The sequence below is a fragment of the Peromyscus leucopus genome, chromosome 3 (genome assembly GCF_004664715.2).
Source record: "Peromyscus leucopus breed LL Stock chromosome 3, UCI_PerLeu_2.1, whole genome shotgun sequence".
NCBI lineage: Eukaryota > Metazoa > Chordata > Mammalia > Rodentia > Cricetidae > Peromyscus > Peromyscus leucopus.
This window is the reverse complement of record NC_051065.1, coordinates 157,511,691-157,650,824: the sequence shown is the minus strand read 5'-3', so window position 1 is coordinate 157,650,824 and position 139,134 is coordinate 157,511,691. Positions and strand designations below refer to the sequence as shown.

Here is a 139,134-nt window from a genome sequence, read left to right as displayed (position 1 = left end):
GAAGATGTAACTCAGTCAATAGAGAGCTTGCCTGGCATATACAAAGCCATGGATTTGATCCCTGGTATCACATCGAGCTAGGTGTGCTGGGGTAAGCCCATAACAGCACCTGGGACGTAGTGGAAGGGAGATCAGAAACTCAAAGTCATCTTTGGCTTTGTGAGACACTGTCTCAAAAAAAGAAAAGAAAATGTTTAACAGCTCATCAGGTAAAGGTGCTTGACACCAAGGTTGATGACATGAGTTCCATCCCTGGGACCCGTATGTGGAAAGACAGATCTCTTCTTACTATGGCAATATACCCGTGTGTGTGTGTGTGTGTGTGTGTGTGTGTGTGTGTGTGTGTGTGTGTGTGTACATACACAATACATACACAAAGTAAATGAATAAAAATGTAAGAAAGAGGGGCTGGAGAGATGGCTCAGCAATTAAGAGCACTGGCTGCTCTTCCAGAGAACCTAGGTTCAATCCCCAGCACCCACATGGCAGCTCATAACTCTCTGTAACCCCAGGGGATCAGACATATTTATACAGGTGTAGCTGAAGTTTTCCTGGTCCTACCTGGCCCACGGTTAGGACAAATCTCTCTCACCCACCAGTCCTGCAGCTGCTCAGACCCAACCAAGTAAACACACAGAGACTTATATTACTTATAAACTGTATGGCCAGGGCAGGCTTCTTGCTAACAGTTCTTATATCTTAAATCAACCCATTTCTATTAATCTATACCTTGCCATGTGGCTCGTGGCTTACCCGTTATCTTAACATCTTCTCATGGTGGTGGCTGGCAGCATCTCTCAGCCTCAGCCTTCCACTTTCCAGAATTCTCTTCTCTGCTTGTCCCGCCTATACTTCCTGCCTGGCTACTGGCCAATCAGCATTTTATTTATACAGAGCGATGTCCACAGCATACAGGCACACATTCAGTCAAACACCAACGTACATAAAATAAAAACTTTTTAATGTAATAAATATTTAAATAATAAGGGCAGCCACAGTTTTTAAAATTTTTTATGTGTATGAGTATTTACCTACATGTATATATGTGCACTATGTGCATGCCCGGGGCCAGGGGAGATCAGGAGAGTGTTGGATTCCCTGGCACTGGAGTTATAGGTGTTTGTGAGCTACCAGGTGGTGCTGGGAACCAAACCTGAATCTCTGTAAGAGAAGCCTGTGATCTTCATTCACTACTGGGCCATCTCTCCTGCCCAACAAGCACATTTAAGTGGTTTTCCGTGGGTGGTGTCTCTGTTGACATCCAAGATCTGCATTTCTAACATCAGTTTGTCAAATCCTTCCCCTAGGATAGCAGGGATGTGATGGGTCCTTGCACAATGAGACCTTTTCCCCAGCTGTGCCAAGTGTGAGGCCCTGGTGGCTTTGGGCAGGCTCACATTTTCAGTTTGTACTCATAAGGGCTGTACAAGTTGCAGAGTGGTGGTGGTGCATACTTTTGAATCCCAGTACTCAGGAGACAGAGGCAGGCAGAGCTCTGAGTTTGAGGCCAGCTTGATCTACAGAGTGAGTTCCAGGACAGCCAGGGCTACACAGAGAAACCATGTCTCAAAAAAAAAAAAAAAAAAAAAAAAAATAGAGCTGTACATGTAACTCTCTGCAGGAACATTTTGCAATTGTAACAGCTTTCCTGGGGGGGAAAAGCATTACATTTATTTATTTATATTTGAGGTCATGATTATGTGTATAACAGCATGTGTGGAGGCCAGAGGGCAATTTAGAGGGATCAGATCTTTCCTTCCACCATGTGGGTCCCTGGAGTCAAATTCAAATCATCAGGCTTGGTGGCAAGCACCTTTATCTGTCAAGCCATCTCGGCCCTCTTGTGACATCTGTATTTCTCTTAGCTTTGCATTATGTTTGTCTAGGAGTGGGCTACGTTCTTTATGCTGGCAGCCAGGGCTCTGGCCTTGCTACTGAAGTTGCAAAGGTCTTAACTTTAGTGACTGTCAGACTTCTGTCTCTGGGACAAAACACCCAAGGAAACAAAGTGGAAGATTTATTTTGACTGTTTGAGAGGTTTCAGTCCATGGCCTTGTTTCAGCCTTGTCTCCTGGAGTTGGTGTTTCACAGTGGACAGGTTCCTGAATGTCCACCGTCCTGTGCTTCCTCATCCTGTTACCATTTTGGTCCATCTGGATTCCCGAGGAGTCCGCAGAGCAGCCCTGCATTCAGGGCAGTCTTCCTCTCGAAGAGACACACCCGGAGATGTGCTTCACTGGTCTCCTGGGAGCCTCTCAGCCGGAGCAAGTTGAGAGAGAGATTAACCAGAACAGTGGAAGGATGGCATGCCAGCCATTCCTGCTGTCAGGAGGCTGTGGCAGGAAGATCACAGGTTCCAGGCTGTATAGCAAGAACCTGTCAAACAACAAGAAACAGTTGGAAAACCCAGCCTAGTGGCACACTTCTGTAACCAATCACTTCGAAGGCAGAGACAGGAGGATAACAAGTTCAAGGCCATTCTCGGCTATATAGTGTGTTGGAGTCCACTGGGATGCTTGAGACACTATCTATAAATAAACTTATTTATTTATATAAAAAATATAAACCTTTTTTTTTTAAATGCCAGATGTGGTGGTATGTGCCTATGTGCTTCACACGGGTGACTGAGGCAGGAAGATTGTGTCAAGTTAAAGGCCAGCCTGGGCTACAGTATGAGGCCTTATCTCAAAAAAAAAAAAAAAAAAAAAAAAAACAAAAAACGAAAGAGACTAAGCATGGTGCCACAGGCCATTAAATACTAGCACTTCAGAGGCAGAGGCAAGTGGATCTCTGTGAATTCAAGCCTGGTCTACATGGCAAGTTCCAGGCCAGACAGGGCTACCCAGTGACACCCTGTCAAGATAAAAAAAAAAAAAAAAAAAAAAACACGAATGTAAAAAAACCCTAAAGAGCTTGGGAAACAAGACAGGAACATGAAGGAGAGCGGCATTGGATTGAGTGGGGAGGAGGGAAGTTGAGAAGACAGTCAGACTCTGAGCCTGCTCCTTGGGGAGCCGAATGTCCGCATTTGCTGTGGTTTGGATACATTTCTCCTAAGGGCTTACCCCAAGCTTGGTCTTCAGCTTGCACAAATAGAAGCAATGGAGGTTTAGGGAGGTGGGGCTGGCTCCAGGTCTTACACCATTGAGGATGGGTGTAGTCAAATGTTGCCCTGGTCCTGCTGGATCCCACCCAGCCCCGCAGCCCCGCAGCCCCCCGCCCCGCAGCCCGCAGCCCCCCCCGCAGCCCCCCGCAGCCCCGCAGCCCCGCAGCCACTCATAAAATGATCACTCAGAGGCTTAATATTATTTATAAACTGTATGGCCTATGGCAGACCTCTTGCTAGCTAGCGCTTATATCTTAAATTAACTCATTTCTATTAATCTATGTTTTGCCATGTGTTCTGTGGCTTACTGGTCTGCTGGCATGTTGTTCCTGGGGTGGCAGGCTACTGTCTCCCTAGACTCCGCCTTTCTCCTTGGATTTCCTGCCTATCTCTAAGCTACCTTGCCATAGGCCAAAACAGCTTATGTATTAACCAATGGGAACAATATATTCACAGCGTACAGAAAGACATCCCCCAGTGGGTAGGTCCTAAAAGGGGCCCATGGACAACCAGTCTCCTTCTTCTCTGTGTCTGCCAGGAGGTGAGGGCTCCTACCATGTGTTCTCACCATGACATATTGCCTTACCACGGGACCAGACGCAATGGGCCAATCAACCAAGGATGAGAGCTCTGCACTTGTGAACCCAACAAACCTTTGCTGCTTGTTTTGGTTTCTTTTATAAAGAACTATTTTATTTAATGTTCACATGTGCGCATAACATCATATGAAATCTGTCCCCGTTCCCGCCCATCCAGTTTCTCCCCTATCCCACACTCTTCCCTCCAAGCCTCATGTGCTCCCTCCTTTCTTTAATAGCCATTGAGTTATTTAGGGGACCAGTATGTGCATGGATATGGAACCATCTACTGGATCACGGATGGCCTCTCAGGCCCACCTCCCTGAAAAGAAATGACTGTCCCTTTCCCGGTATCTATCAGATAGGGATAGGACTTCATGATCCCTTCCCCCACCTGTGCTGGGATTTTGGCTAGCTTGACCTTGTACAAGTCTTGTGTATGGAGTACCAGATCTTGGGAGTTCACGTGTAGAACTGCACTGTCATCTCCAGCAAATACTGTTTTGCTACAGACATCCATTTACTCTGGCTCTTACAGTCTTTCCACTCCTATGTGATCCTTGAGCCTTGGTGACAGGTGTCCCATCTATATCTGAGTGCTCCATACTCTTTTATTCTCTGAATGTTGACTGGTATCAATGTGTATCTGTTAAAAAGGTTTCTATGAGGGTTGGGGATTTAGCTCAGTGGGAGAGTGCTTGCCTAGCAAGTGCAAGGCCCTGGGTTCGATCCTCAGCTCAAAAAAAAAAAAAAAAAAATAAGGCTTCTATGAATGGTGAGAGATACAATAATCTGTGGGTATAAAGATAAGAAATAGGGGAAGTTTATTACTATGTCTATTTATCAAAATAATAATGCTAGGTTCTCCCCTAGGGCCTACGACCTAGTCAGCCATGAGGTTTTAGTCCAGTTAACAGTACCATGCATGAGGCCCATCTTATAGAGTGAGCGTTAAAACCAATTAGAATGTGGTTGGTTACTCCCATAACATTCCTGCCACTATTGTACCAGTGGGTGTATCTTGCCAGGCCAGGCGTTATAGCTTGCAGGAATCACAGCTGGTAGGACTGATGATGGCTTTTCTCTCTCTGTAGCATACATAGAACTTTCCAGCACTATTGTCTTAGTTAGGGTTTCTGTTGCTGTGAAGAGACACTATAACCACGGCAACTCTTGTAAGGGAAAACATTTAATTGTGGCTGACTTACAGGTTCAGAGGTTTAGTCCATTATCATTATGGCAAAATGCATGGCAGTGTGCAGGCAGGCATGGTGCTGGAGAAGGAGCTGAGAGTTCTACGTCTGGATTGACAGGTAGCAGAGAGTGTGACACTGGGCCTGGCTTGAGCAAAAGCCCACCCCCAGTGACAACTTCCTCCACCAAGGCCACACCTCCTACCATGCCAATCCCTATCATTCAAGCCACCACAACTATGGAAAGCTAATTAGTAGAAATGAAGCTTCCAGGTGAGTACTAGACTTATTTCTCCAAGTCCTATGACTCAGATGTGTGGTGTCTTCAACAGTAGGGTCTTACCATCAGATTCTGGAGAGCAACCAAGAGCCATGGCAGTAGCCTATGATGTCTGGAGGAGGATCAGTGAGATCCCATTGACCAAGAACTCAAAACCCATACTTGGCACTGGGCATTTTATCTGATAGCCAATGGTGTCTGAGGAAGGCATTATTCCCCCATTATAGGGCAACTCCATTTAAACTATATTTTTTTCCTATAGTAGTAGGTTTCCATACAGCATTTTCAAAGGGCTGCCCAAAGTGGGCCAGGCCATCCCACATCAATCATCAAGTCCTTCTTCCACCAGACACAGCCACAAGCCAATCTGATCTGGGAATCTGCTCAGTTGAGACATCCTCAGGTGACCCCAGGCCATGTCAAGTTTACAACTGGAACTAACTAGGACATGACTCAAACACATATCACCCATTTGAAATCTGTCCATTTATAATCATGCTAAAAAAAATAAAGTCTTAACCAGATGTGGGGGCTAATGGCTGCAATCCCAGTACTCAGAAAACTGAATCAGGAGGATCACTGTCGGTGTAAGGCCAGTAAAGGTTACATGATGAGTTTCAGGGCAGCCTGGGATACAGAGTGAGACCCTTTCTCAACAAAACAAATCGTCCTTTGTAGCTAGAGTTTTCCTGCCTTGCCTAGAGTCAGGACAAATCTTTGTCACCCGCCAGTCCCACAGCCGCTCAGATCCAACCAAGTAAACACAGAGACTTATATTGCTTACAAACTGTATGGCCATGTCAGGCTTCTTGCTAACTGTTCTTATAGCTTAAATTAATCCATTTCCATAAATATATACCTTGCCACATGGCTTGTGGCTTACCGGCATCTTCACATGTTTCTTGTCCTGGCAGCGGCTGGCTGTGACTCCTTCTGCCTTCCTGTTCTTTCTTTTCTCCTCTGTTAGTTCCGCCTATACTTCCTGCCTAGCCATGGGCCAATCAGTGTTTTATTTATTGACCAATCAGAGAAACACATTTGCCATACAGAACATCCCACAGCAGTCCTTGGTTATTGTGGTGGATTGAATGAGAATGGCCCTCAAGAGCTCATCTTTTTTATGCTTGGTTCTCAGTAGGTGGACAGTTGGGAAGAATTAGGAGGTGTGATCTTGTTGGAGAAGGTCTGTCATTGGAGGTGGGCTTTGAGGTTTCAAAAGCCTGGAACCATCTCTCCCTCCCTCCCCCACTCCCTCTCTGCTTGCTGCCTGTGTGTGAGGATGAAAACTCTCAGCCACTGCTCCAGTGCCAGGCCTATCTGCTTCCTGCCATGGTGATTATGGACTAACCTTCTGAAATTGTAAGCATGCTCCCAATTAAATGCTTTCTTTTGTAAGAGTTGCATTGATCATGGTGTCTCTTCACAGCAAAAGAACAATAACTAAGACAGTTGCACTGCAAAAATGAGTAAATACAGGGGGAGAAGCCAAGTTTTTAATCCTGTCTTAATGATCCTAATATTTCAGAGTGGTCAAATAGTTGATAAAAAGTTGGGTTTTTAATTTTGTGTGTATGTGTGTGTGTGTGTGTGTGTGTGTGCGCGTGTGTGTGTGTGCGTGTGTGTGTGTGTGTGTGTGTGTGTGTGTGTGCTCGTGCGCGCGCATGCATACCCTAATTCGATTCATGTGTGGAGGTAAGAGTACAATTTTGTGGAGATGGTTCTTGCCTCTCTGTCCATCTTTGCGTGGGTTCCAGGGATTAAATGCAGGAAGCCAGGCTTTTCCAGCCACCATTTTTACCACTGACCCATCTCATTGCCTCTTCCCACCCCTGCCCCAGAGCTGTTCTTTAAAGTTGAATCCTGTTAGTAAATATACAAACATGATATAATTAGACTATCACAATTTTGTGACCTCTCAAGAAGTCATCAATACAGAGGTAGGCTGTATTAATGACAGTTATCGGGCTGGAGAGATGGCTCAGCAGTTAAGAGCACTTTCTGCTCTTGCAGAGGACCTGAGTTTTGTTCCTAGCACCCATGACAGGGCCTCACAACCACCTGTAACTCAGCTCCAGGGGATCCAGTCCCCTCTTCAGCCTTGAAGTGCACTGCACTCGTGTGCATGTAGACACACAGAGACATACATAGACACATAATTAAAAATGAAGTAACACTTGGGGAAAAAGCTGGTAGACACGTGAGACAACAGGGGTCAGATAAAAGCAAAGACAGTTTTATGCAGATGCAGAATAGACTGGCATCTTGGAAAATGCAGGCTTAGTCACACAGAACCAGCAATCCCATCAAGGGAAGGTGATCTTGGAGTTTTATAACAGTTGCTTTACCTTGTATTTTGGAGGCAGTTGGGTAAGACTGAGGCAAATCCAGTATTCTGCACCTGACCCACATCAGGTGTAGAGGGTTCTAGATCCTGTGCTTACAGATAAGCATGCACAGTTGTCTCTTCAAGAGATAACCTGTTTTCTGTCCAGAAGGCTAGAAATGGATGTGGCAAATAGCCTGGTGACCTCTGGGCTATCTGTCTGGCCAGGCCACTCCTGACTCCCACAGACTCTTACATTTATCTCAGCCATTCTCCCTGGACCCTCATCTTGAGTGTTGTTTCTCAGTCAATAGAACCATCTTTATGGAAGAGGTCACATGTATCTTACAAGGAATTTCTATGTAGCCATGCCTTAAGCTTCATTGTACACACATGGGATTGAGTTATCACCAGGAAACTTTTTTCAAAATTGTGCTGTGCTTTAATGTGCCGAAAAGAAACTGCCCAGTGTCAGGCTCTAGAAAGTTGAACCAACACCAGTTACGAGTCATGTTAACTGGACTTCCTTTTTGCCTCGTGTGGATCAATACTCTGCTGGCTGTGGTGTTTGCAGAGACCCAGATTCCCCCCCAACACACACACACACACACACACACACACACACAACCAAGGTAGCTGTAAATTTTATAAATCTATTGGAATGATCGAGTCAAGAGGCAAACTGGGAAATCTAGTTCTTCTCAACCCTTGCAAGATAGTTTAAGATTCCAGAAAATTGTTCCCTCTGGTGAGTTCATTTCCCCAGATGATGTCTGTGGGGCAGGTTACTCCTTCCAGGAAAAGTTCTAAGACTATGTTGACCAGTCTGCAACCATTTTGACTTAAAAAGAACAACAACAATTTTTTTCTTCACCCATAATAGTGCATGCCTTTAATATCAGCACTGGGAAGGCAAAGGTAAGCAGATCTCTGTAGCAGATATTCGAGGCCAGCCTGGTCTACATAGCAAGTTCAAGGACAGCCAGAGCTACACCGTGAGACCCTGTCTCAAAAACAAACCAACCAACAATACATTTTTCCATTAATTTAGTTGTGTGTGCGCCCTGGTGCATGTGGAGGTCAGAGGGCAACTTGTTGAAATTTGTTCCTGGGGATCAAACTCAGGTCAACAGGCTTTGGTGCCAAGCAACTTTACACGCTGAGCCATCTTGTCAGCCCCATTTTGATTTCATATTATTAGTAGTGAGCTAATAATGGAGAACTTTGAATGGGCTGAATCAAACTAAGAACACATGAGTCTTGTGATCAGCATCAGAAATAGGGAGTGAGACAGTGGGCAGATGGGAAATCCTGGCCCAGGTCACCCTCCCATGTGTTGCCTCTCTAGGGAAAACATTTGCTTTATGGACTCTGCAAAGGCTAGAGAAAGACACAAAAGACATCACAGAATGGAAAGGTCACATACACACCGAAGTAAAGAAGGGAAGGAGGGAGAGGGTGGGAGACAAGGAAGAAAGGAGGGAAGGAGTGAAAGAAGGAAGGAAGAGGGAAGGAGGGAAGGAAGGAAAGAAAAAGAGGTTGCGGATGCAGGTCATTTAGGAAGTGATTGCCTACCATGCACAGACTCCTGGGCCTGATCCCCAGAAGCACATAGAGACATGATGGTGCATGTCTATAATTCCAGCACTCAGGAGGCAGAAGCAGACAGGTTGGAAGTTCAAGGTCATTGTTGGCTACTTTGGGAGTTGAGTCTAACCTGGGGAACATGAGACTCTGTCTCAAAACAATGAAGCAAAACAAACAAAAACCCCTCAAACTGAAAGAGGAGAATGTTTGGAAATAGGGTTAGAAATTTGGAAGATGCATCAAATGCATGGTTGAGCCTTGTTTGTATTTTTTCCCCCAGATAGTAGCTTGCTATGTAGCCAAGGCTGGCGGGAAACTCTCAACCTTTCTGCCTCAGCCTCTTAGAAGCTGGGATTAGAGGAGCACATCATCCCACTCACCTGTGGGTTTTTTTTTTTTTTTTTTTTTTTTTTTTTTCGAGACAGGGTTTCTCTGTGTAGCTTTGCGCCTTTCCTGGGACTCACTTGGTAGCCCAGGCTGGCCTCGAACTCACAGAGATCCGCCTGGCTCTGCCTCCCGAGTGCTGGGATTAAAGGCGTGCGCCACCACTGCCCGGCTCACCTGTGGGTTTTTATTGTTGCATTTTGTTTATTTAAGCTTTGTGCTGAAAGAGAGAAAAAACATTGGTGACACACACCTGTAATCCCAGCTCTTGGGAGCCTAAGGCAGTAGAATCAGCTCAAGGCTGAGGCCAACTGAGCTACACAGTAAGACCATGCCTCTAAATCAATAACAGAAAACAAGGTTTTTCTGGATACAGGTTTATTAAGCACAAAATAATCCTAACTCTATTGTCCACTCATGTCCATGCCTGATGTACCTCTAAATGGCCTAGGCTTTCTTGTCAGCCCTAGGGACACAGCACCCCCTCAATAGATGTCTGGAGTTTGCTCTCTTGTGATTCTCCAAGGTCACTGGTTCTCCAAGCCTTTGGGCCAGGCCTGACAATCTTAGAATGGCTTCAGTACAGGGTAGCAGTGTTGGACCCCAAAGTTTAGGGTCTCAAGTGGGCACCCCAAGAACCCAGACTCCAGTCCAGTTGATGCAACAGCACAGGATTTATTAAGCTTTTATATAGAAGGGTTCCTCTGCTCCCAAGAGCAAGAGTCGCATCTTACTGCAGCCCCATAAGGGCTTATAATGGAAAAACCCACAAACCCCACAAGATTACAATTCCCATACAATTTCATGGCCTGATCACAGAGGGGGTACAGTTGCATCAACAGGTACATTCTTCCTGAAACCTCAAGGGGGGGGGGTATCAGGGCAGGAGTGGAGTTTACACAAAGGCCACAGTGGTCCTTCCTGGAACACCTGCAACTATCCCAGTCACAGCTGAGCACATCTCTTAACAGAAATCTCTTTACATTGTTACATTGTGGCAGGGGTGATTGAGTAGTGGCTGAGTCAGGTGGCCCTTGGAACTAGATTTTTAGTTTCTCATTTCCTGGGGCTTGGGGCGGGGGTGTAAGTCTGAAGGGTTGGGGTCTTTCAGCAGAAGCAGTATGGAGGCAGGTGGAGGTAGGCTCAAAGATGCTGGCCGTTCATTCCCATTGGGAAGGTACCAGTGGACATACCTGCAGATGAACCATTCATTCATAAAACCTGGAGCCTTGAGAGACTACAAGGTGCTCAAGGCATGAAGGCCACAGTATCCTTGTCTGCGCCCCAGGTACAGCGTCTTTCTCAGCTTTCACTTCCCCCTTAAAAGGAAGCCGTGGATGTCAATGTAGCTCTTGCTGGGCATCACTACAGTGCTGATGCAAAGGGCCAGGCTGAAAAGGAGAGGCTTGTTTAAGACAGTCTCATTCTGTAGCCCAGGTTGTTCTGAAACTCATTTGTAGCCCAGGCTGGAGTCAAACCCAGAGCAATCCTCCTGCCTTAGTCTCTCAAGGGTTGGAACTATAAGTAAGAGACCATGCACCATTCCTTGTTTGAATCTTAATGAGAAGAAAGGGCCTATGCAAAGACATTTACTTCCACATGTGATCATTTTAAAAACGGGTCACCCCTGACTTACAACAAAGGGGATACTCTTTCAATAAGTTTCTTTGAATTGATTAGGTGTAGGGGACCAGACCCCACACTTATTTACCCCAGGAACTCTTGAGGAATGAGGGATAAGAGACTTAGTTGAAAATAAGGAGGGGAGAGAAACAGAGAGAAAACACAAAATAGACTTGGGTGGGCCTGGATCCTAATCCAAACGGGCCCAGAACTTTATTCTAAAGGTCTATATAGAACAATGCCAAAGGGTGGCAAAAAGACCTCCCCCTTGCTAATTACAGTCAAGTGTAGACCCTTCCAAACACCTGGCATTCAGACCCGTGGTCCAGTCAACCTCTCCATGCAGACCTGCTGGGTACAGCCACTAGGAAACCTAGTGGGCTCCAACAATTAGGTGTTCTTGTAAAAAAAATGTTAAAATAAAACTTCTGATATTGAAGCACCTCTAAAATAAAAGGGCTTATTGAGCTGCTTGATACTAGCTACAAAAAGAACCAGCTCCTGGGACAAATGTTTACAAGTCACTGTAGTCAGAATAGATAGATATTGGGAAAGGTCCATGGGGATAGATAGGAATGGTGGAGCAACTTGTCCAAAAAAAAAGGTGTGTGTGTGGGGGAGAAGTTTCCTTTCCTTCTACTTTACACTAAGTACAAAACGTCAGGAGCTGTGTGTAGCTGCATTGGCAGAGTGCTTGCCCAGCCTGCAGAAAGCCCTGGGTTCCATGCGCAGTATTGCAGAACAGGTATTGTGGTGGAGGCCAGGCCTTCTGTAACTGCATCCTCAGTTACACAGTGAGTTTGATGCCAGCCTGATATACATGAGATCCCCATTTCAAAAATATTTTGTTTATTTATTTATTTAGTTAGTTAGTTAGTTAGTTAGTTTTTCGAGACAGGGTTTCTCTGTGTAGTTTTGGTGCCTGTCCTAGATCTCACTCTGTAGCCCAGGCTAGCCTTGAACTCACAGAGATCCGCCTGGCTATGCTTCCTGAGTACTGGGATTAAAGGCATGCACCATCACTGGCCAGCTTTATTTTTTTTTTAAAGATTTATTTATGTATATGTGAGCACTCTACATGCATGTACATTTCTACACCAGAAAAGGGCATCAGATCCCATTACAGATGGTTGTGAGCCACCATGTGGTTGCTGGGAATTGAACTCAGGACCTTTGGAAGAGCAGCCAGTGCTCTTAACCTCTGAGCCATCTCTCTAACCCCCTCAAAAATACTTTTAAGTCAATTTTAGAAATCAGTGGCAAACTAGACACAAAGGCACCTGAACGTTAGCCTGGAACTCACTGAATATTCCCGGCAGGCCTTATGTAACTCTCTCATCCTCTTGTCTCTGCCTCCCGAATGCTGGAGTGCTAGGCATAGGCTAGCCTGGACTACAGAGTGAATTCCAGGTCAATCTGGGATACCTAGTGAGTCTATGCCCATGATCCCCAAAGAAACAAAAGAAAATATGAAGGGGATTGGGGAGGAGGAAGAAAGTAAAATGGGCAAAGGGTGTTTACAAGCACCCAAGAGAGAATATTCAAATCAGCAATAAATATGGAAAAGGTGATCAGCTTCATTAATCAGGGATATGCAAATTAAAACCAAAATTAACTCTGCCCAAGAAGCCAGATGCAGGAGAGGACACGTTGTCTGATTCCATTTATAGAAACTTCTAGTGACAGAAAGCAAATCAGTGGCCGTCTGGGGGTGGAGATGAGTAAGACTGGCAGAGGATTGGGAGCATCTTCTGGGGTGATACAAATGCTCAATATCTTAGGGTAAGGATTTTATAATTTGTCAACAGTCCTTACCAGGTACAATAAAAGTGGGTGTCTTCATGGGTATGTATTCTATATTTTAATAAATAAACTTAATTTGGGAACAGATTCAGTCTTTATCTAGGGACGGAGGCAGGGAGATTCCTAGAGCCCCAGAGTCTATGGCAGTCTGGGTGATATAGTGAGATTCTGTCACCAAAATTAGAAGAAAAGAGGAGTTGGGGTGGAACTCAGGTGGTCGAGTGTTTGCTCATCATGCTCAAGCCTGAGGTTTGATCCACAAAGGTCTCCAGACCTGCAGAGTACATGCTTGTGTCTACTCAAGAGATAGGTAGAGGCAGAGAAGTTTAAGGTAATCCTTGGCTAATAAGGAGCTTGAGGCCATCCTGGGCTACATGAGATTCTGTGGAATGGAAGAAGGGAGGGAAGGGGAAAAGTTTTTTAAATTCCAATAAGATATCACTACATTTTCATCAGAATTGCTAAAAGTAGGGCTGGTGAGATGGAATATATATATTTATATATATACCAAAAATATACCTAACATATGTATGTTTTTACCAAAAATATCTACAAAATAACTCATAGCAACATATTTTTTTTTGAGACAGAGTCTTACACTGTAGCTCAGCTGGCCTTGAACTTCCACTGTCTTTTTGCCTCAGCTTTCTGAAGGCTGCAATCACAGATGTGTGCCATTGTGATCAGCAAGACGAATCTTAAAGACATTGTTCTAATTAGTTTTTCTGTTGCTACGATAAAAACATTCTGATCAAAAGCAACTTGAGAAGGATTTTATTAGGCTTACACTTCCATGTCACAGTTCATCACTGAGGGATATTAGGTCAGGAACTCAAGCAAGAACCTGGAGGTAGGAACTGAAGCAGAGGCCATGGAGAAACACCGCTTACCAGCTTGCTCCCCATGGCTTGCTCAGTCTGCTTTCTTACACAACTCAGCACTACCTGCCCAAGGTTGCCACCTCCCACAGGCCTTCTCCATCAATCAGCAATCAATAAAATGCCCCACAGACATGCCCATAGGCCAATTTGGTGGAGGCAATTAACCAATTGAGGGTCCCTTTCCCAAACTGGTAACCAAGAATAACCATCACAATGTAGAAGATGAGTGACTAAAAACTATACATATTTTGACTCTATTTGACTAAGGTGCCAAAAAGTCAAAACTAATTACAGTATTAGAAGTCAGGATAGAGATTACCTAGTTGGGGGTGAGAGAGACTGACAATTAGCAGGACTTGTGATTTGTATTTCTCTTAGATTTCTTACAAATCTAAGAAAATGAGAATTTTAATTAAGATACCATGTTAACTAAGTTACTATGTTTTGATAGCATTTCATTTTGAGCTTTTTTTTTTTTTTTTACAGCATAAGCTATATCTTTTTTTTGAGGGGGGGGGTCAATGCTGGTAGATCAGAGAGACAGAACAAGCCATAGCTAACCTCACCTGGCCAACTTCTCAGCTGGTCCTGTTTCCTCAGACTGGAAGCTTCTGTGTCCTCATCCAGAATGAATCTCAGCTGAATTGCTGCTCGAAAGCCTGAAGCTTAACCAGCCACATGCTTAACCAGCCAAATGCTGCTAGTTTCTGGTCCTCACGCCTTATATATCTTTCTGCTTTCTACCACCACTCTCTGGGATTAAAGGCTGGCTTTCTGGGATTAAAGGCATGTGTCACCAAGCTTGGCTGTTTCCAATGTGGCCTTGAACTCACAGAGATCCAGAGGGATTTCTGTCTCTGGAATGCTAGGATTAAAGCATGTGCTATCACTGCCTAACTAGTGGCTTTTCTGTTCTCTGACCCCAGATAAGTTTATTAAGGTACACGATATTTTGGGGAACACAATACCACCACATTTCCTCTCTTTTTGTCTAAAATTAAAGAAAGCTTGTAACTAATACAAGAAAAACTATCCAATAAGTATATACAATATATACAGCCAAAACTTACATTAATGATGTCTAGTCCATTAACATTTGACAGATTCAGATGAAAACTCCATTATATATATTAACAATGTCCAGTCCAGTAACATCTGATAAACTCAGACCAAAAAATTTTCATTACTTATCTTATTTAAAACAAGTAGTTCCTTTTTAAAAGTAATTTCCATAATCTCCCTTTTTCTTATCATATCCATATTCTCTTTTTTCTTTTCATAATAGATTCAGTAGTCTACCTTTTGTCATTTTTATATCTTCCCCTTTTTCTTCAGTGTAGATTCAATGATCCACCTATTTATCCTATTATTTCTTTATCTTTTTTCTCAGAGTAGATTCCATGATCTATCTCATATCTATTTTCTCTTTTTCTTTTTGTTTCTAGGGGTGAAGATATCTTTAGGGAATCTTGAAAAGAAAATTTTTGGGTTAATTGTCAAGTCCTGTATCATTTGTCCAGTCTCTGCATAAAAGGAAAGTTCAGGGCTTGTTTCAAGTCTTTGTTCAAGTAGTCTGTCAGGCTGGATCATCTCAGCTAGCCATCTCAAAATTGTCCTAAGCAGTTTGTAGTCCAAAGCAGATCTTTCCGTGGTGTTAATCAGCTTAATGGCTTTACCATAGTCCTTTTGAAGATTTCAAAGTTGCTGTTAGGTGTGGTCATGGTTCCTGCAGACTTTTTTTTTTTTTTTGTGCCTCCTCTGTGGTTTGGAGCAATCACAGTCTGATATATGTCTGTCTCTCGGAACCATGAACATTCTTCCCTAGAACAGAAAATCTTCACAGCAATTTTTCCCCACCATTTGTCTTGCCAAACTTTTCCAAACTGACCTTTGCCAATGCTTTCTTGTAACACGATGGTCCTGGCAATTCTTCTCTGAACCAGCAGCAGTAAACGCTTTGTTCCAGGTAGCAGCATCACCGCAGTCACCAACATGATGAGAAGGAACTGGCAATGTGGAGCAGTAGCCACTGCTTCCATGGTCCCACCACTGTTTGTGGTTCAGTCCAGGCGAAAGCTTCTCCCAAGCCTCCTAGGCTGGCCTCAAACTCGGGATCCTACTGCCTCTGTCTCCTTCAGCAAATCCTACCGGCGTGTGCCACCACAACCGGCTGAGTGTAGCTTGGGCCTGAGCTGGGGCTCACAAGGCCACAGGCAAACAGCTTTTTCATGAATTCGTAACACGAACGTTGGGCGCCAGATGTAGCAGGAATCTTAAAAGTTCTTATTAATAAAATCAAACCTGAGGCCAGTTATTGGGGTCAATGCTGGTAGATTAGAGAGACAGAACAAGCCACAGCTAACCTCACCTGGCCAACTTCTCAGCTGGTCCTGTTTCCTCAGACTGGAAGCTTCTGTGTCCTCATCCAGAATGAATCTCAGCTGAACTGCTGCTCGAAAGCCTGAAGCTTAACCAGCCACATGCTTAACCAGCCAAATGCCCATAAGCTATATCTTAACCAAATGCCTAGCTGACAGTTACCTTTGACAACTCTGTAACTGATGGCCGAATGGGCAGTTCTAACTCAGACATATAATACTTGATGAGGTCTTAACCCTCTCTCTCCAAAAATTGATACCTGGAGATAGACAGTGCACACATCTCCTGAGACTAACAATTACAAAGATGTTTGGACTGACATTTGAGATACTCAGCACTGGGAAAGTGGAGGCAGGTGAGTGAGGAGTTCAAGGCCAACCTTGGCTACACCACACTTTTTAAAGATTTATTTTATTTTTAATTATATGTATATGTGTCTTCTGCAAATGAGTATTACGTGGGCGAATGCAGGTATCATTGGAGTCCAGAAAAGTGCATTGAATCTCTTTGGAGCTAGAGTTACAGGGATGTTATAAACCAAGCTACATGGGTGCTGGGAACTGAACTCAGGTTCTTTATAAGAACAGTATGTCCTCTTAACTGCTGAGCCATGACTCCAGCCTGGATACAAGCTTGAAGCCAGTCTGGGATACACAAGACCATGTCTCAAAAAACAAACAAACAAAAAACGTTTGTTTTACACAAGAATTACAACTGTGAGACCAAGAAAGTGATATGCAGGCTGAGCATTAGGACCATGTTTAGGTGTTAGCTGAGTGATGGTGCATGCCTGTAAACCTTGCATTCAGGAGGCTGAAGCAGGAAGACCAAAAATTGAAGGCTACCATCTGGGCCATATAGTGGGTTTCAAGCTAACCTAGACTATAGAGTGAGAATAGAGAGAAAGAAACATACACACAGAGAGAGATTGTTAGTGATATAAATAGCCTTTGGTTATTTTCCTTAAAGAAAAAGAAAAACACTGATCTGTTAGAAACAAATAATTATGTATTCACAAATGAAATAATAGCTGATATTTGCTTTAAAATAATTCCCTAGAACAAACAAAATGAACAATAGCAACAAAACATAAGTAAAATAATTCCCCGGACAGGGGAGAATTGAGCAGAGATTGGCGTATGTTGATTAATGATGGAAGCAGGCAATAGAAAATTGAAGGAAGATTATTCTAATTATCTACATTTCTGCAAACATTTGAAATATATATATTTAAGAGTGTAGTCCAGGTTGCTCTCAAACTCGTGATCCTCCTGCCTTATCCTCTGTCGTTTGCCAACTGGCAAGAGCTGGAAAATCCTTTTAAAGAAAAAAAGAATAAGGTAGTTTTCAAACACCTTCCTCAATAAAATAGGATGATGATCAACCGCGCTATATTCGCCGGGCCGTCTAGAGGAGCAGAGGAAGACAAGTGCCCTGGAAACGCTGTTTGAATACTTGCAGCTTTTGCCATTCAGGCAGCCAGCACTAAGTCGGGCCGCTGTTGGTTCTTTTCTCTCTCCCCTGCTTCTTTTCAGAGTGGTTCCCGCCGTCCCCCCTCTGGTAGCCGCAATGGTTTAGCCCGGCTTCCCCCGGGGAAACCCCTTGGGCGGAGCGCGGCCCCCGCCATGAGACCACTTGGATCCCTCCGCGTCAGGGGTGGGCCGGGGAACCTGTGGGCCGGGCACAAACCTGGGCTCTGATTGGCCGTGGCGGGAGTAAACATCCGGAGAGGTGGGGCGGGGCCGGAAGTGGAAGAAGAAGGCGGCGGCTGAGGCGGTTCAGGAGGTTTTTAGAGCCGGAGTCCGATCCTCAGGTGCCATGGGCTCGGTGAAGGAGCCCTGAGGGGACGCGAGGTTGGGCATGGCGGGCGCTCGGGCCGCCGCCGCCGCTTCGGCGGGGTCCACCTCCTCTTCGGGCAACCCGCCGCCTCAGGAGCCGGGGCTTGGGGAGCTGCTGGAGGAATTCTCCCGGACTCAGTACCGGGCCAAGGACGGCGGCGGGACGGGCGGCTCTAAGGTGAGCCCCAGAGGTGCAGCGACCTGGAACTGGTCCCGGGCCTGAGTTACTGAGGGAAGACTGCGGTCAGGGATGGGAGGAGAGCGGGAAGGGGTCCTCCCTGGGGAGGTACAGGGGAGAAACTCATCCAGAATGTGGACTCGGAGAGTAGGGTCCGGCTTAACACCAAAGAGGAGGACCAGGGCTCTTTTGGGTTTTTTTGGGGGGGTTGCTTTAGACAGGGGGTTTGGAGGTCAAGGGTCGGACCTGCGGGCCAGGTGCAAAGGTTAGACCGTAGGAAATAAAGACTGCTACCCTTCATGAGCCTAGGAGGGGTTGCCAACAGTTAAAAAAAAAAAAAAAACAAAACAAAACAAAAAAAAAACTCTAAAATCAAAGGGAAAATGGGGAAGAGATTCCTCTAGACCAGAGATCAGAGTAAGACCTGGAGTAGTGGGGCATTATGGAGCCCGGAGAGCAGCTGAGTGTGTCGCCTCCTTATAAGGTGCCAGCATGACTTCGGCCCTTCCCTTTCCTTTCCTGTAGAGCAAGAAAACAACCCACACTCCCTTTCTGTTCCTTTTATCAGAAAGAAGTCTCTGTCGTCCCCCCATCCCCGGAGTTCCCCTTTGTTCTAATTACCAGGCGTTGAAAGCTTCTGGTCTGACTGAGGCATACTCACCTCAGCACACTGGTAGACCCTACCCTCCCATTCCAGCAGTGTGCCAGCTTTAGCATTTCCTTTACTCATTGGGGTTTGTCTATCCTGGACCGTAAACTGGTCTGGCTCCAGAGGTTCCTTAGGGGCTGGGACATGCTGTAGGTGGCATCTTCTATTAGTCTCGGAGGTAACCTAGGAAAGGCCAGTAATGATGGGGTATTGTCACTCCAGATAACCAAGTACCTTTCAGATTATAATTGGCATCATTTGGTGTACGACTTAAACACAAAGATTTCTTGGTCCTAGATTCTCTTAAATCACCACTTCTGGGGGTTAGATACTAGAATTTGTAATGTGTGTTTGTTCAGATAGGTCTTAAGTTTGTTATGTATCCAAAACCAAGTTGTGCGCTCCTGATCCTCCTGTCTCCACTTCCAGAGTTGTTGGGTTTACAGGTGTGCACCTTTTTGCTTGGTTTATGTGATACTGGAGATTGAACACAGGTTTTTATGCATGGCAGACAAGCACTCTACTAGCTGAGATACATCACTAATCTTGTCTGCTTTGAGACATGGTTTTTCTCTGTGGCCCTGGCTTGGCCTCACACTATTATGTATCCCAGGATGGCTTGTAACTAATGATCTTCCTGCCTTGGCCTCCCAAGTACTGCTTACAGGTGTGAGCCATCACACCTGACTTCAAGGAGACGCTTTTGAGTGGTTACAGGAGGTACATAATTTTGACGGATCCCACCTCCCTCTTAACGTCTCTAAAGATTAGAGTTTTACAAGTTAAACCTTAAGTTTCACACAGCTGGTCCTAATACTGCTTCAGGCCTCATGATGTCTTGCAAACTTGTTGGTGTGTTACAGTTTGTAAGCTTTTCTTCCAATGGGCTTTTCTCTGAACTGTGAACAAAAGGAGTAATTTTAGAGGGAGCCTTGCCTTCAGTTTTATAAGCAGATGGTATGGAAGGAGGCAGCTGTCTGCAGCTTTTATTTTGCTGACTAGAGCTGCTTTATTTTTGTAGGAGCTGTTGAGACATGGTCTTGAGATATAGATAGATAGATAGATAGATATCTAGATATATATCATAGACTGGCTTTGAATTCAGCATCCTCCTGCCTCAGCATCCCATGTACTAGGATTACAAGTGTGCCCCACCATGCCTGGCTGACAAGAGCTTGCAATATTAGCTTGGGGCTGTAGAACAGGAAAGAGAAAGCATCTAGTGTCAAACAGAATCTTACTGTTATTATAGTAACCTAAAGCAAGAGTTATTGTTGCTTTGTTTTTTGAGATAAAGTCTCACTATGTAGCCCAGCTTGGCCTTGAATTCTTAACCCTCCTGCTTCAGCCTTCCAAGTGCTGGGATAACAGGCATGTGCCACTACATCTAAAAAGAATTCTTATATCTTATGAATGGTAGACTCTCTCCAGTGTTGACTACACACTCTGTGTGTGTGTGTGTGTGTGTGTGTGTGTGTGTGTGTGTGTGTGTGTTTGATATTTAAGACAGGGTTTCTTTGTTTAGCTTTGGCTGTCTTGGAACTCACTGTGTAGACCAGGCTGGCCTTGAACTCACAGAGGTCTGCCTGCCTCTACCTCCCAAGTGCTGGGGTTAAAGGCATGTGCCACCACCGCCCGGCTGACTACACACAGTCTTACATGCTCTGTGGATTAATGTGGATGATGGGTTTAGGTACCTTTCTGAAGCATACAACGTGAGTTAATATAGAAGGGCCTATGGCCCGGCATCATGTTCTTCCCAACTTGTCACTTCCAGTGGCCTCTTTGTATCATGGGCCATTTAATTCTCATGACCTCAGAACCCAAGAATCTTCTTTATGCTCAAGTCTCCTTCTCTGTGCAGGTTGAACGCATTGAGAAGAGATGTCTGGAGCTATTTGGCCGAGACTACTGTTTCAGCGTGATTCCAAATGTGAATGGTGATATCTGCGGTCACTACCCCCGCCACATCGTTTTCCTGGAGTATGAGAGTTCTGAGAAAGAGAAAGACACGTGAGCATCCTGTGACCATAGTGTGCATGTCTGTTAGACCTTAGCTCATCTCCAGGGTCAGGAAACTGGGCCGGGCTTGCTCGCTTTCCCAGGTGGTGTTGAGTTACTGGCATCTTTATTTACTTACGAGTTTGAGTTTTATTGGCAGGGTAGTGCAGCATAGCATGAGAAGCGAAGAGTCGAAGCCCTGGATTTCTTTCACTCCTGTTTGACTTTATTGACCTGAGACAACCGACATAATACTTCACTTCTCTGAAACAACCTCAGTGCCATCTTTGCCTTTAGTAGGTATAGTTAGAAGGAATGATGACATGTCACGGTAGACTGTATTTTATTGATGTAGGGTGTCACGTAGCCTGAATTGGCCATGAGCTTGTTGTGTAGCCAAAGGAATGATCTTTAACTTCTGATCCTCCACCACCTAACTGCTGGCATTATAAGCTTATGCCGCCATGCCCAGCTTTCAAAACAGCTTAAGAGTGTTTGCAATGTGTCTCTCTTAACAACCTAAGGTCTAAAGTCACACTGCTTGAGTTAACATCCTGACTGTCCATTTTCTGACTGTGTAACTAACCCTAGGCAAGTTATTCATCCTCTTTGTCCTTAGTTTTTCATTGGTAATTCCCAGCTTCATCATAATTAAGGCTTGCAAGGACTAATTAAAATCCTAGAAAAATGGCTAGTACAGTCCCTGGTGATAATTGGTGCTAATACAAGCCTGATGTGTTTGTTGTAAGAATTAAAAAGGTCTTACACAGACTTGAGTGCTTTACGTAGAGTAACAGTTCACAGCAGAGGAGACTTGAAGCACCTGATACAGGAGTCTCTCATTAGGTAATCAATAAAGGGTAGTGGTTCTTTGGCACAGTAGTGAGACTCCATGCTTGATTCTAGTTTTCCACCTCAGTTTCCTGCTTGCTGTTTATCTTAAGGAAGTTCCAAGAGCTGCTATGTAATCTTGGCCCTTTGATGTGTAGGCTCCTGTTGCTCAAAGCAAAGCCATTTGTCTAAGACCTTGGGAGAAGCATGGACTGTAGGGCTCCAGAGCCAGTGGGTCAAAAAATCACAACATACCAAGATGCCTAAGTAATTTGTATGTGTGGTAAGTGTTCAGAAGTGCTACTGTAGGCAAGCTGGAGGGTGGTTAATCCTCCCTGGGGTGTGTTTGAGAGGACTTCATGATGGAGAGCCTGTGCAGCAGGGCTTGGGAGGATGAGTTGTTTCCCCAAAGTTAAGGACAACATCTGAGTAGGCCTTTCCTTTCTTTCCCTGCCTTTTCCTTCCTCTTTCCTTGCCCTTCCTTCCCTTCACCCCTTTCTCCCTTCCTTTTCTCGCCTTTCCTGTCCGCCGCCTCCTGTTTTGTTTGCTTTGAGACCGGTTTCACGTTGTAGTCCTAGCTGCTCTTTATCTCAGCCCTCTGCCTCAGCCTCCCAAGTGTTGAGATTACAGGTGTGAGCCTTCATGCTTCACTTGTTGTAGCATCTTGATCATCACCAAGGAGAGGGGACTTTGGGGACATGTGAGGATGTTTGTGCTTTTCATCAATAACACCTGCACACAAATGAAGAGTACAGATTCTAGGATCCCCTCTTGGGCCTTCTAGATCAGTTTCCACATTCTGCATTCTCAGAGCTCCCTAGGTGCCTTTTATTCTGTAGCCAGGATGTGGGGAGAGATGGTTTACAAGCAGAGGAGTTTTAGAATGAAGCCTTTGGTTGGGCGGTGGTGGCGCACACCTTTAATCCCAGCAGAGGCAGGCGAATCTCTGAGTTCGAGGCCAGCCTGGTCTACAGAGTGAGTTCCAGGACAGGCTCCAAAGCTACACAGAGAAACCCAGTCTCGGGGGAAGGAAGGAAAAACAAAACGAAGCCTTTGTTTTCCTCCTGTGGGAAGAGGTGTCTAGAAGAGTTCCCATCTCTTGATGCCCTTGAAAAATTACTCTCATGAAGCCCCCAGAACTGGTATCTCATTCTCCCTGGGCATCTCTAGGTCTGAAGAGCTGTGCTTCGTTATAGTGCCTTTCCTAGTTCTTCCCTTCCTAGCTTCTCTTCTAAGAGTCGGGAAACTTAGCCTCTTAGAGTCTTTTAAGCTGGTCAGTAAGTCTGCATCTGTCTCTCACATGCCCTCTGTCTCTTTACTATCAACATTGTCATCTATATAACCAAGACTGGCTTTGAACTCACAAACCTTACATCACCCTAGTAGTAGAGTAGAAGTGCCCACCACCATGCCTTGCCCAAATTTCTGTTTCTAAACAGCTCTTTTCTTTCTTTCTTTTTCTTCTGCCCTTTCCTACTCCTGTCAGTGCTGTCTGGCACGTCACCTCTGTCCTCTGATAGCATTCAGATGTTAAGCTTAGCTCACCACTTCAACTTTGTGAGTGAACGAACCACCAAGGGATCTTTTTACTGCAGGACCTGATTCACTATCTCAGGTGGGACAAGATTCAGCATTCTCTATTAAGCTCTCAGGTATGGTTGGTTGGTTGTTCTGAAAGAGACATGTTCAGTGCTTATTTGTTCTAGCATTAAAGAGAAGAATCTCCAGGGGCTGATAGAGCTGAATTGTTAGAGTACTTGTTTTTAGCATAGATGAAGCCCCATGAGTTCAATCCCTAGCACTATATAAACTGGCCATTGTGGTGCATGCTTGTAATCCCAGGGCTTTGGAGGTGGAGACAAGGGTATCAGAAGTTCAAGGTCAAGGGTCAGGACTGGTGAGATGGTTCACTGGGTAAAGGGTCTTGCTGCTAAGTCTGAGGACCTGAGTCTTATTCCCTGAACCTACATGGTAGCGGGAGAGAACTGACTCCATCATTCTTGGCTACAAGGTAAGTCTGAAAGAAGCCTTAACTATATGAGATCCTGTCTTGAGGGGGTAAGAGGAATATTTCTTGATTGCCTACTGATTGTAATGTGTTAAGATTTCACACACTGGCTTATTTAAGTCCTGGATACATCTATGAGAAATAGAGTATCCCATTCTACAGAGGAAAAAGTTGAGGCACAGAGAGGTGATTTCCCTTTACCCAAGAGCCACTCAGTAAGCAGAATGATTCCCCTCTGTCCACCTATCTGCCTTTTCTTTACTGCTACCTTGTCAATCAGGTCTCACTTTCCAGGAAAAGGACACTTAGAAGTGTTATTGGAATTTGGTTTTGGTATCGTGCGTGTGCGTTTTTTTGTGGTAAGATCAAACCCAGGGCTTTGAACATTTTTTTAAATTGTGTCTGTGGGAATATGCACTGACGTGCAGGTGCCAGTGAAGGCCAGAGACATTCAGGCCCTGCCAGAGCTGGAGTTTCCATGTCGTTGGGAACTGAACCTAGGTCCTCTGGAAGGGGGGCAGTACATGCTTAGTCATGGATCCATCTTTGCAGCCCCCTTTTTCTTTTGGAGATGGGATCTTGGCTAAGCTGTTCAGGCTGATCTTGACCTCTGAATCCTGTTCATAGCTGGGATTACAAGCATATGTCCAAGTGCCTGTTGTAGAGTTGTTTGTTATTTTTCACTTCTTGCATTGTCAGTACATTATGTTGAAGTGACTTTCAGTTGACAGTGACTATTTCTATTTGTTGAAGGGAAGAGTTTGAATATAATTAGATAGCAAGAAATATGAGTGTATGCTTCTTTTGGTGTTTTTTTTTTTTTTTTTTTTTTTGGTTTTTCGAGACAGGGTTTCTCTGTGTAGCTTTGCGCCTTTCCTGGAACTCACTTGGTAGCCCAGGCTGGCCTCGAACTCACAAAGATCCGCCTGCCTCTGCCTCCCGAGTGCTGGGATTAAAGGCGTGCGCCACCACTGCCCGGCTTGACTATATGCTTCTTAAGTACTAATGTGACACTAAAGAGACTGAGGTAAGCATGGTATAACTAGATTCAGGAAGTGGCTTGGTCTAGTTAATGAACCTCCCCAATTTACTCATCCTTTGTCCAGAAAGGCCAGAGGGTTTTCTCTGAATGTTTGCTGAGCTGCCTCTGTGTGGTGGGCCCCAAGAATCCAATAGGTGAAGTCCCATTTGTGAAATCCTCATCCTCAAGCTTGGTGGGTGTTACTAAGCAATGGCAGTCTACAAAGAGCCTGAGCTCTTTGGGGAAAGTATAGCTGAGGTAGAATGGAATGGTGGGTAAAACTGGGCTCTAGCTGGGGTTACTGGTTCACTGTGGGGCCTGAGATAGGACTACTTTGAGTCCAGACCAGCTTGGGGCAAAGTGTGAGACGCTGAGCAGATAAAAAAGCACTTCTCGTACAGTCCTGACAACCTGAATTCAATCCTTTGAACCCAGGTCCAAAAGCCAGATGTGGGGACTTAATGTCTGTAATCCTAGAGCTCCTACAGCAAGATAGATAGGAAGTGAAGACAGGATTGACCAAAACTCAGTTCTGTAGCATAGCAGCAGAACTAACAAGACCCTCCCTTAAGAACAAGGGATTAGGAGAGAACTACCTCCTCAGATTATCCTCTGACCTCCACGCACCATGTGTGCCTGCATGTTCATACTCCCTCCACTCCAGCCCCACAAATAAACAGTCCTTTACAAGGATTAAACACACACACACACACACAACACACACATACAACAACAATTTAAAAAAAAAACAGAAAATACTGTTGCCACATCAGTTCTGATGAGAAGTGTTCCTAACCCTGTACAACATTCCTAAACTAGGTTGGTGTTCCCCCATAAACCCAGTCTTCCTGCCTCAGCCTCGAGTAATAACGATTGTGGTCATGTATTACCACATCATGCTTTGAAAATAGTTTTGTGAACAAATGATATTCATGAAGACTAAAAACCAGTTAAACACCAATTAAATAATACCAAAGGAGGGGGCTAGAGATTTAGCTCAGAGATAGGCCCTGGGTTCAGTCTCCAACAGCAAATAAGTAGCAAAGGAAATTTCATCGCCTGGTTGTGGACATAAGTGTGTAAGCATACAGTGTTCATTCATGGTCACATGCCAGACACTTAATTCACTGGCAAGTGATAGTGAGATAGAAACAGGAACTAGTGAGAAAGCAGAAACGGAACTGGTTCTTTGACTAGCAGCCAGGCAGCTAGCCATGATTTAGCCTAATAGGAAATAAATGTCCTTATACTTAGAACTCAGATCCAGGCATAATCCCAGTCCTTGGGAGCCTGAGGCCAGCCTGGGATACACAGTGAGACTCTGTCTTGATAGCAGCAACAAAGCAATCAGCTCAGCACTCTAAGTTCAGCGGTAAATGCTGGTGCTGTCTCTGTGGTGTTAAGTGTGTATGTTGGAGGGGTGTTTTTATGAGACCGAGTCTCAAACTGTTTAGCGCAGGCTGGCCTAGAACTCTTCCTTCAGCCTTCTGTGTTGGCCTTTGGGATAATTTGCTGAATGCAAGAACTTAACCTGAGAGAATCAGATGGAAGGTTTTTGTATATTTGGATTTTGAGACAGAATATTACATAGCCCAGGTTGACCTTGTATTGTATATAGAGGCAAGATGACCTTGAATCCCTGCCCTTCCTTCCTCTACCTCCTAAGTACTAGGGTTACAAGTGTACACTACCAAATCCAGTTCTGATTTTCCGACCAAAAAAAAAAGTGAGTGTAGTATATGGGTGGGGTGTAGGTACAAGTGGGGGTGGTGGGGCGCATGTACCTGTGCCCAAGCATGAAGGCCAGAGAACATTGTGTGTTCATCTATCGCACTCTGCCTTATTCCTTTGGAGAAAGGTCTCTCCCTGAAGGAAAGTTCTCATTTTCCAGCTAGGCTGGCAGCCAGCAAGCCCTATCCATCCCCCTGCTCTGCCCCCAACAACACTGGTGTCACAGTGGCACATAAGATCATGCCCAGCTTGTTAGGGTGTGAGAATCCAAACTAAGCCCTCAAAGCTGTGCTGTAAGTGCTTTTGACCGCTAGACAGTCTCTTCACCACCCTGCTTTTCTGTTTGTTTTTTGAGGTAGGGTCTGATCATTTAGCCCAGGCTAGCTGTAAACTCAGTGTGGTTAAGGCTGACTTTGAACTCCTGGTTCATGTGCCTCTGTTTCCCATAATCTGGGATTAGGTCCAGAGGGGCTGCTGTGGACGAGCTGAGAGGTCCGAGCGGCAGGGAGTGCTGTCAGCTGAGAGAAGGGTGTGGTGAGCAGGTGGGTGGGAGGCCAGGCACGGGCAGCCGAGTTCTGTGCTCTCCTGTAGTCCTACAGTTTAGTCATGCACTTGTCTTGGACTAAGTGCCTTTACATATCAGAGAAACTGAGTCAGGGAGAGCAGTAGCACCCAGCTGGTGAGTCGGTGCCATTCTGTCTGCGGGTACTTGGTTGAAAAAGGCATCCTAGCTGCATTAACAAAATTTGTATCCTAAATCTGACGTCCCGGAAAGATATACCACGAGGGTGTTAGTCTTCTTAAACCTCTTTGGTTCTTTTGTTTTTTCCCAGAGCAAATGTTGATTTACATGAAAGTGAGAAAACCAGTAAGAGTGAGAGGGCCCCATAGGTGAGCTGCACTCCACCCGGTCTGTTGGCTTGTTTCTCATGACCGTTAACCTAGCTTTTGTTGGAAGACACATTTCTCCTCCCCCACCTTAGGTTCTGGGAATTGAAGCTAGGGCCTCACACGTGGTGGGCAAATGCCATACCAAGCTGTATTTTTACATTTGATTCACTGCTGTGTGTGTGTATGTGGGAGGTGGAACATTCATGTACAGGTCACAGGCAAGCTTTGTGGAGCCAGTTCTCTCCTCCCTGTGTATATGGGGTCTTTGGATTGGACTCAGGTAGTCAGGCTCACGTGGCAAGAACTTTTACCTGCAGAACCATCTCACTAGCCCCTGTCATTTGAAGACTGACTATTACTAAATTTTGGAGGCTGACCTTGACCTCACGCAGAACTTGGATTTGTGATCAGTCCCCCAGCTTTGCCCACCCCTCCCCGAAACTCCCCATGAAGTAACTGAAATCTGAAGTGTGTGCTTCTAGGCCTGGCATATGACTTTGTAACATATATTTTAATATATTCTTAGAAATTTCCATAGATGTATACAGTGTATTCTCCCGATCTCCAACTCTTCCAGACCATGTTGATATCCCACCTCCCAACCTCATTGCCTTTTTAAAATTGTTTTGACTTCAATTTCCGATGCTTCCATTGGATAGTATTCACAGTCTCAAGCCATGGTTCAGGGGCAGGAGCCTTTATATATTTTCCTACAAATTGAGCAGTAGTCTCGAGAGCCAGGCATAGCATTGCATACCTTTAACTCCACCACTTGGGAAGTGGAGGTGGGAGGAGGCTCAGGAGTTTGAGGCCAGCCTGGACTATGAGACCCTGTCTCACATGGAAGTCAGTTAGGGGTTGTTTTGTTTTGTTTTTTTGGTTTTTGTTTTGTTTGTGTGCATGTGTTTTGTGCTTCCTTTTTTGTTGTTTGATTGTTTTGAAATAGCCTCCTTACATAGGTCATGTAGGTCCCTACATTGGCCTCTAAACTTGCTGTGTGGTCCAGTCTGGCCTCAAGCTTGCAATCTTCCTGCTTGTTCCTGAGAGCTAGAAATATAGTTAAGTGCCACCATAGCCCAGTTTGTTTTCAAAACAGCTAAGCTTGTTTTTTTGGTGTTACTTTTTTTTAAATCTATTTGGGGGTAGGATGGGGAGGAGTTGAGACAGAATTTCTGCATCACCCTGGCTGCCCTGGAACTCCCTGTAAATTCCCCCAGTAGACCAAGCTAGCCTCAAACTCAGAGCTCTACCTGCCTCTGCCTCCCAAGTGCTGAGATTAAAGGCGTGTGCCACCACCTGGCAGGCTTGTTTTGTTTGTTTGTAAGAGGGGGCTTTGTTGACCTTGAACTCAAACTATGTAGATCAGGCTGTCTTTGAACTTGTGGCAATCTTCTTGCCCTTGCCTCCTGAATGCTGAGATGTATATGAGTGGCCTAAGACTATACTTATACTTGTATTATCTGCATTCCCATTAGAGTTACTTAAAAAGGAACCATAGGACTGGAGAGATTGCTCAGTGGTTAGGAGTGCTGGCTGCTTGTCCAGAGGTCCTGAGTTCAATTCCTAGCAACCACATGGTTTGCTCACACCAATCTGTAATGAGATCTGGTGCCCTCTTCTGGCCGGCAGGCATCCATGCAGGCAGAATACTATATGCATAATAAATCCAAAATAGAAAATCTTTAAAAAAAAAAAAAAAAAAAGGATCCACAGATCCTTGAGTATCACTAATCTACCCTTCCTGAAACACTGTTCAAGTCCATGTGCTCTGAGGAGCTGTGTGGTAACAGGAGGATCATCTGAAGGATCAGCATGTGGAGGGGACTGAGCTTTCTGTAAGGCTAGCCCAAAAGCCCAAAGAAGGAAGACCTTTGCCTTCCTTCCAAGTGGGCGGTCACTCTATAGCTCTGTCCCACCTCTTGTTTCTCTTGGTGTGTGATGTATGTATGTGAATGTTTATGTGTGCATGGAAGTGTCTGTGGAGGCAGAGGTCTTTCCATTTCACATACCACCTTATATTTTGAGGCAGGGTCTCTCACTAAGCCTGACACTTACCAGGTAGCCTGGCTGGCTAGTGAGCTCCTTCTGTACACTCACTCAGACACTAGTGCTGTTTCTTTTTTTAGGAGCTGGTGTAGCTTGCTGGAGCTCATTTCTTTTTGTTGTGTTTTTTTTTTTATTAATTTATTTTATTTATGTGTATTGGTGTTGTGCCTGCATATGTCTGTATGAGGGTGTCAAGTCCCTTGGAATTGAAGTTACAGACAGTTGTGAGCTGCCATGTGGGTGCTGGAAATTAAATCTAAGTCCTCTGGGAGAGCAGCCAGTGTTTTTAACTGCTAGCCACCTTCAGCCCCCATTTGTTTGGTTTTGATTGGAGGCTATTTTTGTGTGTGCTTTTGCTAGGGAAGGAAGGGGTTTGTGTTTTGAGGCAATATCTTTTTTTTTTTTTTTTTTTTTTTTTTTTTGGTTTTTTTCAAGACAGGGTTTCTCTGTGTAGCTTTGCGCCTTTCCTGGAACTCACTTGGTAGCCCAGGCTGGCCTCGAACTCACAGAGATCCGCCTGGCTCTGCCTCCCGAGTGCTGGGATTAAAGGTGTGCGCCACCACCGCCCGGCGAGGCAATATCTTTTGTGGCTCAGACTGGCCTGAACTCTCTATGTAGCCCTGGCTAGCTTTGAACTTACAGCAGTTCTCCTGCCTCAGTCCTGTGCATGACTTTATTGTTTAATTGAAAAGGCTTTCTGAAATCAGGGTGACTTGGATATTAATATTTATAATTAACGTTTTTTTCTGAAAAACCTCAATATATCAGCGATATGAAATTTAGAAATAATAGCATTTGCTAAATTTTCAATGACTAAAACTTGGCATGGTGAAGCATGTCTGTGATCACAGCACTTGGGAGGCTGAGCTAAGAGGCTTGCTACAAATTCAAGGCTAGCTTAGGCTATATATTTTTAGGCTAGCCTGGGCTACAGTGAATTAAAGGTCTGCCTCAGCTATGTAATGAGAACTTGTCTCAAAAACAGAATTCCAGAGAGTTTTAGACATGTGTAGGTGTCCTTTGCATCTTAGTGAACAGACACCTGCATGAGCACCCATCCAGAAGCCCAGCTAACCGGCCTCTTCTGCCTGTGTGTTAGGTTCCAGAGCACTGTGCAGGTGAGCAAGCTGCAAGACCTCATCCACCGCAGCAAGATGGCCAGGTGCAGAGGACGGTTTGTTTGTCCAGTGATCCTGTTCAAAGGCAAGGTAAGGCCCACCCACAGCCTCAGTTGCTGTCTCCTGTCCTTGGGGCACTGACTTCATGTAAAATTGAGAGCCTTTTATTCTCTAACAGCCAAAGGCAGGAGAGTTGGTTGTTGGACACCTGGCACTGTGGAAAACAGGCCAGAAAAATAGACCATTCCTGACTGAAAGAGGATTTTGAGGTAGGGAAGGGATGTAGCACCACAGCCTCTCTACTCCATGCTCTAGAGCTAGACTGTCAGGTCAGACCCAGGCACTTGCTGCCTGCATATGACTTCAGTGTTCTACAAGCCTACATGATTGGCTTACAGAGTACATTAAATCAGATACTATTCTGCTGTTTGTTCCTTCTTCCAGTCATGCGATTAGCCATCCTGTAAAGCAGACAAAAGTCCCGATCCTTGCAGTTGATATGCTCAGCAGGACTCTTAGGGTAGTTTCATAATGTGACCTCATTTTACCTGTCTTACTGTCTTTTGGTTCAGAGTGGCCAAGTGCTTGATCAGGTTCACACAGCAAGAGAACTAGGATTTGAGGCAGGCATGGCGGTGCACACTTGTAATCCCAGTACTTGGAAGGGAGAGGCAGAAGAATGAAGGAGTTCAGGGTCAGCCTGGGCTCCATAAGCCCTTGTTTTACACAGAAGAATGAGAAGTACATTTATCCTGCCCTCGGATGTGGACTTAAGAATGCATCAGTGTGGGGGCGTTGACATAATTTCAGTTCTGAGCTGAAGCAAAGACCTGGTTGGAGCTTTGTCATTTGGGAAATACCAAGCAACTCCTGATTCTCTCTAGTTTTTAGGGACCGGGTTTTGCTCAGTAGCCCAGGCTCTCCTTAAACTGCTAGCATTCCTTCAGCCTCACCCTCCCTGAATTCTGGGGTACCTTTTTTTTTTTTTTTTTTTTTTTTTTTTTTTTGGTTTTTCGAGACAGGGTTTCTCTGTGTAGCTTTGCGCCTTTCCTGGAGCTCACTTGGTAGCCCAGGCTGGCCTCGAGCTCACAGAGATCCACCTGGCTCTGCCTCCCGAGTGCTGGGATTAAAGGCATGCACCACCAACGCCCGGCTCTCTGGGGTACTCTTTAAGCTTCCATCAGAGCTCATCTACTGCCTCCTCCCCAGGATCATTTTTAGCTTCATGACGAATGAATGTGGCAGGTTGAAATTTAACAAGTAAGACTTTTCAGACCTATCAGTGGATTGTGGAACACTAGCAAGTAAATCCCTCTACTTGTCAGGTCTACGAAGCAAGGAGGAAGAAAACTAGAAGCAATCCTTCTACCTCAGCCTCCTAAGTGCTGGGACTACAGGCCTGAGCCACCAAGTTTGGCATTTATTTAATGTCTGTGAATGTGTGGCCTGTGTGTGCACACAAGTGCTTGGAAGCTAGAGGTCACCATTCTCTCGATCCCTTTTCACCTGCTTTTTTGAGTCGATCTCTCTCATAAACTGGAGTCGCCCCGTTCATGGTGCTTCCTGGCCAGGCAGCTCTAGCCATGTGCTGTCTTCACCTCCTAGCTCTAGGATGTGTGCTGCCGCACCTGGCTTTTTATGTGAGTGAGTGCTGCGGATCCACACTCAAGCTCTCACGGTTGCACAGCATGCACTTTCCCAGCTGCTTTTACTTTGAGACAGGATCTCACTTTGCAGCCCAGACTGGCCTTAACCCCATCCTCCAGTATCCAACTCCAAAGATGGAGATTCCCAAAGATTTCAAGCTCATGCTTACCATACCCAACAGTTGACAGTTTAATCTGATTTTTGGATGCTATTAGACCCAGAAAGTGTTAGGTAGCCCCCATCATAGTTCATTCTGCTTAGACCAGCAGGAAATTCAGCCCTAGCCCTTCTCCATGGGCTTCTGGGACAGAGTCTACAAGCAGGGATTGGCATAAAGATGCTACCCTGAAGCAGAAGTGGTCCACTGGCAGGGTCCTGGGAGACAGTAAGGTGTTGCTTGGAGCTCATACACAGAGGAAAGCAGATAATGCAAACAGGCCACATCTCCAGGAATGCACCCAGCTTGTCCCCGGGTGATAACCCAGCTGCTTATGTTTTGCCTGCTCTCTCCCCCACCAAGAGCCAGACAGTTGACCTAGTGGTTCCCCATCTGCACCCATTTCATGCAGCAGCCAACTATTTACTTCTGTTAGCTTATAGGAAGATGAGTACCCTACAGTAGACAGTATTTTGTAATCTTTCAGAAACTCACTTTATCCTGCCAGATTGTGTCACACATTCAGAAATGAACTTTAATTGCTCTGTCATCTTACATCTTCCCTTTTCTCTTAATGCAGTGGGGCAATTCTCCCAGCCTTCAGTCAGACTAGATTGGCTTGCTTCCATGTCACTAAACATCTCCCATCCCCACAAAACAATACTGGATTTCAACACACTATTTAAAGATAGTCTTAAAATTAAATAATGAAGTTCAGAGGCTAGCAGGATGGCTTAGTGGGTAAAGGTGCCCACTATAGAAGCCTGGCAGCAACCTGAGTTTGGTCTTCCGAACTCTCACAAAGGTGGGTGGAGAGAACTAACTGAACAAAGTTGTCCTCTGATACACACCGTGCATGAGTGCCCACAAACACACACATCCTGCAGATGGACACATACAGTCTTGTTAAAGAAAGGTACTGTTGCTTGGGTTTTAGAATTCCAATTCTAAAATGATCCCTTTTGTGATGAAGAAAGTACAAGAATATTTAAGCAAGAGGGTGGGGATTTAGTTTAGTGGTGGAGCACTGTCCTAGCATATACAAACAAGGTCCTGGCTTCCATCTCTCATAGCCCTTTTAAGAGCTATTACATTTCCTTGATAATTTGGAGGGTTTTTTTTGTTTGTTTGTTTGTTTGTTTTTTGAGACTGGGTCTCTCTCTATGTGGCCCCGCCTGTCTTCGAACTTGCTATGTAAACCAGGCTGACTTTGAACTCAGATCCACCTGCCTGTACCTCCTAAGTGTTGGGATTAAAGGTGTGCACCACCTCACTGAGCTTTTTTTTTTTTTTTTTTTTTTTTTTTAAAGATTTACTTATTTATTACATATACAGCGTTCTGCCTGCATGTATGCCTGCAGGCCAGAAGAGGGCACCAGATCTCATTATAGATGGTTGTGAGCCACCACGTGGTTGCTGGGAATTGAACTCAGGACCTTTGGAAGAGCAGCCAGTGTTCTTAACCGCTGAGCCATCTCTCCAGCCGTTTGTTTTTTTTTTGTTGTTTGTTTTTTTTTTTTTTTTTTTTTTTTTTTTTTTTTTTTTAAATTGAGATAGTCTCATGAACCCCAGGCAGGCCTCAGACCCACTATGTGCTGGCCTTGAATTTCTGATGCCTCTGCTCTTAAGTGCTGAGATTATAGCCACGTATCATCAAAATGGTTTCAATAATTCCTTTTTAAAAATTAAGATCACAGGTATCTCTTTTAATTTCTTCCCTCAGTATAAAAGTTGCCCTCTGATAAAAAGTTCCAAATTAATAAGTAATAGGCACTTAGAGGTATGTGAGCTTGGGCTAATTCCTAATCTGACCTTTACTGTATGACTGTTCACATCCCTTAACCTCCCTGGGCCAGTTTTCTTTCTTCATCCATGAAATATAGTGGTCATCCCTGCTGCCTGCCATGCTTGCCTTATGGCCTTATGAGAGTTCAGTGAGAAGATGGTGTCACTTGTCAGTAGTATGCCCAGTACCTGATATTTATGCACATCCACTAAGTCTTACTCATCATTGAAAGTAACACTGGTACCTGGAGTTTAGGAGAGAGACAGACTCCTTTGGTAGAGTCTGTAGGCTAATAAGTTCTAGGCATCCTTCAGACTGACTGTGGTGATCTGAAGACCACTAGGCTTTCCTTAAGCTCTGCATGCTTCAGAAACCATCTCACCAAAAAATGCTATTTGTCTCCCAGCACATTTGCAGGTCGGCCACACTGGCTGGATGGGGAGAGCTGTATGGACGCTCTGGATACAACTATTTTTTCTCAGGTGACTATTGAACAGCCTTTTGTGGGTCTAAGAGTGGAAACCTTGTGGGAGGGACTAGTCCTGCTACAGCCACAGTGGTGTGAGGAGGCGTGATGAAGCAGGGTAGAGAGAAGGGCACTCCACTCAGCAGAAACCAGGGATTCACTTCGGAGATAGAGCAGACGGCTACATAGATGGGCATGTGATTCTGATGGAGACATGAGGGCTGAACAAGGGGTAGGGGCAGGTTGGTGCTACCTGCACTTGGCCCTGCAAGGAAGGAAGCTGATCAGAACACCTCTGGGTAGAGCCCATGCTACCAGCCTCAGTGCTGACAGACTGGTTTCTCTGGCAGGGGGAACAGATGATACCTGGGCAGATGTGGATGATGTCACGGAGGAGGACTGTGTTCTTCGGTTAGTGCGGTCACTATGGGTAGGAGTTTGGGTCGGGATGGGTGCCTGGTTGGTGGCAGCCATGCTCTTCTGGCAGTGGGTACTCATCTCTGGTCTGGATAAGTGGATTGGCTCTTTGCCCCTGTCTTCAACAATATATCCTCAAAATAGCACTGTTGAAGTCTGCCCAGTAGCTTTAGCAAAACACTGTTGGATACCTGAGCAGTTGACAGCCAGGATCATAACACATAATGACCTCAGGGTTCTTGTGCTGCAAGTCTAAAGTCAGCCTTACGTGTCTCTTTGTTTAGAGCCCTCTACAGTGGCAGTATGCAGCTGGTCTGCTAAGTATGAACCTTCCAGGTGTGCTGCTGTGTGACAGGGTTGGGATAAAGTCCTCATGTAGCCACTGTATCCCACAAGTGGAATTTGAGTCACACACACCCTTCTTTTTTCCTTCTTTGGTGTGTGTGTTTGGGGGTGGGGGCAGCATTTGATATAGTTTCATAAAATCACAATGGCTGGCTTTGTTTTTTGGCATTTTGAGACAAGGTCTTGTGTAGTCCAACATGGCTTTAAATGCCTATGTAGCCAAGGATGACCTTGAACTCTTGGTCCTGTCACCATTTCTCAAGCTCTAGGATTATAGACATGCAGCACTGAACTGAATTCCTTTAAAAGGAAAAAATGGGCTGGTTCACACTCTACCCCTTTCAAATGGTTTTTAATGATCAAGCCTACAAATCTCCTTTGTGTGGTTGCTACCACATGGAAAGTCTTTAGCTGGTATCCAGCATCTCTGGAATGCACATGAGCACTCTAGTAAGATCAGCTGCTCAAATTGTGGCTCAGGTACTTTGCTATGCCCAAGTCCTGCAATTGGCATGGAAAACAGTAGCTCTGGCTTATGCTCAAGAATGTTTGGCTTCCCTTGAGGTCAGGTGACTTCTGCCTTGGCCAGGTCATCTACAGCATACAGTTCTCAGGGAGGCAACTGACTGCTGGCAGTGACCAAGAAGCAGGCATTAAAAACACATTGCAGTGACTGTTTACTCTTTCTACTGGGCCATATCTGCATGGCTGAACAGAAAGTAGCCTGAGAATTTGAAGGCTTTGTTTGTTTGTTTGTAACATTTCTCCTTGCTTTAAAGGCCTAATAAGTAGAAGGAATTTACTTTCCTAGTATTTTACAATAAGTTAGTCAAATCACCCTAAAAAGTCTTTATCTGTTGAAGAATTTCAGTCTGTTATATTCGTAAGGCATATGGCTAAAAATGGTCCTAAATGGAAGGAAAAGAGAGAGGTTGAGATGAACTCTTAATGGAAGCTTAAAGAGCCTGAGCCACCAGCCTGATGCCATTTAGAACTGAGATTATCTTGAGTCTTCTGGCTTAATGTCAAGCAGTGCCGAAAGCCCTTTCCCACTCTGACTGCAAATTGCTCTTCTTTGAAACATGTCCCGAGATAGGGATAATCTCTTAGAAAGTCACCTTCCCTCCCCCTCCCTCTGACTTCTGGAGAATCGAACACAGGTTTTCATCCATACTTCCTAAAATAGCTCCCTACCCCATATGCTCTGAGTCAACATGGATCTCAACCCCTTTCTCTGACTGTTTATTTCAGAAGTGGTGACACACACCTTTTTGATAAAGTGAGAGGCTATGATATCAGGCTGCTTCGATACCTGTCAGTCAAGTACATCTGTGACCTGATGGTGGAGAACAAGAAGGTGAAGTTTGGCATGAAGTGAGTACAGGACATCTGGCAGGCAGCAGGCTCAGGCTGAGTGTTCACGATGTGCATGGCTGGCCCTCGGTGCATGGTCGTTCTGGCATGGTGGGCTGGTGTGAGGGCTGTCTGTGTGCAGCCTCTCACTGCATTTTGAAACAGTCCTGATGTGCCTTCATACACACGTATGTGCTAGTGCACATGGAAGCCAAAGATTTACATCAGATACGTTCCCCAGTCATTCTCCACCTGACTTTTCAAGACAGTCTTTCACTGAGCCTGAGGCTGACCAGTTCAGCTGGCCTTGTTGGCTAGAAAGCCAGCGGGTCCTCCTATCTCTCCTTTCCTAACACTGTGATTACAGGTGCTTGCAGCCAGTCACAGCTGTTTCCATAGATGCTGGGGATCTGAACTCAAGTCCTCATGCAGACATAGCAAGTGCTTTCCCAGCTAAGCCATCTTCCTGGCCTCGCTTATTTTTGTATTTTTTGTGGGGGGGTTTATTTTGGTTTATTTTGCTTTTTGTTTGTTATTTTACTTTATTTTGCTCTTTGTATTTTTGAGATAGTGTCTTGAAATATGGCCCAAGCTGGCCTTGAACTCACTATGTAGCCTACACTGGCCCTAAATTTGTGAGGATCCTCCTGGCTCTGCCTCCCAAATCCTGGGATGACAAGTGTGCAACTACTCTGCTACATGTTCCCATGTTTAGGAGTGGCCTTTGGAGGTAGAGAAGTCCTTCCTACTGTCCGGCTCTGTCCCACCCTCAGGACCAAGAGTGGATGTGCCTCATGCCTCCATGGAGCTGATGATATGGAAGGTTATCCTCTAACCCTGGGTACTGGCTGAGGCCTGCTGCTTTGTTAGATTGAAAAAGACCTCTTATTTGAGTTGTTGAAGTGGGCACAGGGAAGAGTTCTTAATTGGTTGCTGCTGAGGGTGTCATTCCTAAGTCTGAAGGACAGCTTTTTACAAAAAGTTCATTGTAAGAATCTGTAACACTCATTTGGGAAACTGTCTTCGTGTGTGTGGGTATTGGAATGCCATAACACAGTGTGTCTCTGTCTTGTAGTGTAACCTCCTCTGAGAAAGTGGACAAAGCCCAGCGCTATGCAGACTTCACTCTCCTCTCTGTCCCATATCCAGGTAGGAGACCAGGGTCAAACTTTCTGTGCCTAGGTGTCCTGGGAGCTGTTTGGGAGGAGCTGTATCAGGCATCATTGGACACTGGGGCCCCAGGTCACAGCAGTCATACTTGAGGGTCAGGTAGGATCCTGCTAAGTTGTATGTTTCTCCAGGGAGTGGTGGGCAGGGGCGGGACCTGGTCTTGGCATTCATAAGCCAAAACCTCGAGAAAGTTACTTCTCCTGTGAGCTTCAGGTTCCCTCTGGCATCAGTTAGGACTTGAAAAAGTTTGTCATAAAGGACTAGATCTTGCATATCCATATGGCCTATGCACGTAAGAGGAAATGAAATGTTCATACACAGCCGCCATTCATGCTGCTTTGGCCCATATGGTGTGTGTCTTCTCGTGTATGTCAAGAGCTATTTGTGGATATCACCCCAGACAATGCTGTTAGTGGGGCAGAAAAGCAAAACGTGCTCTGTCATCAGTAATTGTATAGTGACCTCCCAGTATTGCAGGGCGCTTCGGTATCCACAGAGCCACTTTGCATCTCTGCCACACAGTCATCTGTCTGTGGCCAGGCTGTATTCTCACACTGGAAATTGGAGCTGTGTAGTACTCTGGTTCCCCTACCATCCCTGCCTGGTCACTAAACATCAGTGCCAGGCTTTGTCAATCACAGCAGGGAGTGTCCTCTCTCCTTGAAACCTCTCCCACCTCTCACTGACTTCTTTCAGTTTGGACTTTACTTCCTAGTCTAAGCATGACATAGCCAATAGCAAGAGCAGGCTGCAATAGCCTCACATAGAACTGCAAGTTCAGCTAGCTCCTTGTGAGAGATGTCTTCATCAGACAAGCTGATGGTCTTCAGATCCACTCTTGATCTGGCATCCTCCTTGTCCTCCATGCAGTCTCATGACACTTTCTTCTGCTAGCTTTGTGTTTGGTGCCCTGGAGGACTAAGAGCCCTGGAACCAGCCCCTCAACTTTTCTGAGCATCCTTTTCATCCTTCATAACATAGGAAATAATGACACGTGTTTCAGAATAAAGTGAGAGACCCTGCCCTAATAGACTCTGTAAATTACAGTTCTAATGAGGAGTTGTGGGAAGAAAGGCTCCGGAAACCTTCTCTTAAAACCTTGCCTTAGAGCAACTTTGGGCTGATATAGGTTACAAAGATGTCACTGGGCTTGACAATGCTGTATCCACTCACTGTGGCAAAGGTTTCTTGTTCTGGAAGCATCCATTCCTCATTTGATGCACTTGTGTTTTGTGCTAGAGCCATCAGTGGCTCTGCAGATGCTTCAGACCTAGTATCCTCCTCCCAGGAGAGGCTCCTGGGGAGCCACAGCCTCAGCTACTCCATGTGATATGATGTGCTCTTTGAGGAGCAGGCATCCATATGCTTGTTTATATCTGAGTTCCAAAAGGGCATGGCTAGGAAAAGTGGTCATGCTACAAGTGTTAGGACCATTGCTTCATTCCAATAGCAGTAGTGCAGGGTCTCTTTGTAGTTTGGCAACTTACCACAGATTCCTCAAATGTTAACACCTTTGTTAACCTGTCATTGGGCCACAGTCCATGTGGCTTAGAGCTGAAGATACTTAGTGTGATGTCTCCCTGTAAGCAAAATCGAGGGCATAGTCTCATTAACCAGGATAAAAATTAAGTAAATGATGGTACTTCTGTCCATAGAGCAATATGTTCCATAGTAGAGTAGTGCTCAATACAGTGAGCAGGAGCACATGGTGCAAATAGCTATAATCCTAGCACTTGGGAGGCAGAGACAGAGTCACTATATATTCAAGGTCAAGCCTGATCTATGTTGTCCGCTCCAGGCCAGCCAGAACTACATGGTAAGACCCCCTTTTAACAGAAGGTGAGGAGTAGGGTACAGAATTAATTTAGTTGACAATCCCAGTTGTGTTAAGGAAAAGGTACTTACCAAAACTGAGCAGGAAGGATGGTATAAAATGAGATAAGTCTGAAATTTTCCCCCAAATTTTTATGTACTTCATCTGATGATTTTATGAGTTGGGAGGAGGATGCAAATGACAATCTAGAATAAATAGACACAGCCATAAGGGGTAAGGGGGCAGAAGCACTTTTTAACATGCTTGTATTCTCGAGTTTTTCTTCATGTGTGTATCAGTTTACAAGTTGCTGTTATTGGAAGTCAGACCTTTTATGGAAAGTGAAAGAAAAAGGCAGTGTTGGATCAGTGATGACCACTGATGTGACAGATGATTCATGAATCATGACTACAGTTCTTGGAGTCTGAGGTCCACACCAAGAAAAAGAAGTCATGACCTTTAAGGACAGTCACTTGAGTCCTGTGAGGACTTCAGGGCTCATACAAGGCCTAACGATGGTATCAGTTTAATTTGTCCTGGAGATGGGCAGTGCTCCCACTCTTCTTCAGTGTGAGAATAGATGGGGCCGAACTCCACCCACACAAGACAACTGTTTCCTTTAGAGTGAAGTGTCACTGTGCCCTGCTTTTGTCCTTACTATGTTGCCTGCTTGTTGTAGTAATGACGTCAGGCACGGCCCTGGGTACCAAGTCTGTTTTAATTTTGTCAGTTCTCACAAAAACAGTATATGCATCATAGAATTCTTCATACCTCAGCCTGGGGCATTTGGAGTTGATCTAGCAAGTCAGGATTTGGGAAACCAGAACACTTCATGGTGCCCTAAGAGATAATTGATGTCTCATCTTAGCCCAGACTCATAAGCTCAAGGCCCTGCCTGATAGTTGCAGCTGGTTTTGAGTTTTTTTTTTTTCCTGGTGAGGCACCCTAAAATAGGCTCAAGTATCATGGCTGAAGATTATCTCCTGACTTCACAATCAGTGAGCCTGGGGGATTAATATAAAATGAAAGTCAAGGTGGGCACATGGCATGGGTCCCCACTTTCCTCTCCACAAAGACCTCTTTTGCTCTGAGATGAGCCTAAAGGTTGTTGTAGAGTTCGCTGAGTATTCAGCCTCTGGTCTCACATAGAATCAAGGGCCCTCACTGGACTTGGTGTACCAAAGCCACATGCCTGCTGAAGTCTGCACTGCTAAAGTCGCTGAGGAACTTGAAGAAGCTCTTCCCTCCCCATGTGCTTTCCCTGCCCTGTGACTTGTTGCCACAGTAGCCCACTCAGCAAAGTGGGTGTGTTCACCTCACAAAGGCAGGCCATAGCCCAGGGGCAAGCCTCATCTCTGACCAAGGCAGCTGGCTGCTGTTGCAGAACAAGAGGCTGACCAAGTCTGACATGGTGGTGCACTTAGGAGGTAGAGGCAGGTATGGGTCTCTGTGAATTCAAGGCCAGGATGGTCTGCATAGCCAGTTCCAGGACAGCCAGAGCTATATAGACCCTGTTCAAACAAACAAAAACAAAAAGCATGTTGACTAAGTCAAGTTCCTGTCACAAGAGCAGTATGGTGTCAGATTTGTATTGCCATTTGAATGTCACTGGTAGCTGAGCAGCTGTGCAGCTGACCATACTGTCTCATGTGTATGGCTACATTTCAGCCTACAACAGCCATCCCACGAGTAGGAAAACCAGGGCTTAATGACGTTCACCAACTCATTCCCAGGCACAGGTGTAAGTAAAAACTGTACTTGGAAGTTGGGCCTGCTTCCAAAGCCTCTTCTCTGCACAGTCCCTCCCTCTGTTGCCGAGGCCTTATCTGGTAGAGTTTCTGAGGGAGTTTGAACGATGGAGAAAGTACCCTTTTCCTGCTGGGTTGGCAGTAGTGATGTCCATCGAGGACTTGTCAGCTTGTAGACGCTGCCCGTGTCTCTCTGGATAAGGATATGCAGTCCTCTCTGAAACCTGTAGTTGGGGATTACTACCCCCATTCTTAAAGAAGATGCTTCAGCTTCTGTAAGAAGTGGACTTCTGCTGTGAGCACGGCCTTGATCTGCTGGGATTGATACTAGAAACTTGTAAAGGGACCTGCAGTGAGGGAGGTGTAACTAGTGACCGGGGAGCATAGATAGTGTGAGAACACTTAGGGCCTTAGATAGCTGGAAATAGAGGGATGCCAGGAACTGGCTCTGGCTCTGGCTCTCACCCTTTCAGTCAGCCTCAGCCTGCCCAGGGCCACCAATGTGGAAAGCTTGGTGAGCTCGTGGCTCCCACAGTCTCCCACACCTAGGGCCAAAGATGGCTGGCCAGGGAGCTGGTGATCAGGACAGGAAATGCCATAATTTTGCCTCCTTTTCCAGGCTGTGAATTCTTCAAGGAATATAAGGACCGGGATTACATGGCTGAAGGGCTCATATTTAACTGGAAGCAGGTATGAGTACCAGTATTCAACATATTCACCCTGTTTCTTTGTAACAGGAGACCACGCAGAGCTAGTCATCTTTTCCAGGGAAAACACACCCTTTTCTTTGTTCTTGCCTGGATTAGTCTCGCTGTTTCTTTCTCTTCCTCTGCTGCTTGCATGTGTGTGTTAATTTCTTACTTTTCATGGCGGCCTTTCCATAAAGGAAAGTCTTCAAAGCCAGTTAGGGAAGGACCTTCCCTTCTTCTACTCTGTGTGAAGACTGGAAGCAGCGCCGGTTCCTCAAGTAGCAGATCATGCACAGGGAGCCTCCGGAGGCTGAGTTGTAGTCATAATTTTCTTGGGTCCCCCCAAACCACCACCCCCCCTTTTGGCCAGACAAATCTCTCTCACCCGTGGTCCCACAGCCGCTCAGGCCCAAGTAAACACACACAAGCTTGTATTATTCATAAACTGTATGGCCTATGGCAGGCCTCTTGCTAGCTAGCTCTTATATCTTAAATTAACTCATTTCTTTTCCATTAATCTCTGTTTTCTCACATGTTCCATGGCTTATGGGTCTGCTGGCATGTTGCTCCTTGGGTGGCAGGCTGGCATCTCTGCAGACTCGGGCTTTCTCTTTCCTGTCTCTCTCCTTGCATTTTCCGCCTGCCTCTAAGCTGCCTTGTCATAGGCCAAAGCAGCTTATTTATTAACCAGTGGGAACAACATGTATTCACAGCATACAGAAAGACATCCCACAGCACTGAGTATTGCTTTATCTTGCAGCTTCAAATACTTCAATGTCTGACAGATAAACTCCAGCTTTAGTGACCTGGTCACTTTGCTTTTTAAGCTATCAATTCCAGAGTACCCCAGGCATCTGGCCCAGAGAAGGCGAGTGCTGTGGAGGGCTATCCTACCTGTGGTGGATACAGCTTCAGGGCTGGGACCTATTGTTGCCACAACTACATCTGCTGGCCAATTACATCTCAGTGTCATTCTGTTCTCAGGACTACGTCGATGCCCCATTGAACATCCCTGACTTCCTGACTCACTCTCTGAACATTGACTGGAGCCAGTATCAGGTGAGGGCCTGATCATGCAGGCAGCATGAGGGGATGTGTGACCAAGGGACCATGTTGCCCATCCTTTGAGACCTTGGGCATATGTTACAGTATTCTGACATCCCACAGCCCAAAGAGGAACTGCTTGTCTATTGAACTCTGTCTTTTTTCGCGCGTGTGTGTGTGTGTGTGTGTGTGTGTGTGTGTGTGTTTAAACAAGGTCTCACTGTATAGCCCAAGTTAACCTAGAACTCATTATGTAGACTATCAGACCAACCTTGAATTCACAGAGATCCGAATGAGTGCTGGGATTAAAGGCGTACACCATCATGTACGGCTTTCCTTATTTACTCTAGACTGAGAGAGTCAAAGTCTTCCAAATGTAACTCAATGATTTGTGTCCACCAGGGGGATCTGTTTCCAGGGGATCTCACAAAGTCTGCTCTTGCACATCTGGGCTTGGCAGCTTTTCATTTTTCTTTTTAATGGAAGTGCAGAGCTGCCTGACCTCATTTGACTGCAGAAACCTTAAAGATAGAGCTGGCTCTCCACACTGTAACCCTCACAAGCTGACAGCTGCTGGGAGTCGCCCTTGCTGCTTGCCTCAGACAGGACAAGTAGCTCTTCTGCCACCTTCTCCATTTCCTGTTCTGTTTGCCTGCGTGCCCCCTTCTCAGCTCCCTCCTGTCTGGCTGACAGCTTGTCCTTCAGGATTTGGCTCTGTGTCCACTTCAGGAAGACGTTCCTAATTTGCCTCCTCTCCCCATCCCCGATGACTGGATGCCTGCATCTACCTTCCCATTAACCCCCTGGGTGTATCTATCGTGGAATTTTCCACTGAGCTGTAGTTACTGGTTTAGAGATCTGCTGTGAGCTCCATGAGGACAGAGGACCCACAGCTTGTGTATCTCCTCCACACACCCCTGCACAGGAAGCCAGGTGTTGGGGTAGATGCCTGTCATCCCTTACTCAGGAGGATCATTGCAAGTTTGAGGCCGGCCTAGGCTACTTAGCAGACCCTATCTCAAAACCCACCCACCCATCCCATCCCCTGAAAAAGAAAAAGAGAGGTGGGAACAGCTAAGCCAGTGATGGAAAACATCCTGCCTCCCCACCATTTTCATGTGTGCCCTGGATTGAACAACTCCCACACAGCCTTAAGGTTTCCTCTTCTCAGACCAGGCCTGCCTTGTAGGCAACTGGAGGCCCCACTCTCTTATGGGATACCACGGAAGTTTGTGAAGACAAGGACTGGATTTGTCTTATGTCAGTTCTCTTCTTGCTAATGTGGATTCCAGGGAACTGAACTCAGGTCATCAGGCTTGATGGCAAATGCCTCTACCCACCATGATCACAGCTTAGATGCCCAGGCCACTGTCTGGGTACATGCAGGAGGGAAATGTCAGGTATCCCCCTACACAGGTGTTTCTAGAAGAGCATCATTAGGGAAAGCAGGCTGGTGCTCTTCACTGTGATCTGAAGAGTAGGTTTAGGGGTCCTGTGTTCTGGCTGTGGTTTCACAGGTTAAACAGTCAAGGGGAGCCTGCATGCTCCTCGGTTGTGTACAGAACTGAGGCGGCCTCTACCCTAAGCTGCCCTCCTGTTCTCTCTAGAGCCACTTGTTTTCCTTAGGCAGGTGGCAGTTGGATCTGATGCAGTACTCACCTAATCAGGGTGACAGGAGGGGCTGTGGTGCTGGTCCTGCTAAGGCTGTCTCCTCGGGGGAGGAAGGAGGAGCTCTCCTGAGCAGCTGGAGATGCTGCAGTTGGGCTCCTTGGCTTTGAGCAGACTTTCCCTTTCCTTGAAAGTGGGGTTGGCAGCCCTACCTCAGGTCTAATTAGGATCCCCGAGTTGTAAGTGTTCTTGGAGAAGGCATGCTGGAGTGTCTTGATGGCAGTGAGAAGCAGACCACTGGTTAGCTGACTTCAGAGCACAGACACTGATGTGATTACAGGCATGCTGGTGGCAGGGTGGGCGTGTCAAAGGAATGCTTCCTCACGTCGTCTTCGGCGCCAAGGGTGCACTTGGCCCTCTGTGTGTTAACTTTGGGGTCCCGGACTCCCTTATACTGTACCTCATTGGTGATCAACTGTTGTTCATTCCACTTTGCTCTGCTCCTAGAGGCTTTTTCATGGAGTGCATGGGATGAGCATCAGGGGTGGACCTAGGTTTTTAGCACACAGCCAGGCCCACTCACATTCAGTAGTCTCACGTTTTTGTTTCTTACTCTCTTGTAAGTCCTAAGAGTCTGGCGCCAGACCCACCCCTCAGCTCAGCTGTGTGATTTTGGGCCTTCCTAGTGCAGCCCTCTCCATGGATAACTAGGCCCAACCCTGGGGACATGTTGTCTCTTCCTGATCAAAGTCTCCTTTAGATCTGCAGTGCTTGGTGCTCTGCAGAGCTGCTATCTTCACTAGCCTGACCTGAGGCTTCCTGCTACATGGCTCCTGTCCTCACTGCAGAATGTCGGCTCAGGAGATCTCTTGGCGATAGTGTGTCTGACACATTGAGCCAGCTGTGTAGAGAGACCCTCATGTTCCTGCTGGTAATGGCTTTATTAGCACAATGCTGCAGCAGGTCTCTGGAGCTGCTGAAAGTGGGTCAGAACTCTCTGGGGGTATGGGAGGGTCAGGTAAATGAGTCTGCTTTAAATTCCTGGGAAAACCACTGCAATTACAGGTGCCGTGTTCCCCTCCCCCCGGGAAGTGCTCTCTCGTTGGCATGCGCCACCCTCCCTGCACAGCCCAGACGCTGATAGGCAGTTGTGTCCTAAGAGAGCAGAGGCTGTCCCTAGCCAGGGAAAAAGGCTCTGCAGAACTGGGTCAGGCCCCTCCCTCCATGGAATTCAGATTGGGAGTGGGCTGCTCTAGAGTGCCTGGTCTAGAACAGATGCTAGATAAATGGCAGCATTTATGTATTTCCTGACACCCACCTAATGAACCTCTTATTTACAAAAAAAAGTGTCTGCTAAATACACTGTATATATATTATCTATCAAAAGACAGTGTGGGGCCTGGAGGTGTGGTACATATGTATAACCCCACCGCTGGGAGCAGAAGCCAAAAGACGGTGAGTTTCAGCCAACTTCGGCGAATAGAGGGAGACTAACACTAAGAAGGAAAGGGGCAGCCCAGAGGCTCGGTAGGTAAAGGTGGTTGCTGCCAAGCTTGACAACTCAAGTTTGACCCCCTGAATCCATGCAGGCTGGCCCTCTAAAGTTCTTCTCTGATCTTTTACACACGAGCCATGGCAGGAGTGCATCTTGTTCTTGTTTTTTAATGTGTGTGGGTGTTTAGCCAGCATGCATGTTTGTGCAGCACTTGGGTGCAGTCCCCATGGAAGTCAGAAGATAGCAGATCCCCTGGAAGCCCCTTAGGGACTGAAGTTACAGATGTGGGTACAGGAAATTGAACCCTAATCCTCTGTAAGAACAGGCAGTGCTCTTAACCACTGAGCTGTCTCTTCTACCCCAGGAATGTGTCTCTCTGTCTCTCTTTCTCACACACACACACACACACACACACACACACACACACACACACACACACACATTAAACAAAAAAAGCATGCAGTGAGGAGCAGTAAAGGTGAATGAACCACGATTAAGAAGGTTAGTGTTTGTGTTGGTTTCCATCATGTGGTGGCAGGTGAAAGACTGACTTGTAGATGGCTGTTAGGAAACAGTATCTACACTGGGCCCTGGACCTAGAAGCCACTGGCAGGTGGCTTCTTGAGAGCACCTGCTGGAGACTTTTCTTCCTCGCTCTCCAGCACACTGAGTAAAGGAGGGTGGCTGATGGATGCAAGAGCTCTTGGAGCCAAGGAATGAATGTCTCAGGTTATTTGGGGTTTGAGGCCTTTAGCTTAAGACCAAGAGCCTTGTATACTTGCTGGCTCCATTTGTTAGAGATAGGGTCTCATATACCAGGCTGGTATAGCTGAACTTGGCCTTGAATTCCTGATCCTCCTGCCTAGGCCTCCTAAGGGCTGGGATTACAAAGGGTGTACTATCACACCTGGCAGCATTTTTGTTAGATTTTTGGTACCAAGATGGAACCTGGCATTTCTTAAATGCAAAAGCATATGCTCTACCACTGACCTATACCTCAGCTGGCTTTTTTATTTGTTTTGGGATTTTTTGAGACTCAGTGTGTAGCCAAGACTGGCCTGAAACCATGTTTCTCTTGCCTCTAAGTCCTAGTTAATATTTATTTCTCCACCTCTTTCTCTGTTTTGCCCAACAGAGTTGGGACCTGGTGCAACAAACACAAAACTACCTGAAACTGCTGCTTTTCATTGTTAATAGTGATGGTGAGTCCGAGGGTCCCAAGCCTGTGCTGCCCTGGTCAGGAATGTGGAATTAGTTCTCGGAGAATCCCCTGAACCAAAGAGACTTTTCAGGCTTGATTCCTTCCCAGGTGTATGCCGAGAACTTTAGTCAAGGCTAGTGAGATGTCTGTGTGGGAAAGCCCTTGCTGCACAAGCTTGATAAATTGGGGATGATGCCCAGAACCATGTGGAAGAAGAGAACCAGTTTCCACAAGTTGTTCTCCGATCTTGACCTGTGCACTCTTATGTGCACATAAACACAATTATAATTAAAATTAAAGATCAAAATAAAAATTAAAATAATTAAAATATTTTATTAAAAAAATAAAATAAGATTAAAAACAGAACTTCAATTAGAGATGTTAGAAACCCAGATAGGTGCTCCCACCCAGCCGTATCTAGGATGAGATTGGGAATAACCTTGGACAGGTCCCTGGGGAAGAGGAACACTAAGCTGGCCTGGAGGCCTTGTCTGCACCAGGCTGCAGGCCTTTTCATCACCCCCTGTCTGGCTCTCATGTGGTGTTCCTGTTCTGCAATAGATGACAGCGGGCTGCTGGTACACTGTATCTCAGGCTGGGATCGGACCCCTCTCTTCATCTCTCTTCTACGCCTTTCCTTATGGGCTGTGAGTATGAATGGCCTGGGGTCAGGGACTATGCAGAGACCATATTAGGTTCTGCCCTCTGGGGTCTTAATTATTGTCTCCAAGATGCAGAGAAGCTGTGGGGTGAGGACACACTCAGCAGGTGCCATGTTTAACCGTGTTCTTGGTCAGCGAGAGTGGTCACCCAGTCTATTATGTGATTTGCTCTGGGGCAAGGTGGTCTGTACTAGGAAGGCAGCTTTCTGATCTTGCCACGCTTGGTCTCTCCCAGGATGGGCTAATCCACACCTCCCTGAAGCCTGCAGAGATCCTCTACCTGACTGTGGCCTATGACTGGTTCCTCTTTGGGTAAGTTTTCAAGGAACACCAGCCTTTGAGGTATATGTGCAGGGTGTGGGCTTTTTTTTTTTTTAATTATTAAATGTCCAGGAACAGAGATAAGAAAGCAGTTGGCTCCCTTTGGAAAAGATGAAAGAAGTTGGCAGGCTTCACCTGCTGCCTTAGTGCCAAAGACTTGGTCTGTCTCTGGTGCACAAGCCTCCCTCAGCCCTGGGTTATTACACCCTTTGACTCCTCACTCTTCTTTTTCAGGCACATGTTGGTAGATCGACTCAGCAAAGGAGAGGAGGTAGGTCCCCTCGTAGACCTCTACCCCACCTTAAGACAGAATGACATTCATTCTGGTTGCCATGCTGTAGAGGCAGTTTCTTCTCCACCCAGGATACTTGGGTGAGGTCACCATCTTCTTCCCTCAGGCAGGGGTGGGGGTGCGGGAGCAAGAGCACAGAGCCCCTTGTGTGAACCTCAGGCTCCCCTTGTACCACAGAAAAAGCTGTGGTCACAGCTGCTGTGATCTTTTCAGGCTAATTTTCTGCCTTTCTGCACTTGGCTCTGGAACCAGTGTACAAGGTACTTTCCATGACATAGTGTTGCTGTCTTCGATCCTGCTGTACCCAGAATCCCTTCCTTTCTCCAAGGTGTTCTGTACACTTGGAGTCCTGCCCACTTCTCCTCTGTAGGCTGCCTCTGGGTCCATTTTGTTCTTCCTCTTCAGTGTAGTCAAATTCCTCTGCCAGCTTTGCCTCGCTGTCTCCATTCTCCTTGCCTCTCTACATCTTTGCCTGCTTGTCATGGTTTCCCCAGGCTCAGCTCTAAAGTTGGGCTTGAGTGTGCCCCTACTTGTCCTGCCTATTGCCGAGGTGACCTTGAGCAGCATGCTTAACCTTGAGTCTCCTGGTGCCTCGCTCAGAGATACAGATGCCTATCACGACAGTGTTGGCTCTGTCTCCCCTCGTCCCTAACCTCCAGAAGCATCCTTCTCTCCCTCCCGCTCCTAGCTTGCTTCCTTCTGGGGCATCTTATCTCTAGCTTTCTTTTGTTGCTCCTGCCCAGCTGCTCATCCCCCTTCCAAATCTCTTCTGAGCACTTACGCGTCTGCAGGGCTGCAGAGCTCATAAGCCCATTCCTTGGAGGCCCCGTGAACTCTGCCAGAGGCAGAGCCTTTGGCATTGAAATCTGGGTGGAAGGCCTCTTTGTAGGCTCTTGTTTAGAGATTTTGCTGGTGCTTCAGGACATTCTGTCCTCCACTCCATCTCCCCTCCTCCCTCAGAGCAGGCCAGATGCTCCCTTCAGAGAATCAGGGCAAAGATGAAGCTGAGCTGCCTGGGCTGGGTCCCACCATTCAGTTACTCAGCATATGCAAAGATCTTTGGGACGGGAGGGCTAGGTTTTACCTCCCCAGACTAGACACTTCTGTAAAACAACAAGCTAAAAACAGCTAGTACGTGCCTCTTTACCCTGTCTTCTGTCTTTGAGGTTCCCAGCATATATTAGCACATTAAAGGCTGAAGAGTCTGATGGAACACCTGTGTCATTTTATATAATGCAGCATTTCATACTGACCAGATCTGAGCAACCCTCTGCCTGTTTTTGAGGGACTCTTACAGGGCCCTGTGGGAATGTGTGGGTGTTTCCCTGGGTATCTCATGGGTTGCACCTTTGGGGATCTCTGGTGTTGATGTATAGCCTGGTGTGTTGTGTAGGCTAAATAGGCCAAAGCCTCTGGACTAGGGCACTGGCTGAGATTTACTCATGGGGACGGGGCTGCTGCTAGTCGGAACCTCCTGCCTGTACCACCTCACGGCAAAGACCTGAGCCTCACAGTACCTGATGAGCACAGCAGGCTCTGAGCCAGACCATGGCTGCCCTACACAAGTTCTGATCCCATGTCAGGTCATGTGACCCCTCTCCATGGAATGCCTTTCCTCTTCTGTCCTGCCTTAATCACTAATCCCTTGCCCAAGAGCCTCTCCCTTCCAGCTGTCCTTCCCGTTGAGCGGCTCTCCCTGGGCTCTTAGATGAAAGTGGGGAGCTGTTGTCCCCTCATCTTTAAAGATGAAGAACATCTGTGTTGAGCTGAAGATGTGAAAGCTCTACGTTGCACCTCTGTGTCCTCAAGAAAGGAGCACATTCCTTCCCTCCCTCCCCCAGCCCAGCCCACAGGCACCTGCCCAACCCTGCTGAGCCTCTTTGACCCGCATCAGTCATAATCCGAGAAGATCCAGCAGGGTCCCCAAGGCGGTCACTCTCCAAAAGAGGGCATTAACCAGAGCAGCCAGCATCCCACTTGGGAACATTCCGCTGTCTCCATCCTTCTACTGGGGAAGGCTAGCTCATCACTGTGTTCTGCTTTTTCTCACTCCTTTAGATTTTCTTCTTTTGCTTCAATTTTTTGAAGCATATCACCTCCGAAGAGTTCTGCCTGAAGACCCAGAGGTAAGTGGAGGCCAGAGGCACCCAAGGGGTACTCCTCCACAGTGAAGCATTTATCCCAGCCCTGTACACCAGAGCAAATGCCCATGCTGAGGCCCTAAGTGACAAGGGAATGAATGGTTTGATGAAGAGCTGGGATGCTACAGGAAGAAACAAGCCTATGGACAGGACTTCCCACTCCTCACAGCCTTGAGCTGATGCTCATCATCCTTGGGCGCTATACAAGTCCAAATGTGGATGTGGCTCAGTGGTAGAGTGCCTGCCTACCATGCTCCAGACCCCACTTTCAATCTTTGGTACCATAAAAAAGACAAACTCAGAATATGACCCCATAGAAACTGACTCATACTCTGCTGGGCATCATGGTGCACACCTTTACCCCCAGCATCTGGCAGGCAGATCTGAGTTCCAAGCCAGCCTGATCATCTGCACAGTGAAGCAGCAATCTGCTTCCAACCTGAGAAAGTCTTGTATGTCTGGCAGTTGCCCTGGGACTCCAGTGAGAACTTGGGTCCTAAGAGTTGACTTGTCTTCCTCCCCAAACTTGGCACTTGTTGGGCCATAATTGAGTCCCAAGTGGCCACGATGGTGAGGAAAAGCAGGCTGTGTTCACCTTAGTCTAGTGCATGTGACAGGCAAAGCCAAGCTGGTAGGTCCTGGAAGTAGGCCTGGTACTTGGCAGACTCTGTAGGTGGGACCTGTTCCATGAGGCGCCAGTAGTTGGAACTGTCCTGCAGGCTAGGGAAAGTCAAGAGGAGGTGACAGAGAAAACTCCAGCTACAGCTCAAATTTCCTGCTTGGGGTTGTCATTCTAGGAGGAAGAGTTTGCCAACTCGGGATGCAGGCTTCACTCTGGAAGATATCTGCATGTTGAGTGAGTGCTGGCCCCTAACAGGCTTTCCTGCTTCACCATAGCTGAGTATAGACCACATGGGGACCTGTTCTAGAAGCTTATTCCTCCAGCCGTGTGGTGTGGAAAAGGTGGGGGACTGGTAGTGGGGAAGGTAACGTGCTGACTTTCTGGCTGCTTCCAGGACGCAGAGACCGAGGCAGCACCACCAGCCTAGGCAGCGACTTCTCCCTGGTCTTGGAGAACTCACCAGGAGCCGTGGGGAGCTTCACCTATGAGGCTGTGGAACTTGTCCCGGCAGGAGCACCAACTCAGGCAGCTTGGTGAGGGGCCAGACTGAGACAGAGTCAACTCACAGCTGTGGCCCAAGGCCACCAGCCCTAGGGAGCCAGGCTGTAGCCCCAGGAACAAAGGGGGCTCTGACAGAAGGCTTGAGAGCATCGCTTCATCCCCTGCTGTCTGTCCTGGGCCTCAGAGCCCAGCCATCTGGTTGGTGAGGGGCCCTGCATGGTGGCCCAGGAGCACAAAGGGCTGGTGCTCCCAGTGGGACCAAGAAGCAGCAGTGAGATGTGGGGGAGGGAAGAGTGCCCTGTACAGTGTGCCAGAAGGTGGGGGCAGCTTAGAGGAAGGTGACAAAAGGTGGTACATACGATGGTCAGGGACCTGCTTTGAGGGTCCTCCCGTTGAGAATGTGGCAGGATCTGAGGCCTTAATGCCTTCCTCCCTAGACACATGGCAGTTTGTACAGCACTTGTAAGGGAGGCACTGGTGGGGCAGTTAGTGCACATGAAGAACAATTTTCTAGCATTCTCTGAGACTAATGGGCCAGTGCATTTAGAATGCCTTGGTGTCTCAGTTAAAGTCCCAGCCCTTGTTGCCTGTGGCCTTGAACCTGGGAGAGAACCAAGTGTTTGTGCCTCCTGTGTGTGACATTTTCCCCGTAGACAAAGTGACTCCGAGGCCCAGCTGACAGCCTTGCTCTTCTACAGGAGGAAGAGTCACTCGCCCTCCCCACAGAGTATGCTCTGGAACCGGCCCCAGCCCTCTGAGGACCGCCTGCCTTCCCATCATGGGCTGGCTGAAGCCAAGTCTTCCAGCTCTTCATCCTCAAACCATTCTGACAACTTTTTCAGGATGGGCAACAGTCCTCTTGAGGTCCCCAAACCCAGGTGAGGAACCCCAAGGTATAAGGAGCCTACTGGGGAATGTGGTTGGCCGCCTTCCATTAGCAGGGTTGGAAGTGAGGGTCTAACATTTAAGCTTTCCATATCTTTAGGCTGGGATTCCTTGGTATATGCCTGATGGGTAGCTCCTTAGGAGCTGAAAGAAATGGATAGCTTAGCAGGCCCACTCTTTGAAGGATTGATTGCTGTTGGGGTACAGAGCCTTCACTGGTTTGTAAAAACTTTTGGAATGGTTTCCTGGAGCTCTGTGCAGTACATGGGTACACAGATGATGTAATGGTTGTTATGTGACTGACAGAGTCAGAACTGCCTCCATGAGTCACCTTTGGAAGATCCCAGCCCTGTATGTAGACTGCCCATTTTTGTTCAAAATGGGTCTGGACACTCTGGGTTCATGATGTCTCTCACATTCCATGTCCACATTGATGGAGAAGCTAAAACAGATAAGGAGCCAGCCTAGACGTGTGGCTGTGGAAAACCACAGCTACTATCTACACCTGAAAAAGCATCAACTCAGCTAGGACAGATGTGCCCATGATAAGGCCAGCACTCTGCCTCCTGGTTAAAACTGAGTGCACCAGGGCTGATGAATGAGGGGTGGTCTGGCAATTGGGGAAAGCACCTTCCAGCTGATGGTTCTACTTCTTCCATCTCACATTCCAAGGAGAGACTGTGCCCGATTGCTTCCCTGACTAAATCCTGGAGAACTTGTAGCCCTTCTGAAGACAGCAGAGCAGTGTGGGGATTAGCAGAATGGGCTGTGGGGTCCCACTCAGACTTGAGCCCAGCTTTACCGTGGAATGTCCTTGTTACTCTGACTTGTAGCAGGCCTGTTAAGAGGCAAATTTGCTAAAACTCCTGGTACCCTCCTTCACTCTCTGGACAAGAGGAGACAGTGGAGTAAGAGGAGCCAAAACATCCTCCTCAGGGAGGCAGACAAATGAGTGGTGGGCAAGCATGGTGGCCAGAGCACCCCCAAGTGCACTGCCTCCAGGAGAGCCTTCACCTCAGTGTCATCTGCAAGTGTGAGCGTCTGTTAACCCTGACTGTAGCCCTTGGTGGCTGAGACCAAACAGCCAGGGCCAGGCACACAGCCCACATTGCCTGTGCCTCTTCACATCCTGCATGTGGGGTGGCATGGGTGTCTGTTGCTGTGACCCCTCCTCTGCACTTGGCTGTCCTCAGGGCTACTCTGGTGTTGTGGTGGCGCTGTGCGACTCTTGCTGTCTGGGCTGAGGTTCGTGTTGATGCTCCCTGCCTCCTTTTCCGGGTAGCACCGTCTAACTGGGCAGGAAACGAGAAGGCTCTACTGACCCTCTAGGCCTTGCCCCAACTGTAGACAGCTCCCACGCTGACTGCCACTTTTTCTCACACCCATTCTTATTGTCCCCTTCTGCTTCCCCGGCCACTTGTCATAGTTTCCTTCAATCTTATGGATGGTTTTTCTTGTTACTGTTTAGGTTTTTTACCTTCTTTGGGTGACTCGGACTTCTTTAGCTGGTCCAGGATGGCCATAAAGGTCCTTTCTCTAGGAGATGAGGAGTATTGGGGTCTCCACAAAGCCTGGCCACACCCTGAGGCAGGCCCAGGCTAGCATGGACCTAATGGGGACTGAGTAGACAGTGTGTGGGTAACTGCTGTGAACAGTGTCTTCTGAGAGCACCTGCCCAGAGCCAAGCCCAGCTAGCCAGGCAACACCGTTCTGAGTCAGATGTCTGCTGCCAGAGGTTTTGAAAGACTACATATTCTGATTTGGAGCATTCTAATTATGTATTTCCATTAACATTAAAATTAATTTAGTCTCTTTTATCTTAAAGTGCCTGAGGGATCCTGTCATTAGCTGCTCTGCCTCTTAGGTAACAGTAGCCGATCAGGTCTTCGGTGCTCCAGGCAGATCTGGGTGGAAAGCAACCCTTTAGGAAAGTTATCCATGACTGCCAAAGTCACTGCTGATGTGTTGTGGGTGTCATGTGCTCCACATGCTCTAACCCTGCCTCTCTTAAAGCAGGACCCCTGTGAGAGGAATCTCAGAGGCTTTGCTCTGTGGAGTGTTGATTCTTACCAGGCCGTAATACCACATTTCTCATTGGGAAGACAGCGACTTTTTGGCTTTTTTCACTGCCGCTGTATAATTAGCCACAGGACTCTTAAGTGTACATGTCTACTTCAGCCTTAACTAGGAAGTCACCTATTCCACCTTGGCATGGCCTTAATCTTTGCTCTCATGTCCCCTTAGGAGTGAGGGGTGGGGTTCTGGCACAGTGTTGTCTATGGCTGAGGAGGATGGTGCCACCACTGAGCCCAGCTTGATGCCAGGCTGCCTGAAGAGCAGATGAACTTGGCTGAGAGACTCCCAACAGCCTGGTTGAATAGCTAAGTAGCAACACAGGAACTAACCTCTGCTGCCCGGTTAGCTGCTCCCCCGGGCACTGCCACCTGCTCACTGTAAAGCTATGAGCTCTGTCCCAGACGGCCTTACACAGCAGAGAAGCCTGATTGCTCTCTGCAGTACCTAGATTACTGTCCTGCTCCAGAGCTGGCATGAGTGCTGATATACCTAAGGCAGTCCCAGCTTGAGACCCGAAAGAAAAAACTTGGAGGCCCCAAGACTTCTCTTTGGGCTGATGTAGGAATGCAGGAAGGAGGCCTTGCTGGGCTGACATGCACACATGTAAAAAGTCAAAGGCCAGGCTGGTGAGAGCCCCCTCCCATGTACTTGGGCAGAGGCCATGGGGCCATCCTTGAGATGCATCCCAGGTTACCTTAATGATTGGTGTCAAGGGGATAAGTCTGGATCCAGTGACACATAGCCTCCCTGAAAGTCTAAGACTTGGCTCATATATTCCCTTCATGTCACTTGTCACCTGATGAATGGCTTTCCTTTTTCTAATCTGTAACCAGGAACTTCAGACAGGTAATTGTACTTTCAGACATTTTATGACAGCATGATTATTGAGATGCTTTCAAAATGCAAGGTAACAGGAAGTACATCAGGTAACCTTCAGGTATAGTCTCACAGGGTCCCAAACCTATGTCCCTGTGGTTCCTTCTCCGAGCTGCCTTGCTCCTCAGGCCACCTTTCTCCATCTTGCCAAAGTAGCTCTTGGCAGCTCCTGAGACTCCCCTTTGCTCTTTCTTACACAGAAGGCTCTCATGAAGGCCTCTTCTTCCAATCACACTTCTAAGAGCTCTCTGCTGTACTCTCATGGAAGTCATGTGCCCATTCATGAGCTAGCCCTTCCCACTTTGAGAAGGAAAATCAGCCGGCGGTGGTGCACACCTTTAATCCCAGCACTTGGGAAGCAGAGGCAGATGGATCTCTGTCTAAAATCAGCCTAGTGTATAGAGTGAATTCCAGGCTAGCCAGGGCTACATGGTGAGCCCCTTAATTTGGATTTCCCCTCTCTCCCCCTGATATTATTTTCTGTGTAACAACCCTGGAACTCACTTTGTAGACCAGGCTGGCCTCAAACTCGGAGATCCCGCCTGCCTCTGCCTCCCAAGTGCTGGGATTAAAGGTGTACATCAGCATCACCTGGCATCCTCTGGATTGTTTTTAAGGAAAATTGGCTAGAATGGACTTGGGCCAGACCTGCTTTTATTCACAGCTTTGGCCTTCCCAGCTGTGCGACTTGGAGCTGGAATGGAGGGGGAAATCACTTCCCTCTCTCCAAGCTCAGTTTTCAGCCCATCCTTATGTAGGACTAGTGATCCTGAGTCCTGTAAATAAGGGTGAAATGGTGTACTAAAGTAAGGTATCTGTCATACCTGGCATGCCGGATATTTTTTCTTCCTACAAATGTTCAGAAACTGCAGCTGTTTTTTAGGAACTGTTCTTAGCATCATTTATCTGTCAGCCATGTCAGAGCCATGTCAGAGAACTGTAAAAGGCCAGGCCTGGTGCCTCACTCAGACCTAGTCTTGCCTGGATTCAGCCAGCACTCCTTGTATCTGTTTTCTTGTGTCTCAGTACAGAAAGTAGTAGCTAGAAGCTCCCTGGCTATACCTGTCCTCAGCTAGGTGTCTGCCAGGAGATAGGGAGATGGGGAGCCACTGAGGAAGAGGGCCTGGGCTGGGGCTAGCTAAGGAGTAGAGTATTACCAAAAGCCACCATCCTGTACAGAGGCTTAGGTCTTCCAGGCCCCAGGCCTAGGACAAAGCTCCACAGTTCCAATTTGAGGGCTGCTTGGCTATGTTCTTGCCGGTGCTTGAGCAGGCAAGCAGAGGAGACAAAGCTCAGATTTCTTTCTTCGCAGCTTTGTTGACCCTTGTGTAGGAGCTTAGGGCACTGGGCTGCAGCCTTTCTAATGCTGGTGAGGGTCACCCAAATGCTGAGCTGACTAAGGCTCTCCTTCCTTCTCATGAGCAGGAATAGGTCCCTCCAGGAGGACACTTACCTTTTGTCTCGAGCTGTCCCTCTAGCCTACTCTAATCCAAGTATTTTTGAGTGCCTCTCAATGCAAGAGCTGAATGGTCGTTTTACATAACCTATTATTTGACTTTAATGTCAGGTTAGGAAGATCTCATGTTTCATTCTTGAAAAACGTCAGTGACTCTCAGGCATGGCTGCTCAATGAAAGCTGTTTTCTGTTCCATAGGAGGGGATGCCCTCTTGCTGGCCCTGCTGCCTCATCCACCTGACAGCTACTCTGGCCTGGTGTTGCCTCTGGAAAGCAAAGGGAACTGACTACCCCAGAGAACCAGAGTGCTTAAGGGGAACTAGGCAGAAATACATCTACTGTCTGTGATTACCTGGGCTAGCCTACTCCAGGGGATGGGTTTGGGGCTTGAGAAACTTCATGGCATAGAATGCCTCCTATTTCCCACTTTTCTCTCCCACTTTTACCCCTGCTCCCAAATCTTCTTTGAGTCTTAGAAGCTGTTTCTCCATAAGCTGCTAAAAGTGGAAGTCTGCTCTTCAGATGGGCTATGGAGACTGAGGAGCCAGGCTGTGCCGCTGGAGGGTTTGCACTGAACACCCAGGGCGGGCTTCTCTTGGTAGGCTAGCTGTGATTGACAGGTCTGATGTTTATCTAGAAACCAAGATGCCTGGCCTCATGCACCCTTGGGATTCTACCAGGTAGTAGACCACATCCTGTTCTCATCTCTGAAGACGTCACCCTTTGCCAAGGGTCACCACAATGATGAATGTGGCAAGGCCCAGTGTTGGCAGGCATTCTAGTTCACAGCAGCTTTTAATGTGGAAAGCCGTCTGTTTTCCTTTCTCTCAAGGTGCTGGGCTTCTAGGAGTTCAGAACAAATCTGTAGTCAAATCTGAGTTTAAAAACCTCCTCATAGGGTTGATGAGATGGCTCACCCAGTAAAGGCACTTGGTGCCAAGCCTAATAATCTAAGTTCAGTCCCAAGGACCCACATGTCTTCTGACGTCCACAATGGCATGCATGCATACACAAACACACATAAATGTGACATAAAAATGAAACTCTTGTGTCTGGGTATGGGGGCTTATGACTGTCATCCTAGCACTTGGGAGCTGAGGCAGGATTGCTATGAATTTAAAGCCAATTTGGACTGCATAGTTTGTTACAGGCCTATTTGAAACAGATCACCAGAGCTGTGCATAGGTCATGGATGCTTGACAGTAAGATTGGCCAAATAACTGGGGGGGGGGGGGGGGTGCTGTCACTTCAGGATCCACTGATGTCAGCAGCTAAGTGGGTAGGGTAAAGTATTTTTCACCTGCTTCCTGACCCTACCACTTGTTCATTCTCTGGCCCTGTTTCTGCATCCTTGGGAGATCCTTTCTGCTGTTCTTGAGTTAAATAATAAAAGGTCAGTCTAGTACTTGGGAGGCTAAGGCAGGAGGACTGCTCAAGTTTAAGGGCAGCCTGGGCTATGTAGTAAGTTCCAGGCTTGATGCCAGAGACTGACTTGCAGCCTCTCAGCCGCCCACAGGTCAGCTGCTGTCCAGGACAGAGGAGAGAGCTTAGCTGTTGAGGAGGGAGGAGGTGGCAGCAGAGCCTCCTCCCCAGCTCCCAAATCTCCCTCTGTCAGAAGAGGTCTGATGAAGCTGTCAGTTTGCAGCCTGATTTGATTCATCCCTCCCCTCTGGGCATAGCCATGAGTTTGCTCTGTGGTGCTCTGGAATACAAACGCTGGCTCCTGGAAGGAGCTGCAGAGGAAGGGAGACCTCAGGGCTCTGTTCACTCTTCATCTAGGTCACCACCTTCCAGTTTCCAAAAGGCTTGTCGTCCCCCCCTCCCTCCCTCCATTCTGATAAGATCTCAGTGGCCCTGGGTTCCATGCTGCACAGATGCATGTCACAAAGAGGGTGACTGCTCTTGGGGCCGGCTTCAGCCTAATCTGTCACTTCACTGCGTCAGCCATCAGGAAAGGCACATGGGCCACAGGCTTTGGGTCTGGTTCATCTCTTGTTGCCCTGCTTTGCTCTTGGTCTTTGGCTTCAGTATCTACACAAAGCACTGTCCTCACAGCCCAGCACAGCTTATAGTCTTCTTTCTCAGTCACTCCTTACCCAGCTTTGTTTGCTCTTTTGGAGAAAGTAGTTGGCTTTCAGCTGCTCCATCAGAACCTGTGGCTGCGGCACAGGGCCATTGTGTTGCCCACCCTTCCCCAGGGCACCCCTGTCAGGCATGTGACTGACTGCATCATCTCCCCTCTCTCTCCTCTCTGCCCCAGATCAGTGGACCATTCCCTGCCCGGATCCTCTCTCTCCACAGACTTTGGCAGCTGGCAGATGGTAACGGGCTGTGGCAGTATTCAGGAACGGGCTGTCCTGCACACAGACTCCTCTCTCCCTTTCAGCTTCCCGGATGAGCTCCCTAACAGTTGTCTGTAAGTGTCTTGCTTGAGAAGGCAGGATACTCCCCTGCCCATGTCAAAAGCTGGAGAGCAATCAGGAGTGCTGGTCAGGAGTAGTGCTGAGGCAGAGGCTGACCAGAGGGAGCAGCTTGGGGTCTCTGCCCCTCCCCGTTAGTGTGCGGCCTCTGGATCCCCAGGGTGTGAAGGATGCCTGTGGCAGCTCAGGAAGTGCATTAGGCTTCATGTTCACTCTTCTCAATTCCAAAACCCCATCCACAGATGTGTCGGGTGTACTGAGGGAAAGCTAGCTGGACTATAACTATAGAGGATTCTATTTATGTATGAGGCTTTGCCTGACATGAGAATCCTTTGAAAACAGAACAGTCGGGTAGGAAGCTAAGTGTATGTTGAAGACCAGAGCAAAATGGCACTGGGTTAGCCTGGCTCTGAAATCCAAGCAGAACCAAGAGTTACTTTGTACCCCCACGCTTGTACTTTTGCCTCAGGACAAAAATAAGGACTGGATGGCACTGCTAGATCACATGCCTCTTCCTCTGGGGAGGCCACATGTCCCCTTGCCATCTTTGGTGGCTGGTAGATGGTCAGGCAAGAGAGAACCTCTAGTGCCCTGAGGAGTAAGGCCTGCTCCTCAGATGCAGCCACACAACAGGCCCTCCAGTCAGTCTTCCTTCTCTCCACTACTGCTGACCCCAGTTCACAACGCCCAGCCCTCTGCTGTCTGAATGGAGGCAAGTTATTCTGGAAATCAGGAAAGAAGAGGGTCCATCTGAAGTCAGGCAGGGGCTGGACAGACACTGGGATACCTGGATAATACTCTCAGGTCCTAGCCCTGAAACTGGGAGGTCACCATAGGGCTTCCAAATCCATTGTTTAGTCCAGCCTCCCTGGCCACCAGGCCCCAGTACACAGAGCTAGATCTCAGATTATTTAATATGTTTTTGAGGCAGGATGTCTGGCCCAGGTTGGCCTAGTATAGTAGTAGCCAAAGGTCACCTTGAACTTCTGATCATCCAGCTTTTATTTACCTCCTGAATGTTGAGATTACAAGCACGTGCCCCCCAAGGTTTATGTGGTGGTCCTGGGGATGGAACTCAGTTTCATCCATGCCAAGCAAGCACTCTACCAAACAAGCCACATCCTGAGGCCATTTTTGGAGGATAAAATAAAAATCCTTAGGTGTTTCTATAAAGAAGTCATCTTCTGGCCGGGCGGTGGTGGCGCACGCCTTTGATCCCAGCACTCAGGAGGCAGAGGTAGGCGGGTCTCTGTGAGTTCGAGGCCAGCCTGGTCTCCAAAGCGAGTTCCAGGAAAGGCGCAAAGCTACACACAGAAACCCTGTCTCGGGAAAAAAAAAAAAAAAAAAAAAAAAAAAAAGTCATCTTCTGCCAGACTGGTGAAAGAATTCTCTGGAGACAACGTGGACCACCCCTGCCCTGCTTGTCAGCATCCTTCACCTCAGAAACAGGCTGTCCCAGCCCCAGGTCATCCTGCCCAGAACCAACAAAGTTCATGCTGTCTCTGAGCTGCTAGCCAGCCCCCAGATCTGGGAAGTTCTCAAAGGACAAAAGATTCTGTGATCTCAGAGCCTCCAAAATTGAGTTGGAGTCTGTCTATTCCTTGTGAAGACACCCTTGGACTTGGTTAGGAGGAAGCAGTCTAAATCCTAGCCGCTCTGTTCCCCATCTGTGTCTTGCAGTCTCGGCCTTGACGCTAGCCTGCTCTTGAGACTGTCCACTGCTGTACCAGCTCCGTTGCCCATTTGTGTCCTGCGAACATCAGTAGCCTGTCTTAGCTGACTTTCTTGTCTCTAAACAGATTGGTCTTGTCCCTTTGCTGCCTGAAGGAGGAGGGCTGTGTGAATACACATGTAGGCCCCCACATAATCCTTACTCCTTGTATTATATGGATACAGAGACATCCTTTTCTTCACTGAAACCAAAAAGAAGCTGAGAGATCTATGCATGACCTCCCACCTGAGAAAAGCCTGATTAGAAGGGTTCAAGGACACATGTCTCCCCAGAGTGCCAGCAGAGACCTCAGGGTTGCTCCTGGGTTACAGGGATTAGCATTCACCTCATTTTCCTTGTGCTGCTGTGGGATTGGTTTGACTTTGCTTTGCCCCCTGGTGCTTCTCTCTGCCTCTCACCGACAACTCCCACCAGCCTGTTTCCCTAGGGACTGGTCTGTCCTCCCCTGTTCTCTGTTCCCAGACTTCGGACCCCCAAGGATCCGGGCTTACTAGGAAGGGGGCACATTGCTGTCGCCTCTGACGGAGTCTTAGAAGGATTCTCTAAGGATGGCTTTCAGAGGGCACAGAGTGCGGATGAGTTAGTGTGGTCCTTGCTAGTCTTCGTGCCATGGTGGATGGGCTGTGGAGACTCACCTGGCCCTTGAAGAGGTTCTCCAGCCAACCCTCTAGCCAAATGTCTGCATATACCTGACCTTGAGTCCAGAGGATGGGTGCCAGATGGTAGCCAAGCTTCTTCTGTTACAGACCCTAGGACGTCAGACAACCCCATGTGGAATCCACACATGGATAAACCTGAGTTGTGTGTGCTTATCTCCCCTTTGACCTCTAATTCCAGACAGTGGAGTGAGGCTTTTGGTCTGCCATGATCAGTGCCCTAAAAGGAAGGAGAAAGGTCAGCACAACACCTTCCCAGCTGTTTACCTGGGAGGCCGCAGGACTGAGGTGCAGCTGGAGCCCAGGCTTTGCACTGGGAGATTCTGGTCTCTTCAGGGCGGCTGGGTTTCCCATGGCCAAAGCTCTTTACAGCCACGGGGGTGTGGTCCTAGCCACGAGAAGGCTATAGCCTGCTAGCAGCTGAGCCCCCCGCCATATCTCGGAAGTCTCCTTACAGGCAGGCACACGGCTTGTGCCACAGCTTGTTCCTAGAGGGAGAGGGAGCCAACGGATGTTGAAGCAGATACGCCACTGCTTAGCTCCCCTTCCCCGTCATCACCAGGAGCGGTGTTCCCCCGCAGAGAAGTTGCTCTGCACTGGAAGAACAGACTGAGAGCTGCAATTTACGTGCTGTGTAAGGGAATACGGAGTCTGAGCCACCAGCTAGATGCTGACTCTGTGCAGTTGGAAGTTTGAAGCTAGGCCCTGTGGAGTGAGGTGGTGGGATCCTGTCCTCCGGTCATAAATTCATCTCTCTCCTTCCCTGCAGACTCTCAGCCCTGACTGACCGGGAGACGCGGCTGCAGGAGGTGCGCTCCGCCTTCTTGGCTGCGTACAGCAGCACAGTGGGGCTCCGGGCAGTGACCCCCAGCCCCTCTGGCGCCATCGGGGGCCTGCTAGAACAGTTCGCCCGTGGTGTGGGGCTCCGCGGCACAAGCACCAGCGCCTTGTGAAGTGGACAGCACAGCCGTTTCCTGCTCCTGTCTCATGAGCCCTCAGTGGAATCAAGCCATGCCTGGCAGAGGGGCACTTGGAGAGCAGGGGGACGACTCACACCTCCTCCTCTACTCACGCACATGGCAGCCCCAGGCCTGAGCAGGCCTGGGGAGGGGATTTTCTAGCTCCCAGCCTCCTGGCTGGTGACCACTCTGTCACTGCCTCCCACCAACCCTGGTCTTTGGATTCCTGTCCACTCGCAGAACTGCCTGGGGTTTTCCTAGGGCCTCGGGGAGGCCGTAATGTTATAGAAGACCCCATTCTGCAGTTTTTGTTTCCTGGGAAGGAGGGTCACCTGCACTGAACGTGAGGCAGTCTCACCAATCACAAAATAAAATCAAGGTCTTTTTGAATGGCTCTTGTCTGGCATCTCTTCTGGTTGTGACCGTCATAGAGCTGCTCAGAACCTTAGGAAGGGTTTGAGACTGGGGAGTTGCGATTCAGAATGCTATGCCTGGCTTTGCCTTTCTGTTCTTCTGTGCTAGGGAAAGAAACCAAGGCCTTGTGTGTGATAGGCCAAGTCCCCAGCCCCCATCAGTCAATTCAAGCCATAAAGGGTGGCCTATGAATTCATAAGACTGGGGTGGGAGTAGGGGTCAACAGGCCTAAGTGGGCGTGGTGACAGCTGCTGCTCATCTGGGCAGGTTCTGGGGCTCCTCCCTGGCTCAGGGTGTGGACTTGCATCTTTAGCAGGTTCTGAAGCAACAACGTCTTGGGATGGAAGATCTGAATGAGGGACAGGCTTCTGGGCTGTGGAGGCAGCAGTGGCCACACATGGGAGGGGAGGGGATCTGCTTGATGAGTGTCAAGTCTCAAAGGCATCAAGGGTTTCACAGAGTTCACCATCCCTCTGATTCCCTCACACCTGTACTGGGGCTAGAAACCAGGGCTTTGCATACGGTAGACAAGTGCTGTGCAATGACCTATGTCCCCAGAGTCCTGATCTGACACGCCATCAGTGTCAATACCCAGAGGTCACTAAGCCTGTTTAAAATACCCCAGTAGCTGCTAATTAGGGCCTTAACCACGAATATTGAGTAACTTGTTCAAGGTCACACAGTTAGTCATATCCAGAGGCGAAGGTGGGCCGGGAAGAGGAAAGGAAGCGATGGTGAGAGCCCCTCAGAATCGGAGTCTACCAACTCCCACCCCAAATGTTTCAGAACCATGGATAGTGCTGAGGTTTTCAGTGCCCCCGTGGTGGCTCCAGAAGAAGTGTAGGTCAGAGTTGGGGTCTGGATGAGGTTCCCGACCAGCTCCAGGCTGCTCCAATGGGGCGGGGGCCGCCCGCAGGGCCGGGCGGGGCTGTGCTGCCATCTGGAGCCGCTGCTGCCAGCGGCCACTGTCAGGGCGCGAGCAGCGGAGCGCACACAGGGCTGGAGAGAGCACCGCTGCCTTGGCACATGGGCCGGCCTCGCCGCCGCCCCTAGCTCAGGCGGCCGGGGTCTTGCGGCCCCCCATCGCCCACCGCGGCTTTGGCCACTGGACTAGCCATGTCTCTCAGCGGAGCCTCCGAGCGCAGCGTCCCGGCCACCAAGATTGAAATTACTGTGTCGTGCCGGTGAGCGGGCCGCGCTAGGGAGGGTTTAAGTACTGGCAATGCCCCAGCCCCACGCAGCTGCGGGCTCGGGGTGGGCAGGGGGCTAGACCACAGAGGGGACCACCAGAAGCGGGGAACAGAGAACCGAGGCTGAAGGCGGGAGTCATTATCACTGGCAGGATGGGGAGGGGGGTCTCCCTGGGCAGCCCCACCCTATAAAAGCGGGCTCAAGCCTACCAATTCAAAAGGTGGGCTACAGGGATTCCTTAAGAGCTGGGCCACAAGGGGCCAAAGTTCTGGGGCGAGCCGCCTCCTTGGTCCTTGGAGACAGTGTGAGCACATATGGAGCCAATTGGCAGAGATTTCTGGTACCGTCCCGAATGCGGAGTGTGGACCCCAACACTCACTGGGGATAGCAATAGGGAGGGAGTACGATTTGAATCCCATGTCTCTTCCGGGTGCCCGGTTTAGGACTGTGTCAAGGTGGTGGGCTGCAGAATGAGCTAGCCCTCTGTCCATCTGTTGGTTGCTTTTCTCTAGGAATCTGCTAGACCTGGACACCTTCTCCAAATCGGACCCCAGTAAGCGGCTCCCGGGCCTGGAGGAAGAACCCGGGGTGTAGGAGCGGGTGGGGCGGTGAGGGGTGCGGGCCGACCTGACGAGCTCCCCTCCCCTGCCCTCACCCGCAGTGGTGGTGCTTCACACGCAGAGCCGGGCCAGCCAGGAGTGGCGGGAGGTGAGTCCCAGAGCCCCAGCCCAGCTCAGGGCCGCTCCCGGGAACCTCCAGCCCGGCTGCCTGCGCTCATCCTCCGTCCCCCCGCCCAGTTCGGACGAACGGAGGTGATTGACAACACACTGAACCCAGACTTCGTGCGCAAATTCGTCCTCGACTATTTTTTTGAAGAAAAGCAAAATCTCCGCTTCGATGTGTGAGGCTCCTAGAATCCTGTCTTGGTCTACCGCCCCTCCTCCCCAACCTGGATCAGCCCGGAATTCTGCCTGGCCCCGCCCCCCAGGCTTTACCTTCCTACCTGGCTCCTCCCCCAGGCCCAGGACCCTCTCCAAAGGGCATCCCTCTGGTCTTAACCCCACCCCCACCCCCAGGTTGGCTCCGCCTTAGGCAGGATCCGTCCAGTTCCTCCCGAGCCTGGCTCTATGCACAACCCTGCCATCTAATTTAACTCCACCTTGGCCTCGGGCCCCCTCCCCCACCAAGCCTCCACCTTGTCTTCACCCCAAGCATGACCCTCTCGACCATGACACACGTCCCAAACTAGACCCAGGTTGAATGGGGGTCTACTGCCCCGTTCTCCACCTATAATCTTAACTAAGACTGAACCTAACCTCTTCCAGACTTCCTCCCACCCAGCCCCACCCCACACCGGTTCCACTCTTTTCCCAGGTACAACGTGGACTCCAAAGCCAACATCTCCAAACCGGTAAGCCAGCAGCGGCTGGCAGGTTGCCTGGGCACAGAGAGAGGCTAACCTGTCAAAGGACTTGCCCCGAACACTCCCCACCTGCCCACCAGCCCTTCTTAGGTTCTGGCCCCTCTGGCCTCCCACCAATCCCCACCCTCCCTTGGTCTGCTCCAGCCTTATTCACTGTGGTTCTTCCTTCTCTGCCTACCTCCTGGGACCTGCAGAAGGTGAGGATGCTGTGGGCTGCACCGGGAAGAATTTGGTTGGGAGACCATCAAGAAGCAGAGAACACGTGGGGCTGTGGCTCTGGCAATGGCCCTCTGTCACCTGCACTTTGGAGTTATCTTGGTCAAGAGCAGCAGCAGCAGCAGCAGCGGCGGCAGCGGCGGGTGGGCCTGGGACTCAGTGCCCCTCCCCGTCTGGCTGACTCCCTGTCTTGGCACAGGATTTCCTGGGACAAGCGTTCCTGGCCCTAGGAGAGGTGATTGGAGGCCAGGGCAGCCGCGTGGAACGACCTCTTACGTGAGCTGAAGGGGAAAGGGTCGGGGGTCCGGGGTGGGGGGGGGCGGGTCTCTCTGAGTTCCCCCTCCCGGCAGGCTGCTGGCAGAGTATCTGTGGGGCCTGCAGAGGTGTCCCAAGAGGAGCTTTGCCTAGCTCCCTTACTCCTGTAGAAAGTCTGATCTCTGCACAAGTCTATCTCAGGCTGGACCTGTCTCCTCTCCCTTCTTTTTCCAAGTCTGATTCAGTCTTTAAGGCTTTCTCCCAAGCCCCACTCCAACGGGAAGCTTCCTGGAATAGGGTCACATCCTCAGGTCTTGCCACTATACCCACTGTACTGGACCTGCCTCTGTCACCCACTGTCTAATGGGCTAAAATTACAAGTGAGCCAAGCTAGTTGGAGGGAGGAGGTGGAAATTAGTGCAAAACAGACAGGAGAAATAGTAAGTGATATACGGAGGGAGGAGTCAAAGAAAGGGCCTCAGAAGAGCAGGTGGGAGAGAGGTTTTCAATCATTTGGTCAACTGGAAGGCTAGTCACCCTGCAGCAGTACCGGAAGGGGAAGCATGAGCTTTGCAAACAGAGGAAACAACCCTAATCAACCCACATCACAGCAAAGCAGTGTGGGCGGAGCCAAGAGAGGGACAGGCCAGGAGGCAGAGATTAGGAGTTCCCAGATCATGAGGGGTGCCATGGTCTGACTATGGTGACCACTGGGTTAAGAATAAACCCTGGCTTGAAAAAAAAAGAAAAGAACAAAAAGAATAAGCCCCGTGTGGACAAAGACAGAAGCAGATGGCAATCGGAAAGCAGTCGTTGTAATCCAGGGAGGAAGCATCAGTGGATGGGGAGCTGGTCACATTCTGGATGTACTCTGAAGGGGAAGCCAACAGATCCTAACCCCATTAAACAGATGGGAAAGGAAAGAGGCAACTGAAAAGAGGCCAGGGCCTTCATCCCACCTGAGCAGCAGGAAAGATGAAATTGTGCTACCAACTGAAATGATACGGTTTGGGTTTGGGTTTTATAATGAGCATGCTGCCAGGCAGGGTGGCCCACCCCTGTAATCCCAGCACACAGGATGCTGAGGCAGGCAGGTTGCCACAAGTTGGAGACCTGCCTAGGTAACATAGTGAGCTGCAGGCCAGCCTGTGCTACAGAGTGAAACCTTGTCAGAGAGAACGAGACAGAGGCAGAGAGAAAATATGAGCCAGTTTGGAGGGAGTGATTCAGCATGGATTCATGTGTTCTATTAGATTCCAAGTTCAAGATCAGATTCCCCCACCCTCACATTGCAAGGGGGAAAACCTTTTCTTTTATAGAAAGGTACTGGAGTGTAGCTTGGTGGTAGACTGTATCCTTACTATATACGTGGCCCTGGGTTTGATCCCAACACCATAAAACGAAGGAAGAGGAGGAAGGGGAGGAGAGGGGACCAGCCACCCCTAATGCAGCTGCAGCTCACCTCAAATGAAATGAGAATTAGAAATTACCTTTATATCACTGCTGGCTCTGACAGGAAGAGGTGCAGGCTAGAGAGGTTTAGGAGAAGGTGGGAAAGGGACATAGGGGCCAGAGAAATTTCAAGGAGTTTTTGCTGCAAAGGAAGAAAAGGAGACGTGTATGTGGCAGACCTGGGGTCAGGAATAGGTTTCCAGGGCTGGTGACATGGCTCAGCGGATAAAAGCATTTGCCACCATGCCTGATGACCTACATGATAGAAGGAGAAAACCAAATCCCACAAGTCACACACACACACACACACACACACACACACACACACACATGCACACTGTAAAATGATACTCACCTAGTAATCCCAGCATTTGGGAAGCTGAGGCAGGTTTTGGAGTTCAAGGTCAACCTGGGCTACATCATGAGAACCTTTCAAGAGAAAAGAAGAGATTTATATTTAAAATTGTGTTTTTAAATTAGCATACAGAGTAATGGGTTTGCTGGTGGCATCTTTGTATCAATATATAGGTTTATAATTTTCTAACATGAGAAAATCATACCACATTTGTAATTTGATGTGACTGAGCCAGTAGAGACTGAGATGCTGATGGAATACACGGGAGGGGAAACCAGGCAGGTATGGTAACTCAGGCTTACAGTCCTAGCACTCAAAACAGGACTGCCGTGAGTTTGAGGCCATCCTAGGCTACATCGTGAGTTCCAAGCAATCCTTAGCTATAAAGAATCTCAAAGAAAAAAAGGGGGGAGCATTTCTGGTGTGATGTCCTTGTGCAGACAAGACCGAGAGCGGGTAGTAGCTAGCCGAGGGGTAAAGTCACGTGACAGCTCATTTATAGCAGCTGTAGGAAGGCTCAGCCATGTGGGTGAAGATGCTGGCGGCAGGGTAGCATGGCGGTGGGTGGACCATCTCTTCTGGTTGCTTCAGTTCTGTCAGCAAGTGGGAAACCAGGTCACGGGCTGGGAGAGGATGGGAGGAGACTCTGATGCTTTGAGGAGAGAGGAGCCACTCGTCTGGGTAGCAGAACCGGAGAGAGAGGCCATGAGTGCTCCGTAGGGTTGCTGGGCAGTGGTCAGGAAGAACCTGAGGTTTGCGGCCACGTGTCTGAATGGAGACTGGTCAGCTAGATTGTGTGGCCGTGCTCTCTGTGTGTGCAGGAAGGGTTAGGTAGATTGGGTTTAAGCAGGGCTGGGGTTCTGCAAATGAGTACGGTAACGTGAGTGAGAATAGCGATGCAAAGGAGTCGGGAAAGGGTGCAGTTCACCCTGGGTGAAGAGGGCACGGGGAGCAAGGAGAGGAAGGGAGGCAGTGGGTCAACAGCGGGATGCTTCACTGAGCTGGCAGCAGCCCGGCCGCCGCCGCAGTACACACCCTCCCGTTAGCTTGCAGGGTCAGGATTTGAAGGAACTAAAAAAGGTAGCTGGGAGGTGGTGGCCCACGCCTTTAATTCCAGCATTCAGGGGGCAGAGGCAGGTGGATTGCTGAGTTTGAGGCTAGCCTGGATCTACAGAGTGATTTCCAGGATGGCCAGGGAAACCCTATCTCAAAAAACCAAAAAAAAAAAGGGGGGGGGGGGACTGAAAAAGCATTTCTTTTACTTATTTATTATTTTTAATTTTTGTTGTTGTTTGAGACCAGGTTTCTCTGTGTAGCCCATGCTGTCCTGCAACTCACTCTGTAGAGCAGGCTGGCCTTAAACTCAGAGATCCACCTGACTCTGCCTCCCAGTGCTGGGATTAAAGTCATACACCACCACGCCCAGCTGAAACAGTTCATTTTATTTTATTTTGATGTGTTTGTTTGTTTCTCTAATAATACAGGTTGACCTTGAACTTTCTATGTACAGGAGCCTGGCCTTAATCTCTTATCTTCCTGCCTCAGCCTCTCAAATGCTAAGATTGCAGGCATGCATCACCACATTATTATTTTTTTTTTATGAAACAAGGTTTTTTGGTTTTTTGTTTGTTTATTTGTTTTTTGTTTTTATTTCATGTGCATTGGTATGAGAGTGTCAGATCCCCTGGAACTGGAATCATAGACAGTTCTGAGCTGCCACATGGGTGCTGGGAATTGAACCTGGGTCCTCTGGGAGAGCAGCCAGTGCTCTTAACTGCTGAGTCATCTCTCCAGCCTTGAGATGAGGTTTTTATGTAGCTCTGGCTGGTCTAAAACTTGCTTTGTAGACCAAGTTGGCCTTAAACCTCTAAGACCCCCTCTGGCTTCCTGACTACTATACTTAGGTGTGGCCTACCATGCCTGCTAAGCTCTCTCACTTCAAAGAAGTCACATTGTAAGTTAGAGCCAGGACTTGAACCCAGGACTCTCCTTTTCCATTTGTAAGGGGGCAGACGCATGTGTGCCCCAGCACACACATAGAGGTCAGAGGATGACTGAGGGAGTTGTTGAGTCCCTCCTTCCACCAGGCATGTCCTTCCCTTCTTCAAAAGGCAAAGCAAGCGTTTGCCTCTTGGCGTAAACAGAAATTCCTCTCATTCCGAACCGCCCATCACTCTCCACTTGTCTGTTGTGTCTGGCAGGCCACACCCCAGAAGCTCCCTGAGGGTGGAGTCTGGCAGATCTGCAGAGCCCGCTGGCCCCTCCCAGTCCAGCACCTTGCTTGGCCTGGCACAGGCCGTCAGGGCTGTTTGAAGAGTGCACCCTTCCCATGTACAAGGCTTACAAATCATGTGCCTTCCAGGCACACGTGTTCAGATCCCTTCACAGATGCTCGCCATTCCCATTTCATAGAGAGAAATAATACCCTAAAGGAGGAGTAACTTGCCGGGTCAAGCAGCTTGAAAACAGTAGACTCCACCCTGAGTCCACTGCAGGCCTTTGTCACACTGTATTAATGTGACGCCACCCCCAGGCTAGTTTCCACTTCCTACCAGTGCACCACCCAAGTCAAAGCCAGAACAGAAGAAGGGCACACTTAGGGGATTGTCAGCAAATGGAAAACTGAATCCCCTGGCCCACACAAACCCAGAGGGATCACCCAACTCTGCCGGTCCCCCGCCACCCCCATCTCTCTAAGGGCCCTTTTCTGCTTCCAGGGGTGTGCCAGGCAAGAAGTGTGGGACCATACTGCTGACTGCTGAGGAGCTCAGCAACTGTCGGGTCAGTGAGGGCCACATGCTAGACCCCGACTCCTCCATTCCCCAGACTCCCTCACTGGACCCGCTGCAGGCTCTGGGCTAGTTGGGTCTCACCAGCCCCACTCTTGATCCTTAGGACATTGCCACTATGCAGCTGTGTGCAAACAAGCTGGACAAAAAGGACTTCTTTGGGAAGTCAGACCCTTTCCTTGTGTTCTACCGGAGCAATGAGGACGGCACGTGAGTCACCCCCATACAGCACTGAGGCCAGGATGTGGTCCATGCTTAATGAGTGGGGGATCGTGGAAACCTCTGTAAGGAGTGCCTTACAGGTCTCGGTGCCACTCCAAGGCACTTCCCAGTTTCCTGCCTCCCTCCAGGTTCACCATCTGCCACAAGACAGAGGTTGTGAAGAACACACTGAACCCCGTGTGGCAGCCCTTCAGTATCCCTGTGCGGGCACTGTGCAATGGAGACTATGACAGGTCAGGGTCAACACCAGCTGCGCTCTCAGGGGACCAGGACGTGAGTGAGGCTCCCTCTGAACAAAGATGAGGTCCCTGAACCCCAGAATGAGGATCATAGATGAAAGAGCAGGCGAACAATGAGTGAGCAGATACAAGGATAGATGGTCAGATGGGCAGGTAAACTGGGGATGGTTGAGTGAGCGTGGAAAAACTGATGTAAGCATAGAAAAGGAGACTGGTAAGTATGTCAGCAGATGGAGAGAAAGAAGATGGATAATTAACAAATGGAGATGTGATAGATGAGGATGTAAGAGTTGATGAATGACAGGAGAGAGGCAGATACTTGAATGAAAAATCAAGTAGACTAGAAAAAGGACAGGTAGAATGACAAGTGGATTGATGGCCAGACAGATGAATCATAGATGGATGAATAGATGGTTAGTGGATGGATGAATCAGGTGATAGATGTGTGTAAAGTAGGTGGATGACCCAAAGGAACTCCTGAGGGGGTGGGTGGAGTGGGAGGACTGAAGGGCACCTGAATGGATGGTTGTGTAAATGAATGGACAGAAGTTAATATGGTTGGGTATTTAATTGAGTAGGTGAACAGATAGATGGGTGCTTGTATGTAGTAGAGTTAGTGAATGATGGGCTGTATAATTTGATAGGTGAATAAAAGGATAGGTTAATAGGGAATTGTATTGGCATATATGTGTATATATATATGTGTGTGTATGTATATATATATGTATATATATATATATATATGAGTAAACGGATGGCTACACAGATAGTTTGATGGGATAAACTTAACAGATATATGAAATAGGGGACAAAGTATTTGGATCCAGGTGTGGTGACATGTGTTTGTAATCTCAGGACTCAGGAGGTTGAGGCAAAAGGATCTTGAGTTTAAGGCCAGCCTGAAGGAGAAAAGGAAGTTCCAAAAGAAGGAAGGGAGGGTAGGTCAAGGTCTTTGGAAACAGAATATCTGGGTTTAAATATCAGCTCAGTCACTTACTAGCTACAAAATCTTAGCCAAGTTGCTTAGATTTTAGAGGTGGGGAATAGGGGATGGTATATAGTAACTTTCTTATACAAAAGCACGAGCAATAGTACTCATAGGGAATATTTGTTACATTAAATGAGACAGTCTAAAAGTGCTAAGAACACTGCCTGGAATAAAGTGAGATTCAAATGGCAAGAGTGTGTGTGTGTGTGTGAGTGTGTGTGTGTGTGTGGTTTCCTATAACATCAGTTGTAACAAGTCAGGTACATGCATGAGCTGAATGAAAGGGTGGACAGTTGAAAATGAGCAATGACAGAAGAACATATAGATGGATGGGGGAGTGGCTGGGGTTTATTCAGGTTTGGCATGTACACACAGCCCATGTTTGGATTTATCATGTGCATTTCAGAACAGTGAAGATCGACGTGTATGACTGGGACCGGGATGGAAGGTAGATGAACGAGCTTTGTCCTGTGCTCACTGGAGCAGTTCCTAGACCATGTGGTACAGTCACTAGAACCTCAAAGCAGTTCTGGGAGCCAGAGGGTGATGACAGCCACACAGCTCATCTGCTAGACAGCTCTCTTGTCCACTGTCTTCTGCCTCCTCCTTCCCCATCTGGCCCCAGCCCTACTGCCCTGTAGCCCAAGTTAGGAAGCTTGGGCAATAAAAGCCCTAGGATTCTGCTCTGGCTCTACACCATTACCCACCCATGGCCTCATTGCAGCCACGACTTCATTGGCGAGTTCACGACCAGCTACCGGGAGCTGAGCAAGGCCCAGAATCAATTCACAGTGTATGAGGTGAGGCCATGGCCCTGCCATTTTGCCAGGCACTCTGTCCTAGGCACCTGGGTGTAACCATCACTGTGACCATCCTCTACTTAGGTACTTAACCCTCGGAAGAAATGCAAGAAGAAGAAATATACCAACTCGGGGACCGTAAGTATTCTGAACTCTGACCTCCCTAGACCCTTGTGTGTCTCTCAGTGGTGACAGGCATGAGAAGTGGGGGTAGGACAAGGCAATGGGCACAAGTTATCTAGGACAGTGATGCTGAGGAGAAGGTGACACCGTTGGACTTCTTGTTTTTGTTCTTTCTCACCCAGGAAAATTTCCTGTTGTTACACTTCTGCAGAATTTTAAAAAAATACCCTAAGTTGCATTTCCAAATTTGAAATACTTTTGGAAATCCCAGGATGCACCTGACAGCTTCTCTCCTTATTCTTACAGAGACTGAGCAGGGTGGGAGAAGCTGGGAAGGAGCGGAAACATGCATGTCCCATCATGCACTTTTCTCCAAAGCTCCACTCGGTTCTCCTCCTCTGCCACCTCAGCTGTGCTTGCAAAAGTGCCAGGGCTGCCTCTTGTGTCCCCAGGTGACGCTCCTTTCCTTCTCGGTGGACTCGGAATTCACTTTCGTGGATTACATCAAGGGAGGGTGAGTCATGGGCCAAGCCAGCAATGAGTTTTCTCACCTGGGAATGGCCAGGGCCCAGTGAACTTCGCTTCTCTGAATTTCACTTTTCTCCTATGTAAAATAGATATTTTAGTTATTATTTCAGGACCATAGAGTGACATTAAACTACACACAATACTCTAGTCATGAGAATAATCATTAAATTGTACTGCCAAAGTGTGACCCATGGGCCGGCAACAGAACCAGTACTTGGTACTTTGGTTCTACCCAGACTGCCTGGATTAGGATCTGCAGTTTAACATGAGTCTATGTCTGGGAAATACTGATGTCATTGGTATTGGACCCTCACTAATCAACCCATCTACTTCTCCACTAGGACACAGCTGAACTTCACGGTAGCTATTGACTTCACTGCTTCCAACGGTGAGACATGGGTGAGGTTGTGGGAATGAGCAGAGTAGAAGGGATTCTTTAAAGCTTGGCCTAGATTGCTACCTGGGAGAAGACTTTAACTACCCAAGCAATCTATGCTTAGGTAAAGACAAGCCAGGATGGCACTTGGACAGGAGTCATGAAGGGAAAGTGCTGGCTGCAAAGGTGGACAGAGGACACAGGCATGCAATGGGGATCCAGTCAGATAAGGTGGAAAGGCCAGATTGCTCAATTGGCCAGTGAGGAGGAGATGGACAAGGTGGGAGAAAATGGGGTTATCAGGAGAGGATAAACGGACTGGTGGGTGGGTACGTACAGGGATACATTAATAGGTAGTAAATGATGAATCAATAAACAAATAATGGATAAATTATGGGGAGAAGGATGGGTGAGTGAATGCACTAAGGGGCATGTATGTGCATGTACAGGCACACAGCTGTTTTTAGATGAGGAAGCAACAGGTAGGTAGGTACATTAGCTAGGAGAATTAGGCATGGGAGTGGATCCATATGAGAAGGGAATGGACAGGGATGGCTGAATAAATGGGATATATAAAGATAACAAGGAAGAGAAATGACAGGTAATCAGGGGGCTGGCTGCATGGATAGACAGGCAGATAAGATGATACCAAAGTAGATGGATAGGAATGAATGCATAGGTTGAAAACTGCACTTGCCACCTGGCAGATGGGTTGGAGGATGTGTGGGCAGACAGGTGACCACGTAATACAGCGTATAAGACAGAGAAGTAAGGGAGAGATTCAAGAAGGCATATGAACAGATGGGTGAGGAGTCCAGGGTAGAGGCGGGTAAATGGACTGGGGGGTGGATGCACACAAGGAGAAGCAGGTGACTCTGAGCCCCGCGCTCCTGTGTCTCCCCAGGGAACCCCCTGCAGCCCACCTCACTGCACTACATGAGTCCCTACCAGCTCAGCGCCTACGCCATGGCCCTCAAGGCGGTGGGAGAGATCATTCAGGACTACGACAGCGACAAGCTCTTCCCCGCCTATGGCTTTGGGGCCAAGCTGCCCCCAGAGGGGCGGATCTCTCACCAGTTCCCCCTGGTACAGTATGGGCCAGAGCCGACATGCAGTGCCCCTCAGTTGAGGGGTCACTTCTGCTAATGCTTTGTGAAGGGCAAGAAGAGCCGAGAAGGAGCTGTGAGACAGTGACCCACGGGGTGGGGGTGGAGGGTGGGCAGTTTGGAGAAGAGCGTGAAAGGGTCTAGGGGTGGGAGTGAGCTGGGGTCAGAGGGCTCCTGGGTGTCCACTGTGTGGGCTTAGCTTGGCTGCACCTCCTCTTTTGGCAGAACAACAATGATGAGGACCCCAACTGTGCAGGCATTGAGGGCGTGCTGGAGAGTTACTTCCAGAGTCTGCGCACAGTGCAGCTCTATGGGCCCACCTACTTCGCTCCTGTCATCAACCAGGTGGCCAGGTAAGGGACTGGGCGGCAGTGAGAGGGCAAATGACTGGACCCAGACACAGGCAGACCTACTCTGAATGAACTTGGACTTTGGAGAGAAGGGGAAATGTTGAGTGTACCTGTGATAAGTGTTCAGTGTACAGTGCTCCAGGATCAGGTACCAAGATGGTACTCTGCCTGTGCTTAGAAAGAGGGTCAAGAAGCATCAGCTGTGGCCTGGGAGCCATATCCCAGGCCACAAGGTGGCTTTGATGGCCTTGACTTTGCCCAAGAGAGAGAAGAGTCTGTGGGACAATGGTGAAGGCACCAGCTTTGCTACTAGACATGGGTATGGGCCTGGCATTAGCAAGGTGACCTTAAGTCACTAGCTTTGTTTTTCTTTTTCTTTTCTTTTCTAAAAAAGGGTCACATGTAAGCCAAGCTGTCCTGGAACTTGCTATGTTGGCAAGGCTGCCCTTGAAATCCCGATCCCCCTGCCTCCACCTCCTAAGTGCTGGAATTACAGGTGTGACACTACCATGCCAGCTAGCCTAGCCTCTGTCTCAGTGACTGTTCTATTGCTGTGAAGAGACACTGTGTCCAAGGATACGCTTATAAAAGAAAGCATTTCACTAAGGGCTGGCTTTCAGTTTCAGAGGTTGTCCATTATCATCACGGCAGGGAGCATGGCGGCATGCAGGTGGACATGGTACTGGAGGAATAGCTGAGAACTCTACATCCTAATCCATAGACACAGAGACATGCTTGTCCTGGCGTGGGCTCTTAAAGCCTCTAAGCCCATCCCCAGTGACACACTTCCTCCAACAAGGCCACACCTCCTAATCTTCAAATCCTTCTCAAATAGTGCCACTCCCTGATGTCTAAACATCCAAATATATGAGCCTATGGGGGCCATTCTTATTCAAACCACCACAGACTCTTTTTTGTTTGTTTGTTTGTTTGTATTTGGGGGTTGTTGTTGTAGTTGTTGTTTTGAGACAGGGTCTTAGTGTGTGGTCCTGGTTGTCCTGAAACTCACTCTGTAGACCAGACTGGCCTGGAACTCACAGAGATCATCCTGCCTCTGCCTTCTGAGTGCTAGGATTAAAAGGATGTACCACCACTGCCTGGCTCTCTTCCTTCTTTTTGTCTGTCTGTGTTTGAGACAAGATCTCACTATGTAGCCAAGGCTGGTCTCTATCCCCAAATACAGTCCCAGTGATCCACCTGCTTCAGCCTTCCAAGTGCTGCCAGGACAGGAATGCGACACCATGCCCAGTGATATTAACTTACTTGCAGAGTTATTGTGAGGCTAGATAGCAAAAAAAAAAAAAGAAAGAAAGAAAGAAAAGAAAAATTACTAGATAATGATTTCAGAGGTAACAGCATAGAATCTGATCCATAGAAGGCACACCAAAGGTGATAGGTTGAAAACTATGGAAAATTTCAGAATAAATATGAGCAGCGAGAACCCAGCTTCACCAGCCAGTGGTGTCGCACACCTTTAATCCCAGAACTCCAGAGGAAGAGGCAGGGGGATCTGAGTTTGAAGTCAGCTTGGTCCACATAGTGAATTCCAGGCTAGCTAGGACTACATAGTGAAACCTTCTCTCAAAACAATAAACAAAGGAAAAGGAAAAGATGGAACATGTTACAATCAGATCACATATAATATTTCACAAACAATTTTTGTCACTAATTTTGAAATCTGATCATTTTTGTTATTGTTATTAAACAGACTTCTTAGAGATTATCTTGGGCAACTACACTGATTCATTCACTCATTTATTTAGTAAACATTCATTTAAGGGTAATTCTATCAAAAGTGCAGATTCTGGAGTAGAGTTAATACATTAGCTCTCCCTCTCCCTCTCCCTCTCCCTCTCCCTCTCCCTCTCTCTCTCTCTCTCCCTCTCTCTCTCTCTCTCTCTGAGACAGAATCTCATGTATCCCAGGCTGGCCTTCAACTCACTGTAGCCAAAGATAATATAGACCTTCTGATCCCCCTGCCTCTGCTTCCCTACCTTCCCAGTGTTGGAATTACAGGTGTGGGCCACTATACTCAATTTATGTGGTGCTGGGGATCAAACCCCTGCCGAGTGTGTCCTAGGCAAGCTACCAGCTGAACTGTTTTCCCAATACATTGGTTATACAGTGTCATATGCTGGCTTTGTGGCTTTGGTCAGTTCTCTTACCACTCTGTAAAATGAGAATGGGAATGCTAAGAATATTTACATTGCAGGGTTGTTAGGAGGACTCGTTAGCATACATCAAGCACTCACAAGAGGGCTTGCCCTTGGTAAGCGCTGTAACAGTAGTTATTACTGTTCCCATTATTATCATCATCACTATTCAAAGGGCAGCTGCTGTGTGCTCAGTTCTCTGCTGGGGCACTGGGGACTCACAGATGAATCGGATTTAGTCCTTGCCCTCGGGAGCTCCCGCCTTGGTGCAGGAGACAGAAATATAAATAAATCATTACTTCTGTAGGCCAAAGCTCCCCAGAAATTTCTAGCAAGTTGCCTGGTGGCAAAAGTAAGACACTGCATTCCCTGGAGGTGTTAGGGGGAGATGGAGGGCACAGTTGAAAGCAGTCAGACTGTGCGGGACTTTGAAGTCGAGTGCTTCATCTTACGAACGCATGCACACTTTCTATTCTTCCCCCATTGTGTCTGGGTGTGCTCTAATTATGTTTTTAAACAAGGAGCTTTGAGTGCACTTCATCCCCCTGGCTTCATCCCCACCCAGGACAATTCACCCTTGGGTCCCCTCGGTACCCTCAGGGTATGAGGCACCTCTTGGGGAAGCAGAACACCCATCTCAATGACGGGGGCCGCACCCTACAGGGTAGGATTACCGTGGAGGGCTGCTCCGCTGGGACCACAGGACGAGCCGGCCTTCATCAGGAGCGGCGCGAGTAAGCCTGGCAGTGCCGATAGCACATGAAAGCACAGAGGCACCGAGCGACATGTTTGGGAGATGCTGGGTGCCTAGATGTACCAGGGTCAGGTGAGGCACGTGGCACAGTGTGCAGGAGCAGGCCAGGGCAGACATGAGGGACACCGGCTTCTTTGCCCCAGGGGACTGCTCAGTGTTTCTGAACTTTGGTTTCCTCGTTTTAAAAATAGGATGAGCTGGGTGAGGCATGTGATGGTCTGAGCCTTTAGAGGCAGGCGGATCTCTGTGAGTTCAAGGACAGTCTGGTCTACAAATTGAGTTTCAGGCCAGATGGGCTACCTGGTGAGACCTTGTCTCAAACAACAATACCAAAAAACAAACAAAAAAAATATATACAGCAAGCAAAATCCTTCCTGAGTGCATGCTCAGCTCTGGGAGCACACAAAGCAGGTTACAGTGACTATCTGTGAAATGAGCTAGTGATAAAGGATAGCACCAGGCCAGGCTTCTGATGAGGATGGGTCAGAATGCAGGAGCGCACAGGGCTTCCTCACCCACCCCCACTCTGGACCTCAGCACACCATGCCGGACCATCTAACTCTTCCCTGTCACCACGCCTTTCTCAATCTCCTGAGACCAGAGTAAGCTACCAGCACTAAGAAAATACTCCACACTGATAGAAGTGGACTACAATTATGCTTGCCAATATGGTATTCAGCAGAGAGGGAGCCCTTAAAGGTAACTAGAGTGACTAATGAATGCAATTTTTCATTTAGTTTAACTCAGTTGGTTTAAATCTTCACATTCACATGTGGCTAGGGCCAATGTACTGGGCAGCACAGATCAGCTGTTTCCAGTCCACTTAGGATGTGAGGCTGAGGTTGGGAGGCCAGGTAAAGTAAGTAGGTAGACTGAGGGATGTCTGAAGTCCTTTTCTGAGGGAAAACTTCTGACTTCAAACATTGATGATGAGAGGAAAGGGATGCTGATCCACTTGGTGGATCATTACTGTGATCCAGCCCCTGAGAGGTGGAAGCAGGCAGGCAGGTCAGTCAGTGCCTGCTTCAGCTACAAAGAGTGAGACCCTATCTGAAAATCATATAGAGAATGGAGAGATGGCAGGCAAGGGCAGTCAGATCTGCCAAAGAGTGTGGGATCCAGAAGCCCATATGGTGGCTGCTACTCATATGGTGGCTACAGAAGCAGGGTCTGAAATGTGGCCATGGACTCTCTGGTAGCCACTGCATACAGATCTTGGTCTTTCATGTAGGGCTGCAGCCAAGATCTCGGATGGTTCCCAGTACTACGTTCTGCTCATTATCACTGATGGCGTCATCTCTGACATGACACAGACCAAAGAGGCCATTGTCAGTGTGAGTCTGAGGGGGGAGGCCCGGTGGTGGTGGTGGGGTCACTGTCCGTCCAGTGAAAGTGCTGAGATGTTTATTCCGTGTGTATCCTAACAACTATACCTGCCAGTTTCAGAGATGCCTACTGGCTGGGGCACAAACAACACTCGCTTTTGACTCTCTAGGTCCCTGCACGATGCCAGATGAACCCACTAAGGAAACCTGAACTTAAGAAATGCTAGTCCTTTTTTTTTTTTTTTTTGAGACAGAGTTTCTCTGTGAAACAGTCCTAGCTGTCCTGGAACTTGCTTTGCAGACCAGGCTGGCCTCAAACTCACAGAGATCCACCTGCCTCTGCCTCCCAAGTGCTGGGATTAAAGGCATGCGCCACCATTGCCTGGCAAGAAATGCTAGTCTTTTATAATCAGCAGGAAGCATGCCTGCCATTTGTCCCAGGGGGAAGCCCCTTTCATTTTTTTATTTCTTTTTCATTTTATTATTGTTTTGTTTTGTGACAGGGTCGTACTAAATAGACCTGGACCCCCATATAGCCTACACTGGCCTGAATCTTCCTGCCTCAGTTTCCCAAGTACTGGGGCTGTAGGTGTGAGCCACCATGCCTTGCTATTTTTGTTTGTTGGTTCATCAGATTTAGAGGGGATTTTGGTTTTGGTGGTGGTGGTGGTTTGTTTGTGAGTCAAGGTCTAACTATGTAGCTCTAGCTGGCCTGGAACTAGCGATATAGACCAGGCTGCTCGCGAAATCACCTTGACCCTCCTACCTCTGTCTCCCGAATCTTGGAGAACAGGCATGGTACACCATGCCTAATATGGCTATTTTGCTGTCATTAGGGTTTCTTGCGTTTTTTGTTTGGTTTTGTTTTTCTTTTGAAGATGGGGTCTTACACTGTAGCTCAGAATGGCCTAGAATTCATTATTTATTCATTATTTAATCCATGCTAGTCTGGAAATTGTAGTGGTCCCCCTGACTCATGAGTATTAAGATCATGGATGAATGTCACCATGTCTAGCAGGAAAACTTTTTTAAATGATACTGGAAATATTCAAGGTCTGCCTGAGCTACAGAGCGAGACTTTTGTCTCAAACAAACAAACAAGATAATGGATATAAATCAACTGGTTGTATGTTCCACCAGAAGGCACCTGTTATGCATTCAGAGACAGTCTGGAACAAAAAGTAGCAGTATCTGTGCTCACGGGAGCGTGTGACACACACTGACACCACCCCTGGTCACTGCCCTGTTACAGCTGCTTACTCAGCCATTCCTCCCCCACAGGCCTCCTCACTGCCTATGTCTATCATTATTGTTGGTGTCGGACCTGCCATGTTTGAGGGTGAGTAGGATGGTGTGTGTCTGTGAGTGGGACTAGGAACTGGAGAGAACAGGAGGGATCTAGGCACTCAGGCCCTCCTCACAGACAAGACAGACTGGCACCTTGGTGAAGTCAAACATGTTTCCTCTCCATAACCGTGGCTGATGAAGTTAACACTTTCCTCTGCCTTCCCAGAAGGGGGCATGCAGGAAGGAAGGCAGAGTAAGGATAACAGTAAAAACCCCACACCACTGTGGAATGCAAGCATCAGGTCTCCTCATGAGGACTCTGAAGGACTCTAATGGGGGAGGGACAGAATGTGTTGGAGTTGAGAGACCCATCCAATGATGCCTGTCTGTCTATTCTGCAGCAATGGAAGAACTGGACGGTGATGATGTTCGTGTGTCCTCCAGGGGACGCTATGCGGAGCGGGACATCGTTCAGGTAGCCCTCGGAGTAGTGAAAGCCAAGAGTTAGAGTAAGGGGAAGGAAAAGCTTCCTAGAAGTCACTCTCCTTACCCCTTCCTAGTCACTACCTTTCTCCCCTCACGCTTTCAAACCTCCTCATTCACAGAGCAAGTTCCTTTTGCTTTTTTGGTTTTGTTGTTGTTTTACTTGTGAGACAAGATATTGTTAGGTAGCACAGGCTGGTCTGGAACTCCTGATCCTCCTTCCTCAGCCTCCAAAGTGCTGGGTTTACAGTACTGCAACAGCACACCAGGCTTTGAACAGTTCTATTGGGGGGGGGCGTTAAGCAGGTTGTAGAGTATAGGAGGGCTCTTAGGGTCCTCGAGTCATCTGACGAAAGGCCACCATTCACATATGCAATCAACAAGAGCGTTTATTTACTATACCGGCCCATGCAGGTCATTCACCTGTACAAAATGGCAACGACCCTGAAAGAAGTATGCAGGCTCCTTTTAAACACAGCCAAGGGAAGTTTCAGGGATCGTGAGGTCATCTTAAACGTAATTGTGTAAGCAAGCATCAGTTACATTAGTATACCTTCAATTGGCTGAGGTTTTATCTTTGGGCATATTTGTACAAGCTTGGGCAAATCCAGACGTGACCCAGAAGAGGGGCTGTAGGACTTGTCCTTGAGATATTGTGGGGCTGACCTTGTGTTCTCTCCCTTGGCCCTGAATGTAATTTGTTCATAAATGGCCCTTTGTTGGGAGAGACACCTGTTTGCCCCTCTCAGAGAACTGAAACCTAAACTCAGTTGTAAAAAATGGGAGTTTAACCTCATCAGGGGCCAAGTCCCTGCCCTCTAGTGGAGATGACCAGTATTACACAGACACCAAACAAGCAAATGCTGCTGCTGACAGCCAACCATAGTCAGGCAAGGCTTGTGATATTGGTATCAGTTGAAACCTGAGGAAGATATCAGCTTTACAGACAGAGAAGGAGCATGTAAGACCTGCCAGAGGCTCAGGCCAGGCTGGCAAGATTGTCTGCCATGGTGAATATCTGAGGTTTGAAGGTTAGAATGCATTCTCAATTATTTATCCATCCATGTATTTATTGTTTTGTTTTTAGACAGAACCTCACTATGTAAGGAACTCCTATGTAGCCTTCCTACGAGCCTAGAGTTCATGGCAATCCCACTGCTTCAGCCTCCTAAGTGTTAAGATTACAGATGTGTACCACCATGCCCAGCTCAGGCTACATTGTAAAAGGACTTCTCTGGCTGCTGCCCTGTGGTATCCTGTGGCAGGGCCACGGAAAAGCCAGGAATCCATTAGCAAGCATCAAGGATGACTGGGGACTGGTGGAGACAGAACAGTGGTCATGATCAGAAGCAGCCAATGCAAACGATGTCACATCGCCGGGAGGCAGCTCCGTTGGTAGAGGACTTGTCTAGTGTGCATGAGGCCTGGGTTTGATCGCCAGCACTGCCTAAACCAAGTATGCGCCTGCAATCCCAGCACTCAGGAGGTGGAGGCAGAAGGATAAGAAGTCCAACGTCAGGCCAGTGAGGTGGATTAAATGTACTTGCTGAGCAAGCCCGATGACGTGATTAGATTCCTGGGATCCCATGTTAGGAGAGAACCCTCTCTAAATGTTGTCCTCTGACCTCCACGTGTGCACTGTGGCACACTCATGCCTGCATTCACACATGCACATTGAATACATACAGTAATAATAACAATAATAAATAATTTCTTCAAAGTTCAAGGCCATTTTGCTATACAGTGAGTTCAAGGCCAGTGTGGGGCCTATATGAGACCCTGTCTGAAAAAAAGGGAAAAATGTAGTAGAGCGGTGAATGGAGGTGTGTGTGTGTGTGTGTGTGTGTGTGTGTGTGTGTGTGCGCACACACACACGCACGCCTGTAATTCCTGTCTTCAGAGCTAAGGTAGGAGGACCGAGAGTCCCAGTCCAGCATAGGCTATCTCAAAAGAATAACAGAACAAAATAAGATACCTAAGAACATGCTACAAGGCTTGAAGACTTGTCAAGACAGTGATAAGGAATTGAGGGGCAACTTCAAGGATGAGGTTCAGTTTTCTAGTGAGAGATGTCTGGTAGCTGGAGAAGCTAGAGGATGGGAGAGAGCAAGAAGAGCTGATATTCAGTTGGCAACACTGGGCTTGGGGGATCTGTGACAACCAAATGAAGAAGTGTTAGCAACTACATATGTGGTTCTGGGCCAGGGTTAGGCACAGTGGCCACAGCCCTAGCTAGTTAGGAGGCTCACAACACAGTGAGCGCCCCTCTTGAAACAAAACAATAAGATAAGAAGCCAAGGCGAGAGGTAAGTATGGGGCTCTAGGGGGTACTTTTCTTCCTTCTTTTCACTTCTCCCTCCCTTTACCAACCTTCTTTCCCAGGCAAACTGTTCCTTCCCTTTCAATCCCAACAACTTGCCCTCTCTCCCAATTTCCCACACACACACTCTTTGCTAGCACTCAGGAGGCAAAGGCAGGTGGATCTCTCTGAAGGCCAGCATAGTCTATATAATGAGTAGCTAGAGCTACTCTATGATAGCCAGGGCTACATAGAGAGGCCCTGGGGGGGAGGGAATGGGTTCAGAGCACAGGATGACCCAAAGGAATGGGAGCTGAGGTGGAGTACAACTTCCACAAAAGTAGAAGAAAAAGAGTGTGGTGTCAGGAGTGGGATTTGGGCTGCAGATGTGATTTAATGGTAGAGAGCTTGCCTTGCATACACAAGATCCTGGATTCAATCCCCAGCACCCCACACAAAGAAGTGGGATGTATTCAGAAAGATGACATTCAAGTGTAATAAGGCTAAAGAGATACTCGGCAAGATGAAGACTGGAAATTACTACCCACTGCACTAACTTAGGGCTGTTGACGACATTAGCAAGAGTAATTTCAGTGCTGTGTGAAGCCAAGTTAAAATGAGTTGAGGGTGAACAGAAAGTGGGGGCAGAGGCAGGGAGTGGGTGGGAAAAACATGTAGAAAACAGTTCAATATTAAGGGAGAAGAATAGTGATACTTGGAAGCGATGTTAGAGATCAAAGATGAAACCTGAGTGCCACCCACTCCCTTGGCCAGAGCCCTCAACTCCTTTCTTGTCTGTCCCAGTTTGTCCCATTCCGAGATTATGTTGACCGATCGGGGAACCAGGTGCTGAGCATGGCACGACTGGCCAAGGATGTGCTAGCTGAGATCCCTGAGCAGCTGCTGTCCTACATGCGCACCAGGGACATCCAGCCTCGCCCTCCACCTCCCGCCAACCCCAGCACAACCTCAGCCCCAGACCAGCCCTGAGGACTCCCCATATCCAATGCTTAGCAGTCTGCTTACCTGCCCACCCACTGGAAGCTAAAGGCACCTGGAGTTCTGGACCTCATCCGGAAGAGCCAGCTAGGTTGATCAGTGCTGGCTGACAAGCTCTTTGCCCCCTGACTACAGAGAGGCCTGGCATGATCACCACTTACCTGCTTCATGCCAATAATAAAGCTGATCTTATTCCATCTCTGTGTCATGGGTGTTGGAAAGGGAGACTAGGGGATCCAGAGCCTGAGGACTCACCTGGAGGGGAGGGAGCAAGGGTAGCTTCAGCTAGGTTAGTGTTCACCCTAACACACTGGTCCAGTCACTTCTATATGAAATTTCAAATAGCTTTAAAAATGTGTGTGTGTGCTTCTACATTTTTTCCTCAGGAGACCCATAGCTTTCATCAGATTCTCAAAGGGGTTCCTCACCCCAAAAGAGCTGGCTTTAAGACAACTGTGCATCCTAGTGGTACAAGCCTGTAATCACAAGTTCAAGGACAGTGTAGGCAATTTATTCAGCCCTTATCTTAAAAAAAAATTTAAAAAAAATGATGGTGCACATCTTTAGTCCTGGCACTCAGGAGGCAGAGGCAGGCAGATAATCTGAGTTTGAGGCCAGCCTGGTCTACAGAGCAAGTTCCAGGACAGCCAGAGCTACACAAAGAAACCTTGTCTTGCCGGGCGGCGGTGGCGCACGCCTTTAATCCCAGCACTCGGGAGGCAGAGCCAGGCGGATCTCTGTGAGTTCGAGGCCAGCCTGGTCTCCAAAGCGAGTTCCAGGAAAGGCGCAAAGCTACCCAGAGAAACCCTGTCTCGAAAAACCAAAAAAAAAAAAAAGAAAAAAAAAAGAAACCTTATCTCAAAAAAAGAAAAAGGAAGAAAAGCTGTCGGGGTGATAAAGCTCAGTGTAGATTCTCGGCCTTGTGTGTGCAAAGTCCTCAGTTCGATGGGGAAAAAAATCTATATAAACTCTTCTATTCATTTATTTTGGTTGTTTTGTTTAGATAGAGTCTTGCTTTGTAGCCCAGTCTGACCTGGAACTCATAGCAGTCCAGGCAATCCTAACACTTGAATGCTGAGATTACTGGCTTATTTTGAATTTTCTGGATGAGTATAATAGCTAGTATTTTCTTTGCAAATACGAGTCTTATACATTAGACACTGTTAGGCGATTTACAGACCTCATCTGTTTTAATCCTTACCATGACCCCGGGGCAGAGGTACTATATATTATCCCCATTTAATAACGGAGAACAGAGACTCACTGTACTAAGCCATTTCTTTCATAGAAATCCCGGTTTTACTCCCGACTCCACGATTTAAAAAATAAACAAGTTCCTGGAGTGCCGGCTTTATTGACATTTGTTGAGGGAGAGGATGTGTTGTATGAAAACGTGTGCCTTAGGGTGCTGAATACCAAGTCTTCATGAAGATAAAACCAAGTTTTCAGGGACTCTATCACCTTGGAAGACTTTCACACTCTTCAACGACAAAATTGCTAACACTGCTTAACAATAATGACCCCTGACGTCCAAGTTCTCTGAAACCCCCACGAACTGACAGTAGAATTTTCCGAGCTCCAGGTTTACAAATAAGGAACCCGAAGAAGAATTCAGCAACTTTCCCACGTTCACACTAAAAGTGTCAGTCATAGTCAATGGGCTGTGTGTTTTGACACCGTTTTGCTGATTGGAAAATCAGCAACCCGAAACCGTGTTGTCTAACGCTGCCAATCTAAAACCCTCCGCTTCATCGTAATGCACCGGGAACCTCCCCACACTCAGTTCCCTCGTCGGGGCCACGCCTTTCCTCTGCGGGGTTGCCTTTCCGTCCTACACTACGCCTGCAGCCCCGCCCCTTGCTCCCCTAAGTCCCGCCCTTTCCCGGCAGCTCTGCGGGGGTTCTTTCCCCAGTTGTAGCTTGATCCGGGACTCAGCTCCACCTTCCAAGCTCATCCAAAGCTCCGCCCTTTCTCTCTCGGGACCCTCAGGCCCGCTCTTCCGGCCGCCCTCGGGGCATCTGGGCGCCGCTTCCCGAGGGCTCCGCCTCCCCGCCACAAGCCCCGCCCCCGCCGGCCTATTCTTCCCGGTCGCCCCGCCCCTGCCCATAACTGCGGCCCCTGCGGCTTCAGCGGCCTCCCTCGGGCTCCGAGCCCTGCCCCCAGCTCCGCCTCTCCCTGCACTCCCGCCCCGCCCCGCCCCGTCGCCTTCCTCAGAGACCAAGGCCAGGTCCCTACCGCAGCCAGCAGGAGGGAGGGAGCAGGAGGCGGCGGCGGAGGGGGAGGGGAGAAGGGCGGGCTCCTCACGCCCAGCCTCGCGCTGCCCGTCCGTGGTCGCAGATTCGCCACAAACGGCCCGAGGACCCCTGCTCCCTACGCTGTGACTTCAGCCTCCAGAAACTCCCCCTCGAACATGGAGGCACACCCTGGACCTATGCGGTGTCCAGATGTCTTTTCCAGGTCCGTGGGATGGTCGCTCGCGCTTCAGCGGACAGGCGGGGAATCGTGGCGAAAGTGCGTCTATGCAGCGCCACGGGGCCACGTTTACCCTGGCGGACGCCGTCGCCGTCTCTGCTGCTGCCGCCGCTGCCACAGCCTTTGCCGCCACGGTCTCTCTGCCGCTGTTCCTGTGCCGCCTCCGGGAGCCCCCTTATCGTCCGGACGGCACCGAGTTCCCAGGCCAGAAGACCCCAGAGCTCGGGAAACGCGTGGGTGCTTGCGGAACTGCGACACTGGGGCGCCGGCGGGACCGGGAGCGGCAGGGGTCAGCGCGGGAAGCCGGGCCAGAGCGTGCGGGGCAGGAGCCGGGGTGGCCAGCTCCGCGTCCCGGAGTCCGGGTTCCCCCTTCCTGGTCCGTCCTTCCCCGCCGGCTTCCCCACGCGGGGTCGGAGCCCCGGCGGGCGCCCCCGGCGATGAGCCCGGACTGGAGGCGGCCGGTGAGTACCGGCCGGGGCCGGGCGGCAGTACCCGCGGAGAAGGGGCCACCCCGGCGAGGCGCGCTGGGCGCCTCCTGGGCCCCCGGGCGGGGAGAACTGACAGGCCATTCGTTCGCGGCGACAGTGTGTGTCCTTTGGGGCGGCCTGGGCCAGCGGCAGGAGGGAAGCCTTGTCTGACTTGGTACACTTCGATAAAAAGGAAGCGGCGCAGCATCCGGGAGACCGGCTCGGCAGCACGGCCCTGGTCCAACCCCCTATCCCCTACCCACTTCCTTCAGCTCCTGGAGTTCCCAGGAGTAGCTTCCTCCAGACCTCTGGGCCCCAGAGCTTTGAGAGCTAAGTTCTGGTCACACCTTTGTGCTTCTGACACCAGGTCCCTGGGGGCACTGTGCCAGTTCGGGAACCAGGCCAGCAAAGCCAGAGCGGCAGCGCTCACCAGGGACCCGGCTTGGAAAGAGTTGAGCTTGTTTGTGCCTATAATTGGTTTAGTGTTTAAAGGCACCGCAGCAGGTAGGAAATAGAAGTGAGTTGGAGTTGACTTGGAAGTCAGAGGCTGTCGACAGAGGACTAGTGCTGCCCACTCTCATGGTTAAGCCTCAGGAGAAGGAGGCTGAGAGTCAGTATTTTTCAGGGCGGTCAGGCAGGCCTTGCATTGGTGGTCCCAAGGATCCTGGTTCAACTCGTTCTGAGAGAAACTGGGGCAGTGACTGACTGAGCTGGGCTCTCTGGGGTTTGGTGCCATCTGCTGTCTACTCACCCAGGAACATGGGGTGGGGAGGGTTAGCCCTTGAGAACCCTGGAACGTAATGCTAGATTTTTGTGTTCTGTTTGTGCCCTCAGGGCAAGCACTTGGTAGGCCCCTCGTTAATGTTGCATGACCCTGTAAATGAGGAAATCAGTGCAGTCTGTGCCTTTTTCCCTGGGTAAATGACCATTTTCACATGGCCTCTCCCTATATCTCCCCACCCAGTTCCAGGGCTAGGCTGAGGATCCCCATAGAGACCTTAGCAGTGCACTGATTATGCCATGGGTTTTGTTGGAATCTAGGACTCAATCGTTGGCCACTCACTCAGGCTTACACATAGGCAACTTTTTTTTTTTTTTTTTTTAATTTTTTCTTGGTTTTTTTCGAGACAGGGTTTCTCTGTGTAGCTTTGCGCCTTTCCTGGGACTCACTTGGTAGTCCAGGCTGGCCTCGAACTCACAGAGATCCGCCTGGCTCTGCCTCCCGAGTGCTGGGATTAAAGGCGTGAGCCACCACCGCCTGGCAAGCAACTTTTATTCTTAATCTGATCTTCCTCAACTCCCAAACTGGTGGTCTTCTCACTCAGTTATTCATTCAACAGGCTTTTCATTTATTTGCCAAGGCTTGAAAGGCCAGTGCTTGCTAATACCTGGGGATTTAGAAATAGCTAGGTCTCCTGTCTACTAGGAGAAGACAGAACTAGAAAATGCCTCACTGGAGGTGAGAATAGAATGCTGTAGAAACAGTTTTTCCACAGGAGAGTCAAAGAGGCCATAATGAAAGTGTCATTTGAACCAGGTTTTGAAGACTTGATTTGTAGGAGCCCACCAACATTCCTAATAGAGAGAGAGAGAGCCTTTGTTTCTTGAGAGGGTGTTACATTCAGGGGATGGTAGGCTGCTGTGTGTAGACAACTCTAACTTCTAAGGAGACTCTAGGAAGGAATCCCTTGACTGTTACCCTAAGAAGCTGGGGAGCAGCGGGAGGCTTTAGTCACGTCATTGGTGTGATCACTCTTGTCATTTTATGTGAGACTCGGCTGAAAGACTTGAGACATAGGCAGGATGACCGAGCAATAGGTCTTGAGGACCTGTGCCAAGACTTGGTAGAGGAGCTGGCACGTGGAGATGCTCTAAAGAGAGGCTGGCCAGGACGTGGCCAGGACGTGTGAGAAGGCAGGCTGGAGAAAGCGGGCTGTGGTGCAGGGGCTGAGAGCTCTCGTCAGGCCTGTGCTAACTGATCTGTGTATTCTAGATGTGACAGCATGGGGGTGGACTTTGACGTGAAGACCTTCTGCCACAACTTGCGGGCCACTAAGCCACCATATGAATGCCCTGTGGAGACCTGCCGCAAGGTTTACAAGAGTTACAGTGGTATTGAGTACCACCTGTACCACTATGACCACGACAGCCCACCACCCCCACAGCAGACCCCCCTGCGCAAGCACAAAAAGAAAGGGCGCCAGTCACGACCAGCCAATAAGCAGTCACCCAGCCCCTCTGAGGTCTCACAGTCACCAGGCCGAGAGGTGATAAGTTATGCTCAGGCCCAGCGAATGGTAGAGGTGGACCTGCATGGCCGTGTCCACCGCATCAGCATCTTTGACAACCTAGATGTGGTATCAGAGGATGAGGAGGCCCCTGAGGAGGCCCCAGAGAACAGCAGCAACAAGGAGAACTCGGAGACACCCGCGGCTACACCTAAGTCAGGCAAGCATAAGAACAAGGAGAAACGCAAGGACTCCAACCACCACCACCACAGCGCTCCCGCCAGTGCTGCTCCCAAACTGCCTGAGGTGGTATATCGGGAGCTGGAGCAAGACACCCCTGATGCACCGCCCCGGCCCACTTCCTACTACCGGTAAGGCGGCCACCACCTCCTACCTCTAGAAAACTAGTCAAGACCAAGAGAGGTGACAGCCTGACAGGAAACAGCACTAGCCCTGCCCAGGGGGTGTGAACTGTCCCTTAGTGCTATGGCACATGCCGGATCCCGGGTTGCGTGCTTTGAAGCCATCTCCCAGCCCTTTTTTTTTTTTTTTTAATTGTTATTAAGGTTTGGTTTTGTGTTTTTGGTTTTTTTTTTGGGGGGGGATTGTTTGTTTTGATTTTTTTGAGACAGGGTTTATCTGTGTAACACTCATGGCTGTTCTGGAACTTAACTATGTAGACCAGGCTGGCCTTGAACCAACAGATCCAACTGCCTCTGCCTCCCAAGTGCTGGGCTTAAAGGTGTGCACCACCACTGCCTGGCTTGTTTTTGTTTTGTTGTGGTTTGTTGGTTTTGAGACAGTTTCACTGTTTCTCGGACTGGCCTGGAACTCACTGTGTAGCCCAGGCTAACCTTGAGCTGACAAGCAAGCCACCTACCTTTTGCCTTCTGAATGTTCTATATGACATTGCAATCAGCTGTAGCCACCTGTTTGTTCTCAGAACTCTCTCAAGCCGTCATTAGTCTCATTTCAGAAAGTGCCAGGCTTGTCAAAAGTCATTTGCTAGGAATCTCTGAGCTGAGGTTGAGACCCAAGTCCCCTGAGCGTCAAAGCCACAGTGTTCCCCTGCACCCAACATCCCAGCTCTGATTTCTGACCCTTTCTACCTTTTCAATGCATGGCCATGGCCTGGTGTTCTAGAAGCCTCCTCTGCAGCAGGTGCAGTGTTCCTCCCTAGGGCAGAAGACATTGGCTTCAGAAGACCAACGTCTAATTGGTCTAAGACTAAATAAGTCAGTGATGGAATTTCCCTACTGTTCTGTTACTGTAACCTGTCCTTTAACAGCTTTGTAAGCAGTATTTCCATTGCTGACATAGTACCTTTCTGGATCTTTTATTTATTTCATTTATTTTTTTTTTCCTTTGTATTCCATTCCTTCTAAGAGCTAGTCATGGTGGCTCCTATTGAAGTTGCAGACATTCTTAATTTTTAAAAAAATCTTTTTTTACATTTATTTGTGTGTCTGCACATGGCTTGCATCCTAGCACCTGTGGCAGCTGGAGGACTACTTGTCGGGTCAGTTCTGTCTACCATGCAGGCCCAGGTCCCAGGATAGGATAGGACGTAGCTCATCGGGTTGGTAGCAAACCCCTTTACCCACTTAACTGGCTGGCTGGCCCTGAAGCCACAGACATAATAAAGCTAATTCCTTTAACATGAGAAAAAAAAGATGTGTGGAGGTGAGCTATATGTAGAGATCTCAGCCACAGGATGTTATCAAAACCAAGTGTAAAGGCCTTGGGGTCCTGGCCCCCAAAGCCAGGAGAGCAGTTTGTCCCCTTGTCTTTACTGTGCAGGCTGTGTGAGGAGCAGCTTTTGCTAAAGGTGCAGTCCACTTGACAGTGCAGTGACTCGGGACGCAGCGACACAGTGACACAGCGTGCAGAGTACTTTCCTCGCCTTTCATCTCTTGTCAGCCCAGGTCCCCTCTGGTTTCCTGATCTCTCTTTTCTCTTAAGATTTACTATCACGCTTCTTCACCCCGACAGGCCCCTCTTTGAGCCTTCCTCTCCTCCAGGGGCTCTTGGCCTGCTGCATCACCTGTCTCACAGGCCGCCCAGCCCAGCTTACTCAGCTCCTTCTCTTCCTCCCCCACAGTCGCTGTTCTCCTGGGATCAGCTCTTTTCTCCAGAGGAGCGGTTTTCAGCTGGTGTGTTACAGTCAGTTGGGGGTTATGTTGTTATAATTATCACAGCTAGCAAAATTCCCCATGTTTTGGAAATGATTTACTTTTGTAAAAACTTGAAGGTCTGAGGTTATCACTCTAATAACACCATTTTCTCTTGCTCAAATTCCAGTTCACTTCTTGAGGGGGAGGAAGAAGGTGGTGTGTCAGTTAGTATGCCAGAAATTGTACATGACACACAGCCCACCTATCTGTGCCACAGTCTGTAATCTGGGAGCCTGTGGGAGTGTGTTATGTGCCATCACATACTGTCATGTGTCATGGCAGAAGAACAGGCAAGACCTTATGTTTAAGAGAACTAGTGCCAGCCCTAGAACCATCCAGCTGCTGCACGTCAGCTCTGATCATACCCTTATTCTCGGAGCACAGGTTGAGCTCACCTTGGGAAAGAGGGTAAGGGCTAAGGAAGAAGCTGCCTTCTACACATATTTTATCTCTCTGCTCCCTGCCACCCCCAAAATGCCTTTCAATTGAACAACACTGAGGACCTATTTCTGTACAGTGAATCAGACATGATCTCTGCCTCTGTCTAGAGAAGGAGTTAGGCACAAACAGCTATAATTCAAGGCACAGTGGGTTAGGGCTATACAAAAGCTAATAATAAAGTTGACATATATTGAATACTTATTCCATGCGAAGCACTATTCTAAGTGTTTCCCTTTATTAACTCATTTCCTGCGCACAACAGCAACAATATTAGCATTGCTACTCTATTGATAAGGAAACCAAGGCAGAGAGCTTAAGAGCTGAAGGTCATAACTGTCATGCAGAGATCAGGCAAACGGCCCCAGAGCTTCTGTGCACCTAGCCTGCTTGGAGATCCATTTTCCGTTTGTAGAGAGGAAGTATCATTCTCCCCTTAAATACAGGGTCTCGTGTATCCTAGACTGGCCTCCAACTCACAGTGTAGTAGCTTTGAACTCTTGATTCTTCTGCCTCTATCTCTTTTTTTTAGATTTACAGCCCTGTCATCTCACCTGGTTTTATGGGGTGCCAGGGACTGAACCAGCACTTTATGCCTGTTAGGCAAGTACTCTACCAACTGAGTATATCACCAGCTCCTTAGCCATTCACTTTTGTAATGCTATTCAAAGTTATCATTTACTGAATATAGCCCTCATTGTTTTGTCAGGAAAGCTTTGATACAGGGCAGAGCAGTGCTGTCCTGAACATGCAGAGTGGCAAAGTTTAAAATCAGGTGTGTTAAAAGCCAAACTCCTGTTCTTCTCTTGTTCTCTATAGTTGACAGTGTTATAGTCTGGGGGGCTAAGGCAGGACTGGGTGGGTGTTTGCTGTGTCACAGCCCCTGGAGCAGCCCTGTGCTCTAGGTCTGCTGGCTCAGAGAGCACCAAAGTGGATCTGAAAAGGCCGGGGCCCAGCTCTGCCATTCCCCGGTGTTACGACCTATCTGTGATAGGTCACTAACAATTTTTCTCAGAGCTTCACTTTCTTCATCACAAATGCAGATGATAAGAACACTGATCTGCTAGCTGTAATGAGAACAGATGTAACTTGGCCTGGTGCCTGGCCCATAGTAAATGCCCAGTCAGTCGTAGCTATTATTATCTTTCAAGGCTATCCAGAGAATAAACACAGTATGTAGCATTTGAGAGACCCCTAGCACCTTCTGAAAGAACAAACATGGTATCTTTGGTATTTGTCAGCTTTGCTAAAGCAGGCCTGTATTCATTTGCCAATGCTGTCTAAGGAATTGCCTTCCTCTGTCTGTACAATCCCCCATATTCCCATGATGGGCCCTCACTGTTCCAACATTGCCCCTTTTAGGCATCTAGCTGAGCCTCTATACTTCAAGGAAGACAGCATCATATGACAGCCACAACATGAGTACTAGAGTGATAGGCCAGTGTTTATGACCAAGCTTTAGGGCACTCTTACAAGTAAGTTAACTTCCCCCACATTTAAGTTTCCTTTTCTGCAAGACAGAAATGATTCTGTTATCTATGAATGTTGGGTTAAGGTAGGGCTAGAATGAGACATGTGTATATGGGCAGAGGCTGGGTGCTTGGAGGGAAGCACAATGCTTTTTCTGGAGGGAAAAGATATCAGCCATGTGATGCCAAACTACCTGTGTACACTTCAGGTACATCGAGAAGTCTGCAGAGGAGCTGGATGAGGAAGTAGAGTATGACATGGACGAGGAGGACTACATCTGGCTAGATATCATGAATGAGCGACGGAAGACCGAGGGTGTGAGTCCTATCCCGCAGGAGATCTTTGAGTACCTAATGGACCGGTTGGAGAAGGAGTCCTACTTTGAGAGTCACAATAAAGGTGACCCCAATGCACTAGTGGATGAAGATGCCGTGTGCTGTATCTGCAATGATGGCGAGTGCCAGAATAGCAATGTCATCCTCTTCTGTGACATGTGCAACTTGGCTGTGCACCAAGAGTGCTACGGTGTCCCCTATATCCCTGAGGGCCAGTGGCTGTGCCGCCGTTGCCTGCAGTCACCTTCTCGTGCAGTGGACTGTGCTCTGTGCCCCAATAAGGGTGGTGCCTTTAAGCAGACAGATGATGGCCGCTGGGCCCACGTGGTGTGTGCCTTGTGGATCCCTGAGGTCTGCTTTGCCAACACAGTCTTCCTAGAACCTATTGACAGCATTGAGCACATCCCACCAGCCCGCTGGAAGCTCACCTGCTACATTTGCAAACAGCGGGGCTCTGGAGCCTGCATCCAGTGCCACAAGGCCAACTGCTACACAGCCTTCCATGTGACATGTGCCCAGCAGGCTGGCCTTTACATGAAGATGGAACCTGTGCGGGAGACAGGTGCTAATGGCACCTCCTTTAGCGTCCGCAAGACAGCCTACTGTGACATCCACACACCCCCAGGTTCTGCTCGCCGCCTGCCTGCCCTATCCCACAGTGAGGGGGAGGAGGAGGAGGAGGAAGAAGAAGATGAGGGTAAGAGCTGGAGCTCAGAGAAGGTCAAGAAGGCCAAGGCCAAGTCCCGGATTAAGATGAAGAAAGCCCGGAAGATCTTGGCAGAGAAGCGGGCAGCAGCGCCTGTGGTGTCTGTGCCCTGCATTCCGCCACACAGGTACATGTGCAGCCGTGGGCAGGAAGGGGAGGGGAGAAGCCCTCAGAGGGACTGTGGGACCTAAGTAGAGTGGCCGGCTTGCCTTCCTGTCAGAGCTGTGTGGGAATGAAAAAGTAAATGTAAAGAGGTGATCTTAGGTAAGTCACCTACCTGACTTTTGCATTAGGAGCCAGAAACTCTGAACTTTATCTGGCAGACGAAGCATGTATTTAAGTTGTCCTTCTTTTTGATGGTGTGGTTTGTTAAGATGAAAGAGCCACCGAAGAAAAGTGGTCTTCCCATGAAAGAATGAGTGAAAAGTGGGGAGGAGAAGGCTCAGAAAGTTGTGAAGGGACAGGGATGCAGCTCTGTTGTCCGATGTGCTTAGTTAGTATCCATAGGGATCTGGGTTCAGTCCCCAGCACAGGAAAGAAAAAGTGCATGCCATGTTTAACTTGATCATGCACCAGAAGTCAGAAATGCTAGTGTCCTCTATGTTCCTAAGGGCCACCTTCCCATACTGTAGACTGCCCCGTGGAGTGCTGCTCAGTCAGCTGTGATTGTCAGTTGTTTTCAGCTGCCTTGTGTTGTCTGGTTGATCTCACTATAGGTTTCTCTCCTTGTGATTTATCTTCACTTGATCTTAGCAAAAAGGCCAACAAGGGATGGGGTATGTTGTCTTCTCCACAGTCTCAGTCCAAGAAGTCAGAGTCTAACTGTGCCCTGGGCTGCTGTGGCTTAGCAGACTTAGGGCAGACTGATGTTGTTCTGCTTAGTGCCAAGAGCTTGGTTTCCTCTGCTGTGTTGTGCCACTCGAGGCACTGTTGATTATGCCTTAAGCCCAGAATTCCAAGCTGCTCCTTCTCCTCTTCCTCTTTCTTCTTTTCTTTTTGAGATAGAATCTCTTGTAATAGGCTGGGTTTGAATTCCATATAAAGCCAAAGATTATCTCAAGCTTCTGGGTCCTTTTGCCTCCATCTCTGGAGTGCTGGGATTACAGGTGTGAGCTACTACTATTCCTGGTTTTCCAGACCTTTTTGATAAGCGTAATAGCCCCCACTGTCCTCATTCAGGAACTCTTACTGGCAGTCAGGACCTAGCAGATTTTTTCTTTGTTCCCTGGTTCCCAGACTCAGTAAGATCACCAACCGCCTGACCATCCAGAGAAAGAGCCAGTTCATGCAGAGGCTACACAGCTACTGGACTCTGAAACGACAGTCAAGGAATGGGGTCCCACTACTCCGGCGGCTGCAGACACATCTTCAGTCTCAGAGGAACTGTGATCAAGTTGGGGTACCGTGTCCAAATCCCTGTGGGCTGTGGAAACTAGGACCAAAAGGGCAAGGACCAAAATTTGTAGTGATAGCCTCCAGGTGCTTAACATTTTTCCACCTTTAAATTAGCCCCCAAAGCAGGCTCAGCATGAAATCTATATATTACCAGGTTGGTGGAAAGGCATCATTCCTGTGTGTTCATTAATTCAACAAACATCGAGCATTATCTTGGTGCTAGACCCTGGTAACACATAGGTGCTACTGATAAATTACTGGGCTTCCTCCTTGGACTTGCCTTGCCCTTGGCCTAGGTTTCCTGCACTCCTCTTCTGGACTCTCCTCTGGCTCTCTCACCATCTGATACCCCTTGTACCTCTACAGAGAGATTCTGAAGATAAGAACTGGGCCCTCAAAGAACAGCTCAAGTCCTGGCAGCGGCTCCGGCATGACCTAGAGCGAGCTCGGCTGCTGGTAGAGTTGATACGCAAGCGAGAGAAACTCAAAAGGGAGACGGTGAGTGCTCCTGGGCCAGCCCTGGTCCTCAAAGCAGAGCACTGCTCTGGAGGAGGGAGAGTGGATGGCCCTGGATGGGAAGCACCAAGGCCCATACTGGCACGGAGTGCCCTAGCACTGTGTGCTTTTAGACCTGTGGGAGGGAAGCTGCGGATCAAAGGAGGAGGCTGCACAGACTCCTTCCCTCTGACCCAGGCAGCTCAGGCCAGGAGTTCAAGGAAGGGAACCAAAGTAGATAGAGACAGCTTCTTTGATGGGGCCTGGGTGAGAAAAGCAGGTTCCTAAGCCAGCAGGGACCATCGCCTTTGACCTCTGCTGAGAGACTAGCCAGGGCCTGGCTGATCCAGCCTTTTTGTGTGCCAGATCAAGATCCAGCAGATTGCCATGGAAATGCAGCTGACCCCTTTTCTCATCCTCCTCCGAAAAACCTTGGAGCAGCTCCAAGAGAAGGACACAGGCAACATCTTCAGCGAGCCGGTCCCTCTGTCTGAGGTAACCGAATTGGACGAAGTAAGAATCCCTTCCCCTCGCTCCAACTTCTTTCTCTTCTTCTCCCAGTTGGACCCCTGCTGCAGGTCTGGCCCAGGGACTAGGTGGGGACCGTCAAGGGTTCGGTGGCTCTGGGGCAGGACGAACTAGAGCTACATGTATCACCTGGACCCTTGTCTTGTCCTATCACACCCCGAGAACTCAGAATGGGAAGCCATCTGCACTCCTTCCCCAGAGTCTGCCAGATGAATGATCACAGGCAGGAAGATATTCTCAGGGTGCTCAACCCTGGAATGGGAATTTTGGAAGGCTCAGAATCTAAAGAGCCAGCTCTGAAGCCCTAGGTTCACTTTTCTCTCTGAAAGGTATAAAATGAGACATCTGAGGCAGCAGCCTTACTGCAAGCCTTATGATGAGCAAAAAAAAAAAAACAGTAAGAATACAAGGTGATACAATTTTTAGAGAATTCTCATGGCCTTTCCCCTCCCTTTTTCCCCTCCATTAAAGCTGCTCATGGTTCCAGGAAATAGATTTGCCTGCGTTTTCATCACGACTTTTCAGGAGAGGAAAAGAAGGCCTAGAGAGGTTAAGAGACTACCAAGGTCACACAGCCTGTAACTAGTAAAGTCAGGACTAGAACTTCCCTTGTACTACATGCCTGCCTCTTAACTGTGGTGGGAGGCGGTTGCTAGATGCATTTCTTGGGGGCTGTTAAGAGTAGGGTTTGGGGGAATAAGAACAGATTTCCACTTAGACACTTGCCCTGCTTTCCCAGGTACCTGACTACCTAGACCACATCAAAAAGCCCATGGACTTTTTCACCATGAAGCAGAACTTGGAGGCTTATCGCTACTTGAACTTTGATGATTTTGAGGAGGACTTCAATCTCATTGTCAGCAACTGCCTAAAGTATAATGCCAAGGACACCATCTTCTACAGGGCAGCCGTTCGACTCCGTGAGCAGGGTGGTGCTGTGCTCCGTCAGGCCCGGCGCCAGGCAGAAAAAATGGGCATTGACTTTGAGACGGGCATGCATATCCCTCACAACCTAGCCGGAGAAGAGGCCCCACACCATACTGAAGATGGTGGGTGATGAGTCATCTGCATGCGTAGAGGCCAATGCCAGAGATGGACAGCTTTCCAAAAGTCCCTCCCTGGGAACAGGCAGTACAGGCAGCTGGGCTGAGCAGCAGCAGGCTATTCCCAGGGATGTTCCCAAGAAGCTAGACTTGGTGACTGGATAGCTGGGCCTCCATTGTACATACTAGGTTGCCATTTTACAGCTCTTCCTAGGAGAAGCCAATGGGAAGAGTGGGTTCCTGCTGCCTGCCCAGGTTCAAGGGGCCCAATGGGCTACCCTGAGTCTGACCTTTCTCCCCCCCAACTCTCCCTGGCAGCAGAGGAAGAGCGGCTGGTCCTGCTGGAGAACCAGAAACACCTGCCAGTAGAAGAGCAGCTGAAGTTGTTGCTGGAACGGCTGGATGAAGTCAACGCCAGCAAGCAGAGTGTGGGCCGTTCCCGGCGTGCAAAAATGATCAAGAAAGAGATGACGGCGTTGCGGCGGAAGCTTGCTCACCAGCGGGAGACTGGCCGGGATGGGCCTGAGCGTCATGGCCCCTCCAGCAGGGGCAATCTGACACCCCACCCAGCAGCCTGTGACAAGGATGGACAGACAGACAGTGCTGCAGAAGAGAGCAGCAGCCAGGAGACAAGCAAAGGTCTGAACCCCATAGCAAGATGGACCCCAAAGCAAGTCAGACTTTGGCTCTGCAGTACATACACAGTCCTGCTGTCCCCTAGCCAGAGGTCCTTCCTACAAAACTAGCTGCTGTACTTTCTCCTTCATTCCCCAGTCAGGGGCCTCTTAGCTGCCTCTCTAGCTGTTGGTATGAGTCATTCTGAATCCCCAGCCCCCAAATCCTCCAATTCCAGACAGAGTAATGATCGTATATTCCTAGGGTGTGACCCTGGACATCTACCCTTCCTTCTCACGTCAGGCCCATCACCAACTCTCCTTCTCTCTTTCTCTGCTCCAGGCCTGGGTCCCAACATGTCCTCAACCCCCGCACATGAGGTGGGCAGGAGAACCTCAGTTCTGTTCTCCAAAAAGAACCCGAAGACAGCTGGACCGCCCAAGAGGCCGGGCCGGCCCCCCAAAAACCGGGAGAGCCAGATGACCCCCAGCCACGGAGGCAGTCCTGTGGGGCCCCCCCAGCTCCCCATCATGGGGTCCCTGCGTCAGCGCAAGCGGGGTAGGAGCCCCCGGCCCAGTTCGAGCTCAGACAGCGACAGTGATAAGTCCACAGAAGACCCCCCAATGGGTGAGCCTCCTCATCACCCAGCCCCTGCCCCAAGAGTGAGCCGAGCTGCCATTCTTCCTAGTGTACTTGGAGCTCTCCCTTTATTTCTCTATAAAAGACAGCTAGAAGGGCCCTTAGGAGTCCTTTCATTCCACCCCTCACCCTTCATTTGTGAAAACCGAGACCCAAAGATCCTGACCCAGCCAGGTCCCAGTCAAGCCCTCCTCCCGCTTACCACTTTCCTCTTCTCTTCTTCCCTTCCTGGGGAACTTCCTGCCTTTTCAGTCCTTTGTGTCTTTAGGCCGGGGAAGGGAGGATCAGTGCAGAGCTTGGCCCACTGCAGTACAGCTGCTCAGAGCTATCTCTGCTGGCCAAGGCTGGAGGAACTTTTCAGCCCAGAAAGAGAACCCAGACTCACTCCACCTTACCCCATGTTGGCTCTGCTCTCCATCTTTCTGACCAGTTGGTTCCTTCCCTCCTCCTTTCCCCTCCAAGACTTACCAGCCAATGGCTTCAGCAGTGGGAACCAGCCAGTGAAGAAGAGTTTCTTGGTGTACCGTAATGACTGCAACCTTCCCCGGAGCAGCTCAGACTCTGAGTCCAGCAGCAGCAGCAGCAGCAGTGCCGCCTCAGACCGGACCAGGTACTGACTAGCCCTGCAGATGGGAGGCAGCCATTTCAGTCCAGAGGAAGGAGTTCACATCCAAGTGTCCCTGCAAAATAAATTGGATGGATCAGTCACCCTAACAGAACAGAGGACACTGTCTTAGGTTAAACTGATGCTTTAGAGAAATGCAAACTGGTGTCTTATAGCTGGGATTTGGCCTTCAGACATACTTTATTTTGGCCACGAATATGTTTCTAATAACTGAATACAGGGACTGGAGAGATGGCTCAGCAGTTAAGAGAACTGGCTGTTCTTCCAGAGGACCCTAGTCCAATTCCCAGCACCCACATAGTGTAGCTCCAGTTCCAGGGGGATCTGATACCCTCTTCTGGCTTCCACAGGCACTGTATACACATGGTACACAGACATACATGAAGGCAAAATACCCATGCAGATAAATAGAAGGTGGGGGGGGGTAGGATTAAATTTATTTAAAAGCAAAAAACTAAGTCCACATAAAATTCTCAGTCTCTGTATTCTCTTTAAAAATCAGAGGATCAAGCTGTGTGGTGGTGGTGGTTCACACATTTAATCCCAGCACTCAGGAGCAGAGGCAGGGGGAATCTCTGTGAGTTTAAGGCCAGCCTAGTCTACAGAGTGAGTTCTAGGACAACCATGGCTACACAGAGAAACCCTGTCTCAAAAAAGCAGGGGGGGAAAAATCAGATCAGCTGTGTGCTCATAACTCTAACCTCAGCACTTAGGATGCTGAAGTAGGATTTCTGCAAGTTCCAGGCCGGCCATGGCTACCTGTGTAGCAAGACCCTGTCTCAAGGAATGGGGATGTAGCTCCTTTGTGGAACACTTATCTAGCTTGTGTGAGGCCTAGGATCAATCTCAAGTACTTCAGAACAATAAATTATAATAGAGGATCTGTCAGCTCTGGTCGGTGTTGCTTATAGACAGGCATGGTTTCCGCTCAGGGACTGATTACTAGCCTGATCCCTCAGAGTGCATGAGTTGCAAACTTCATACAGCCTCTGCTTTTTAAAAGTCTAGATTTGGGTGCTTAACAAGGAGAGGACCCCTGCCATGAAATTACCCATTTCCCCTCTGACTTGCATTCTGATTGGCTTCCTACAGCACAACACCTTCAAAACAAGGCCGGGGCAAGCCCTCCTTCTCTCGGGGCACATTCCCAGAGGACAGCAGTGAAGATACCTCAGGCACTGAGAATGAGGCCTACTCCGTGGGCACTGGCCGCGGCGTGGGCCACAGCAGTAAGTACCCTCACCCAAAGTCAGGGGTGCTGGGAACCCAATTTCAAGGCCTTGCCAGCCCCCCAGCTGCTGATCCGCCCCCTCTCTCCCATTCCTGTGAAGTGGTAAGAAAAAGTCTGGGTCGAGGAGCTGGCTGGCTGTCAGAGGACGAGGACTCCCCATTGGATGCTCTGGACCTTGTGTGGGCCAAATGCCGAGGTTATCCTTCATATCCAGCTCTGGTAAGCCTATGGTTTCTCTTGTCCATACCCCTTGCTTTCCAGCCCTAGGACTGGGATTCCTAAGTGTAGCCTTGCCCCTTTCCCTGCCAAGCTACAGAGCATGGGGCTCCTTAGCAAGTGGACTGATAGATAGATGTAGCTTGAGTACCCCAGAGAGATCCCAGTCGGTTTCCCACCTCTCTCTATCTCTTCTCTTGCCCCCTAGGCTCTGAAATAATACAGCAGGGTCAACACTACAGTCCCAGTAACATATTCTTCAGCTATAGTCTTCAAATTGTTAGATGTGCTAGCTTTGGGGAGGAAGTGACCTGAACCAAGCTGGGCTTGTATTATACCCTCAGATCATTGATCCAAAGATGCCCCGAGAAGGTATGTTCCACCATGGGGTTCCCATCCCTGTACCACCACTGGAGGTTCTAAAACTTGGGGAACAGATGACACAGGAAGCCAGAGAGCATCTCTACCTCGTTCTCTTCTTTGACAACAAACGAACCTGGTAAGGAAAGAGGGGTGCATTTGGTGTGACTTAAAGCCACAGATATAAATACAGCCATCTGTGATGTGGGGGCAGACTCCAAGAGACACAATAACAGATTAGGTTATTACAAAGTGTTAGGGGGCATGGAATTAGAATAGCTCTAAGGAAAAGGGTGTGTTTGTCCTGAGTCTGATGGGCTGAGTGGGCAGTAGCTGGAAAACAGCTGGAACTAGAAACCAAAGGACCATCCATCAGCGACTGGCAAATTTAGGGTGGCTCCCTGCCCACACTCAGATGGCTTCTAGACTTATTTTTCCCCTTCTTCCTCTATAGTAACAAGATGGGGGAAAAGCAAGCATAGACCATTTTGGCTTTACACTCAGGAGGCAGCACTTGGAAAGACAGAGGCAGGCGGATCTCTGAGTTTGAGGCCAGCCTGGTCCATAGAGTGAGTTTCAAGACAGCCAGGGCTACACAAGAAAACATGTCTCCAAAAAAAAAAAAAAAAAAAAAAATCGGTTTTAAATCCCTCTTATCAAATTTCTGTTAATTGCCTGCAGATGATAATCTGTATAGTCTCCCTGAAACAGCTGGGACAAGATACCTATTTGAGGTTTTTTTTCACCCATAAAATACTTTGTAGTTATGCTGTAGAATTAATATGTCTTCCCAGTGAAAAAAAATCACTCCTCACACCTAAGAAATTAATAAATGAAAGTCTCTTTAATAATAGCATGCAACTGGTTCTGGCTAATGCACAAAAGAGAACCAGCCTCAAATGGAACATTTTACCAGCTTCTATAGGCCTTGGGCTTATACAGTCCACATACACTCTCATCCTTAAATCTCTTCCAGGTCATGGCCCCAGGTTACACTTTCAGAAATTTACAGAGAGACAGGCGACTGCAAGTCTAGCCACTTGAGCAGATGGGAAATTTATACAGCAAAGAATTTGCCATAATTATTTAAGTACACCAGTGTTATTCTTTCCTGAATAGATGTGACCCAGAGTCATCTTGCCCACTTGGCAGAATTACGCTTTTTCTGATAAGAGGTTCACCTAATGGCAGATCAGGATGCCCTTAATAATGGCTGTCTCTTGCACTGCCACCTTTAAGATGCCCCTTAGGGGAATGTTCTTTGCCATGGAGATGGACCCAATGGCTGGTTTTCCATCAGTGTTGCCTCCTTTTGTTCTGGGAATGGAGATTAATTGGAGGTCAATCTTGGTGAACAAACATTAGCAGAAACATTTTCTCAACAACCTTAGACTGCCATAATGGTACAAAAGTTCTTTCCTACAGTTTCTAATATGCCTGGTTAGTCCACTACTCACCTTCCAGTCATGTTGGAGACAAAACTCCTTCATCTAACTTCTACTTTGTGTAACTTAATATTTCCTAAGCAAGTCTTTTAGTAAATCCTTTAGAGCATCAATTTTATTACTTTAGGTTTCTCTTGTATCAGTTATTCCCCCTTGTATTAACTGAGAGTTATTCTCCTACTATGACTGTTGACTGGGCTATTCTCAGTACACTGCACAGTCCCTTGAGAGCAGGGTTGCTGAGAATCAGGCATTTCTAAATTTCCACACATGCAGTGTGGAAGGGCTAGTACTTGTTCACCCTGAAATCCGTGCCTCATCTCATCTTTACCTTGTCTGACAGGCAGTGGCTGCCTAGGACTAAACTCGTTCCTCTGGGTGTGAACCAGGATCTAGACAAAGAGAAGATGCTGGAGGGTCGCAAGTCCAACATCCGCAAGTCAGTGCAGATTGCCTACCACCGGGCTCTGCAGCACCGGAGCAAGGTGCAGGGTGAGCAGAGCAGCGAGACCAGCGACAGTGACTGATGCTGTCAGAGCCCAACTACAGTGCTCTGTGACCTCTCTCCTGCCCTTTGCTCACTGTCCTGGAGTGGTGCCGCCCTCTGCACTGATTCATTCCTGGTCTTGGGGCCAGTCTCAGGGGAAGTTGGGTAGGGGAGGTCCCTCCTGCCCTGAGTGCAGCTGGACTGTACAAAACACTCCAAGGGCTCATGGCTACTCAGTGCAAGGAGAGGAGAGGTCCCACAGGTCAATAAGAGCTCTAGACCTCATGGCGTTGTAGGGCAGGGTGGGGGGCCATACCGCCACCCCTACCTGCTTCTGCCAGGGGACTCCATAACTGCCTAGAGGCCTAAGGCCCTTGCAGGTGGTAAGGTAAGCCAGCATTATCCCAGCCTAGCAGTGGGATTGATGTCTGTCTAGCCTGGAAGAGGGGCACTAGGTGACCCCTCCCCTGCTGTTGTAAATACTGTAATTATTGGAGAATTTAAATTATTCTCATTTGTAACTGCGTTTCCGGGTCGCGCCAGAGTCATTTGGTACTAAAAAAGTGGAAAAGAAAAAAAAAAAAAAAAGAATGGAGCTTGTCTCTACTTCTTTTCTTTTTCCCATAGAATCCCCTACCTTTCAAACTGGTTTGTATTTATTTCAAAGGAAGAAAATATATTGATTCTTAGAAAATAAAGTCTACTTAGAATTCTTTTTTCTTGCCTTCTACCAGGGCAAAAGGATTCAGAGGGATAGATCTGTGCCTCATGGATGGGACATACTGTGTCCAAGGGTTTGTTGACATAATGTGCATGCTAGTCATAAGACAACACATCAGCAAGCTGGGTATGGTGGCACAGTCCTGTAATCCCTGGACTTGAGGTGCTGAGGCAGGAGGATTGCCGGGGAGTTCAAGGTCGGGCAGAAAGCTCCCATTTCCCATGCACTGAATGTCAGGCACTGCCCTAAGTACCTGTAAATACATAACTTGTTTCTAATCCCTGCAGTCCTATGGGGTGGGCTAACTAGTATTAGGCCAGCTACCTCCACATTGACAGGCCCATAGTAAGTACCTTTAGTTAGTCCACTGTTGTGTAATCCTCACAGTAATTATGGGGTGGGTTCATAGCAGGTTAGTTATCTCAGATGCTGAAGTTTAGAAAAATGAACTAACTTGCCAGAGTGCCTACAACTGAGAGGTTGCAGCTAGGAATTAAACTCAGGTCCACTAGTCTGGAAGGCTGGCTCTTCAGCTAGCATGCTAAAACCAGATGAATCCACTGCTGATTTCCTTTGTGGATTCCAAATGCTTCAAGTCCTTTGTTAGGACCATAGCCTAAGCCTTTCCAACACTACACGTGGGACCATAATTGGAAACATTAGGGTTGTACAAGACGGAAACACTTGATGGAGGGAATGCCTTCTAAGTGCCAAGCGCCTGTAAGGTGACGTGCCTATAGATGAGGTGACCAAAGTAAAATATAGCTGCCTGAGGCCTTGCAGGTCGTTGGGAATGAACGGAGACAAAAGACCCCATTGGTGTGATGTTGATGCTTAGTGTGCTCTAGCAGGTGTGCTGTGCCTTGCTGTACATAGGACACAGATGAATCAGCAGCTGACTTTACCCTTGAATTTGTAGTCCAAAAATTTAGATCCAACCCCCAGAATCTCTATGCTAAGTGGAAAATGTCCTAGTGTGTCAGACTAATATCTCAAGTTCATGTCTCCTAGACCTCAGCATTTTTTCGTATCTTGGAGAAAATTGTAAGTGATATACTCATTTTTGGGCTAAGATGGCTGGTGCTGGTAATTAAATTGGTACGTTAGGCTGTCTGGGGGCCACATACTGGTACTTGGACTCGGTGAACCCCAAAGCAAGTCCACTCACAAGCCCTATTCACACGGCCTGTGGGCAGAAGATTGGGTCTACCGAAGGGACGTGCCCAGATGGAAGGGGTAGCTGCGACCGCACGATGCGGGGGGCCGAGACTGGACTCTGAAGCCTGGGAGGAAGGCCGAGAGGGCGCATTCAGGGCCGCACGGCGGGAGGTGGAGGGGACAGCGCTGGCTGACAAGAGGATTCTCTGGGATTCACTCACACTGCCTCAAAAGAGGCTCGGTGGAGAAAGGATGAGGTTCTTTCGGTTTGTTTCTTGAGACGGGATCTCGCCGTGTAGCCCAGCCTACTTCAGCCTCGAAGGTGCGGCCATCCTCCCGCCTCTGCCTACCGAGTGCTGGGACGCTGAGTGCCACCACGCCCTGCAGGGGTGGGCTCCAGAGCGGGCCGGCCCAGGGAGTCGCTGCCCTGAGATCGCACCGAGTGCCCTGAGACGGCAGAGTCCGGCCGCGGGCGGCCAATGGCCAGCAGCGAGGCCCGCAAGCCAACCGCTAAGGCGCCTCACAGGCCCGCCCACTCCGCCACACCCGAGTTCTCATTGGCGCCTCTCACTTTCTCCTCGGATTGGCTACCTCTAGGATCAACTAAGCAGGCTAGGATCTACTTCCGGTGACGGTCAGCTGGGACCCGGAAGAACCCCACTGGCGCGGCTTTCCAAAACTCCACGGCTGCTCATGAGGAGAAGGCATGTGCCGGGCGCTCTGGGGGCGGGGCCACGTGAGGAGGAAGAGGCGGGGCTAGCTCCACAGGAAAACTGAGCGGCCCGGGTAGGACTGGTTCCCGGCAGGAGGCTGGTCTACAAGGAGAGGGGGGATCGAATTAAACCGGGACGGCCTTACACCAGATCTAGGGTGTCTAGGACCCAAGGTGCTGCACCCCGAGGGGACGTGGTCCCTTGCGAGCGAGGCCTTTAGGGCTCAGGAAGGTCGGGTTCCGAGTGGACGGGGTCGTGATGTGCAGGAGACTGCTGTCTGAATGTTATTCGGCTCTTGTCCGCCTGGCAGCATGAGGCATCGCACCCTATCCTCCAGCCGGGCCCTCTGGGCCTCTATACCGTGTCCACGCTCTGAACTGCGTCTAGACCTGGTTTTAGCTTCTGGACAGTCCTTCCGGTGAGTATCTGCGCTTGGGGGGACCCTGCCCTGGGATCTGACCTCTCAGAGCTGCCCACCAGGAATGCATAATAAATGATGGGAGTAAGAATGTTGGGAGTGATGGATGAGAGTGCACTCTGGAGTATAAGCACTGGCAGTGAGCCTGTTACCTCTATGAAGTAGATGTAGTGAGCTTGCAGGGCTGTGAGGACCATGCAGTAAAAATCAGAGGGAAAGCTGAGGATGTAGCTCAGTGATTAGAGCCCTTGCACAGGACTCTAGGTTCAATCCCCAGTGCCTTTTTTTTTTTTTTTTTTTTTAGATGAAAAACACACTACTTTTGCTTTATAACAAATAAGTCGGCTTTTGGGTGGGACATTTGTAAGACAGGAAGGACCTTACAGCACAAAATGGATAACTGAGTCCTGGTGCTCAGGTGGAGGGAGCAAAGCCCTGAACACTGGAGTGGTGTGCTGGCAGATCAAGTATGGACACTGACTCAGACCGAGGAGCAGCTCTTTTGTACTGTGTACCGAGAAGACAAGAGCCAGGTGGGCAAGCCCACCCTAGAGGAGCTGGACGCCTTACACAAGTACTTTCAGCTGGATGTCAGCCTGGCTCAGCTGTATAGCCAATGGGCTTCTGTAGATGCCCACTTCCAAAAAGTGGCTCAGAAATTCCAAGGTGAGTACAAGGGGCAGGGATGGTGGCTTTTGTACATTGGTTAAGTTACAGCTCTGCGACTCAGTTTACCTTCTGGAGGATGGAGGTATCGGGCCCGTGAGATGGCTCAGCAGATAAAGGCGCTTGCCATGCAAGCCTGATGGCCTTATGTTTAATGCCCAGAACCCATAGTGGAAAGAGAACCAACTACCAAAAGTTGTCCTCTAACCTCCACGCAGGAGCCATGGCTCTCATGCCCACACTCACATGTCCATGATAATAACAAATAAATAAAATTTACTTATTAAAGTGATCGGAAACAAGGTGAGATGGTCCTTCAGGTTCCTGCTTTGCAGAGGAGACTGCCAGACATTCCACAGGACACAGGGAAAAATGACTGAGAGACTCTAGATCTGTGGGCTGAAAATGGAAGCCCCAACAATGCAGAGGAACTTTGGGTGACTGTCCAGGCAGCCAGCTGTCTCTGTCATTCTACATTTTTGGAAGTTGCTTAAAATGTACTTCCTGTTTTCTTAGGTAATATTATATCCTTCTGGGGTCTTTAATGTAGTTAAAGACTAGATAGTTATAATTTTCCTTGGTTATGATAAAAGATAAATTAGATATGAAACTTTAGACTCACAAATATAGGATAGATGACAAAATGTTTAATTTTGCCAAATACAAATAGACTAGATATTGTAACTAATTCTTGCTTGATAACTATTTGTTATATACAATTTTACTATATTAAAGCTAAAACCTTCAAAAAAAAATAAAGTGATTGGACAAGTACTTAGTACATTGCTGTTGTTATTATATTAGTGATGATGATAATGATGATCACCACAGTTAAATAAAGATGTGGGGCCTAATCCTGGCTATGTGTCCTGGAGCAGGTGGCATCATTCATTCTGTCATTATATTCAAAAGTGCATTTGCTCTTTGGGGCTATAGGAAGAAAAAAATGGACACAGAGCCCTGCTCTTATGGTGATTGCATTGTGGATTTTTTCTCCGTGGAATGGGATGGCCACTCAGACCTCACAGGATGCCATGAGACAGCAGAGATCTAGCACTGGTTTCGCTCCCTCATTCTCCTGGAGTCTCTGAATGTAGTATCTGATGTGGAGGGATTCGAGGAAGCCAATCCTAAAACAGGTGCGTCTGCTACCCACTGCCTTTCTGACTTGTAGGTGTGAGACTGCTGAGACAAGACCCCACGGAATGCCTTTTCTCCTTCATCTGTTCCTCCAACAACAACATTGCTCGAATCACTAGCATGGTAGAACGGCTATGCCAGGCCTTTGGACCTCGACTCATTCAGCTTGATGATGTCACTTATCATGGCTTCCCCAGCCTTCAGGCCCTGGCTGGTGAGTAGGTGGGTCCCCTTCAGCATTTGGATAGGAAGACTTTTTCAGTTCTCTCCAAGCTACCAGCTCCTATCTCAAAACTTCCCACCATCCCAAACACTGTCTCCATCCAGAACCGCCATACTTTGTCTGTTCAGTCCCAGTTCCAACTCATCCTCAGATCTCATCCCTGAACTATCAGCAGTAGTTGGCTATTTGCCAGTATATTCAGTAGTACCTCATTAGAGAAACATCTGTACACAGTGTTCAGTAGTTTAGGGTTACAGGCATATGATCTGAGACATACTGTCTGGATCTGAATCCTAGCTCTGACACTTGAAAATGTTATTTAGCACATGTGTGCTTCAGTCTTGAATCTGTGAAATGGAATATAATATTACATATTCTGTCCGAATCGTGAGGCTTGAATAAAGGGAGATACATCCAGCATCCAGCAGTGTTTGGCACACAGGAAAACTTAAGCTGCTGTCACTATGTGAACCCAGCTCACTTGTCCTGTGAGGCAAGTACCTTGCTTAGCAGATATGAAGACCTAGCTAGGTGAAGTGCTTAGGGACTAAATAGCAAGGAGCCTGCCTTGGGTACTCTCTCAAACGGGGTGGGTTTTGGTGCTAAGAAGGGTCTTAAGTCTCTGCTCTTGGCTTAACAATTCTAAGTCTTTGCCAGGAGGTGGTGGCACATGGCTTCAGTCCCAGAACTTGGGAGGCAGAGGTAGGTGGATCTCTGAGTTTGAGGCCAAACTGATCTACAGAGTGAGTTCTAGATAACCAGGGCTACACAGAGAATTCCTGTCTCAGAAAATAATAATCGTAATCATAAGTCTTCAAGGAATGCATTCACCTCTCTAAGCTTGGCTAAACTTATTTTTTTTTTTTTTTTTTTTTTTTGGTTTTTCGAGACAGGGTTTCTCTGTGTAGCTTTGCGCCTTTCCTGGAGCTCACTTGGTAGCCCAGGCTGGCCTCGAACTCACAGAGATCCGCCTGGCTCTGCCTCCCGAGTGCTGGGATTAAAGGCGTGCGCCACCAACGCCCGGCAGGCTAAACTTATTTATAGGATGGAAATATCAGTTTCTATTTAGAAGGGTTTGGGAGTGAATAAACCGGTGGTGAGGCGTTGAAAAGGAATGAGTTTAAGAACGTAAGCACTGCTGTCCCACCCGAGTGAGAGATCTTATCTCCATCGTGCCCTTTCTTTGTGTTGGAGGGGTGGGGAATCAGTGGGTGAGTAGGTAGGTAGTGTTTACATGTATGTGTGCATGTGTATGAATGCATGTGTTCCTGGAAGTCGGCGATCAGTGCTGGGTATTTTCCTCAGTTGCTCTTAGTTGTTTCGTTTTGATTTTTAAAAAAAGTTTATGTTGTATGTATGAGTGTTTTGCCTGCATGTATACATGTGTACAGTGTGCACGTGCTGGTGCCCACAGAGGTCAGTAAAAAGTGTCACCCCCTAGAACTGGAGCTACTGGTGGTTGTGAAGCGGCGTGTAGATGCTAAGAACTGAAGCCGGGTCCTCTGTAAGGGCACCAAGTGCTCTTAACTGCTGAGCCACCATCTCTCCAGCCCACTTCACCCCTCTAAGCCCTTACTTCCTCTTCTGTCAAATGTGCAGCATAGCGATGCTGTCGTTAGGAGCCTTAATGTAGTTTGCCGTCAGTGTGTGGCAGACACACAGCTCTTGCTGTTACTATCATTTCTTTATAAATTCTGTTGTGAGTGTGTGTGAGTGCAAGTGCACGTACACACATGAGATCAGAAAACAGCTTTGCAGAAGTCAGCTCTTTCTTTTGAGGCAAGTCTCTGTTTTCTGTCATTGAGCTGCATATCCAAGCTGGCTGGCCTGTGAGCGTCCAACAGATTCTCCTGTCTCTGCCTCCCATCTCATCTTAAGAGTGCTGGGATCACAGATGTGAACCTCTCTCTCCGTCTGCCTTTTTATGTGGACCCTGAGGATTGGACTCAAGTCATCAGGCTTATGCAAAAGTGCATTTGCCTGCTGGGCCATCTACCAATCTTCTGCATCAGGTTATTAGGCCATGGATGTGAGCGCTTCTTGAATAAAGCTAAAGAACTCAGGTGGGGGGTCCTCCAGAGTAGGAGGCCTCAGCCCCTGCTTCAGAGCCCAACACAGGGGGCGCACCAAGAACATTTATGGGGACAGAGCTCAGGTCTTAACTGTTTCGTTTTCACGTCCTACTGTCCACTGATTCCTAGAGGACAGTAAATAAGGAAGGGGTGCCTAGAGAAGCATTGAGGTGGGGTACATTATACACTAGCCTGGGACAGGAACAAAGCAAGGATACCTGACCTCCCCCCCCTTTCCTCTCTATCCCCACAGGTCCAGAGGTAGAGGCTCACCTCAGAAAGCTGGGCCTGGGGTACCGGGCCCGCTATGTATGTGCCAGCGCCAAAGCCATCCTGGAAGAGCAAGGTGGGCTGGCTTGGCTGCAGCAACTTCGAGCAGCCCCTTATGAAGACGCCCACAAAGCCCTCTGCACCCTGCCCGGGGTGGGCACCAAGGTGAGACCCCAGAAAAGTAGGACATGCCCTCTTCACCACAATGAGAGTAGGAGAGGTAGAAACAAGGCAGACCCGAGTGTCCAGGGGAGCCCGACTCTTGGAGGAAGCACAGGAAGGACAAAGGAGTAGCAGTGTTTTATTAGAAACAGAAGCAGAGAGTATAAAAGAGGCTGGACCTGAGCCGGGCGGTGATGGCGCATGCCTTTAATCCCAGCACTCGGGAGGCAGAACCAGGTGGATCTCTGTGAGTTCGAGGCCAGCCTGGGCTACAGAATGAGTTCCAGGACAGGGTCCAAAGCTACACAGAGAAAAACCAAAAAAAAGGGGCGGGGAGGTTGCACTTTGAATAAATTCTTAGAAAGGTCCTCTGTGTTGGTGCTTTTATGTACATTACTGTATGTATGCAGAAATTTCTGGAGGGAAGAACAGGCAAGTTAATACTGGTTACTTTTGGGAAGACAAATGGAAAGATGTTTCTATTTTTCTTTTTTTTTTTTCTTGAAATTACATGTGCTTACAGAATGTTTTGTTGATGTCAATAGGTTTCTCTAGAAGACAATTGGAATTTATAACTTGTCTTTATTCTTTATACTCCTCTCTTGCTTAAAATGAATTTTCAGGAACTAGATAGATGGTCCAGAAGTTAGGAGCACTTACTGCTCTTCCAGAGGACCCAAGTTGGATTCCCAGCACCCACGTCAGGTGGCTTTCAATAACTACCTCTCACTCCAGTCCTAGGGGATCTGATACCCTCTTCTGGTCTCCATGGGCACCTGAACACACATGTCATACACACACACAAATAAAAATAAAAACAAATCTTTAAAAAATAAAATAAAATGAATTTTTGGAACTGGCCACCAAGCCTGACAACCTTAGTTCAATCCCTGAGATCCACATGGTGGAAGGAGAAACTTGACTCCCATAGTTGGCCTCTGACCTCCCTTGGACTCCTGCCCCATGAAGAGATAACTATGAACAATTTTTAAATTTTAAATGGATTCACTTAATTTTGAAATTAAAAAAAAATTCTGTGTATGCGTATTTTGCCTGTATGTATGTTTGTATACCACTTGCACGTATGGCTCGAGGAGGCCAGAAGAGGGTGTCAGATCTTCTGGAGTTACAGATGGTTGTGAGCCACCCTGTGGGTGTTAGGAATTGAAATCGGGTCTTCTGAAAGAGCAACCAATGTTCTTAACTGCTGAACCATCTCTTCAACCCCACTGACTTAAAGAATTTTTAATGGAGCCAGGCAGTGGTGACATGTGCCTTTAATCCCAGGTTATCTGAGTTCAAGGCCAGCCTGGTCTACAGAGGGAGTCCCAGGACAGCCAGGGCTACACAGAGAAACCCTGTCTTAACAACAACAACAAAAAGAAATTAATGGGCTGGCATTAAATCTTGGCACTGCCTAATTTCTGCTGTATGATTTGGGCCAAGGCACCCTTCAAAGCCCCAGTTCTCTTCTTTTTTGTTTGTCTGTTTATTTGTTGAGACAGGGTTTCTCCATGTAGCCCTGGTTGTCCTGGAACTCCCTCTGTAGGCCAGGTTGGAGAGATCCACCTGCCTCTGCCTCCTGAGTGCTGGGATTAAAGGGGTGTGCCGCCCCCACCACCTGGCTGAGCCCGTTTTCTTGTCTCTAAAGAGAGTATGGTCATGCCTTCTCCCCAGGTTATATGAGAGTATGGCCTGCACAGGTGTTCACTTAGGAACACATCTTCTTGAAGCTATTTTTAGAAGTAATGGGTAATTACTGCATATTGACTGAAAATGCAGGACAGGGCTACCTTAGTGGAAAGAGGAAGCAGATGGCTTTGGATATGGGCCAGATCCTGCCATTCCTCCACAACAGTTCACTCTTTGTCAAAGGTGGCTGACTGCATCTGCTTAATGGCGCTTGACAAACCCCAGGCTGTGCCTGTGGACGTCCACGTATGGCAGATCGCCCAGCGTGACTACGGCTGGCACCCTAACACATCCCAAGCTAAGGGCCCGAGCCCTCTGGCCAACAAAGAACTGGGTGAGGAGAGTGTGTGATGCTGGATCATTGGGCTGAGGTTGGAGAATCTCTGCATTCTTGATCATCTCTCCCACACTCCCCATCTGAGGATGGAGGGCATGTGGGTCAATTAATGTAGCCTCCTCGCTTCTAATTTAGGAAACTTCTTCCGGAATCTGTGGGGACCTCATGCTGGCTGGGCCCAAGCAGTAAGTATACCTAGTTCAGACCCTAAAGGACTTCTCCCTCAGCCCTGCTTGACCCCTGGACTCTTCGACCGCCTGTTCTCATGACTCCCACCCCCTCCCCAAGTATTCTCCATTGACCCCAGCCCTGACCTCCATCCCGTCCTCCCCATAGACTCATTAGGTCCCTTCCCATAGGTGCTGTTCAGTGCTGATCTGCGCCAATCGAACCAGGCTGCGAAGCCACCAGCAAAGCGCAGGAAGGTCTCTAAGAGGCCAGAAGGCTAGGCAGGACCCAGGAGACCAAAGCCGTCATTGGTATTTCCTTTGTGCTCCATTGTCTTCTCTGTCCCCACCGTCTCGTGTCAAGAAGACTCACCACTCCTACCTCAGTCGGTTTTCACAGGAGGGCGAGGGAGCTGTTTGAGAATACAGAGCTGTCTTGTTTTATCTTCCCTTTATTACAAGAAAGAACAATAAAATAGAAACATTTGTATGGAAAATGCAGTGAAGAGTGAGAGGGACGGGGTGAGGAGGGATGGGGTAAGAAACTCCCCAGTTCTGGGGTGAGGAGGAAGCAGGCTGCCCCCAACCCCGCCCATGAAAGAAACCCTGACTTCCTTGGTGTTCAGTCCATGGCCCTAGAGCTCGGGGGTGGTGCGGGGGGCAGTTCCGAGCCTGGCTCCACACAGCAGTCTCGGCAGCAACAGCCAGCGGCTGGCCCTGTGCAGAGAAAAGAGCAGAGGCGGCTGTGGAGCAGGCTCCAGCCAGCCTCACATCTGTCTCTTCATGGACCACCTAGCCCCGGCCACATGGCCCCGGTTCTTACCCCCGGCGGTCGGCGTCAGCAGCTCCCCGTGGCTCGCCGTCTGCCCCTGCCCCTCCTGGCTGGTGCCCAGCTGCAGCCTCCTCATGTGCCGAACCACAGCCGTGGCATTGAAAGCTTGCTGTGGAGAGAAAGGGACTGCTGAAAAGGGGCCTCGGGGGCTAGGGGTCGGCAGCGGGGGTCCTGCAGGGACTCTGCTATCGCCACTCACATGTTCCTTAGTGACTCCCCAAATCCTCCCCAGAAAACCGTAAGGCTTTACTAAGTTATATTCAGTCTTACATACAAGCACATGTGTGAAACGTGTACAAAGGAATTCATATTCCTCTAACAAACACTTAGGTGTCAAGCACAGCTCTGAGTACATTGTATGGTTATTCATTTAATCCTCACACAATTCTGTAATGCAGCACTTGTGTGGTGTTTCTCTTTTTAGATGGTCTTGCTATGTATCCTTGCCTCAGCCTCCAAAGTGCTGGGATTACAGGCGTGTGTGTGTGTGTGCTGCACACCAGGCCGACGAGCCCTGCTTGTTTGTTTGTTTGTTTGTTTGTGACAGGGTCTCACTATGAAGCACTGGCTGTCCTGGAACTCACAGCGATCCGCCTGCCTCAGACTCCCAAGTGCTGAGATTAAAGGTGTTTGCCACTGTACCTGGCTCTGGAAAGCAATATTAATAGTTTTAATTTCTTTCATTTTTTTTTAAAAGATGGGTTCTCATGTAGCCCAGGCTATCCTCCAATTCTACCTCTATCTCCTGAGTCCTGGGATTATAGGCATGTGCCACCTCCATGTCCAGTTTTATGTGATACTAATGATCCAACTAGGGTTTCATGCATGCTAGGCAATCACTCTGCCAACTGAGCTGTATACTCACCCACCCCTCCTTTTTGAGGCAAGGTTTCATGTTAGCCCAGGCAGGCTGACTGGGCTGACCCTGAATTCCCGATCCTCCTGTCTTACCCTCCCCAAGTGCTGGAATAATATTAATTTCAAAGGAGAAAACTGAAGTGCAGAAAGGTTAAGTAGTTTTCATATTTGTTTCTCTCATTTTATATTCAATTTACTCCCCTAGATGTCCTACGTGTCTCTCAAGTTGAGCATGTACAAAACTAAACCCTCTCAAGACATGTTTCTGCCCCTAGGATCATTATCGTGGTTATGGTACCACTGTCCACACTGTCCCCTACCAGAAGGTTGGGCCAGCCCTTAACATCTCACTCCCTCAGTATGCCTCCCATCTTTGTTTTCCTGGGAGTCTGCCTCCTGCTTTCTACCATCCTGTGTTCTTGTGGCTTCTGAGTCAGGCCCCGCTATCTGCTACATCTCTGACATACCCTATTGGGCCCCCAGGTTTCCCTCCTTGCCTTCTCTGCATCCTGAAAGCAGATCCTTTCTTCAGGACCAGTTCCTGCTCTCAGTCTTTCTGGGATTGTCCTCTACAACAGGTGGGTGCTCGACTGTAGCATCCAGGGATCTCCGTGGCCTTTACCAGCTTCTGTAGCCTGGCTCTGACCCTTAGTTCCCTTAGTTCTTCCAGCCCCTCTAGTCCAGCAGGCTAACACTTGGCCACACTCTCTTACCCTGGCCTCTTTGCACCCCTGTTCGTCTGCCTCAGGCATATCCTCTATGCCTGGTTAATTACTAGTGAACCGACAGATCTATGGCCACCTTTCTGACCCTTCTTGGGTCCCATGGGCTGCATCATTAAATCCTGCAGAGTAGACTGTCCCTCCAGAGATGGAGCTCAGAGACCCTCTCTGGACTTTAGAGGTCAAGTGGCCTTTGTCGAGTGAACATAGGAGATTCTTTAGAAAACCTCCCTGGGCAGGTCCTGCATGCACCTGGTACTGGGTGCTGTGCAAGTTGAGTCTGGGGGGACCAGGGATTAGGAGTGTATGCTGACCTTCCACTTGCTCTTGGCAAAGTTCTTCTTGATCTGCTCGCTCACTGACTGGTGGATATTCTTATCCAGAGCTGTATCTCCTGCAATCCTAGGATGGGGGTATATGCAGGTTTGTCTGTGAGGCTGGAGGCAGACCTGGGGTCCCCAAGGCCCACCCTAACATGTCGTTTGGAGTGGGAGCTCTCACCACGGGTGCTGCAAGGCCTGCTCACAGGTGAACCTCTTCTCCGGGTCTTTCTCCATCAAGTGCCGTATGAAATCTTTGGCTGAAGCCCCAAGACAAAAGCAAAGATACAGCATGATCATGCCTGTGGACACCCCCAAAACAGTGCTCCCTCAGATCTCACCCGGCAACAAGACAGTGAGGCCTAGTCTGCTTATGCACCACCCCCTACACCCCAGCCTTCTAGCTCCCTCTTTCTCCCCCCCCCACCCCGATTTTTTGTTTTTTGTTTTTCGAGACAGGGTTTCTCTGTGTAGCTTTGCGCCTTTCCTGGAACTCACTTGGTAGCCCAGGCTGGCCTCGAACTCACAGAGACCCTCCTGCCTCTGCCTCCCGAGTGCTGGGATTAAAGGCGTGCGCCACCACCGCCCGGCTTAGCTCCCTCTTTCTTAAGAACATATTTACAGAAGAATCCATTCAGTGCACTCACACTAGTGTGTAAACCACTGTGCAGCCATCATAAGCTAGGCCCTAACTGGGACATGAAATGGGAGATGGAAATACTTAATGCTGTTTAAGCCTCAGGGAAGTCAGCCTTAGGGGAGGTATTTTTGTGAATACTGGGTTTGAAGACCGTGCATGCCTACAGATCTGTCAGATTAGAGGCCAAGCAGAGGGAACCTAAGGCGCAACATGACATCAGCTTCTAGTCTGGCGCTGGGAGATGGAACAAAGACAGACAGTGGAGACGCCCAAGCAGATGAAGAAGGCCCCTGAGCCCAGACAAGAAGGCAAAAGACCCAAATACCAGAGTCAGAGATGTCGTCCCAGTAAGGAGAGTCAAACTCGTACTCGGCCTTCAAAATCTGTTCAAAGAGTTTGGCGTCATTTTCATCGTAGAAGGGCGGGTAGCCACAGAGCCTGGGCAGAGGAAGAAACCACCCAGTTTTACATGCACTCACTGGCTTGGAGATGGCGCATTGGGGCGGTGCCAAGAGCCATACGGAACCTGCAGGAAGTTCTCTTCCCTGCCTTGCTCACTTCCATCTGGCAGTCTGGCCTTCTGTCCTTTGAACCTACTGTCCTAAACTCCTCTGTGTTTGACATTCTACCCACACCTAAATTGTCTGGATCCTTTACGTCATTCAAAAGCCAATCGGATGTTACCTCCACAGAGCCCTTGGCTATCTGAAATGACATCTCTCCCTACTCTGCTTGATTTTTCTTCGCTGATTTCTACCAGGTGACACTGTTTTGTAGATTTGTTTGCTCGCTGATTCTATGTGTCAACGCTTCAGGGCAGGCACTTGGGTTGGTTTGGTTTCTACTAAATCCTCGGTGTTTCCCACAGTATTGGAAACATGGCATCTCTTGAATGAAGCCTGTTAGGTTGTTGTTTTGTTTGTTTGTGTGTTTGTATATGGGTATTTGGCCTGCATATAAGTCTATTCACCATGTGTATGTACCCACAGAGACAAAAGAAGGCGCCAGATCCCCTGGAACTGGAGTTACAGATGGTTGTGAGTCACCATGTGGGGAATTGAACCTGGGTCCTCTGGAAAAGCAGCAAGTCTCTCAGCCACTGAGCCATCTCTCCATACCCCTGCCTGTTAGTGTTTAGCTGGTAGATATAACTGTATAGAAAGAGGATAAAGCAGGGAAGGCAACTCTGTAGTCACGGGCCACCTTGACCATGCCCCCACTTACAGGATATAGGCAATGACCCCAATGGACCAGCAGTCCACGGCCTTGCTGTAGGGCTTCTGGGCCAGGACCTCGGGGGCTGTGGAGGGAAAGAGACATGGTGGTGACAAATGTCTGTCCTGCAGCTCCTAGCTCCTTCCTCATCCCAAGCCCCAACCTAGGGCCCTCCGCACCCACGTATCCTGGAGTCCCACAGGCTGTGGAGAGCACACTGCCTGGGTCCTCCATCTTGGAGAGGCCAAAGTCGGAGATCATGATTTTGGAGTCTTCATCCAGGCTGTAGTACAGCAGGTTCTCTGGCTTGGAAGGTAGGAAAGAGGAGAAGGGGCAGTCAGAGGTAGCCAGAGGCCAGCAGCCCTGTCTACCTCTCCAAAATCCATTGTGTCTAGCTAGCTAAATCCATCAGAAGCTAGCTAGGGGGCACAGTTTTGCATGCCTGCTGCCCCAACACCCGGGAGGTAGAAGCAGAAGGATCAAGAGTTCAGTGTGTCCTCGGCTACTGCTGAGTGCAAAGACAGCCTGACATAGAACAAGTGGCAGACGCCTGAATCCTGGCTAATCCAGGTCAGAATGGAAGGTCCAAGGCTTGCCTTGACAACAGTCAGTTCAAGGTCAGCCTGGGCACTTTAGAACCTGCCTCCAAATCAAAAGTGAAAAGAAGAAAGGGTCATGGAATATGTGTAAGGGGAAGGCAGAAGGGAGACTGAGGATGGAAGCGGGGGGAGGAGGACATGGGAGAGGAAAGTCCAGTGACCCCTGTGCATGAAGCTACCATGATGAGACCCGCTGCTTTGTGTGCTCACCTAAGACACTGGTAGCAAAGGAAAAGCCAAGGGGTAGACGAAAGAGGCTTTTAAGGGGAGGGGCAGTTGGGCATGTAGGTAGAACGCTTGCCTGGCATCATACATAAGGCCCCAGGCAAATAAGCAGTGCCACAAAAACAAAAACAAAGCCGAAGGAAATTCTCTAGAAGGCCACAGGTTTTAAAAAGGATTGCAGGAGGATTTTCCTAGACCTCAGAAACCTTACAGAAATCCACAGTACCGCAAAAATTTTACTTTTTTGCCTCCTATACTGGACCTTAGTAAGTACCTAACTGATTTTAACCGTACCACGTAACCAGCCTGACTAGTCTGAACAAGCCCACTTTACAGATGAGGAAACTAATGCCTTTAGAGGCAGTGATTGACCCAACAGCCAGTTAGGGCATGGCTAGACTTCAGTCTGTTGTGTCCCAGAGCCCCTCCATTCTGGACTGGAGGGTATTTTTTTTTCTTCTCTTTTTTTGGTTGTTTTTTTTTGTTTTGTTTGTTTTCTCTTTTTTGAGACAGGTTTTTCTCTGTGTAGCCCTGGCTGTCCTGGAACTCACTCTGTAGACCAGGCTGGCTTCAAACTCAGATCCGCCTGCCTCTGCCTCCCAAGTGCTGGGGTTAAAGGCGTGCGCCACCACACTTGGCTTGGCCTGAAGTGTATTTCAGTGTAAGCCCCTATCCATTTCTCTGAAGCTCTGCTGTCCCATGTGTTCTCTACAAAGAGCAAGTAGGATGTTCCATTATCAGAAAAGGACGTGCATGTTAAAATAACAGCCCAGCCTATTTATTTTGTCCTGTCTAATCTGGAATAAGAGGAGCTGGTTTAGTGGGTCACAAGAAGTTCATTTTGCAAATGGGAAGCTGAGGTTCCATTGAAGGGCTGAGAGATGCCCAAGGACAGACAAGGCAGGATTGTCAGCCCCCCCCCCTCAGTGCACTATTTACTAGGTCCCTCCATTCTCACCTTGAGATCCCGGTGCACAATGCCCAGGTCGTGAAGGTACTTGACAGCATCCAGCACCTGGAAGATGAGGCGGCTGGCATCCCGTTCTGTGTAGAATCCTTTCTCCACAATGCGGTCAAATAGCTCCCCACCTGAAACCCTGCAGCAAGGGACAGGAAAGTCTGGCCCAGGGAGTAGAGCAGCAGGGAGAGGAGTAAGGATGGGCAGACAGGCCACTCACAGCTGCATGATGAGGTAGAGGTGGCCCCCACTCTCATAGATGTCATCCAGGGCTACAATGTTGGGGTGCTTAATCCTAGAAGGAAAAATGAGGTGGTTCAGAGCTTAGGATGGCTCGCCCACTCCCCATCACCGGCATCCAGGGCAGGACACCAAGGTTCTGGAACCCACTGGGAAAAAGCTGATGCTAGAAGGTAAGAACGGAAGAGCCAGTGCTGGGCTCTGGTGTCAAACAGATCTGGGCCCAGATGCTGCCTCTGCTTAGACACATCCGGGTCTAGGTCCTGATTCTGCCCAGACAGACCCACACCCAGATCCTGCATCTGCCACATGCTGCTTGGGAGCTAGTATTTTCACTTTGCAACTCTGATGGGAATGTGACTAAGTTTCCCGTGTCTACTACCTTGCCAGCCTCCCCTACCCAGAGGTCACTTCCTCAAGTATAGAGAAGGTCTGATTCAGCTCTATTCTGGCACCAGGTACAGAGCAGTTGCTTGTAATAGTTGTTGAATGGAATGTCACCTCTTTGAGCCTGAGTGTCTTCTTCTATAAAAGACAAGTAACAGGCCTTCAAAACGTCACGTGAAGATCACATGACATGAGGCAAGCAGGGTGCCTGGCACAGCACCTGCATACAGTCACTACCCCACAAATGAACCAATGGCGATTGATCTTGGCGCGCGGGGGGGGGGGCGGGGGGGGGGGAGACCTGGCTTTCCCACAGATTTGCTGTGTGACCTTGGGCAATTCTCTTGCCCTTGCTGACCTCACTATCCCACCCACCCCAATAAGGGAAATGAAATGACCATCTCCTCTGTCCAGATAGGAAATGGGAGGCACTGGTAGCAAATGCTTGCTATAAGCTTTGCAGCATGAGCAGGTTTCCTGTCAGCATGAACATACCAGTTGGTTGCTAATTTAGTCAGGAGGTCAGCAAATAGTCTGCTTTACTTTATGGGAGATGCTTAGGTGGGTAGAAAGCTATGTGGGTGGTTGATCTTGTGGCCCCGTGAACAGATTCACCCAATAAAAACAAGCCCTAGCATCTCAGTCTCATCTGGGAGGTTAGCTCTGTGCCAGTCACTCTCTGCCAGAGGTCCCTGTGAGGAGCAGAAGTCAAAGGATTTCTAAAACAGGAACAAAGGGGGTGGTCAATGCAGGGCCCACCCACTTGTGCAAGACGGCGATCTCGTTCTCCATGCTGCCCTCTTTGCCCTCCAGGGCCTTCTTGGCAATGCATTTGATGGCCACCAGCTTCTGAGTCCTCTTGTCCTCTGCCAGGATGACCTCTGAGAAGGCACCCCTGTGAGATAGAGGTTTGCAAGGTGAGGAGCTAGAATCCCGCTTCCCTTGCTCTCTCCTCCATCCCCTGTAGCCCACATAACTGCCTATGTCATTCAGCACTCAGCTACCCCATGTCTCCAGACCTGGTCAGTTGGATGGTCTGTCCCTGCTCAATGACTGGTCACATACATGCCAGTTTCCTGGCACTGTGAATGAGGTACTCTCCTAGTAAGCTGGTGGGATGTAAACCTGGAGTAGATGACAGGTATCTTTGTCAGTGCTTGGGGAGACCCTGCTTCACACTGAAACCAACCAGAGGAAGCCAGGCTGGGGAAATAGACAATTTTCTGATAACATGTGAGCCAACTGGGCCTGAACTCTACCCCTGTGATTTTTAATTGTGTGTGTGATTGGTTGATTCTTTCTCTGTTAAGTCAGTTTGAATTGTGGGTAATTTGATGCCCTTTAGAACCTCAGAATCAGACCATTACCTGAGAATGTTTTGAAATGCAGAGTCTCAGGTCTTACCCACCCCAGACTTCCTAAATCAAATGCTGCATTTTAACTAGGTCTATGGGTGATCTTATGTTCAGTGAGTTTAAGAGGCAGTGGTTTATCCCAGACTCATAGCAACAGATACATCCATCCACATACTGGCACTCACTGATCAAGGAGGATTTGCTAGGGTATTATTTCTATATCTGTTTGCTTTCCCTGGGAGAATAAGAAGTCCTAAGTCAAACTCGTCCCTCATGGTAGCATTCCAGTCATTGAGGACAACTAGTGACTGATCACAACATTGGTCTCCACTCTTGGCTCTCCAATTTGCCCCACACTATGGCTAGTCTTTTTTTTTTTTTTCCAGATTTATTTACTTTGTGTATGAGGGTTTTGCCTACATGTATGTCTGCATACCTGGTGCTCCACAAGGGTCAGAAGAAGGCATCAGAGCCCCTGGATCTGGAGTTCCAGATGCGTGTGGACCACCATCAGCTCTGAGAACTGAACCTAGTCGTCTGCAAGAGCAGCTAGTGTTCTTAACTGCCCAGCCATCTCTCCAGCACCTGTGGCCAATCTTGAATGCCTTCCTCTGTCCTGAGACATGACCTCTTACCTCAGCCTGTTCTCAAGATTTTGCATTCTCTGCCCCTTTCCATCTCTGGCTGCCTCAACTCCTCCCAGCCCTATGAGCTCCAGCAGACTCTGCCTCCTCCTAAGGCAGCCTGGCCTCTGAGCCTTTGCATGCACTCTTCCCCCTGCCTTGAATTACCTTCCTGCTTTCTGACAAGCACAAGCCTGTCCATCTTATCCGTCAGCCCCCAGAGCTCATGTCTCCTTCAGGGAGTGTTGTCCAGCCAGAAGAGACTACTTGGCTTCTACAACCTCAGTGAGATCAAAATATACATCTACCTGTCATTTTGTGTCTGTCTGTCTCTCTGTCTCTCTAGGACCAACTTGTAAAGGAAAGAAACCTGGTTTGAGTTAAATTTGGATTTCGACTCTCAAGAACAGCCATGCCCAGCCTCAGTTTCCAAACCTAAGTCAGAAGAGCTGCTCTTGGCAGCAAGGTAGATAAACGGCCCCTTCAATCTCCTGTACTCTTCTCGTCATAAGGAATCTTGGCTGTACAAGAGAGGCCCCATCTTAACCACTGTTAGCCAAAAACAAAAAGCTGGACCAGTCTACACCATTTCCTACTGACTACAGCCCTGGTCTGTAGGAAAAGGGAAGTACTGGTCAACTGACCAGAGGAAGCACCGCCCCAGACTCAGCCTCTCCAGCCACCCGGCCCAAGAGTGAAGCCCTGCCGGGCGGTGGTGGCGCAGGCCTTTAATCCCAGCACTCAGGAGGCAGAGCCAGGCGGATCTCTGTGAGTTCCAAGTTCCAGGAAAGGCACAAAACTACACAGAGAAACCCTGTCTCGAAACCCCCACCCCCCAAAAAAAAGAGTGAAGCCCTTCCTAATTCTGTCCCCAGCTCAGACATGGCTCTCCCACTCCACCCCCAGCCTGAGACTCACGTGCCCAGAACATCTCGGAAGTCATAGATATCCCTAATGTCTTCTGCCTGCTTCCACCTGGGGCCTTCCACTGCCCCTGGCATGGCCCACTGCCCTCCAGCCACAGCCAGGGCTCCTGGAAGGGAAACGGAGGGAGAGATTCAGAGGGCTAACCTCCCTGAGAATCTATGGCATGTCCCGTTCCTATTCAGCCAGCACGAGTTCATTCATCCCTTGATCTGCCCATTGATGCAGTCGTTCAGCCTTCACTAGTCATTGGTTCATTCAACATTTGTTCCAGAATTCTTATGCCTAGAGAAACAATCATTCATTCCCGCTGGCAGCAAACTTCTCGGTGTTCGTGCATTCCTTCACTTCTTCATTCTCCATTTTGCCCCAGTCTTTCTCTGCATCCTAACACCCAAGGAAACCCTCCCCTCGAGGGAGATAGCAGATAAGACCGCAGAGCAGCTAGAAGCAGCACCCTGGAGGAACCCTCTGCCCAGAGCAGTGATGCCCCAGTCTCATCCTGGGAAGGGCTGGGGCGTCTCCTCTCCCTCCTCCTTGCCACCCTAGCCTCTTGGAAATCAGGTTTCCGGCAGCCTGGGCTTCCAGCAATATCTCAGCCACGTTTTTAAATAGCTCTTTCTCACTGTTACCAAGGCAACATCAGCCACAGCTGGAACTCCCCAGGCCTAGCCCTCCTGACTCCTGTCTGTGTCCCAGCAGCCTGAATACTGGTCCCACCCATCCCCTCCTGGGTTGACCTTATGTATCTTGGACCTTTCCCTAGACTTCTCTGTCTCATCCTACAAGAGAGGGTGGGTTCTCTCCTCATGTATCAGTGGAAACTAAGAAACTGAGGTTGGAGATGGATAGGGTGAGACCAGAGTTGCCCAAGAGACACCCAGCCATGGTCCCAGCTAAGCTTGCTGAGGGCAAAGGCTGTCTTCTGTTGGTCCAGTAGAAAACTAGACTGGGGATTATTCAGAAAACAAACTCTCGACATCCCAGAATCACAGAGAGTGTGGCCAAATAGAGCCCCCCATCCCCCCATAGTTCTGGGAAGATGCCCTCCTTCTGTTTCCTCTGGGAAAGACGAAGGGAAGGCACCCTGGCCAGAACTGTCCACTCCTTGAATGGGACCTCGTTCCCGGAGCATTGGCCAGCCAGCCACCCCAGGACCAAAGGCTTCTAGGAAAGGAGCCAATGCTGAATTCAAGAAGAAAAGTGGAACTCATCTGAGGCCAACACTAATGACTCCCAGTTCCACACGCTGCAGCAGACACTGCACATCAGGACTGACATGAATCTTGAGCCCAAACACCTGCCTTCTAGACCCAGCACACTACACACCATGGCGCCCGATTAGATGCATACACCCAGGCATCAACATACGTGTTCATATATACGGTCCCCAGGCCCCCTCATGCTCTCACATACCTGTTCGTCCAAACATCCCTCACCCAGACCCCTTACACTCCAATACTGATTCCATGTACACATGAACAAGGTGGCATCCATTCCCACATACCAGACTTGGCAACTTCAATCCTATCTGCACCCTCCAGCCCCTCTGCCCAGTGCCCTACACAGCAAACCAAGCCTTAACTCTCTACCTAACTCTAAACACCTTTAGATCAGAACCAAACCTCCCCCACTTCTGACTTAACTACCTACTCTGCAAGCCAGACATCAGTGTGTATGTGTGTGTGTGTGTATCCTTGAACACCATATGCAACAAAAAATGAATTCCCAGACACCCTTACACAACTGAAGCACATGCCTGCTTCAGGGAACCCCTCACATACCCTCCCCCATCTCCACTTCCAAATGCCTACGCCCTTCCAGTCCGGCCTAGCGCTCGGACATAGGCGCACACAGCCCCCCTCCCCACCCTGTTCTGACACCCAGGCAGTGTCCCTGGAGGTCACCTAGCACCTGATGGGCCTGGGGCGGAGGTGGGAGAGAAAGGCCCAACCCTATTCAGTCCAGGATCCAGGGGCCCCTCCCACCCTCGGGCGTCAGTACCCTGTGGCTGGGGCTCCCAGCGGCACAGAGCAGGGCAGACCCCAGCTGTACCTGCGGCTGCCCCGCGTCGGGGCTGGCTGCGAGGGCCGGGGTGGCTGGTGCGGAGCTCCCGCCGCGTCTGTGCCTGGTCAGCCGGCCTGCTCAGTCGCTGGCGCTTGGCTAGCGCTCGGCTCTCTCCGCCCGCCTGCGGCTCTGATGTCAATGGAGGAGGAGCCTGAGGCAGAGGACTGGGAGTCGAGGGGACGCGCGCTCTCGGACTGGAGAAGGGCCCCAGTGGTTCTACGACAGCCTTTGCAAAATGCTTCCTTGCCCTTTGTCTTCAGCAGGACGCTTGTCAGCGGAGACAAGTGAGGGCCAGAGATGTCTTGAAATCAGCAGTTGGTCAGTGGCAGATGGTATTCGAACCGACATTTATGAGATGCCAGGGGCTGGCCAGTTTGAGCCTGGAGTTGCTTTCAGAACAGTTCTGGGACCTCCCTTAGGGTTCTTAGGCTTCTGTCCCCTCTGTCCCCACCCTGTAGTGGTAAAAGGGAGCTGGGCCCTTGGAAAGTTCAGAAGACTAGTAAGGGGCTGGTAAAATGAAGAGCCGCAATATCCCATTTGATAGGCAGGTAAACTGAAGCTCCGAGTCAGTGGGAACAGAGCTAAGGCTCTGATGCCGCACACTTGCGGGTACTGCTCAAAGGGACTAGGGAAGAGAGGTGGGAAGGGGGAGGTGGAGTTAAATCTGGATCCTTAGGGAAGCAGGCCAAAGAGGACCACAGTGCCATGTGACAGACCCGTGGCTGGGAGCCAGGATGGGGAGGGTGGAGCAGATCTGCTCCTGGGGCTGCAGGCTCCAGGCCAAGGGACCTGACCTGGCTTGGTTTAAGCCAGGCTCTTTGGAAATAAATTGAGGCCAGGCTAGAAGGGGGAAGCAGCTGGCAGGTACTAGAGGTGGGTCTGCCCTGGAGCCAGGCAAAGGAGGCGCTGGCTCCCAACCTGACCTACCTAGCACAGCCCTCACTCCTGGATTCAACCTTTCTTTCTCCCAGTTTGGCGTTGTCCTCTGTCCTGGAGTAGTCAAGCCTGGGAAGATTGCTAGAAGGGTTTTGGAGTCTGACCACCCTTACCACGCTCTACCTTTTGGAGCCTCGGTTTCTTCTCTGAGACATGGGATTATTGACGACTGACTCGGGTTCTCCAAAGCTCTGAGTAATGGGTGTGCAGTCCATAGGGCACTGTAGTTCGAAACAAGCTGGGTATGGTGGCTCACACAATCTTAGCACTTCAGAGGCAGAGAGAGGTGTGTGTTGTCATATGTTTTAAGCAAGCTGTCGAGATTCTCCTACAAGGCAGGCAGGAAGGAAGGGAGGGAGGGAGGGAGGAAGGAAGGAAGGAAGGAAGGAAGGAAGGAAGGAAGGAAGGAAGGAAGGAAGGAAGGAAGGAAGGGACAAAACAAGAGGATGTGGAGATGGCTCAGTGGGTAAGCTGCTCAGACACACGACCCGAGTTCAAATCCCCAGAACCTATGTAAAAGGCTAGAGGTGGTTGTGTGCTCCTGTAATCCCAGAACTGGGGAAACATGCTAGAGCATACTACCAGCCTAGCTCCAGGTTCAGGGGGCAGCTGTGTCAAGGGGATGAGGCAGGGAGTGATGGATCAGGACACTTGCCATCCTCCTCTGGCATTTCATGGACTTGCACACTCACATACACAAATACACACACAAAACAATGAGAACAAGATTCAGTACAAACCAGCCCTTGAAGAAAAGACCTGATCTGACCAGGGTCAGGGACTAAGGGAGGGGTATTTTCTTCCCTTACAGCTCGGTATTTCAGATTCCTAACCCACTCCTGACTCAGACCTAAACCCGTATTCTCAACACCCATCCAACATACTATTGAGCTAGAGAGTAGAGTTAGCACACTTCTGTGTTTATGACAACACTACTGGTTGATGATAAGGTGTCCCACTGAGGACTGGTATAACTTTTTTTTTTTTTTAAGATTCATTTACTTTTTCATTCATGTCTATGTGTGTGAGCTTGCCAGTGTATATGTGTACCACACTCATGCAGGAGCCCTTGGAAGCCAGAAGAGGGCATCTGATCATCTGGAACAGGAATTACAAGTGGCAGTGAGCCACCATGTGGGTATTTACTTATTTTTATAGATTTTATTTTATGTGTTTTTATTTCATGCGTATGAGTGTTTTGCCTGTATGTAAGTGCACCATGTGTGTACAGTACCCGTGGAGGCCAGAAGAGGGCAACATATACCTTGAAACTGTAGTTGCAGTTGATTATTAGCCTCTGTGTGGGTGCTGGGAACTGAACCTGAGTCCTCTGCAAGAGCAGCAAGTGCTCTTAACCTCCAGCCCTGCTATTTATTTTGTTGAGACAGTTTTGTATAGCCCAGGTTGACCTCAAATTTGCTATGCAGTCTGAGGATGACCTCAGCCTCCTGACCTTCTGCTTCTACCTCCTTAGTGCTACTTTCACAGCCTTGAACCTGATGCACCATAGCTGGTACAGATCAAAGCACAGCCACCAAGTACCAGGGAATCAGAGCCTGGAACTAGAGATGCTGAGCTCATGGAGTGCCTTCTCTCCTCCCCTGTCTTGATTTCTCTTCCCATGTTGACCTCATTTCCAGTACAGAATAATATTCTTACCTAACAGTGAAGGGCTCTTGAGCCCCTGAATCTCTCTGAGTAATTGAGTGAAGTAGCTACCCTTGGCCTCCAGAATGTTGTCAGGGGAATAAGGCACCATATTGGACAAATATTCTGTGGTGGGTAGCCAGCCACACACAGGAGAGAAGTACCTGGCCCAAAGGAAATGGGAGGGCTGGGTAGGCAGGAACAAGGAATCCACTTCAGTCTTGTTCCTGTTAGTCACAGATAACCATGGTAACTTTTTTGGTACCTATTCTTCCAGTGTTTTGGATACACAGAATAAGCTTAACTCCTGCATCTTCCAGTGAGCAGTCAAATATATGCAGAAAAAAGGGGATATGATAATATTTTCTTCCTCTTCCCAAAACCTGGGAAAATAGATTAGTCTTTCTTTATTCTTTCTCATTCAATTATTTTCTTCCCTTTCTTCTTCCTTCTCTCCTGCTCCCCCAACCCACTCTGATCCTCTGCTCCTTTCCTGGAGTTGGAGTTTAAGGCCTTGTACATATTAGACAGATGCTGTACCACTGAGATACAACCTCAGTTCTCCCACCAATTCTTCAACTCAATGGAGAAAAGAAAAGAAGGGCAAGGTTATTTATAAAAATAAAAAACCTCCACCTGGCTGAGGTGGTGCACACCTTTAATCCCAGCAGGTGGAGGCAGGTGGAGTTCTGTGAGTTTGAGGCCAGCCTGATCTACAAAGTGAGTTCCAGGATGCCCAGGGCTACACAAGGAAACTCTTTGTCTTGAAAAATCAAAAATAAATAAACTTTTTTCACTTTTGTTGTTGGGGGGAAAGTGTAATTTACCCTACTCCAAATCATGGTTAACAGTGAAAAACAAACTTCAGACTAGAGATATACTTCCCAAGACATAGTGGTTCACACCTGTAACCCTAGCATTGGGTAGCTAAAACAGGAGAATTGCCACAAGTTGCAGACTAGCCTGTGCTACAAAATGAAACCTAGTCTCAAAAAAAAAAAAAAAAGACAATGGTTTAACATTTTTATTATACAAACAACACAGAAAACTCATGCCAACAACCTAATAAATCATCAAGGATGTAGATGAGATGGAGTAAGCCTAGGACATTTTCTGCCTCACCAGTAAGAAAAGGATACAGCAAAAAGGAAGAGCCACTTAATAGCCTTTCACAGCAGAACTTTAAATATCATATTGTGTGTGTGTGTGTGCGTGTGTGCGCGCGCGTGCAAGTGTGCGGGGTGTGTGTGTGTGTGTGTGTGTGTGTGTGTGTGTGTGTGCGCGGGTATGCGTGCACGCATCTGTGGAGGCCAGAGATAAACCATGGGTGTTTTCTCTATCACTCGCTACTTTAATTTTTGAGACAGGCTCTCTCACTGAGCCCAGAGCTCACCAATTGACTAGACAGGCTTGCCAGCAAGCTCCAGCAGCCATGAACTGCTGAGCACAGCCTTTTACGTAGGTATTAGGGATCCAGACTCAGGGCCTCATGCTTTTGCCTCATGCTTTTGCAGCAGGCACTTTGCTAAGTGAGCCATCCCTCAGCCCCGAGGAACATTTTTATGACAACAAAATTATTAGCTATGGCTGCTGGGTGGAATAGTTCACAGCTTGTAATTGGTAGCACTATGGCCTATTTATAGAAGGAATACGTTCTTCTGAGGTTAAGCAGGTATGTTGTATGGTAACTTCAAAGTAACATGCAAACCACAAATTTATTCACAACAGAGTAGAAAAGAACACCACAGATGTCAAGGATAGTTTTTAAAAGTCCTCTCTCTTCGTTTTGTTTATATGTCTGTATTCCCCAGTCTTTTTTTGTTGAGTAACACTAGCTTTTTTTTTGTTTTGTTTTGGTTTGGTTTTTTGAGACAAGGTTTCTCTGTATAGCTTTTGGAACCTGTCCTGCAACTCGATCTGTAGACCAGGCTGGCCTCAAACTCAGAGATTCATGGTGGTTAAAGGTGTGTACAACCGTCTGGCATTATTATTATTATTATATTAATTATGGTGTGTGTGGGGGGGTCTGTGTGTGGTCGAAGGTGTGCAGCCTGAGTGTGGAGGAGACTTTCCATGAGATCTGGAGATCTATATCATGCCTTCAGGCTTGTATAACAAGCACTTTTACCCACTGAGTGTAGTGGGTAGCTGTTCTAGCTATGACCTTGAAGCACTGTCTCTAGTGAGGCAGCAGGTAACTGTTACACCTGCCTATTACCTTGAGGTACCTGCCCCTGGGGCATGGCCACTGAGGGCGGGGCTTAAGACCTGGGATGCACAATAGAGGCACTTTCTTTGCTCCCTTGTGGTTTTGGATGATGAGGACAGACCAGGAAAAGAGCAGCGTGGGACTGTGCCTCGGCCTTCCAGGAGCCTGCAATGATTCCTCTGTTCTGTAGAGTGAGTTTTCTTTCTCTAATAAATTCCTTTGTCCTTTAAGCAGACTCTGTGGATTGCTAGCAATATCAGGACCCATTAACCGAGTCCCCTCCACCCACCCCCCCACACACCCCCCACCCACCCCCACCCCCACACACACTTTTTTCTTTTGATTTTTGAAACAGGCTTTCACTCTGTAGCCCAGTCTATTCTGGAATTTCTAGAACTCACTATTGAGCCCAGGGTGGCTTTAGCTTGATCCTGCCCAGCCTCCTGGATGCTGGGTTACAGGTGTGAGATACCACACTTAAATTGAAGTTATTTAGATTTGTGTTTAAAAAAATTTATAAATAGGCTGGGCAGTGGTGGTGCACACCTTTAATCCCAGCACTCGGGAGGCAGAGCCAGGCAGAGCTCTGTGAGTTTGAGACCAGACTGGTCTACAGAGCGAGATCTAGAACAGGCACCAAAACTACACAAAGAAACCCTGTCTCAAAAAACCAAAAAAAAAAGTGAAAAAATTATAAATAGCTGGACATAGTAGCTCATGCCTATAATCTCAACACTTGGAGATAGAGGCAGGAGGTCTACCACAAGTTCAAAGTCAGCCTCAGCTACATAGTACGTTCCTGGTGGCCAAGACAACATAGTGAGACTCTGTCTCAAAATGCCTAACCCTCAGAAAAGAATGAGGTAGAAGGGAGAAATTTTCTTTCCTAGATAGCAACTTTTCTAAGAGAGCCAAGTTTCCAATTATTTTGCCTTTTCTGGAATCCAATGTTTTAGTCATGCTCTGCATTTGGGGGTCCCCCACTACCTTTCTGGTGCCCACTCTCCATGTGTCAGGAACAGCCTGTCCGAGGGAACCAAAGGTCCCTTCCGAGTTTCCAGTCTCAGCAGACCTCAGCAGGCCCTGGCCAGCACAGGCCTCCTCTGTGCCTTCCTTCTGACCCTCCAGCCTCATGCCTGATTTCATTATGTACTCATGCAAGAGGACCCAGAGACAGATGTACGCAATGTGCCTTTACAGGTTGAACCCTGCTTACAAAACTGACTTGGTGCTACTATCTGATGTGGCCCTTCCCCTTTCTGAACCCCAGGTTCCTCATCGTAGACAAAGGAGAGCCTTTACTTGCTGTTGTCTCAGGGTGGCTCCCCCACTTTGTTCTCACTCTCCCTGATGCTCTTCTCCAGGCTTAAATTTATTTATTTATGTGTATGCATGTGTGCATGAGTGTATGTATTCCCACATGTTAACAGGAGACCACAGATGTCAGAAGAGGGTGTTGGCTCCCCTGGAACTGGAGTTACAGGTAGTTGTGAGCCTCCTGATGTAAGTACTAGGAACCAAACCTGGGTCCTCTATGAGAACAGCAAGCATTCCTAACTGGGGAGCTATCTCTCCAGCCCCTCTACATATTTGGAAGGAAGCTTCTTCCTTTTTTTTTTTTTTTTTTTTTTTTTTTTTTTTTTTTTTTTTTTTTTTTTCTTTTTTGAGACAGGGTTTCTCTGTGTAGCTTTGCGCCTTTCCTGGAACTCGCTTTGGAGACCAAGCTGGCCTCGAACTCACAGAGATCCACCTGCCTCTGCCTCCCGAGTGCTGGGATTAAAGGCGTGCGCTACCACCGCCCGGCTTTTTTTTTTTTTTTTTTTTTTTTTTTTTTTATGACTTAGATTTCATCATTGGAAGCAAACTAAATGGAAAGCTTACAGTGGAGAGGAGATGCATGTCAGGACTTTTTGTAAACTGAGATGGGACAGACTGGGGGCTGCCCCACAACCCGATCCTTTGCAAACAAAGCTGTCTATCTACAGTGTTCCTGGACCTCTGGCTCAGGGAAGGGGAGAGGGCTGGGTCTGTGCGGTCACCTGCTCACGGCCCCCTCCTAGTCAGCATCTGGAGTACTGCTTTGAGGCTGTGGTCATCACACTTCTTCTTGTGGCCAGAGATAGTGTCATCAATCCACAGAAGCAGAAGTGGAGTCTCCACTGCTCTTTTGTACGTTTGTAGCTTCAGAGCCAACGGCTCCCATCTACCCAGCTCTCTCATGTCCACTGAGGTACCCGTCTCACCGTTCACACCCCAGGTCTCACAACTCTCCTGCGCTTGCTTGGCCCAAAAGGAGGTAGGTAGACCAATGGTGCTGGCCCCCTGGTTCTGGTTCAAGGTACAAGAATGACCTCTAAAGCCTGGGCCACAGCTCTATATGGCCATTGTTCCACACCAGTCATGGCCTTAGATTTTTCTGTCAAGGCATGGGCCACAGCCATCTCTGCCACCAGGCACCAGCTGAGGGTCCAGGAGAATGTTGCGGCACACTTGTGTGGCATTCTGTAGGTTGGGTTCTACTTCCAAGAGCATCTCCTGGATGGTTCCTCTAAGAAGAATCGTGCATGCCTTTGGGTCTTTGCACTCAGTGATGAATGTGAAGTGCTTATCTCCAATCTTCTTGATTTCCAATAGGCCTGCCCCTGTCCCAACATCTTCTCTTAGTTCCTCTGGTCGGCTGACTGTCCATGCCCCACAGGCTCTAGCAATGTGATTATTGTCTGTCTTCTGGACCCTATGAATGGCTATGACATTGGCCCACATGAGGTAGTACTGAGCTAAATCTGAGATGCCCTTTTCTGTGATGCCCACATCAGGCTTCAGCAGGATAATATCCTCACACAGTTGCTGGATGTACTCTTCTTCCATTTGCAGGATTTGGGTGAAGTCCTCCTCCTGTGTAATCTCAAGGTCCATCTGGCTTTCTCCTTCCTCATACTCCAGAGAAGAATCCAGCAGCACAATCTTAGGGTTCCTGATAGAGTGGTGCATTCGTGGATGGGTCACATCCTTGTTAATCATGACTCAACGTAAGACACACGAGTCTTCAATGATGCTACCAGGGATCTTTCCAACCCTTGCATACTTCTTGACATCAATTTCCTTTTGGCCATTGTCTTCAAACTGTACAGTCTTGACAGCATCGAGGGCAATATTGCACACCAAAGAGGACCACTGACTGATGACTTTTGTCGTAGTAGAGCTATTGATGACGTTCAGCATCATATCATATCACAATTTATTGACATCAACAGGGGTACTGATTTTCTTCAGAGTACCGATCACATCATCCAGTGCCATGTGGTAAGTAAGCACTGATCACCATTGCTGAGTGCATCTGAGTACTCTGGAAAGTGCTCAGCTACAGACAGCATTTCTCCAGCAAGAATAATTACTGATGTGGTCCCATCTCCAACCCCTTCATCCTGGGTCCTGCTAATTTCAATCATGGGCCTGACTCCTGGATGCTAGAATTGAATCTCTTGAAGAATGGCATTGCCATCATTGGTCATCATGATGCCTCCCATCAGGTCCAAGCATCTTAATCATAGATTTAGGTTCCAAACATGTCTGGATTATAGCATGAGCACTGGGTGGTGGCCCATCATGGCAGGGGAACCTCTTCTTCCTTTTTGAGACTCAGATAAGCAGCTTTGGATATATTTTACCACTTTCTTTCTGGTGTTCTCTCTTTCCCATCTTGGGGCCTAATCATAGCCCTGAGGCTTGTCTTAGTCACTGTTCTATTGCTGAGAAGGGACACTATGACCAAGGCGATCCCGATAAAGCAAAGCATTTAATTGGGGGCTTTCTTAGCTTTTCAGAGGTCCATTATCTTCATGGTGGGGACATGGTGGCCTGCAGGAGGGTGCTGATGCAGTAACTGAGAGCTTCACCCTGATCCATAGGCAAAGAGAGATGCTGGCCTTGGCATGGGCTCGTGAAACCTCAAAGCCTAGCCCCATTGACACACTTCCTCCAAAAGGGCCACACCTCCTAATTCCTCTATTTATTCTCAAATAATGCTGCTCTCTGATGACTAAGCATTCAAATATATGAGCCTATGGGGGTCATTCTTATTCAAACCACCTCAAGGCTCTTTCTCTCAATAAGCCTTCCTTCCTTCCTTCCTTCCTTCCTTCCTTCCTTCCTTCCTTCCTTCCTTCCTTCCTTCCTTTCTTTTTGGTTTTTTCAATACAGGGTTTCTCTGTGTTGTTTTGGTGCCTGTCCTGGATCTGGTTATGTAGACCAGGCTGGCCCCGAACTCACAGAGATCCACCTGGCTCTGCCTCCTGAGTGCTGGGATTAAAGGCGTAGGCCACCACCTTATTTCTGAAGGGAATTCTGTGTCAGTTGTTTTTCCAGGACCAACTGCAAGCACTTTATTATTTCTTCCCTATGATGATATTTTGCAGGTTTTAGGTTGTTGGATCCTTTAATAACGCTGGCCACTTGCAGCAGGGTAGCTGGAATATGGTGAAGTTGAAGCAGCAAAATAAAAGCTTTAATGTAAATGTACTTATCTGTGTGTGTGTGTGTGCACGCACAAGTGTGCACAAATTCCACTATAATACATTTGTGGGGAGGTCAGCTGGGAGAGTCAGTTCTCTTCTGCCACCATATGGGTCAAATTTGGTGGCAAGCTCCTTTACCCACGGAACTATTTCACTGCCCCCTATATAGGTTAGTGACGGGGCAAATGAACTTGTTTGCGCAAAGTATGGCACTCCCAGTGGTCCTTCATGAAGCACCTTCCCGGAGTTATGTTTGAGGGTGGCGGCTGGGGAGATGACTCAGTGAGAAGAACTTCTGTTGCTGGGTTCCCAGCACTCACGTAGGGGGCCTTAAAACTGCTGTAACTTTATTTGGGGGGCAGGGGGGGCAGATACTCTCTTCTGGTCATCTCAGGCACCTGCACGCAGGCGGTACATATAAACTCACACAGGGTGCACATACACATACATAAATGAATCTTTTTTTTGTGAGACAGGGTCTCACTTGGTACCTGTGACTGACCTGAAACTCTCTGTGTAGACTAGGCTGGCTTCACTCACAGAGATATGCCTGCCTCTGCTTTTCCAGAGCTAGATATCAAGAATCTTTAAGAAAGGTGAGGTGGGGGGAGGAGGCTGTGGATGTGGCTCAGTTTGTACAGTGTTGCCTGTACAGCCTTGGGTTCAATTCCCAGTCCAAGAAACTGGATGTGATGATACTGCAGTATGCAACCCCAGCATTCAGTAGGGAGAGTCAGCAGGATAAACTCAGGGCCATCCTCAGCCTGAATTGAATTTGAAGGTATGTTGTCTAAGAGAGAGAGGAAGCAGGGGCAGGGTAGGGAGATAATCTCCCCTGAAATTTTATGGAAATTAAAATGGAATCTCCCCTGGTTCCATTTTATGTCAGAGGTGCAGAAAGCGTTTCAAAGCTTCATTCGGTTTCTTTCTTTCTTTTCTTTTTTCTTTTTTTAAGATTTATTTATTTATTATGTATACGTTGTTCTGTACGTATCCCCACAGGTCAGAAGAGGGCACCAGATTTCATTACAGATGGTTGCGAGCCACCATGTGGTTGCTGGGAATTGAACTCAGGACCTTTGGAAGAGCAGCCAGTGCTCTTAACCTCTGAGCCATCTCTCCAGCCCTTCATTCGGTTTCTATACAAGAAATGATCCAAGTTTTTGTAGCCAACTGGAAGCTAACTTTTCCTCTACCGTCAAACATTCTGAGCCAATTTCATTTTCATCCTTGTGTTGGCCTCTAAGATGATCAGAGCAAAATTTCCTGTCTAATGAGAGCAGCCCCATTAAACCTAGTGGGCTCACCCTTATCTTTCTTTCTTTTTTTTTTTTTTTGTTTTTTTTTTGTTTTTGTTTTTTTCAAGACAGGGTTTCTCTGTGTAGCTTTGCGCCTTTCCTGGAACTTGCTTTGGAGACCAGGCTGGCCTCGAACTCACAGAGATCCGCCTGGCTCTGCCTCCCGAGTGCTGGGATTAAAGGCGTGCGCCACCACCGCCCGGCTCCTTATCTTTCTTTATATGTTATCGTAACTCCTTCTGAGGAGATGCAAGGGAGGGAGGAGGGGAGGATGGAAGGGGGGAGGGAGGGAGGGAGGAGGGAAGGATGGAAGGGAGGAGGAAGGGAGGGAGGGAGGAGGGAAGGATGGAAGGGAGGGAGAGAGTGAAGGGTGGAAGGGAGGAGGGAGGAAGGAGAGGGAGGAGGGAGGAAGGACGGGCTCCTACAGATTGTTTGGCACAGCCCTTCCCTTGTTCAGGTTTGGTTTCTTTAACAGAGTAATTGTGAGTTAAAGGGAGTGTGTAACATCTGGCTGAAAGCATCCCCAGGCTGGGATGATGACTACAAGGTAAGAAAGACCCTGTCTGCCTCTTGTCTTGTGGTTCCTCTGTTGCTATGGTATTATCTTTACTGTGTTTCATCATCCCAGGGAGAAGAGGAACGTAGAGAGCATAGACCTTAGAACTCATGGCTTCATTATACAGATCTCTCAACCCATAGCTCACTGGCTGAAGCTTAGTCCATGATCACACCTAACTTCAAGAGAAGCTGCAGTCTTCAGTCCAGAGTATCATGGCACCTGTGCATGTGGAGGGGAGTGAGGAGAGGGACGGGGGAGATTAGATGACATATTTGGAGGTATCTATTACTCTTGTTTTTTGTTTGTGTTTTTCCTTTTTGGAGGGTGGGGTGGAGTGCTGAGAATAGAACGCAGAGTAAACGTTCTATCACCAACCTACATCCCAGTCCATCAACTTCTGTTTTGTAGTTTGTGTTCCCATCAGCCTGACTTCACTCACCTTCTGTAATCAATCCAGCCCCTGCTCTGCTATGTCAGAATGCTAACATGGCACTGCCCTGCTCCCAAATATCCCCCAGGTCCCTACTACAAGCAGAAAATACCCCTCAAACGTTACTGTGCACCAGGAATCCCCCAGGGGTATTTATTTATTATTAATTTGCTTTTTTTTTTTTTTTTTTTTTTTTTTTTTTTTTTTTTTTTTTTTTTTTTTTTTTTTTGAGGCAGGGCTTCATATAGCCTAGGCTGGCTTCAAACTTGCCATGTATCCAAAGATAACTTTGAACTCCTCATCTTTCGTCTCAGATCCCTGAGTTCTGGGATTATAGACAATGCACCATCACATCTGGTTTTCTTTGCTTATATGCATTTATTTGTGTTTTGTGGGGCGTTTACCCACCACCCCCACAGTTCCCCAGAGTTTTCTTGAGTGCAATCAGCAGGAAATACTAGATAGAAGGATTTATTGCGGAGAATATCGTGGAGATAAACAGATAGAAAATAAAGGATAGCCTCGAGAGGGCCTGGAACCTATTCCAACCAGCCCGGACTGTCTCTGGCCCAGGGTTTTTATAGAGATGCCAGGGGTGGAGCAAAAGACCTCCTCCCCCAGCACAGCCAAGTGCAGACCATCTCAGACACCTGCACTCAGGCCTGTGGTCCTGATCATCCTCTATGCGGACCTGCTGGGTAAAGCCACGAGGAACCCGAGAACGGGCTCCCACAGTGTTTGTGTGGGATGTGTGAACATGTGCCTGAGCACACATGTGCCATGTGTATGTGAGAGGAGAGCTGAGGTCAATGTGGGTCTTTCCCTGATGACTCACCTCCTTTTTTTTTTTTTTTTTTTCCGAGACAGGGTCTTACTATGTAGCCCTAGCTGTCCAGGAACTCACTAGTAGACCAGACTGGCCTTGAATTTATGGAGATCTGCCTGTCTCTGCCTCCTGAGTGCTGTGATTAAAGGTGTGTGCCACCATGACCCATGACCAGTTTACCTGCTTTTTTTTTTTTTAAGGCACAGTCTGCTGGGACCTTAGGACCTCTGTGAACTGACTGATTTTCTTCCCACATTCTTTTTTTTTTTTTGGTTTTTTCGAGACAGGGAAACTCACTTGGTAGCCCAGGCTGGCCTCGAACTCACAGAGATCCGCCTGGCTCTGCCTCCCAAGTGCTGGGATTAAAGGCGTGCGCCACCACCGCCTGGCTCCCACATTCTTTTCTTCCTGTTTCCATGGCCTTGCGAGCTTCTTCTTCCAGTAATGGATCCTGGCTTTCTCCAGGGTGGCTGTCACTGCCTGGTACTCCAGCCAACCTCATGAACCACATGCTCCAGGTAAAAAAAC

The 139,134-nt window shown here is 48.5% G+C and overlaps 6 protein-coding genes, 1 non-coding gene and 1 pseudogene across 23 annotated transcripts; 5 read left to right on the top strand and 3 right to left on the bottom strand.

Moving 5' to 3' along the window:
* The first annotated feature begins 17,868 nt into the window (after positions 1-17,868).
* Positions 17,869-63,377, top strand: Mtmr14 (myotubularin related protein 14). Of its 5 annotated transcripts, XM_028863900.2 has the most exons (19): positions 17,869-18,153; positions 20,667-20,815; positions 30,431-30,539; positions 34,446-34,521; positions 34,856-34,916; positions 36,519-36,641; positions 37,696-37,769; positions 41,971-42,041; positions 43,025-43,099; positions 47,323-47,389; positions 47,950-48,035; positions 48,286-48,362; positions 48,606-48,642; positions 50,722-50,789; positions 51,602-51,660; positions 51,821-51,959; positions 52,626-52,805; positions 59,481-59,636; positions 62,798-63,377. In XM_028863900.2, exons 1-19 carry the CDS (start codon positions 17,998-18,000, stop codon positions 62,979-62,981), a joined length of 1,947 nt encoding a protein of 648 aa, XP_028719733.1. In that variant the 5' UTR covers positions 17,869-17,997; the 3' UTR covers positions 62,982-63,377. The 5 variants fall into 5 exon arrangements, with proteins under 5 accessions (XP_028719733.1, XP_028719734.1, XP_028719735.1 ...); XM_028863901.2 differs by lacking the exon at positions 59,481-59,636; XM_028863904.2 differs by lacking the exon at positions 20,667-20,815 and having other exon boundaries at positions 17,870-18,153.
* LOC114689689 lies at positions 39,965-40,038 on the top strand. Its single transcript, XR_003733951.1, has one exon. It is a non-coding gene; the product is annotated as a small nucleolar RNA SNORD113/SNORD114 family (small nucleolar RNA).
* Positions 63,378-64,353: 976 nt separating the features above from the next.
* Cpne9 (copine family member 9) lies at positions 64,354-85,311 on the top strand. 2 transcript variants are annotated; one of them, XM_028863906.2, is made up of 21 exons: positions 64,354-64,585; positions 65,105-65,145; positions 65,254-65,300; positions 65,390-65,493; positions 65,967-66,003; positions 66,210-66,212; positions 66,431-66,507; positions 71,011-71,074; positions 71,189-71,292; positions 71,433-71,537; positions 72,938-72,979; positions 73,256-73,331; positions 73,416-73,469; positions 73,907-73,968; positions 74,324-74,370; positions 75,263-75,444; positions 75,690-75,817; positions 79,953-80,055; positions 81,328-81,385; positions 81,735-81,808; positions 84,920-85,311. In XM_028863906.2, the coding sequence occupies exons 1-21, from the start codon at positions 64,518-64,520 to the stop codon at positions 85,103-85,105; spliced, it is 1,662 nt and encodes a 553-aa protein (XP_028719739.1). In that variant the 5' UTR covers positions 64,354-64,517; the 3' UTR covers positions 85,106-85,311. The 2 variants fall into 2 exon arrangements, with proteins under 2 accessions (XP_028719739.1, XP_037060174.1); XM_037204279.1 differs by lacking the exon at positions 66,210-66,212.
* Positions 85,312-87,627: 2,316 nt separating this feature from the next.
* On the top strand, positions 87,628-106,086 carry Brpf1 (bromodomain and PHD finger containing 1). 9 transcript variants are annotated; one of them, XM_028863909.2, is made up of 14 exons: positions 87,628-88,047; positions 90,047-90,652; positions 94,572-95,531; positions 96,641-96,803; positions 97,166-97,297; positions 97,661-97,807; positions 98,562-98,871; positions 99,184-99,504; positions 99,823-100,107; positions 100,582-100,729; positions 101,837-101,973; positions 102,076-102,194; positions 102,536-102,690; positions 104,340-106,086. In XM_028863909.2, the coding sequence occupies exons 2-14, from the start codon at positions 90,057-90,059 to the stop codon at positions 104,521-104,523; spliced, it is 3,657 nt and encodes a 1,218-aa protein (XP_028719742.1). In that variant the 5' UTR covers positions 87,628-88,047; positions 90,047-90,056; the 3' UTR covers positions 104,524-106,086. The 9 variants fall into 9 exon arrangements, with proteins under 9 accessions (XP_028719742.1, XP_028719745.1, XP_028719744.1 ...); XM_028863912.2 differs by having other exon boundaries at positions 87,919-88,047; positions 97,661-97,789; positions 99,187-99,504; XM_028863911.2 differs by having other exon boundaries at positions 87,919-88,047; positions 97,661-97,789.
* Positions 106,087-106,889: 803 nt separating this feature from the next.
* Ogg1 (8-oxoguanine DNA glycosylase) lies at positions 106,890-114,719 on the top strand. Of its 4 annotated transcripts, none has more exons than XR_005091197.1 (7): positions 106,891-107,493; positions 107,912-108,159; positions 109,334-109,513; positions 111,848-112,029; positions 113,902-114,052; positions 114,171-114,240; positions 114,415-114,463. XR_005091197.1 is itself a non-coding variant. In XM_028863916.2 (7 exons), exons 1-7 carry the CDS (start codon positions 107,357-107,359, stop codon positions 114,502-114,504), a joined length of 1,038 nt encoding a protein of 345 aa, XP_028719749.1. In that variant the 5' UTR covers positions 106,897-107,356; the 3' UTR covers positions 114,505-114,603. The 4 variants fall into 4 exon arrangements, 3 of the variants coding, with proteins under 3 accessions (XP_028719750.1, XP_028719751.1, XP_028719749.1); XM_028863916.2 differs by having other exon boundaries at positions 106,897-107,493; positions 114,191-114,240; positions 114,415-114,603; XM_028863917.2 differs by lacking the exon at positions 113,902-114,052 and having other exon boundaries at positions 106,890-107,493; positions 114,191-114,240; positions 114,415-114,719.
* Positions 114,659-126,560, bottom strand: Camk1 (calcium/calmodulin dependent protein kinase I). The gene is made up of 12 exons (XM_028863915.2): positions 126,176-126,560; positions 124,115-124,229; positions 121,982-122,113; positions 120,812-120,886; positions 120,592-120,730; positions 118,989-119,115; positions 118,819-118,894; positions 117,920-118,032; positions 117,136-117,214; positions 116,949-117,036; positions 115,046-115,163; positions 114,659-114,939 (listed from the first exon to the last, which is right to left on the bottom strand). Exons 2-12 carry the CDS (start codon positions 124,195-124,197, stop codon positions 114,845-114,847), a joined length of 1,125 nt encoding a protein of 374 aa, XP_028719748.1. The 5' UTR covers positions 124,198-124,229; positions 126,176-126,560; the 3' UTR covers positions 114,659-114,844.
* A 6,462-nt stretch (positions 126,561-133,022) lies between these two features.
* LOC114689568 (T-complex protein 1 subunit gamma) lies at positions 133,023-134,539 on the bottom strand. Its single transcript, XM_028863861.2, is given in 5 exon segments — positions 133,023-133,324; positions 133,327-133,424; positions 133,426-134,288; positions 134,290-134,322; positions 134,324-134,539. Coding segments are annotated over 5 exon segments (1,401 nt in total). The 5' UTR covers positions 134,429-134,539.
* A 4,209-nt stretch (positions 134,540-138,748) lies between these two features.
* The window catches only part of LOC114689569, a 3,884-nt pseudogene continuing 3,498 nt past the window's right edge, over positions 138,749-139,134 (bottom strand).

Coding starts and splice junctions, on each gene's coding strand:
- Mtmr14 (XM_028863900.2), top strand. CDS start 17,998: ATGGCGGGCGCTCGGGCCGCCGCCGCCGCTTCGGCGGGGTCCACCTCC. Junction 48,643..50,721: donor GACTCAGCAAAGGAGAGGAG/GTAGGTCCCCTC, acceptor TCACTCCTTTAG/ATTTTCTTCTTTTGCTTCAA. Junction 51,960..52,625: donor GCACCAACTCAGGCAGCTTG/GTGAGGGGCCAG, acceptor GCTCTTCTACAG/GAGGAAGAGTCACTCGCCCT.
- Cpne9 (XM_028863906.2), top strand. CDS start 64,518: ATGTCTCTCAGCGGAGCCTCCGAGCGCAGCGTCCCGGCCACCAAGATT. Junction 71,293..71,432: donor CGGAGCAATGAGGACGGCAC/GTGAGTCACCCC, acceptor GCCTCCCTCCAG/GTTCACCATCTGCCACAAGA. Junction 81,386..81,734: donor CGGACCTGCCATGTTTGAGG/GTGAGTAGGATG, acceptor TCTATTCTGCAG/CAATGGAAGAACTGGACGGT.
- Brpf1 (XM_037204274.1), top strand. CDS start 90,057: ATGGGGGTGGACTTTGACGTGAAGACCTTCTGCCACAACTTGCGGGCC. Junction 96,804..97,165: donor GGAACTGTGATCAAGTTGGG/GTACCGTGTCCA, acceptor GTACCTCTACAG/AGAGATTCTGAAGATAAGAA. Junction 100,730..101,836: donor GCCGCCTCAGACCGGACCAG/GTACTGACTAGC, acceptor GGCTTCCTACAG/CACAACACCTTCAAAACAAG.
- Ogg1 (XM_028863916.2), top strand. CDS start 107,357: ATGTTATTCGGCTCTTGTCCGCCTGGCAGCATGAGGCATCGCACCCTA. Junction 107,494..107,911: donor GCTTCTGGACAGTCCTTCCG/GTGAGTATCTGC, acceptor CCTGGTGCTCAG/GTGGAGGGAGCAAAGCCCTG. Junction 112,030..113,901: donor TGCCCGGGGTGGGCACCAAG/GTGAGACCCCAG, acceptor TCTTTGTCAAAG/GTGGCTGACTGCATCTGCTT.
- Camk1 (XM_028863915.2), bottom strand. CDS start 124,197: ATGCCAGGGGCAGTGGAAGGCCCCAGGTGGAAGCAGGCAGAAGACATT. Junction 118,033..118,818: donor GGGGTCATTGCCTATATCCT/GTAAGTGGGGGC, acceptor TCCTCTGCCCAG/GCTCTGTGGCTACCCGCCCT. Junction 115,164..116,948: donor TTGCCAAGAGCAAGTGGAAG/GTCAGCATACAC, acceptor TTCTCTCCACAG/CAAGCTTTCAATGCCACGGC.